The sequence below is a fragment of the Tenebrio molitor genome, chromosome 3 (genome assembly GCF_963966145.1).
Source record: "Tenebrio molitor chromosome 3, icTenMoli1.1, whole genome shotgun sequence".
In the NCBI taxonomy this organism is placed as follows: Eukaryota; Metazoa; Arthropoda; class Insecta; order Coleoptera; family Tenebrionidae; genus Tenebrio; species Tenebrio molitor.
In genome coordinates, this window is record NC_091048.1 from 22,572,497 (window position 1) to 22,709,133 (window position 136,637).

At 35.3% G+C, this 136,637-nt stretch overlaps 8 protein-coding genes and 4 long non-coding RNA genes across 20 annotated transcripts; 7 read left to right on the plus strand and 5 right to left on the minus strand.

Moving 5' to 3' along the window:
* Positions 1 to 7,051: 7,051 nt before the first annotated feature.
* Positions 7,052 to 10,884, plus strand: LOC138125727 (uncharacterized). 3 transcript variants are annotated; one of them, XM_069041178.1, is made up of 6 exons: positions 7,113 to 7,209; positions 7,260 to 7,352; positions 7,858 to 8,671; positions 8,722 to 9,031; positions 9,101 to 9,519; positions 9,576 to 10,884. In XM_069041178.1, exons 3-6 carry the CDS (start codon positions 7,869 to 7,871, stop codon positions 10,750 to 10,752), a joined length of 2,709 nt encoding a protein of 902 aa, XP_068897279.1. In that variant the 5' UTR covers positions 7,113 to 7,209; positions 7,260 to 7,352; positions 7,858 to 7,868; the 3' UTR covers positions 10,753 to 10,884. The 3 variants fall into 3 exon arrangements, with proteins under 3 accessions (XP_068897277.1, XP_068897279.1, XP_068897278.1); XM_069041176.1 differs by lacking the exon at positions 7,260 to 7,352 and having other exon boundaries at positions 7,052 to 7,209; XM_069041177.1 differs by lacking the exon at positions 7,113 to 7,209 and having other exon boundaries at positions 7,260 to 7,396.
* Positions 10,885 to 14,213: 3,329 nt separating this feature from the next.
* On the minus strand, positions 14,214 to 17,629 carry LOC138126835 (uncharacterized). 2 transcript variants are annotated; one of them, XR_011157979.1, is made up of 4 exons: positions 17,144 to 17,629; positions 15,722 to 17,076; positions 15,076 to 15,661; positions 14,214 to 15,024 (listed from the first exon to the last, which is right to left on the minus strand). It is a non-coding gene; the product is annotated as an uncharacterized lncRNA (long non-coding RNA). The 2 variants fall into 2 exon arrangements; XR_011157978.1 differs by having other exon boundaries at positions 15,722 to 17,629.
* A 1,858-nt stretch (positions 17,630 to 19,487) lies between these two features.
* Positions 19,488 to 26,906, plus strand: LOC138126834 (equilibrative nucleoside transporter 3-like). Of its 3 annotated transcripts, none has more exons than XM_069042631.1 (8): positions 19,488 to 21,927; positions 22,306 to 25,331; positions 25,387 to 25,639; positions 25,694 to 25,744; positions 25,794 to 26,231; positions 26,284 to 26,369; positions 26,420 to 26,616; positions 26,668 to 26,906. In XM_069042631.1, exons 2-8 carry the CDS (start codon positions 25,209 to 25,211, stop codon positions 26,777 to 26,779), a joined length of 1,260 nt encoding a protein of 419 aa, XP_068898732.1. In that variant the 5' UTR covers positions 19,488 to 21,927; positions 22,306 to 25,208; the 3' UTR covers positions 26,780 to 26,906. The 3 variants fall into 3 exon arrangements, with proteins under 3 accessions (XP_068898732.1, XP_068898734.1, XP_068898733.1); XM_069042633.1 differs by lacking the exon at positions 19,488 to 21,927 and adding an exon at positions 21,952 to 22,062; XM_069042632.1 differs by lacking the exon at positions 19,488 to 21,927 and adding an exon at positions 21,976 to 22,089.
* LOC138126592 (RNA-binding protein FUS-like) lies at positions 19,841 to 23,031 on the plus strand. Its single transcript, XM_069042386.1, has 2 exons — positions 19,841 to 20,059; positions 22,306 to 23,031. Exons 1-2 carry the CDS (start codon positions 19,841 to 19,843, stop codon positions 23,029 to 23,031), a joined length of 945 nt encoding a protein of 314 aa, XP_068898487.1.
* An 8,243-nt stretch (positions 26,907 to 35,149) lies between the features above and the next one.
* LOC138126843 (uncharacterized) lies at positions 35,150 to 49,289 on the minus strand. Its single transcript, XR_011157983.1, has 3 exons — positions 48,933 to 49,289; positions 35,406 to 36,774; positions 35,150 to 35,357 (listed from the first exon to the last, which is right to left on the minus strand). It is a non-coding gene; the product is annotated as an uncharacterized lncRNA (long non-coding RNA).
* On the plus strand, positions 35,729 to 39,109 carry LOC138126839 (equilibrative nucleoside transporter 3-like). The gene is made up of 7 exons (XM_069042639.1): positions 35,729 to 35,864; positions 35,953 to 36,211; positions 36,268 to 36,318; positions 36,367 to 36,807; positions 36,862 to 36,947; positions 37,000 to 37,196; positions 37,811 to 39,109. Exons 1-7 carry the CDS (start codon positions 35,739 to 35,741, stop codon positions 37,920 to 37,922), a joined length of 1,272 nt encoding a protein of 423 aa, XP_068898740.1. The 5' UTR covers positions 35,729 to 35,738; the 3' UTR covers positions 37,923 to 39,109.
* On the plus strand, positions 47,284 to 57,997 carry LOC138126838 (equilibrative nucleoside transporter 3-like). Of its 2 annotated transcripts, none has more exons than XM_069042637.1 (8): positions 47,284 to 47,448; positions 55,999 to 56,138; positions 56,203 to 56,461; positions 56,589 to 56,639; positions 56,693 to 57,130; positions 57,184 to 57,269; positions 57,317 to 57,513; positions 57,568 to 57,997. In XM_069042637.1, the coding sequence occupies exons 2-8, from the start codon at positions 56,013 to 56,015 to the stop codon at positions 57,677 to 57,679; spliced, it is 1,269 nt and encodes a 422-aa protein (XP_068898738.1). In that variant the 5' UTR covers positions 47,284 to 47,448; positions 55,999 to 56,012; the 3' UTR covers positions 57,680 to 57,997. The 2 variants fall into 2 exon arrangements, with proteins under 2 accessions (XP_068898738.1, XP_068898737.1); XM_069042636.1 differs by lacking the exon at positions 47,284 to 47,448 and adding an exon at positions 55,790 to 55,945.
* Positions 54,988 to 81,010, minus strand: mys (myospheroid). Of its 2 annotated transcripts, none has more exons than XM_069042635.1 (11): positions 80,864 to 81,010; positions 79,832 to 79,985; positions 72,200 to 72,527; positions 71,918 to 72,146; positions 71,282 to 71,366; positions 62,085 to 62,255; positions 61,254 to 62,030; positions 60,903 to 61,199; positions 60,727 to 60,853; positions 55,484 to 55,770; positions 54,988 to 55,429 (listed from the first exon to the last, which is right to left on the minus strand). In XM_069042635.1, the coding sequence occupies exons 2-11, from the start codon at positions 79,979 to 79,981 to the stop codon at positions 55,361 to 55,363; spliced, it is 2,520 nt and encodes an 839-aa protein (XP_068898736.1). In that variant the 5' UTR covers positions 79,982 to 79,985; positions 80,864 to 81,010; the 3' UTR covers positions 54,988 to 55,360. The 2 variants fall into 2 exon arrangements, with proteins under 2 accessions (XP_068898736.1, XP_068898735.1); XM_069042634.1 differs by lacking the exon at positions 71,282 to 71,366 and adding an exon at positions 71,734 to 71,818 and having other exon boundaries at positions 80,864 to 81,009.
* LOC138126840 (uncharacterized) lies at positions 63,195 to 66,076 on the plus strand. The gene is made up of 2 exons (XM_069042640.1): positions 63,195 to 63,824; positions 63,885 to 66,076. The coding sequence occupies exons 1-2, from the start codon at positions 63,728 to 63,730 to the stop codon at positions 64,607 to 64,609; spliced, it is 822 nt and encodes a 273-aa protein (XP_068898741.1). The 5' UTR covers positions 63,195 to 63,727; the 3' UTR covers positions 64,610 to 66,076.
* Positions 65,147 to 69,571, minus strand: LOC138126841 (uncharacterized). 2 transcript variants are annotated; one of them, XR_011157981.1, is made up of 3 exons: positions 66,423 to 69,571; positions 65,754 to 66,070; positions 65,147 to 65,699 (listed from the first exon to the last, which is right to left on the minus strand). It is a non-coding gene; the product is annotated as an uncharacterized lncRNA (long non-coding RNA). The 2 variants fall into 2 exon arrangements; XR_011157980.1 differs by having other exon boundaries at positions 65,790 to 66,070; positions 66,423 to 69,530.
* On the plus strand, positions 80,912 to 81,340 carry LOC138126842 (uncharacterized). Its single transcript, XR_011157982.1, has 2 exons — positions 80,912 to 81,041; positions 81,098 to 81,340. It is a non-coding gene; the product is annotated as an uncharacterized lncRNA (long non-coding RNA).
* A 2,462-nt stretch (positions 81,341 to 83,802) lies between these two features.
* Positions 83,803 to 117,311, minus strand: Ret (Ret oncogene). The gene is made up of 16 exons (XM_069042641.1): positions 116,968 to 117,311; positions 94,723 to 94,926; positions 94,178 to 94,674; positions 88,697 to 88,865; positions 88,364 to 88,458; positions 88,041 to 88,162; positions 87,810 to 87,989; positions 87,554 to 87,760; positions 87,220 to 87,380; positions 85,762 to 86,276; positions 85,590 to 85,704; positions 85,354 to 85,543; positions 85,123 to 85,300; positions 84,944 to 85,073; positions 84,437 to 84,811; positions 83,803 to 84,388 (listed from the first exon to the last, which is right to left on the minus strand). Exons 1-16 carry the CDS (start codon positions 117,134 to 117,136, stop codon positions 84,144 to 84,146), a joined length of 3,552 nt encoding a protein of 1,183 aa, XP_068898742.1. The 5' UTR covers positions 117,137 to 117,311; the 3' UTR covers positions 83,803 to 84,143.
* Positions 117,312 to 136,637: the final 19,326 nt, after the last annotated feature.

Below are 136,637 nucleotides of genomic sequence, written 5' to 3' on the forward strand. Positions count from 1 at the left end.
TTACGTTTTTCATGTTGTACTATCGCGGCCGAAATACATTGGCCGTCACTTTTTGACACTTCAAATGTAAATAAAGTACAGCGTGATCAACAATGACTAAGTCTGTTGGCAATGAAACAATTGAAAAATATTGGTGTTTTTCTGTTTCGTAATTGGCACTGACCGGATGTTTTAACTTGACACGACATTTAAAAAAAGTTAGGTTATGGCGAGTATGTTTATGCTATAATCGTTTTCAATGACATCCGTGCTGTCAATAGGACAGTATGTTGGCATCACTGGCTGTTTCAGTTTAGTAATTTTGAATTTCCTAATTTGGCAATTTACCTTAACTGGGCAAATTGACAAATTCAAATTATTTCCGACAAATCAAAGAAAATATGTGGTCTGATTTTAATCATGTTTTACACCATGTTGATGATTGAGTTTTATTGTTCGTTGTTGATGATATAAATTTTCTTTTACCATAACCTAGATTTCTTGTTTGACATTTTTTTAACTAGAATTTGGTTATACTCTGAATTCTAGTTATGAATTTATGTGTACAATCTGCAACAACATATTAAAAATGACACTGACAGCACGGATGTCGTTGAAAACGACTATAATACAAAAATGACCCTTTGATGGTAAACGTCAAATTCGCCTGTCAACTCTGTCAAAGATGACAACCGGAAATGCGTTTAGATTACAGTGGTACCAAAATCATTCAAATTTTAATAGTTACCAACAGACTCAGTCATTCTAGATCACGTTGTATTAATGTCAATGTACATGACAATTTCAAATAATTATTGTCAAAAATATGGCACCTTCAGTTTGTGGTAAATATAGAATCGTCCTACTTGCTTCTAAACCGCGACCATGTTGATCTTTTGTTTTTGAATTCAACCTCCACAGCTGGGATTTACCCCATCCGTATGACACTGACAGATTAAAATGATTTTGACAACTGTAAAAAATAAGGTTAACCATCCTACAGTTGACGACCAATGTATTTCGGCCGCGATAGTATGTAACTAGTATTTTCAAAAGTAATTTTGAATGCCTAAGGTAAGGTTGGTTACTATCAATTGAGAGATTCTTTGGGCAAGTACAGGGTTATTATAAATGATTGTAGGCGTAAAAACTGAATGTAAAATTTATGGTTGCCGCTCCATATAAAAAAGTCAAAATGATGTGAGTACACAGTGAGTACACACCGTTCACACACTGGAGTTAATTTGGGTGCAAAACAACTCAATATTTTTAGAATTGGTTGCAAAACAACTCTGTATTTTTGGATTCGATCGTTAATTAAAAAAAAATAAATAAAATAGTCATCACCGCACTTTTCAGCTAAAAAATGACAGTGGCAGCGACAAAAATTGACAGTTCACATGAAAGCGGCAAAAATTTCATAACATGGGCATGACCTGCTTCGACAACAATAATTTATAATAACTCTGTATAACTAAAGTCCAATTTTTACCCTTTTGGGATGACGTCATTATCTTGTAACTTTACGTATGTTTGAGCTAGGATCAGAAACAAATTTGAATTGATCATAAATAACTATAAATGTGTCAAATTTGTTGACAATTGCTTCGAAAGGTTATGTTTGTAATCAATGTAATAACTGAAAGAAATTAAAAATTGTCAATTTGACAGGAGCATAAAATAACCTCAAAGTGACCATCAATAAATAAACGTGCCTTTTTTTTGTTTTTTTTTCTGTTTCTGTCGTTTCAATAAAGAGAAAGTGAGGAAGGAAATCGTGACGTCACCTCAAAAGGGTAAAAATTGGACTATAAATATGTCGCCAGAAACCAAAACTGATTGTGAAACGAGAAAACATCTATCAGTTAGCGAAAAATGAGCCATTTGCAACAACATAGCCTCCAACCTAACTAAATTTATGGCAACCTAATAACGAATATCCTTAAATCCAAGGGAGTAATTTCTTGTTGACATTTTCCACCAAACAGCGTTGCCAGTTGTAATTATCGGTTAGAACGCAGTGTTGGTGGTTTTTGATTTTGGCACACACTATATCACAGAGTTCTGCATCTTTTAAAAATAATTTTTCAGCAAAATGTGCACTCAGAAAATTCCCCTCCGTTTTTGTAAAACTAGACATTTTTACGAAAACACTTCATCATCTGAATATTTTTGGTATAAATTGTTCAATTCATTTGTTGCCTTCGCCTTGAATGGACAAAACGTCTTGTGTTGGGTCTAGTCGATATTTTTCAAATTCCCAACGTATCAATTTAACTTTCTTCGTTTTATAAATTAATTAGCAATAATACGAGACAAATTTGACTGTCATGGTTTTTTAACAACTGTAGAATATTGACATCTTATAATTCATGATAATTATTTATAGTGTCTGGGATTAAATTAATTAGAAAAAGAGAAAACGTCAGATTGTTATATACTTAGTTGCCTGTAGGATTTTATGAAGAGAAACCAGTGTCGTTATTTATTTACAAATTTCAGTCAAAGCACGACTACTAAATGAAGCTATTTAAATAGAATTTTGTAAAAAGTAAAGAAGTGGATTATGAAACAGGAGGAGTAGTATGAGGATTATTTGAAAAAGTTCACAACTTTATATTGAAAGGTTGTAATTATTTTTATTACTTTTATTTTTTAATACAGTGTGGAATAAAATGATTTACATCTAGTTACCTTTGGAATTTTTGCACATGTAAATTTTCCTGTACCGCTCTACTTTTTTTTTGAAGTGCGGAACTATTAGTTCTGTCAATAAATGTCACCGAGTTGACAATTGTTACAATTTATTAAATTGAATTAACAAACGTTGGTGGCCACTTTCAACACTAGCTGTGACTTGCTTTTGTTAGCTCCTTTTTAATTTCAATCTCTACTTTGCATTCATATCATCCCTTCGCAATAAATCAAATTTGGAATTTTGGAATATTTTGAGGTTAGGCTTTCTTTTTTTTTTGTAGAGCGGCATTTCGTATTTTTACAAGGGTAATGCAAAGGTAACTAGATGCAAATCATTTTATGCCACACTGTATAATCTCGCTGAGCAGAATGAAGAAAAATAGGGCCTCTCTGGTACCTTTTTTTCATCCCGAGAGTATGAATCTTCAAGATCTTGAAAACAGTTGTTGATTGCAATTTTGAGTTTTTTGTCCGAAGCAATTTGTAATACCAGGAAGATATTTTTAAGATTTTCACGTGAATGGAAATTAGACAGAATAAGGCGGACGTTGCAGCAAATCGCATTTCGGCCACAACTTTTAACTTCTCTTATCTAATTGTCGATAAAATAATATTTATAAATTGGAAGTTTGTGTATTTTTTAGACAATAGAAATAAGAACTGGTCTAAAAATGAAATTTGAGTCTAACATTATGGTTTGATACTGACAACAGTAATAATAATAATTGACTCTACCATCTAACGATAAAAATGTAAATTATTATCAGTTAATCAAAATCGACGAATTAAAAAAGAAAGTTTGGTGAGTAATACATTTGAATTAATTAAAATTGACAATTTAGAATAAATTACGGTTGAGGAATTGGAAGTAATCACCCACAGGGGGGCTTTATATCTACGAGTATAAATGCTACGGGTGCCGGTAATTAAATAAATACTTTGAAACCAGACTAATGATTACAATTTTTCATTAAAATTTTTCCTTTTAATAAAAACATGTTGGAGACATCAATTTCTTTCCTATTTATTACGTATTTACTCAATTCAGGAATTTCCGAGCCTCTGCGGGGAGTCCTCTACGAGCGGTGGATTACAAGGATAAATATAAATACAATTCGTATCGTAAGTAAAGTCAGATCCAACGGTTCTCCCTTTGTTAATCATCGGAGTTCCCACTTACGTGTGAATTATCAAATAAACTTGCACTCGTGGAGTACGATCCATTAAACGTCCCAAAAAAATTGAGAATTTATGTCACTTCATCCTTTCGTTGTAAATTTCAATCAGTTTTTGTCACATTAAAAGTATCTCAACTCTGACAACTTGGAACAGCTGTTCCATTAACGATTTTAAATAAGTGTGATGATGGGACATTTTTGTTTTGTTGTACAGCACAAATGAATCTCGAAAACGAGACGAGAATTAAATTAAAAGGATAAAAATAATGTTTTGATGAACAATCAAACAATATTTAACTTTTATTCACTAGTCCAATCAGTCAAGGAACAAACTAAAATAATAAAAAAGTAATATTTAGGAATTTAGGCTGCTCATGAAACTTTCGGTATCAGCAGAGTAAGGTGACGAATGATTAAATGACCCAACAAATATTTTTTTGAAAATCAGGTATATTTTGAACAAAAACTGGTCATGAGTTATAATTACCGTTGAAAAAATCACCCATCCAAAACTCTTATTGCATTATGAATAGACAATTTTACCAAATTTATTTTTAAAGAAATCCCAAATGTGATAAATCATGGAACACAATTTTTCTAATATTTGGAAGACTTGATCAAATGGGGCAACGAGGTCAATCCAGAACTCCAAAGAAGTTCTATTCAAAAATAACAGTATTCCTAATAAAAATTTGTTTCTTTGTTTCCTTATATCGGTTCGATGCTGATCAATGCTAGTGTCGAGTTCTTGGATGAGTCATTTGTTCAGCGCAAATTCTAGGTAGCTTATCACCACTTGTTCAAAATATCTGGTTTCTTTTTGTAGAATTATTGTTCACATAAAGAAATATACAAAACAGGCATTCTCGAAGGCGGTGATACCACATATCAAGAGTAAGGAAAAAAAAATTGTGTTGCAGTGGTTTGCAGCCAAGAACGTAAAAATAAATATGAAATGGCCAGAATAGTTGAAATATGAAAATCAAAAACCACTGAACTTCTTTTTACTAAAACGTTTTTAAAGTTTGGAATACGGGTATAGACAATTCTTACCCTTTTGAGGTGACGTCACGATTTCCTTCCTCGCATTCTCTCTACTGAAACGACAGAAACAGAAAAAAAAACCGGTACGTTTATTTATTGTTGGTTACTTTGTGGCTATATTATACTCCTGTCAATTTGACAATTTTTAATTTATTTCACTTATTACTATTGGGGACACGGAAAATTGGGCAGATGTGTCATTCAGTTGTCAAAATTTCTAAACCATACCTTAGCTACTCATAACCAAGTTGACAGTTTTTTTGAAAATAACAATTATAATCACGGTAAAAGTGCATTTACATTGACACTTTTTGAAATGACAATAACAGAATGCCCAGAATTCCGTGTCCCTCATTGTACATTGATTAAAAACATAACCTTTCGAAGCAATTGTCAACAAATTTGAAACATAATAGTTATTTATGATCAATTCAAATTTGTTTCTGATTCTAGCTCAAACATACGTGAAGTTACTAGATAATGACGTCATCGCAATAACTTACTCATAATGGGCCGTATCACGACACCCTTATAAAATTTAAACGTGACTAATTACCATGGTGACGAATTCATCTCTTTCTGGCCGGTTCTAATTGCATAAATCTATATCGTTTTATGTTTACTTTAAACACGACTTTAGTTAACGATAACTTTAATAACGGTGTCGTGATTCGGCCCAAGGGGCCTAAATGTGTCTAAATCTAATATGCATTCACGTTGTTTTGTCATAATGGAAGGTCATGGAAATTTTGCATTTAATTTGGTATAGTATAGCTGTCTGTTGAATTAGGTTATATTTTTCTAAGTTTGAGGTTATAAATAGCATCAATGTCTAGTGCATTGTTGTCAGTTTTACTAGTCTGCAATAGAAGAATACTCAGACGTCGCGGGAAATTTAGCAAAGTGTTACGTTCATCTCAAAAAGGTTCATTTTCATAGTCCGCATGTCAGGCGCTTTAGTGACGGAAATCATACAGTGTGTCCAACGTTAAAAAAGTAAATCATGGCCTTCATTATGCCAAAACAATTTCAAACCCAATTCAACCACTGATCAGTGACGTCAACGAAACTCACAATTGGAGATATCATTGAATAGGCAGATTATTTATAAAGTATTTTCTTGTTTCGTCTTGGATAATTTAAAAAAAAAAATGGTCCAAACAGCCCTTTATGGCTTCAAAAATTAAGATAAGATTAAGCAACAGGTTTAACTATGGTTTTATCTTTTAACATTATGCAGCCCCCAAAACACAACCGCTATGTAGACTGCAAACTTTTCGTTGTGGAGAGTTCAAGGTTGTATCACTGTATTTAAACGGTTGTATTTTATTACAGATGATTATAAAAGTATGCATATACATATTCAGAATAGTATATCTCAGCTGAAGTAAATTTTAAACAGAAGAAGTAATAAATTCTAGCGTCATCATTTCTTTCTTGTCGCTGTTAGCTGTAAACATGATCTTCCTTGAAATTTTCCAATCTCTGGACTACAGCTTTAGTAGAAACAGTAGTAGTAGAAACACGTTGGATTTTGCATGTAAGCTCCGTAATCATTGGTGATTCCATAATTGTTAGAATTAAAAACAGAACGAAAACCACCGTATTGTCAGAACTGCCGTTTTATTTTAAATTACAAATTCGATAAAAGAATTAAAATTACAACTATGCGAACCGTACATCATCTATCTTCGTGGACTTTCGATTCCAGATTTACTAACACAAAATCACCGGTCACGTGAAGTCACAAACAAATGGAAATGGGGACTCCACAACACTTTCAGAAAATTAGGTAATTATCCAATGTTCATAATTCTATTGAACGCAGTTTTTGTAGTATTCATTTAAAACTGAAACAAAATTTTTAAACAATTATTATTAACGTAAATTTATATTTTCTCTGATTATATTTAATCAATAAAACTGTTATAACAATAAACATATTTTTTTTAAAGTGACATTTGCTAGGCAACCAGTAAAACACGTACGAACTTAAGCCTCAAAATATTGCAAATAGCTTGGTTTAACACGTCCATTATCTAATTTTGACGTGTTTCATGTTTCATTTTAACGATGTAGTCTTTTTAAAAACCAATTATTATCGTTGAACGGCTCGTAATCTTAGTTACATGTAGGTTTTATATTCTACTATTCGGGGAAGTCCGGCTTTTCGGGATAACGAGCCAACACAATCGTTTATCAAGCAAGGACAACGAACATTCTGCTTAGTTTGTATGCAGCTGAGTTGGAGACTGCTTGTTTGTAATTGCATTGATATTTTTGACTCGGAAGTGGCCATCGGCGATTATCGGTAAGTCGAATATTTCCATATTTAATAATCTACGTTTATGTTGACAATAGATAACGAGAAAAGTTGTGTGTACCACAGGAATGAAACGTGTTTTTATTGCGAACTGATAAAACGTGGAAATGCCAGCTAGCAAATCACGTGAAGTGAGTTCTTGTCTGGTTTGTAATTAAGTGCATAGTTTTCTGTTGTGAGTAGTTGAGTTATAATTAATTAAGTACCAATAAGGCACATTTTGCAATTATTCGATTTTTGTAAATGGTCGTTCTGTTATTTTTAACTGCAGTTAACCTGTGTTTTTCAATGTGAATTTTTCAAGGGTTATTGCCTCACGATAGAAAACATATTGGCAATATTAGGCATAGTGGTGAAAATTAACCCAGAAAATGCAACAAATACCTAACAAATATTTATTTTTATCTAATCTGATTGATAACATTGGTATTATCGCTATTGTGTATTTTTAATTCGGTAAAAAACAGCGATTATCAGTTCGTAAATTAAATGAAAGTTAAACGCAGCTATCCGTTTCTTTTCGTTTGATATGAATTCCTCTCTGACGCGACAGCTTTCTGTTTACATTTTTGTAACATGATCGTTTTAGCCACAACAGTAGGTTTAATATTTTAAAAACATTGTTTAACCTCGTAGATTAAATCAAGATGGCTACGGAAGAAATATCCGAAAAATTCAACGGCCTAAAAATAAAAGATAACCAAGATATTAACATTTTGCTGTTGGGCGAAACCGGTGTTGGGAAGTCGACTTTTATCAATGCCATCGCCAACTACTTGCACTTTAAGAGTTTCAAAAGAGCTTCCAAAGCAGATGAACTCCTGATCCTCATCCCGACTCAGATCACTGTGACGAACGAACACTTCGAACCGGTCACCATCAATGTGGGTTCGGATAAAAATGAATTCCAAGAAGTAGGGGCTGCGGCGACTCAGGACGTGAAGACTTACGTCTTTCCAATAGGAGGAGGTCAGACTAAACTGCGATTGATTGATTCACCGGGAATGGGCGATCCGAGAGGAATCGAGCAGGATGATATCAACTGCGAAAATATTTTGGCTTATTTGTCACAACTGCAACAGCTCCACGCCATTTGCTTCTTGATGAAGCCAACAAATGCAAGAAGAACTGTTCTGTTCGAATACTGCGTGAACCAGATATTGTCCAGATTGGAGAAGTCTGCAAGTCAAAACATCATCTTCATTTTTACCAACACCAGAGGGACTAATTATACCCCAGGCGAGACGTTGCCATGTTTGAAAACTATTATCGACGAGATTAAGGCTAAACCGCCACATGTAAACATCCAACTCAACGACAACGTTTTCTCGTTGGACAATGAGGCCTTCCGCTTCTTGATAGCCATAAAAAATGGTGGTATGAAATTCGGTCCAGATGTGCAAGACCGGTTTGTTGAAAGCTGGAAGAACTCATCCAAAGAGTGTTGGAGGTGTGTTAATACTTTTATCTGTTCTTACACTTGCTGATCGTGGATTTTAGGTTGATCTCGTACATTGTTGGAGATGCTTCACGTGATCCGCTAAAACCTCACCAGTTGGCAAATACGTTCAGTATTAATGAGGCAAGAAGAATCATTGTTCAGCTCTCTCAACCTCTGGCCGACATCTCTCAGCTGATCCATGACAACATAAGAATTTTGGAGAAACACAAAGGGAACTTGAGAATTGAGAATCAGAGTTTGGATGACTTGAAGAAGAAAATGTATATTCCAGTTATTAACTTGGAGGTAACTCAACTCACACAGCCTGTTACCGTTTGCACTAGTGCGAAGTGTGCCGACCTGTTGAAGGTAATACGATTTTCTATTTTTGTTTTTATCCTTCCAGATTTTTGGGGATAATTGTATTCATTTTTTTAGGTTGGGGACAAGCAAAAATGGCATTACCGTCAGAGATGTCACGATCCTTGTTACTTGAATAGTGTCACCAAGGAAATTATTGGTGACCCGAATTTGATGCATTGTGCAGCAATGAGCGGAAGAACATGCATGAAGTGCACCTGTGACTTCTCAATCCATATGCACGTCTACTATTTAACGAAAACCGTTGATAATCAGATTGTTGATGACGTTGTTAAGAACAATATACACAGGAAAGAAGAAGCGCTTCAAGAAAGCCAGAGATTAATGAGAGAAATAGACAGAAGGAAGGAAGAATTAGAAGGAGAACGAAAGATCATCATTGAAAGTACAGCTCAGTTTGCCCATTTTTTGCAACATAACGCCATTTCGCCTTTTAATGATTCCTATAAAGCTTACATCGAGTATTTGATAACACGGTAGGAAGTATATAATGCGTTACTTGTTTTTTTTTTACTTATGTTGTTGTATTTAGTGAGAAGACTCTCGGACGTAATGGGGATTTGGAAATGATTAATAGCTTGGAGCAGTTGTTGAAGCAATATACTGAGATCAAAGCGGCGTTCGATACGAGTCTTCAGGTTAACGAGCAGTTGGGGCTCAATACAGCTACGAATCCTGCAGTGACGGCTCAAACTGTCATAAAGACCATTCACCAACTGTATAAACTGAAGCACAACGGGAAGAAAATTCATGAAATGATCAAGAAGCAGAAAGCATCGAGAAGTTCCGAATATAAGGAAAATTGCGAATATGTGCATCCAAAATCTTCGGCGCCGTTCGTGGCGAAAGAAAAGAAAAAGAGTGGGAAGAGCACCGATGACGAAGGCAAAAAAGGGAAATCGAAAGGTGACAAAACGAAAGATGGCAAAAGCACGGATGACGAAAGAAAAATTAAGAAAAATTATAATCCAAATCAAAAACCAGGCCAACAGTACAATCGCCAAGGTTCGAATCCAGGCAGATTCGAGCCTCCGCCACCATATCCAGGACATGACTCTCGTAGGAACTATCAAGAACCGCGTCGCAATGAACCGCGTTATGATCAAGACGATGAACCAAATGTGTCTGTGAGAGTTGAAGTGATTCAACCAACTGGGAAGCCGAAAAGGGGAGGACAACCAGGTCATCAAAGGGGAGGTCGGGGGCAGTATCATGGTCAGCCGGATCATTATTACCATCCTCCACAGGGAGCATACGGTCCCCCGCAGGGTTCATATGGTCCACCGCAGGGTTCATATGGTCCACCGCAGGGCTCATACGGTCCACCGCAGGGTTCATATGGACCACCGCACGGCGCTGGTTCGTACTATCCAGAGGGACAGTACCATCCGCCGCCACACGGACAACCACCCGGTTACCATTACCCGTATGGGCCGAACAGTGGTTATCATCAAGGCCCTTCGCCGAATCCGTACTATGGTGCACCCTACCCTAATCAAGGTCCACCGCCTAATCAGTATGGCCCACCGCAACACCAGGGACAGTATCAAAAATACCAGGGTGGAAATAATCCACAATCATATCGTGGCCGTCCGAATAACAAAAGAGGCGGCGGCAATCCTGGTAAACGTGGAAAGTCTCAACAACGCATCTCCGACAAGGGCAAGAAGAGTGGTCGTTCTTCCAGTTCGGAATCGTCATCCGACTGATCACCAGAATTTTCAAAATGATTTTAGCAGACGTGTTGTTTAAGTCACTGTTTTCAATAACTGGGTTCTACGTTAAAATAAATAGTATGTATGTATGTAGGGTTTATAAATAAATAAAGTTAGTCTAACGTGGTGAATGTTTTATTACAACTTTCCAATCCAGCTTTGTCACGACTTTTGAAACGACGAACTACACTTTAGTGGTCCAAGACGATTAAAAAAAATTCACATGTACAGTCGATTGCAAAAAATATCGAGTAAGTACATCATTTTCCTACTTTTAAAACATGTACCATCGGTGGACATTAAAACCTGGGACATCCAAAAATTTTTCATTGTGTACTCTCGTGTCAAAAATGGATTACTCCCTAGGATTTAGGGATATTCGTTACTAGGTTGCCATAAATTTGGTTAGGTTGGAGGCTATGTGGTTTCTGGTGACAAACAAAAAATATCCCAAAAATGTAAGACAGCAAATTAATTGTAACAGTTGCAAATGACTAGATGACTAATTTCTTTCTAAGTGATAGATGATTTTTCGTTTCACAATCAATTTTGGTTACTGGCGGCATATTTATTATCTCAATTCAAAGTAACCAACCTTAGGCATTCAAAATAACTTTTAAAAATTCTAGTTACACACAACGTGAAAAACGTTATTTCCCTAAAAGTTCGAATTCTAGGGAGTAATCCATTTTTGACACGAGAGTATCAAACCTTCGCTTTGTCCCAAATTGGCAGATTAGCTAGTGTCACACTGACATTTCCATCTAGAACACAAAGCCTTAAGGCAGCAATTGTTTTTGATCGTGACGTCACAGTAAAGGCTTCATCGAAAAACGCATTAAACCTTCAGAATTTAATAAAAACAGTAAAATTTTTGGTTAGCACTCTTTTTTTTTAGTAGAACGATGTGTTTAGGCTTTACAATTACTGCCTCGTGGAGTAAAATGCCATTAATGACGCGAAAATTGTCATTTACAGTGAGGTTAAGTTTGTGTATTTTATTGTTTTTGCGTAATTTTTACTTTGTGAATCATTTAAATAACACCAAATCACAACAAATGCTTCTTACATGTTAATTATATGTGTAGCAAATATAGTTTCAACTAAATTGCCCTTACAACGGCTTGTAATCACGAAAATGTTGATAGGGTATAAAAATATGTACCATCGGTGGACATTAAAACCTGGGACATCCAAAAATATTTCATTGTGTATCAACCTTTCGCTTTCTCCCAAATTGGCATATTAACATTTGTCACAGTGACATCACTCTTTGCAATCAACGAATCAACTCTTACCCCGTCGAGTCTCAATGTTTTTTGTTACCTACCTGTTCTGACCACCAAAAAACCAATTCTGTGAATAATTACCAACTATTTAATTGGGAAAACAAACAATATCATTCAATATGAAACAAACTGAACTTGATAATTTTGACAAATAAACGTCATTCACCCTGTCATAATTTTTATAACTTTTTTTTCAAAAACCAAATTTAACAGATACAAATTTTGTAATTTTTGACTTTATACAACTGTCACCTTGTCCCAGCTTTTAATGTCCACCGATAGTACTTCCCAGGTTTCAATGTCTCTTGCAACGTTCGATGAACAGTAAATACCCGGGTATCAACTGAAACTATTATACAACGTGTAACAGAAATAAGTACATTAATTTTAACTGGTAATAGAACTCGTCAAAAGGAACAACTTTTCTATCTACCATTTTGCCGAAAAACGATGTTTAATTCCAAAAAAAAAATTGGAGAGGTTTTTCACTAAAATAACCCTACGCCACTAAATACTGCAATGGCTAATTGAGATCAGGGCTAATATGAAAAAAACATCCATTTTCATCCAGAAAACGTATTTTAACGCCGAAATCGAAATTCAAATAAATCTACCCGTATAGCAAAAAATCCACTTCGTAAGAATCTGGTTGTTTCACGTTTTTAGGTAGCTTAGTTTTGGAGATATGAACGGTTTTAGGAAAATCTTTCCTATTTTTTTAAGCCACTACGCAACGTTTTTCGCCAAAATGGCAGAGAGAAAAGTTGTTCCTTTTGATGAGTTTTATTACCAGTTAAAATTAATGCACCTATTTCAGAAACACCTGTATACACTTGCCACCAAGCTTTTGCTTATCTCACAATTTTCCATAAGAATGATTAAAACACCGAATTTGATACTCTCTGAAAATGTAAACAAATGTCCAATTTTGACGTTTGGCCTTCCTCGTGACGTCACACGCTTAAGGCCTGGAGTTCGAGATGGCAATGACACTGACATCACTCTTTGCAATCAACTCTTACCCCGTCGAGTTTCAATGTTTGTTTGTTACCTACCTGTTCTGACCACCAAAAAACCGATTCTTGAATAATTACCAACCATTTAATTGGGAAAACAAACAATTTCATTCAGTATAAAATAAACTAAACTTAAACTTGATGGTTTTGAACAAATAAACGTCATTCACCCCGTCATAATTTTTATAACCTTTTCGTAAAAAACCAAATTTAACCGATACAAATTTTACACGAAAAATTGAAAACATTCCCCCACACGAAAAATTTGTCGAATTTTGTCGACGCGTTTCATCCAACCAAGTTGGCATCATCAGGACGATGAACAAACTCATGTTGTTCATCGTCCTGACAATGCCAACTTGGTTGGAGGAAACGCGTCGACAGAATTCGACAAATTTTTCGGTTGGGGGAATTTTTTCAATTTTTCGTGTAAAATTGTCACCAAGTGATCCATTTGTGTTCAGTGATACAAATTTTGTAATTTTTGACTTTATACAACTGTCATCTCGTCCCAGCTTTTAATGTCCACCGATGGTACATAAATCAATTGTTTCTGACCTGTAATGTACTGTCGCGAGCAATAAATTTTGGTCGTCAATGTCATTTCAAAATTTAGTTAGATTGTCACAAATGAAACAATTTTCCCTGCCTGATTATGCCCATGTCAACAAAGTGTCAAAAAAATGAGAAAAAAATGACAATTAATGTCATACAACATGATGGTAGGTTATGATATTTACGACTGTTTTACAATGGAGCATTTTCAATTGCGTCAAAGAATGACCTTGATTTGTTTGCAATCGACTGTACAATGGGGCAGAAATTTTTATTAGTATCACAAACAATGATAGCATTGATAGCATTGACTGGGCCATTATTGATTTTCGCTTGACACACGAAGAGGTCATTTGGGTCAATACCTATGTATTTTTACAAGTAATGCAGTAGCAGGCATCGTATACGCGCAGGCGAGAAATCGCTGCTTCTGATTGTTAGGGTTGTAGTGACCCAGTTTAAAATTTAAATTTCCGGTACCGCCACAACAGCGCGCCAAATGTGAAGGTACTAGCGGCTAGACTAGGAACTGCGAGCGGAAATATAGCGGGGGGTTGAAGCTCTCTCGCGCGGATGGTTGAAGGGTGGTAGGGCACTTTTGTTTAGTTTTTCGAAACGAACACACCTTGCGAAGAGCGATCCAAGTTTCTCAAATTTGTAAGTTAAACCTGAACAATTCCACTACCGTTCCGAGTAGATATTTTGTGTCCCCGTGAGGAATTCACCGTTTTTAATTCACCTGGGTAATTTATCCCACTTTCGTTGCCTTTTTTTTGTGTTTTGTTTTTGAGGGCAGGACCACGTGGTAAGGGTATGTTGTAGATTTCATTTTGTTGCATGCTGTTTCTTTAAGAAGCGCCCATTTGTTAATTTTAAGCGTTATCCCTAAGTTTCTCCCGGGAGGTTCATTTTTTTGGTAATCAGGTAATTTCGGAAATTAGGAGCCGTCGTCCGAACCGCGAGCGTCCATTTTGTTTTTTTCTAGCATTTTCTAACGGCACTCGACCCGCCATTTTCTTTTTGTTTAACATTACCAACGATTATTGTATTCGTTATTTATGCTGCTTACCGATATTTGTGCCAGTTAAAGCGTTTTTTTATTTTTTTGCGCGATTGTACTCTATTTGGTTGTTTACCACGTCTGTTTCCAAGATGGTAAGCTCTGTTTACTCGTTGCTAACGATAAACTCGATGGTAAGTAATTTTTGGTGTTCTAGAACGGTAAGTAAATTTATTGAACATGAACAATACAATACAATACTTATTTCTGTACAAAAACATTAAACGTACAATTGTTGCAATTTCCTATTGTCAATGGCAACAACTTGTTTTGTTCTAACACAGAAGTGGAGGACACGATGTTAGCTGTCTCTCCAAATGACTCCTGTATTGGGACTTCCTTGGCGCTGCAATTAAATAAAATTAGGGGATTTGCCGCATTATCAAAATTTTCATACCCCAAATTCTCCTTCTCCTCTTGATAGTCTTTTGAAGTTGTTGGTTTCAAATGTTGTTTGCTATTGTCTCCATGAAGAATTTTACAAGCAAATTTTATTTTATTCTCCACAGAATCTTCGATATATCCTTCTGCTGTAGTGGAAGATTTCCAACCGCCGTGTCGTTTTAATCCCAGCAGGTCTTCACCCTTATTGGCCAACAATGTAGCCGAGCTACGACGAAATGAGTGGCCCGTATAACCGGCAGAATTTTTCAATTTCAAATATTCAGCAATTTTAGATGGCCAACTTCCAATTGTACCTTTCCCAATTACTTGATTTGTACATTTTCCGTTACGATAATTTAAGAAGAAATGAGATGATCTTGCATTATTCGGACGAAGGTTTCTATATTTGTGATAGATATCCAAATAGTGAACTTCTTCGTCTGGTTGGTTAATAACAACGAATGATCGCTGAATATGTGTCTTCGTTTGAGGAAGTTTCACAATGATTAATCCGTCACGTTCCTCAAAGTCTTCAATTTTCATGTTATATAACTCTCCTCTCTTCTGCAGGCCCCAGCTATTCCTAATATCATTCCGACCTAAAAAATACAACAATCTTTATCTAATGTATAACACTTGATGTAAGACAGGGAATTTACCTTATGTGGAAGAAATTTTTCATCTGGTGCTTCACGTAAAAATTTAATAAATTCGTCTTTGGTAAAAACACTGGCCTTTTTTGGCCGATATCCCACATTCTTTTTCTTCAAGAAGGCAATTAACGTAGAAAACTTCGATATATCAACAGAATCGTGAAGAAAAATTGTCGACTTTAACATCGAGTATTCAGCCCACAGGCTTCCTGGAGCTTTTAATTTGTTATTTCTTGTCACAAAGTACGCCAACAAAGATTTCTCGGTGATATTTACACATTTCCTGGTGCACCAATTTTGAAAAATTTTGTACGTGTTTTCGTATCGTTCTCTGGATTTTTCCGGAATCAGAGTCGAACGCCCCACATTCCAAGCTTCTTCTATATCAATTTCTTTGCCAGAATCACTTGAATCACTCATTTTTTTGGGTTTTTCAACGCAACTGGCACAATTCACACAAAAACTGCAATGGCGGTAGTTGTTTGCAGATTGCCTTAGAAACGCAGTACAAAAATCGGCATTGTGGCAACACGATGTGTAGGGCGTCGTATCGCATTGCATTTTATGTAGTTAGGAATGTTTTGTAATAAATATTCAATCGCGCAAAAAATCTCATAAGCATGACGAACGTTAATGACAATGTACGGATCTCAGACAATATTGGAGTCGTCGCAAACAATTGTCTTCGATCCGTACATTGTCATTACCGTTCTTTATACTTAATATACTATATCGTTATTTTACTTCGCGTTTTGTCCCCTTTTATTTGCGTATGGTTTAATGTTGCGTTTTGTTTTGTTTATTTGTCATTGTTTAAGGTTGCGCTTTGTTTTGCTGAATTTTCTCATCGTTTAAATGTTACGCTGGTTCGATTGAATTAAACTCGTTTTTTTTTCTTTGTGTTGTTGCTAGATTTCGGAAAGGTTAAAGTAAAATGTTGTAAGTGCGCCCTATGGGAGCTAGGTGACAATCAGGAAGTCGTGGGGTTTGTTTAGTAAATTTCTGTGGAAGCTACGGTTATTTAAAGCCGTTAGCGGAGACGGACCTAGGTCTTCGCATCTGCGGCGGCGGGATGTTTTCGTGAAGCTTCCGTCGAGGTTATAGAGATTTCGGGGTTTTGTCCGGAAACGGTTGGTTGGGGACGGTGGAGCTAAATATTCGCTGATGCTGTTTAGTGATGCTAATCGTACAACCCCGAGACGCTCTGTCACTCTTACTTGGTCGGCGAAATAGTCTGACGTTCATTAATACCACGAATATCTATAAACGTCGCTTGTTCTCAAGATGATTCAGATTATTCTTCTGAGTCCCCTCGCGGCCGAAAGTTTGTTACCTCCAGCTCTAAGTTCCCGTCGGCGTACCTTGACCGCATAGTTTCAAATTAAACATTGTTTTGTCATTAATCGAATTGTAAAATATGAGTAATACCTGGGATACGGTTTTTGAAGAGGGTTTTTCATCCGTCCCTGTCTGTAATAACTGCACCATAATTTGTTTACTTGTTTTGCAAGCTTTAACTGTCATTTTGTCTGTCATGTGCCCGTTTTTCTGTTATGTTAAATATTGTTGCATTCATCTTGTCGTTTATCTTTGTGATGTACTCAACTAGTTAATTTCTTGTACTTCGTAAAACTTAATTTCTGTCCTTTGTATTCGTTTCAATTTCTTTTCCATCAAAGTTATTACAGACATTTTTAATAAAAGGTATTTTGCGTCCCTCACATGTGTGTTTTATTTGCGGCACTCTTCCAACTGGAACCCTCACCGTTTGCATTCCGAACCTTTTTCCGCCAAAAGAAAATCACAACGTAGGGCTCCTCCGATTCGATGACGATCACGACCACATTTGTTACCGTTTTGCGCAGGTACAAATATTTGGCGGAAAAAGTAATGTATTCAAATCATTACAGGGTTTACGTTGGTTAACACAATCGGTACTATCAAGATCTTTTTTTTAACAACGAAGGTAATTCAACAGTTATTGGTTATTAGGTAAATTGCGGTCCACAACGAGCTACTGCTTGTTCCACACTGCCGCTGTTCTCCGTGCCCATCTCAAGAGCCAGGGTTGCCGGTTCAACACCGCTCCTAACACTCGGTCATCCTGACGAGCATTTGTCCTCAAATGTCTTGACTACCTAGAAGTTCATAACAATCATTAGTGATGTGGCCACAAGTAGATGCCTCATTTGTCTATTTTTTTTTTTGCCTCACTCTTCTTTGGTAACTGGTATAGTTGTGTACCAGGGTTCCCATGTCCGTCTGAACTACCACCAACTTTACCACCTTTTAATTCTTTTTCTCGACTCGACGCGTAGTGTAACTCTCACTCACAGACTTCCCTTTGTCCATCTGTAGTTACATCAACCTCGTCAGTTCTTTCATTCATGTAAAACTCAACACGTAGTGTAACCCTCTCCCACAGACTTCCCTTCGTCCATCTGCAGTTACGCCAACCTTGTCAGTTCTTTCATCCTTGTAAACTCAACAGGTCAATACATACCTACTACATACCGATCACTTCCACAACCGTAAAAGGTCTCTTGAATTCTCCTTCAACTTTTTGCTTTCCCTCTCAGCTGGATGACTCGTGATTTTCACCAACACTTGATCGCCTATGTTATATGAAGGCACTGCCTTACGCTTTTTGTTAAAATATACGTCTTGTTTGGACCTATTTGCTTCCAACCTTTTGGCCACGTTTGCGCGTAGTACTCGAAAAAACTAACTGTAGGAGTTGTAATCCCTCTTCCTTTGTTTTGGACGGTAAGACGGTAAGAAAATCTTTGAATTCATCGCGATGGCACCACCAGGACACCCTTGCCCCTTCCACCCCCGATGACGAAGTATGAAAACAAGGTGGTGTGATCGTTGGTATGACCATATTATATGGTCACCTCTATGGTCCGAGTACGCGGTCATGATGATGAAATATAGGGGATGGGGGTATTATACGGGGTGATCAAATAGGACTGTTTAAGTTGGTAACACTGAATTGTATTTTAAATTGTATAACAGGAGTAACTTTCGGTTGTTGATGGCTTGTCGTTGTTAATGCTATACCTACATCAGATATTTGTCAAATAAACCAACAAAACATACCCGGTTGCAGTGTTATAAATAACCGAAATATAAAATTTTCTTAATTGTACTGCCAACTTAAACAGTCCTTTTTGATCACCCGGTATAAACCAAATGTTAAGAGGGGGAGATTCATTCATGCATTGACTCTCTCTCCCTCAAAGTCTAATGTGTCATCAGCAAATGTGTCATTAGTAAAAACGTTTCTCAAAGTAACAAAGTGTTTTATGATCATTTCTAACAAAATCAGAAGTGGGATTGTTGCCTATAACGGCCTACGAGTGTTAAGTGAGAAGTGTTTTCCGCCATGAAGCCATCACGTCAAAAGAACAAAAACGGAGGAAAGTCTTCACGACCCAAAGAAGACGTCGGTCGCCCTCCACCAGCTCTAGTTCTAGCAGTAGCAGTCATAGTTCAAGTTCCAGTTCCACACGGACGCGAGTGCAACGGCATTTTCAAAAACGACTTAATTCCAAGGGTAGGTCGCTAGTGGCTCCAAGTTCAGGAATATACATTTGACGTCAAGTATCGCCCTGGAGCACGAATGCCTCACGTCGACGCGCTCCGTCGATACCCTCGTGGAATTGCCGAAATTAACTAAGTTGACATAACAGAAGGAGATTGGTTTCTCGCGGCACAACTACAGGACGATCAGCTGGTCAGAATACGTGACATTCTGAAGACCAACATAAGAAACAATGACACTAACAATACTTTCTAAAGTTCCAGCTGAAGAACGATAAAATATATAGAAAACTTCCCGACGGGAAAAATTTGTGGGTGGTAGTCAAAACGGCGAGATGGCAGATCCTCCGACTCTGCCACGATAAGGTCGGACATCCTGGAATTGAGCACACCATGCACCAAATCCAATAGAACTACCTACTGGTTCGCCAGAAGAGCGGGTGGATCACCCGTCAACTAGCAAAGAGTGCCATGCTAGATCAAAAAAGACGCCAGGAAGTAAGCTCGAGTTTGAGCACGAGCTCAACGATCAGCAGTGAGTCGTCTAATATGAAGAAAAGGAAAAACTTACGAAGAAAGATGAGAAAAGTAATGGTGAAGCAGTTCAGCAAACCGATCCGCTTCGCCAAATTGCTGTGGGAAGCGTTGTACGAGACGCACGAAGGGCAGGATCTAAGCGCGTACTGCTTCAACAAAGTCGATAAACTCATTGCACCGCAACTGAAAATTCCTGAAACTTTCTTGGTTGACGCCGTCATAGGGGAAATTACGGACGAAGGCATCGCTAGAACGGCCAAGGTTTCAAGGTTTCAAAACACCAACGAGCTCTATGCATACTTGAGTGCGATAGGTAGAATGCCGCTGACGACGCTTCAAGTTGAAAGTGATTAGCCGAGTGTGAGCACGTCAGCACGGAAGCAAAACAGGACAAGAGGTGCTATAATTGTGAGGGACCACACTTGTGCGAGACTGTCCGAAACCAAAAGTAGAGTGAATCGTGAAAAAGGACGAGAAAGTACTGAGAGTGTTCTCAGGCGGATGTCAGGATGTCACAAGTCAAAACTGCCCGCCAAATTTGAAAATTTTCAGCGTTTCCAAAACAGAGTGGTTTCTTTGATTTTCTTGTAAACCATTAACATTTGTATCGAGCGATCAAATTAATTTGTAATCGAGCCATCCATGGATTTGAATCCGTAGGTCTTTGCAATTCATATGTCGAGATCTAACCTGTGTTTCAAGCTGTGTCTATTGGAACGTAGAGTTCAAGAAACGACATACGATTTAGGATTCATGGATTACTCGATTACAAATTAATTTGATCGCTCTTTATAAGACAGGCTGGGTTATTTTGCCTTCTTTTAACATCTACTACCTCAGGTACAGGTTAAAATATCTGTACATTGTACAACCTTCAAAGTCACGCTGTATGTTTAGTAAACCTTATTGAAACAGTCTTTTAGGTAGGCACTTTAAATTGATTGTTTAAATAATTTTCTGATGTTACACTCGCTTGTAGTATGATGGTGAACTACCTACTGTAAGAGAATTTTAAAAACGCAACAGAAAAACTACCTCTTCCACCCCAAACATGTGGCTCATAAATTATGTTTTGAAAGGTCCTTGACTCGGGGGGTGATTTTTAAGAGTTCCACAGGCGAGACAGGGGCAGTGTGGGCTTGGCAGCTGAAACCGACGGGCTGTCCAAGGTACGAGTACGAGAGTGACGGCAGGTGAATAATTGTGGCCCGGAAGTGGTGTAGTGAATTAGGCTAGTGATAGCCGGTATAGAGATACAGTTACCAGGTGTGTCGGTAACTGGGTGATAGCAGGTTGGGCAACCTGGGCTATAGATCAGTACCTGTACCTCAATGCGTAAAACCTCGAGCAGATACCATGGTATAATTCTTGAGCACCGGATGTCCGGGTGAGGCAGCTTTGGCTCATGACACGGCTAGGCCGTTGACCGGGCGCGTCTTGACGGCTGGTGGTGGCAACCAAATGCACCGAGCATACGTTTCGGATTGTAAGGTTATGAGGTCATCCCGGCCCTCAGGTACTGAGGGGGCAGTGTAACGTATGGAAAGGAGCTATTTTGTTATTAATATACATATCGCACGTAAACAATTTAGTTATCTGAACAAATAAAATTACATATTCAGCAAATAAGATTCTGTTGGAATATTACATTACGTAACTGGCAGCAGAAAACGTCAGTAGAATTTTACTGAACAACGAAGAGGACACAAAGGTATCCTCTTGTTTTCATAGGTGGAACACCAAAATTGTTCGAAAAAACGTTTTTTAATCGTGAAAGAAAGTTCGGACAATTTTTGAATATTTAAAAATTAAAATTTCTTGGTTTTATTAAAATTTAACACAATAAAAAAATTTCACCGAACCTTCCAAGCGATGAATACATACATACATACATTTTTACTAATCAATAACTTGCTACATTTAAAAATACCACATCATATTATGATGTTTTGTCTTGAGCTGATGTTGGTAATTCGGGGAAGTCCATTACGCTGTAATTCGCTGGCGCTGTTGCTTGTGTGAAGGACAACAGTCAATATCGTGCAGCTGTACAGTTCGTGTGTATTTTACATACATTCCGGTTTTAAAGTAATTTGAGTTCATCTATATTTAAACATTGAAATCCGATGGTAAGCTACAAAATATGTTTAGGTACTTAGTGTGCACTTGCACTGATCGAGTGATCGATGCAATTAATAAAGGGGTCAAAGCCGTTAAATAATAGATTTACTGTAGCAAAACTTTTAGATGTTTTCTTTGTCTTGGTGAGTTGGCGTTTGAAAATCGTTGCAGTAAGTGATAATTCTATTTATTATCTAATTCTCATTTATGGATCACTCGTAGTAATTCTAGTCAATTGCTTGTTAATGATTTTTTTAAATAATACGAATAGTGTAGTTTTTCCCTGTCATGACAAAGACCAATCTACTCATTGCATCTTTCAGTTTCAATACGTTAGCGATAGGCATGATGTGATATGTTATAAATATTGTATTATTTTGTGACAGGGGCAAGAACAGTCTCAATCGAGGCACCCTCACCGTCAGTATTCGCCACCATCTGCAAGACCCAAGAAGGAACCATCAAATCCCCCGCCCCGGAAAGCAGATAATGACCGGAATGTTACTGTGAAGGTTGAACTGAAACAGGCACCCCCGAATGATAATACGGATTCTAAGTCGTCATATGCTGAGGGTTCAAATCAGTGCAATCCTTACCCGCAACAAAATTTCTCGTACCAGGGTCCACCGCAACCACCACAAGGTTCCTATTATCACGGTCAAGCACAGGTGCCGTATTATGGACCTCCATTGGGGCCCACTTACACATCACCACAAGGACCACAGTACGGACCGTCACAAAGTCCATATTATGGTACGAATCAATACTGTGGTCCTCCTCATACGTATTATCAAGGTCCGCCGTTGAACCAGTACCATGGTCCGCCCTATGGTCAGCAGTCACAACGAGGATTTTATCAAACATCGGCCAAAGGATACAACCAATTGTTCAGAGGACAGAACCACTCGTCTAGAGGAAACAATCAACCGTCCAGAGGATACAACCAATGGTCAAGAGGACACAACCAATTTTCCAGAGGATACAATCACTCATCAAATCGTGGGCGTCAGAATTATAATAAGAGAGGTGGCTGGAATAAGCGGGGAAATTCAAAACCGCGCGATGATAAAGACAAGAAAAGTGAGAAAGAGGAAGATTCAGATTCTGATTAAATGATCGATTAAATTCAAACTTTCAATAACCTCAACAGTTTCCTTTGTTTAATGTGTGCTGTTAAAAGCAGTACAGTTTCACTTGAAGCAGTTTATTAGTGTTTAATTTTATCAGCAAGGTCAAGAAATTGATAGTCGCCTTTGTGTTCCTATCAGTTTAGCTCATACTCGTATGTAGCTTGTGAGAATAAAAATTAGTTTAATATTAGAAAATGCGGTATATATTTTTTTGTTCTATGATTATACAGGTGTCCCGAAAGTACCGCATTTCCTTGAAGGTACGTCATTTAGGGATGTGGTAGAGTGCTGGAAAAATATTTTTAAAAAATCTTGACTCTCCATTTAGGAAATATACGCAATTTTAAAATATAAAAAAGGCAACGCTGTAACCTGAGAATTACTTCTACCTAGAAATACGTAATAGCATTGTATTATTGAATACCTAGGCAACCATTTTGATGAGCTTGAGAGGTAACACAACAATCAAACACTTCAACAAAAATTATTTTATTAAAATAAATTTTGAATACATATATCGAATCTCTCACTACTACTTTCATTGATTTGAAACTGTTTCAGTTTTTATAACTATTGGCGGTGATCATGGTTTTAGATTTCGCTAACAACTACGGAAACTGATAAATATGTATTTTTAAAAACGTTTATGCACGATTATATTATAATTTGACAGTTATGCACAAATTTTCTTGACATAAACGTCTCTTTATGGCCCACGGATCACTTTATGCCCGTGGGCCATAAAGATATGTCAAATAAAAGTCAAAAACATTTTTGGTGAAATTAGGAAAAAAATTGCCACTTAACTTAAATTACCTAATCCCGAATGGGGATTACTCGATGCTGGACACTCATTTCTGCCGCTTTCTCATCCTCGTTTATCATTTCGTTAATGAATTTATAACCGAAAATTGCAATTGGCATAATGGCTACGGGTGTTTTCACTGTTTCCAAGGTTACGCGCAAAACTAAAAATTTGACGGGGGCACGCGATGCAAACATCCCGTGGTGTGGGCAGACATTTATTTATTAATTTTTGTTAAATGTTAGGGTTTTAGGTCTTGATCGTGCATAAAATAGTGTATGTACTGCGGGCGTGAACTGGCTTTTATGGCCTTCAGCGTGTTTTTAGCCCTCGTTATCACTCGGGCTCAAAATCACACCTCAGGCCATAAAAGCCCTCTTACGCCCTTAATACATAAATAACTATTATGGAATATACTTGAGATTTAGTATATGGTTACGCGAAGTTAAGTTCTATTCTTTGTAATTTTTTGAAATTTATATCAAGCTGACTCGATTTTTTTAAATACCACAAGGGGTCAAATTTTACACTTTTGAAAAGAATTTTTTTTCTGAATTCAGTGATTTAGCACATGCTATTTTTCATCAAAACTTCAAAAATGGACGCGACTGAAAAGCGAAAAAAAATTTACATTTGTGATAGATACATCATTCGGAAGGATTCACAAACTGTAGATTGTATTCTGTGGAAATGAGCTCTGGACGCCACTATAAGGCTCAGATATCAAGAGACGCCAAAGCTTCTCAAGCTTGTACTTCAAGTACTTCAGCACTTCCTTTGCTGTGCTATAGCAAAGCACTTAATTGAAAAACCAAAGAATTCACTTTGTTTTGTCAAAATGGTAATATCGAATTTTTGTCTTCCTCTACTGAGCTTGATTGAAGTAGGTACTTGTGTTGTTGACCTTAATTTGATAAATCAAATGAACCACCTGTAAAAACATAACAATTAGTATACAGTCTAGTACAGTGTAGCTGTAAGTTTAGTTGAACTTCCAAATTATTGAAAATTTGGGAATGGTTTGTTCGAATTTAATTTTGATTTTGATAACGCCTCAAAATTCTAGACTTTGTACTATTTAATCAAATAGAACCTCTGAAAACGGAAAAAACAAGCAAAACTGAAGTGACTCGTGTATGAGGATTTAGATAAGAAACGTGTTATATAAAATTACATAATTATCTTATCGAGGATGAAGTGTTGGTCCTAGCCTGCTGATTCATGAGCATCACTAGAATATCATTTACGTATATGATTCTACAACGGAAAAAACAAGTTGCGATTAAAAACTATAAATAAAAAGCTGTGGCACTCAAATGCACGCATTATAGTGTTCTCTACCTCATCCTAAAACATGGAAAATCAAAAGGGTTCATATTATATTCCTAAAGACAAATGTTATGCCACATACATCTTGTTTTACGCTCTAGGCGTAGTGACGTTAATCACATCGAATTTTTTTACAACTGCCACCGATGTAAGTTCAACACATTTTTACTAAGTGTATAGAAGGGTTAATTTTTTGTTTGCAGTACTGGATGTATAAGTTTCGAGACCCAGCAAGTTTTCAAGATTACAATGATGGAAACAAGACTTCGATGCAAGCGGAGTTTACTTCAGATTTTTCTATTATATCAACTGTTGGCAATATGGCTTCAATATCGTTCACCACACACTTTCTTATGAAGAAATTAAGTATAGTCAAACGAATAATTGGAGCTCTCTGCGGTGTAATCGCTATTTTCATCCTAACTTGCATTTTTGCCAAAGTTAACACAGATTCATGTAAGTCTAACTACCACACTAATTAAACATTCTATCAATTTTTTTAATCCACAGGGCAAAGAGCCTTTTTTATCCTGACACTAATAAAAGGATTTGCTCTCACTGGCAAGTGTCTCATTCTAGTTTTTGAACGATTCTCATTCTGGAATTTTAGGATTCTGTGGATGCTTTATGGTGACCGTCTTCCAACTGGCTGTAAAATTTCCACCAAGATACATGATTACCCTTTTCTCGGGCCAATCAATTTGCGGCGTCCTTGCAGCTCTGGTGCAAATTTTTGCACTTGGTGTGACGGAAAATCCGACCACTAGAGGCTTGATATACTTTTTGATGGGAATGTTCTTCGTGTTTTTGACGCTAGTCGGCTTTTTGATCTCTACGAGACGATCCAGATTTTTCCAGCATCACTCTGCGAAAATAGTAGAGGCTAAAAGACCGAAAATGAGCAAAGAAATAGTCGTCTCGGTGCTACAGAAGAATAAATTTTATTTGGGCTCGTTGTTTATAGTTTTGGGTTCAAGCATTATGCTACATCCTGGTGTGACAACACTTGTTCTCTCGGTGGACAAAGGAAATGGCAACAAATGGAACGGTAAGTTGGTACATTCTTGAGAAACAATCGAATGTGAAATGACTTATTTCAGATGTATTCTTCGGACCTGTTATAAGTTTCTTGTTTTATTACCTTTTTGATTATATCGGAAGGGAATGTGGAATAACACTCAAAAAGGTAAAACTTAGTAAAAAAGCTCAAATTGTGTCTCAAGTTGAATTTTATAGCCAAGCAACGAGATTGTGATTTTTGTGATCAGTTGCTGTCGAATAGCCCTGGTTCCTATGATTCTCTTGTGCAATGCTCAACCACGTGAACACCTTTCGGTAACTTTCAACAATGACTACGCTTATATAATTTTTATAATCCTCTTTGCATTCTCTAACGGATATATTGTGAATCTTTGTATCACACACGTGCGACGGTAAGTCGATTTATCAACACTTTAAGAATGATTTTAATTTAAATTTTTTAGAGTTACCAGCGATGAAGAAAAACCTATTGCAATGTTTTTCGTTTTGATATTAATGCTACTTAGTGTGGCTGTTTGTTCTGCAACAAGTAGAATCCTCATTAATGCATTGTAAACTTCTCGACTTGCTTCTGGATGGAAGAAACAAAAATCATCTTCATTGAAGATCACGGCTGTGAAATTTGAAAATGTAATGATAACACCCTTTACATATTATTTATAATAAACGCATTTGCATCGTATTTTCGTTTTGCTGTATTTCATAAAATTCTGCTAGTAGTGAAACAGTGTTTTCGTTTCATTACTGAACAGTTTTCTCAAAAGCTCTGAAAGCTCATTACACGTGGTATAATTCTCTGATTATTACTAAAGTGAGCGTGGAAGAAATAAATGAAGCATAATCTTTGTTGGACTATTTAAAATATCAGAATGTAAATTTTCTCTTGAAACTCGGTAAGTACAAAATTTGATTCCGAACAACTTTTTCTAATAACTTCTTTAATATCTTCAACACGAAGAACTTCCAATTGAGTTTAGTAGGGGAGACTGGGGTCAGTTGTAACATTTTGAATTTGACGACTTACAGAGTAATTTTAATACATTAGCTGGGACTGGAATAAGTACTAAAGATACTTCCTAAAGGACGATAGAAGAAGTTTGGAAAAATGTTACCAGTCTACCTTACTTAAAAAAAATATACCCCATGAAGTGTAAAAATTCAAATTTATACTCCAAAAAAATAACGAAAATAAATAAACTGCAGTTTAAATGAGACACATTGTAGAATGTTTCTTTACTTTACAAATAACGTTATACAATGTGGACTCCCTCACCCCTCTTAAATTTTGCACCAGGTAAGAGTGCAGGGCTAAAAGTGCGGGGAGTTCCATCCTGTTGAGAAATAATGTCCATCTTAAATATGGCCCAAATGGCATTTTTGTTTGAAACTTGTGTTAAAAACGAGAGCGAAACAACATATACAGTGAGCGGCAAAAGTGTGGAATAAATTCATTAAAAATTAAACAATTTTTTTTTCAAATAATCTTTGGACAGGTCAATTTTAGTTTATAAAAATACATATTTTCATATAAAATAAAATTCCAAGCAGTCATTTGTTTTCGAGTTATGACGTCATGGATACTTTTTTTAAATGGAAACCCCCTATTTTTTTTCTTGATTCTGATAGCCCTTTTAATTGTCTAAACGCCAGTATAAAAATTTTGTTATCTTACATAAGGAAATTTTTGAGAAAAAAAAAAGTTGGAAAAAATATATTTTTTTTGAAAACACGAACTGAAAGCTGCGCGCTGCCTCCGCGAGGCGGCGCGACAGTCGTCAGAAAACGATATCGGGCAAGCGTATAGGTTATCTCCAATAAATCTTTATTTGGTGAAAATACAAAGACAAAAGCAAATAAGAATTCGTGAATTACTTTAGTTTAATCAGTAAAAAAATGTAACAGTGCTTCTGAAATCAACAATGCCGAAACGGACAACATAACTAAAAAATTATAATCAAGGTTCACGCAGGGCAAGCAAGTTTGAAAGTCGAAGTAACTTTCATACCAACAGAAAATCAGATTTTCATAGCTTGCTTAGATGCACATTTATATGAAATTGAGTATACAATATGATCAATAAAAAGAGAAATAAGAGTGGCTATGGAAAACAAAATTTACGAAAATGTGCAGAGTAACTTAATAAACTGTCACTTGTCAAGTTTGATGTTTACATGCATTTTATTTGATAAAATGCTTCTTGCTCGAGAATACAAAGTATAGCAAAATCAGATTTATATTCGAAATGGGAAGGAAGAAAATGGTAACCGACTATCACACAAAGCCTTGTATCTTGGAGGCTTTTGTTAGGAGGGGGAGACTATTTACGTCCGCACTGTACGTAGAAAACACACAGCATATTATTACGTATTTCTTATGACAAATAGAGTGTCAACCAGATATAGCAGCATTATCTTATCACCAAAACAACGCCAATATGTCAGTCTATTTAGGCACATCTTTTTGTACTTATTCATCTGATTAGATAACAGTTATTAGGTAGATTGTCTAGTGAACAAATAATGACGAACGAAGATATGTAATAATATTTTCTTAAAAATTCCCTGAAAGAAAAAACATTAATATTGAACAGCATTTCGTTTCATGATAAGACTGTCTTTGTTTTCTAAAAAATTGTAAATGTTTTACTTCGAGATGATTGGTGCGAGTGGTCTAGGGCACTTTGGCTTAATCTTAATCTGCGAAATGTTTTGTAGACGGGATTCACAACTGGATAAATGAGAAAATGACTTACCCTAGAGGTTCGAATGATGAGCAGGATCTCTTTAGCGCGGATTATTTCAGGCGTGTGCAGTTAGACAACTAGTGTGTTATGATAGTCCAAGAACTGTAAATACAGTTAAAAGTGCATTATAACTTTAACGTACTTGGACGACTATACTACTCCGCGTGCTGCTGGTTCTTCTATTCTCGAAGGTTACCTTGGTGCCAATACTACGAATGGCGAAAGTAATCATTTATTTTAAATTAAATTAATCAATCAAATACTAATAAGAACAAAGGAAAAAGGAGACAAAATTAACCAGATACATTTTTCCGTTCAATTTCAAATTTTGGCAACATTTTGGATCTTCTAAAAGCATTGAGGATAATCTTCAAAATTTTTGAAGAATCGTTCACACAGACTTTATAGTTTATTAAGTATCAAGAATGGTAAGGACATTTTACCGATCCACGACAACTGTTTGGAGAGGCGCAGCGACGACTCCAATTATTGTCTGAGATGCTTCTGACGTTTTTGCGCGATTGCATATTTATTACAAAGCATTAATAGAATAGGCAATGCGATATGTGCTACCCTTCACATTTAATATTATTGACGCCAGTCGTGTTCAAAAAGAACAGTAAAATGAGTGATCTTGGTGATTCCAAAAAAGAAGTAGATGTTGTAGAAGAAGCTTGAAATGTGGGGCGTTCGGCTCTGATTCCTGAGAAATCCAGAGAACCCTACGAGTCACTCGTTTCGTCGAGGGTTCAGCTATATTGTTAGCTAATAAATGTGAAGACCTTCTTGGACTGAAAAGACACGGAGGCTGGAAGTCTTCAACTACAGCTGAAGATTAGGATTCAATTTGCAAGAAAAATTCTTCATGGGGACACAAATAAAGGATTTTCGAAATCCAAAACCGCAATGTGTAATCAAATCAAGCAGACAAGGAAAATTCGAAGTATGAAAATTTTGACAATGCTAATGTCGAGGCATGTCTGTTAAGGTTATTTAATTGCAGCGGCAAGGAATGCCGACTACAAGTAGAACCGTATAAGTTTCAGAAAGTTCTAACATCTTGTCTGCAACTTCTGTTTTCGAAAATAAACTTTCTTTGACAATTGCCAGTTGTCATAGTTGTACTTTTAATACCTATTTATGTTACTTTAGACCAACGGTGGCCAACCTTTTTGTTCTCGAGTGCCACTTTATTTGACTAAAAATATTTGACCTGCCCCTTTTTCATTTCTTTTTCATTCTTCTGAAAGATAATGCATATGTACCCCTGCCCTACTAAGTCATCTGAATCGAATAACAGGAAAAAAGTTTTTCCTTCGCGTAAATATTATGATGAGATTATGACCGCGTGCCAATAGTGGCACGCGTGCCGCGGGTTGGCCACCGTTGCTTTAGACACACGCAAGAATGAACGACAAATGTCAGTCCGTACAATTGAAAACATTTATTGAAATGTCAAACTTGTCAGTGTCGAAGGTGCAACGGAAAACAAAGAATGATCCATAGCCAACCCTAAGTGAAAATTTTAATAGTCACCCGTTATGTAATTGGTTAATTTTGAATAAATTTACTTACCGTTCTAGAACGCCAAAATACTTACTGTCGAGTGTATTGTTAGCAACTAGTAAACACAACTTACTGTCTTGGAAACAGACGTGGTAAAGAAACAAACAGAGTTCAATAACGCAAAAAAATATTTTTTTTTGTTCGACACTGTCAGAATTTGAGAATTTTCTCCTGTGTGAACGGATTTTGATAAATGTCACAACTATAGAGCAGTCTGTTGACAATATGTTTAACCTTACTTCTACCGTTTTGTCTGATACTGCTGGTAATACAATAAAAACCGACGTCTTACTACCACCTTTCCTGCCTGACAGTAACACTTTAAACAATGTTCCTGACGCCTTCAAAAATGTTTTCAGTGAATTCTCTGGAACTATTTATAAATATTTTGAAATTTTCGGTGCATCTATGAGAAATCATTTTAATTCTTTAAACGGACAACTTGCGGATCTAAGAAAAGAGAATTCTCTACTACGAACTGAAATTCAGAAACTAACTGATAAATTATCCCAGAAGGAATTGCTGCAGAATAAATCTCAAGATTTACCCTTATCCAACGTATTATCTTATGCTGACACTATTAAGCGATGTGCATCTGTGGTTGTCATGCCAAAAGAATCTTCTCAAGCAGTCTCTAAAACCAAATCTGACATAATTAACAAAATTGATCCTTCTAAATCAAATGTTGATATATCGGGTGTACGTTCAACGAAAAATGGCGGTCTTATTCTGAAATGCCATGATCCTTCCGAGTTCAAAAAATTTGCTTGGATAATAAATTAGTGGACTCGTACGAAATTAAAGACTTAAAAACCATTTCGCCTAGATTACGCATTTCAGGGGTTTCTAGTGATTTAGGAAAAGAACATATTATATCATTTTTGGTAAAGCAGAATAGCTCTGTGTTTAGTAATCCTTCTCAGCTGAAAATCCTTAAATATTTTCCCACTAAGAAGAAACCTGATGTTTTTCAGTTCATCTTGCAAGTTGACGTCAATACTTATATTAAAGCTTTAAATTCGAAACACTGTTTGATTGGATTAGACAACTGTTATATATTTGATGCTATTGATGTAATTCGCTGTTATCGCTGCAACGGCTATCACCACTCTCATACTTTTTGCAAACGTAATCTAAGTTGTCCTAGATGTGGTGAATCCCATGAGGTAAAGGAGTGCAAATCTACTGTTTTAAGATGCATAAACTGTGTATCCCTCAATTCAAAGACCAATCTGACTGCTGTAAACGCTGCTCATGCATGTTGGGACACTAACGAATGTCAGTATTATTTAAATCTAATAGCTAATATAAAGAAAGATTTATTTGGTGATGTTACTTTACCTTCATAGCAACTAAATTCGGATTCACTATTATATCAAGAGGCAGTTAATATTGAATCGTTGTCTTTGTTTGTTGATAGTAATATCACCCTAACTGGAGGTGACCGTCTGATAAGTCCTTTAGACCTTGGCTCCTCTGTTGCGTCTGCCTCCAATAGTGTACGTAAGCCTGAGCAGATCTCATTCTTGGTTCAGTACCTAAATGCCGGTGGTATGAATACTAAGATATCTGATTTTTTTGAATCAACTGGTGGTTCTCAGAGTGACGTCATTGCCGTGTCCGAGACTTGGCTATCTGATAATGTTTCATCCTTGGAAATTGCTGATAATAGCATTTACGACATCTACAGAAAGGACAGAAACTTTACTCATCTTGGCCTCGTGCGTGGTGGTGGCGTTTTGCTGCTAATTCACAAATCTTATCGGGTCTTTCAACTGAATCTTGACCATATTATTGCCCATTTGCCTATTATTGATATAATAGGTTGTAAAGTTGTATTGAATTCCCAATCTTTTGTGTTCGTTTTTGTTATTTATATACCACCTCAAACCTCTGTTGATGACTTTGCCACCCTGATGGAGTTTTTGGAGGTCTTGGATTACTTGTATGAACACGATGTACTGTTTATAGGTGATTTTAATGTGCCTAATTATATCAATAATAATGGTTGCAGAATAGACTCTAAAAACGAACTTTTACTTAATTTTTGTAGTATTTTAAATCTTAAACAATTCAATTATATTACGAATTGTGATAATCGTTGTTTAGATCTAATACTATCAAGTTTTGATTGCAGTGTTATGCTCGATTCCGCTCCCCTGTTAATTGGAAGTGCGCTTCATCCTCCTTTATTTTGTATTTGCTCTCTGAAGTCGCCTTGTCGCAAGTTTTTCAAAAGTTCCAAAAGTTGCCGCGGGGAAGAACGATTTAATTTCCGTAAAGCTAACCTGTTGGGTCTCTACGATTGTATTGCGAATTGTGACTGGAGTTTTCTGCATGCTGTGAACGATGTGAATGTGGCAGTCGGTTTATTTTATGAAAAGTTATATGACATGTTTCGGCAGTTTGTACCGCTGAACAGAGCGAATTCTTCACATTATCCGGTCTGGTATACAACCGACATTATTAGGAAATTAAAACACAAGTTTAAGGTTTTTAAAAAATACAAAAAAACTAAGTCACGCTCTACATTAATTGAATTTAGGACCTTGAGACGTGATCTTAAGATCAGCATTAATGCAGCATACCATGAGTACATTTCTACGGTTGAACAGCAACTAACTCACGACCCTCGTTGTTTTTGGTCATTTGTGAACCATAAAAGGAAATCTAGTACTATTCCTTCAGTTATGCAATTAGATGAGGTCGAGTACTCCACCCCGCATACTATCGCTAACGCCTTTCTATCCTACTTCGAAAAGAATTTTTCGTCACCATCAATGACAGATTTTCAGTTTAATAATCCTTGTAACAACAATTATATTCATTTGCCAAGTATTTCTACTGATGATATCCTAAGGCATCTTTTAAAACTGAAGCCGTCTTCTGCCAGCGGTGATGATGCCCTTCCTGGTTTTATCCTTAAGGATTGTGCTCAAATACTGGTTACGCCTTTGCATTTTTTATACAATTTAATTTTAACAACCTCAGTTTATCCGTGCTTATGGAAGGTTGGTAAGATTTGTCCTATATTCAAGTCGGGTAAGAAGAATATCATCTCAAATTATAGACCTGTCACCATTCTACCGCATATTTCCAAGGTATTTGAGTCTATTATTTACTCTTATATATATACTAATGTACAAAATGTTATCTCTGAACATCAGCATGGATTTTTTAGGGGTAGGTCTACGTCCACCAATTTATCCTGCATCTCGCATTTCTTTTCAGCTGCGTTGGATAAAAATACTCAGGTTGATGTCATCTACACCGACTTTTCAAAAGCATTTGATCGCATCGATCATAATATCTTATTAAATAAACTCAGACACTTCGGGTTCAGTGACTCTCTTTTAAATCTATTCGAGTCTTATTTATCGGATCGTTTTTGTTACGTAAATGTTTTAGGTTTCTATTCTGCTCGGCTAGTTGTAAATTCAGGTGTTCCCCAAGGGTCTAATTTAGGTCCCTTGCTTTTCCTTTTGTTTATTAACGATATCGTTGAAATATTTAGTTTAAATGTGCTTTTGTTTGCCGATGATGTTAAGCTGTATTCTACTATTAGAGATATTTCTGACTGTATGCGTTTGCAATCAAATGTTGATGTGCTTTATGGTTGGTGTCGCAGTAATGGTCTCCCCTTGAATCGTGACAAATGCTACATTCTCTCGTTCTCTCGTAAGACCAAGCCGCTTATGTTCGATTATAGAATTGGGAATGCTTCATTGACTAGGTGTTTCACTTTCAAGGATTTAGGCGTTACATTTGACGCTCAATTCACCTTCAACGAACATGTTGATATTATTGTGGCATCATCAGTCAAAACTTTAGGTTTCATCTTTCGATCGTGCAAACGATTCAGGTCTGAGAGTTGCTTAAGGGCACTTTATTTTACCTTGGTCAGATCTAAATTGGAGTACTGTTCAATTGTATGGTCGCCGATCTATCGAAGAGGTGTTGATGCTTTGGAGTCGGTTCAGAGGAAGTTTGCCAAGTATCTTCTGTTCAAGTTAATTGCTGAATTTCCTCCAAGAGGTACTCCTAATTATGTTCTTTATAATATGGCAAATCTGCGTTCTCTCAATATGAGACGTAATGATAGTTTTCTGATATTTCTATATAAGATCGTACACGGCATTATTAATTCTCCCTTCTTGTTATCCCAAATTTATTTCAATGTGCCTCGGGCAAATCTTAGATCTGGTCGTTTTTTTTATGTTCCGCGAGCAGTTACTAATATACTGCATCGTTCCCCTCTTTATACTGCCTGCACATTATTCAATAGCAACTGTAGTGAGTGCGATATTTTTGTGATTAGTCTTGGACAATTTAAGAGATTGATTACCTGCATTTCAGAGGTTTAATTGAGCGTTTCCCGTAACGGGTACACAGTCGCTTTTTGAGCTGTTGCATTGTATAACGCTGTTTACTGTTGGTTTTTGTTTGGGTGTACAACCTGTTAACCAACATACCAAATAATAATAATAATAATAATAACTTGTCAAAATGAAACGTCAAGCTAATTTTAAAGATTTTAAGCGATTTGGAGCCTTTAAGGGGCTCGTCGAACAAATAAAACGTTGTATTCAACTCGTTCTTGTGTAAATTGGGCTTATTTCGGCACTCGTGGGCCCTTAAAACGCTTGTTTCACTCGTGTTTTAATCTGGCCCACTCATGCCAAAAAAAGCCCAATTTACACACGAACTCGTTAAATAAACTACTATTACTTACTTACTTACAGCTACAAATTCTGAGCAATATCTACCATTTTTTCGAAGGGGTAGAAAAGTAGCAACTTGGAGCAGTAAAATAGTAATTTACATCTAAAAGTTACAAGTTATCCACAGTGAATAATGTTAATTAAAACTAACTCTCTGTCCAATGAAAATATTTCAATGAAACATTTCTGTTATCATTTTGTTGATCTTCTAAGCCAAACAAATTAGAATGATTGACGGTCGCTTAGTTCCCGCAACTAAAACAATTATTTTTAACCAGGGTTGGATCACTACTTCACTATCTTGCCCTAATGACGATGCTCTCATTTAAGTCTTTGAGTGGTGATTCACAACGCAGGTCAAAATCTGATATGACACCTCTAAGACTTGAATAAATAATAATGACTGGCAAACACGAAACAATGGAGTTTAAAATTTATAAAATTGTGTAACAGACGCTGTTGTGTTGTAGAACCAACCGACAAGATGACAGTCGACAACCAAAGCAGTCCCGTAAAGATGGAAGATAAATTTTACATGACATACATTCTATTCTATAGTTTGGGCACTGCGGTACTAATTCCAAGCAACTTCTTTATAACAGCAACTGACGTAAGTAAATGGTTTTAAACGATTTTATTTTAACTGCTTGTAGAAAGTAGCAGTTAGAGCGATTCTTTACAAATGTTGGTGTTTTTAGTACTGGATGTTCAAATTTCGCGATCCAAATAATCATCCAAGTAATGAAACCTTCAGTAGCGGAAGCAGAACAGAATTGCAGGCTCAATTCATCTCTGATTATTCTATAGTGACACATGTAGGCAGCATTGGATTTATGGTAGTTACTATCGCCTTCGCACGCAAATGGAGTCTAGTGAAACGCCTAATTGGAGGTCTTTCTGGCGCTGTTATTATGTTTGCCATAACTTGTATGTTTGTCGGTGTGGACACAGACTCATGTAAGTAAACCACTCTCAAAGAAAAGAGCAGTAATGTTAAAACTATGCATTTTCAGGGCAAATTGGTTTCTTTATTGTTACACTACTAACTGGTTTTGTCCTTACTGGTAAGTTCCGCTTTTCCAAAAGAACTTTTCAAAACCACCACCTTTTAGCATTTTACTCTCAGCTGATGGTGACGATTTTTCAACTGGTATCGAAATTTCCGGCTGGATATTTGGCCGCAGTGCTCAATGGCCAAGCGCTCTGCGGTATTTTCGCAGCTTTGGTGCAAATTTCCTCTTTGAGTATAGGAGCAAGTTCCAAAACCAGCGGTTTGGTGTACTTTTCAATCGGCATGTTCTTTATATTCATAACTCTGTTGGGTTTTCTGGCGACCATGACTCGATCACAATATTTTAAATATCACTTCAAGAAAGAAGAAGTACAAGTGGAAACGCCGAAAATCATCAAAGAGTTGTTCATCTCCATTTTGAAGAAAATCAGATTTTATATTAGCGCTATGGTCATCGTTATGGGTAGTACCATCATGATTCATCCTGGGGTGACGTCGTTGGTTGTTTCTGTGAACAAAGGCAGCGGTCATAAATGGAACGGTATTTTGTGAATTTGTTGCATGAAGAAATTTTTGGTAAGATTTTTTATTCCAGATGTATACTTTGTTCCTGTAGTGACTTTCTTGTTGTATCACGTGGCCGACTACATTGGAAGAGAACTGGCACGTGTAATAGAAAAAGTGAGGCCACAAAATTTAGTGCTAACAGATTTATTCATTTTGAAACTTGTAGCCTTGCAATAGCACCATCATTTTGGTTCTGAGCATTTGCCGAGTAGCATTTGTTCCAATGTTAATGTTCTGCAATGCCCACCCTCGAGCACACTTACAAGTGATATTCGATGAAGACTATGCTTATATAATTTTCATTTTAATATTTGCGTTTTCTAATGGTTATCTGATGAATCTTTGTGTCATACGAATCGTGAAGTAAGTGAATATTCATAATTATGTTATATCCCAAGTGGGTTATACGAAAGACTATTTCCTTCAAAAAATTTAAGCCAATCAAAAAGCTCGAATATTTGAATTTTAGCCAATAGCGATCGAATTACAGCGATAGTACTGCACTAGTGCAATTATCGATAATTTGCACTAGTGCCAAATTTTCGCGTAGTCCTAATTAAAAAATCATTTGGTATTAATTTTATATTTTAAAAAGAATTACGTTTATTTGTACTTACTTATCATGTAAATTTTTCTCAGGAAATAGTCTGCCAAAATATCCTCTCGTTTATGTCAAATTATCGACAATTTGACATGCACTCGGGATATTACTAGTGACTATTGCCCGAAGAAAATTTCACATTAAGATAAGCAGTTATTTAAAACTGAATCATGAACATTACCAAGAAAAGTTTTGGATTATTTATTAATTTTTCATTTTTGAGTATCCCCGGATATTGCACTAGAGCAGAATACTCGCTGATATTCGTCCGTTGCTAGGTTATTTCTTTAATATGCATTAATATGACTGGTTTAAATTTTCTGAGGGCAATAGTCAAGTTTAGTGAAAAAGATAATTGTAAATATTTCTGTTTTAGGACAACAACTGAAGAGGAGAAAAACATTGCTCTAGTTTTCATATTAGGATTTATGCTTATCAGTGTGGGAGCCTGTTCCTTCCTAACTGTCGTTTTTGTTAAAGCATTGTAAATTAATAACATACAGGTGTCCCAGATTTGCGAAAAAGCTCCATAACTTATTTGTTATTAAAGATATCAACTTTTTCTTTCTTTTAGATGATAGCTATGTTTCTACTGGACATTCGGAAAATATTGCGGTATGTACACAGGTGTCCTGATATTATAAAAACACTAAAGTTATGTTTTTTTAAATATAACCTACCCAGTTTGATTTCATTTTTGGATCCTATGCTAAATCATGAATCAAATATATTCAAGCCATTTTTACTTATCCGCCATCGTTTTTGATCTGTGGCGTTTTTTTTACAGGAATTTCGAATTGCAGGAGTGCGTTCGAAAATTCGTAATTAGTTAAATTACAATGATTGACGCTGTTTGATTCCTGAATGTTTGCCGCATCTGTTGAGTGTTTACTCAACAACCTACTCAGTCGCATATGCCTACTGCGATTTTTTAAACATAACAAACTAAAAATGTCAAAAACTCATTTTTTTCAAATGGCACCCCGTATTTATTATTGCACTGATCGAAAGCTTTTTTGACAAGCTTTCCAACGGTATAGGGTTTGTATAGTCGAACGTGAAAATCTAGGGTACTATCCTAAAATCACTAAACTGGGAGCAACTTTTTCGGTAAAGACAAGCTTGTCAAAATTTGAATTTATGTGGAACGACTTGGAAGGTACGAATTTTCGAACGGACCCCTGCGTTTCGAAATTCTGGTAAAAGGAAGCGCCACAGATCAAAAACTATGGCAGACCATAGTGGCAGAGAAGTAAAAACGACCTCTAAAAATTTGCTTAATAATTTAGCATAGAATCCAAAAATGAAATCAAATTGTGTAGGTTCCATTTAAAAAAACATATCTTTAGTGTTTTTATAATATTGGGACAACCTGTATATGTATATACCACAATATTTTCCGAATGTGCAGTAGAGGCGTAGCTATCATTTAGAGAAAAGGAAAAGTTGATATCTTTAATAACAAACAAGTTATGGAGCTAAATCGCAACTCTGAGACACCTGTATGTTTAGTAATTAATTTTGAGAAGTTTAAAATTAAAAATTTATTTATTTAACAAGGAAACACTGTAAAGATATTAATAAACGCACACATATTCTTTTATAAATATGTAATGAAATATGTCAATAAAATATAAAATGTTAACTGTGATAAATAAATGATGCATCAAGGTTATCTATATTTTCGTAAACTCGCATAATTAAAATTAATAATCTAGATTTTTTACCATTCTGTTGACTGAGATTAGTGAGGTTGCTGAACTAATAAAGCTAGATTAATAAATCTAAAATCTGATACACCCAGATTATTTTAACGAGACACCTTTTGGAAATCTTAGGAGCAAAACACAGCATTTGCTTAAGACCTCTTCTTCCCAAATTTGTTTTTATTTATTTTTATATTTCTAACGTGCATTTTGTTTCGTGGTATATCTAATATCTATTTAAAATTTTTGATCATGAAGACACCACCAGAAATAAAGACTTGTATACCGGGTGTTATGGAAGTCCACGTAATAAATTTAACCACCAATAGGACTCGTTAAAATAAACATTTTTTTTATTTATCATTTTTTCCGCAAATTTTTCAAAACAGAGTTAAAATCAAATATCGAGCGATCAAATTAATTATTTGTAATCGAGTCATCCATGGATTTGATCCGTATGTCTTTTACGATTGATATGTCGAGATCTAACATGTGTTTCAAGCTGTGTTTATTGGAGCGTGGAGTTCAAGTAACGACATACGGTTTCCGATTCATGGATAACTCAATTACAAATTAATTTGATCGCTTTTTATAATTTGAACTCTAAAATTCCGCTCATGTGTTTGCACATCCATTGGTAACGAAAGACGAAAAAAAAAATTAAAATACTCGAATGAAAAACAATAAAAACTGTTAGTATTAGAACAGCGATCGTTCTCTTTTTAAAAAAACCGCACAAAAACATTTTCACTCACTCTTTCGTTTCAGTTGGTGATTTGATTATGTGTGTCATATTAGGAGATTTAAAAAAAATACTCGATTAAAAAAGATGAATATGTAAAAAATGTTTATTTTAAGGAGTTCTAGTGGTGATTAAATTTATTACGTGGACTTCCATCACACCTTGTATTATACTGAATTCCAAATATGGTTTCGCGCTAAAAGTGGATTAAAATGTTATTGTTATTCTAAATCATTTAAAAGACCCACCACATACAGGTTTTAGAAAGAAAATAAACTGTATTGATCGAAAATGCTCTTTTTTGGGTTGGTAAATTTCTGTGTTGATTATACTAGTATACTTTGATGAGCGTCATTGTAATTTGTAACATTAATGATTGTAAAAAAAAATAAGAGGGCACGGCATCGTGACCGATTTTAATTATTACGACTATTTCAATGAAACAATTTCTTATTATTGTTAGCTGTGTGAATCGCAGGTATTCAATAAATAGAAGATTTATTTTCTATTTAACCCTCCACCACCCGGCGGCACGGCAATTTTGCCGGAGTACATACACTATTACGGATAATACTATCAAGTAATAGTGCAGTGCTTATCAACATAATTACCGGCGTCTCGCCTACACATTTTGACTTTTTTGTGTTTTTTTCTATTATTATTAGGATATTATTAGGTCAGGTTTGAGTGATTCACAGCGGCCATCTGTCCGTGTGATATACATACATACAGGGTGGACCATCATATAGCATATTTGGGATAAAACCCTTTTTTAATTGTAAAAAAATTGAAATTTAGAAGGCATAGTCTTAAATTTCCGATGTAAATAAAATAAATGTGAAATTTGACTTTGATAGCGTTTTATTATTAAAGTAATAAAGCAATCCGGATTTTTTTCTTACAATCACACCTACAAAATAATGTAGATTTTGATTATACAAAAGTTGGCATTTAAATTAGGATAATAACTGAATAAATCGACATTTAACATCTACGAACAAAGTATGTAGTAGTATTTTTACGGTAGTATTTTAAAATGACGGAAATTGTCAAACGGTGGTGAAGTTCGATTTATAAGGGTCTCCAATAAGTCGTCGGCACCTTACAAATCCAGGACCGTATAATATACGTTATGATTTACAACTGGGGTAATCGACCATTGTCAATCAAGAATTATGACCCAATAATTTTTGGTACCAAATGTGAGTAATTTATTGAGGGCCAATAAATTACTCACATTTGGTACCAAAAATTATTAAATGTCAATTACATAATTTGAAATCAGTTACACCTTTATAATTTTTAATATCTGAAATGAGTTCTCTGTTACTTTTAATCTAGGGAGTCGTTAAAAAAATCAAGTAATTTAAATTTTTTCAGTTTTTAGCGTCCTGGCGCTATTTGGAGCGTCTGTTTGAAAAAATAAAAAATTCATGTTGTAGTAGGTACTTTCAGTGTAGATTATTGACCGCATAATTAAAATTTCTAGAATGATTAGAAATATGGTATATTGAGAATATGCTATACAATGGTCCACCCTGTACATATTTTGGAAAACGGAAAAATTTTTGTTTTCTAGATTAGACGAAAAATTTAAATCTTTCAAACACAAAAAGATTTTGTTGGTGTTTTTTCCTAATTTCATTATTTGATAGCCTTATTCTTTTTTATTATTTCGTACTGAAATTGGAACTTTTTCCAAAAAGTAGTACATACTGACGTACCGCATTGAGTCACCTTGTACTGAATCAGTACAATTGTACTGAAACGGCAGCACTGCAGTGGTCTGTGATACGAGAGTTCAAGTGCAGATGTACGGAAACAAGACAAGAATAAAGGGTGTTTTTTTAAATTTGGCGTCGAAGTTGGCGTTGGAGAGTCGATTGAGAACGCACCACTCGTGTAAAAACGTGAGATTGAAACAGCTGATCCGTGATCTGTGATCTGTTATCCGTATAGTGCATTCACAATCGACTCTTCAACGCCTACTTCGACGCCAAATTAAAAAAACACCCGTTATATTACATCGTGTGCTAGAAAAAGATGGAGAATAGTACCGGAATCGTTGATATGTTTTCCCAAGCAAAGAAATACGTTTATATGGAATGGCTGTATCTTCTTCTTATACAACGTGTCTCAGAAATAAGTATATACATTTTAACTGGTAATAGAACTCGTTAATAGCAACAATATATTTAAATTGATTTTTCTCCTAAACCTTATACCTAGTTATCCAATTAAAATTGTTGAAAGATTTGGCACAAATTTCGTTACCCGCCTATGGGGATTACTTGCTTCGCCGATGCCGATAAGCGAAGAATAAAAAACAAATGCAAGAAAACTTTCACTTGTTTCTTGTGGCTAATTGCTGCGCCCGCTGCTATAACCTATAATGATAAGGTTGAAAGAGAAAAAAGAGAATCATATGGTAGATATTAAATGAAAACAATTTTAATAATAAATATTTTAAACTGACCCTAATGAATCGCTCATACCCAAATATTGACAAAACCTCTCCAGAAATTAGTGTATTAATCCGTAAAAATTCTAATGAAGTAATTAGAGTAATGACTAATCAGTAATCACTACCATTACAAGAAGTGTTCAAAGTGACCGCCGTTATTGTACATACAATCATGAAGGTGCCGACGAAATAATTCTTCCACTCTTTCCAACATTCCTCTGTTATTGCGAATTGTTATGGCAGCATTTTCCATCTGTTTTTTTAAAACTTCAATTGTGTCAATTGGGATCGAATATACCAAGTCCTTCATGTACCCCCACAAGAAGTAGCACGGAAATTCTGTAGACTCGAGGAGCACTCCCGAGGCTTCACCATGCCGCTGCCGTGTCGGTACCGGTGTCGTGCTGTGTCCCTGTCGGTGCCGGTGTCGGTAAATGTGAAAACGCCCATTCACTAAAAGCTTCAGTTTCCTACAAAGCTGTACCGTAAAATAGCGGCCGTAATTTGACGGCCGTCATCGGTGGAGTAAAGTACGGCCGCTTTAACGGTGAACTTTATTGTAAAGTAACGACGAGAACGGTGCAGTAAAATACGGCCGCTGGCGCTGTCCAGTTACAATCTATGAATGCTGTGTACAATTATCGTATATCTCGTGGAAGGCAAAACTAACTAAAAACTACACCTCGACCGCAGAGCGGAAAAACTGTATTCTAAAAACAAAAAACACAATGTTTTGCGTTGATTTTACAAGTATTATTTCACGGTCACTGTCGTTGGGTCAAATAACTAGAAAATGCGAGTAAATACACTGTTCGTTAATTTATGGGGGGGAAAATACTGAAATGAAAATTATATTTCGAAAGAACTATCACTGGTTAAAATTAATGTACTTATTTCAGAGACACGTTGTATATAGAACGCAAACTCCCTATTAAATTTTTGGTTCTTGAAAAATGCGCCATCTATTGGCTTGTGGTGAAATGAACATCAGTGGTGCCAATGACTGACTTGTTACTATGACAACTCATACGAAAGTTAATACCAAATATGTGCGATTTGCACCACTGATGTTCATTCCAACGTGAACAGATATCATGTACAACGGACCTTAATCCCTCAGAGCCCGATTTCAAGTCAGGGTGACAAATAGGTGATGCAGCGCAAATGTGTAGCTATCTTTGTCCTACACATTAATTACTCTAAGAGGCCGATTTCAAGTTGAGTTGCAACTTGTATTGTCATGGTAACGGCACAAAATTGCAAGTTTGAGAAAGATGACGCATATTAGTAATTAATGTGTAGGACAAAGATAGCTACACATTTGCGCTGCACCACCTATTTGTCACCCTGACTTGAAATCGGGCTCCAAGGCATTAAAACTGACATTCTTTTATTGTAATATTGTGAAAATAGATTTTTATTAGACTTAAATATCTGGTACGGCTTGATCAAACCTGTCGCCACTAAGAAACAGTAACTTTTCTGAATGACGGAAATTGTAACTTTTTTGATAAACTTTTTTTGAAGTGAAACGTACATGAATAAAATTACGTTATAGTTTTTATGGTTTCATTTTTTATGTTACTGGGACGCGAATATTTATTTCTGGATGTGCGAGGTGGTCGTAAACCTATGACTTTCTTTACATAACTGATAAAACGTTTTTATACCCATTCTGTTGTTAATGTAAAAATACATAAATATCATAAGTGCAATTAATTGTGAAATACAGCATGTTATTAAAATGCGTTCAGAAAATTTAAACAGTGAACTCATCAATAGTTATTTTTTTGATATGATACTCCAGTCCATATTCAAGAAGTGGCTTTAAATAGTAAAAAGGTAATTTTAATTAATTAATTTTAGTAAATATTTAAATAATAGCTTCTTTCTAGTTGTACGTTATTGTAAATAGAAAAACATTTTTTCGGCCTCCGTCTAGAAACACTGATTTTTCATTCGTCTAAATCGTCTGGAAACTATAAAGCACAAATTTTTAATGAAAGATTTTAGGTTGGCAGCACAAAATGTTAGTGTCATGTGGCATTTTTGTACAATTTGTAGCATGTCAAAATGCCACTATTCTTTTGGCCGGTGTAGGAGGCTCAAGAGATCCTACTATTGCTCGCGGGAATATTAGATCGCTGCTCAAACAGCTGGAGCTAGCAAGATAACGCACGGCACATGATGACGCGACGCGCCCACCCTACCGTAACCTTTTTCGGGACGCTCATTTCGAGATCATTCAGTTTGTTTCGTCAGTCAGTTCATTTTTTTGTTTATCGTTTCAGCATTCATTTTTTTGTTTATCGTTTCGCTTTCAGTTTCACTTTCGGTTTTCATTTTAATTTTTCTTTTGTAGAGACTGTGCCAGCCATTTCGGGGCGGCTGGAACAACACACGTTGGCCCCTAAATTTAGGGCTGAGGTGGCTTTACGCCTCTAGGCTGTCTAGCTGCGGCCTATCTTTTTATCGTTCTCTTTTTTCTTCTTTCTCCTTTCCTTTTCCTTCAATTCCTCTCTTCTTCTTCTCAGCTCGGGTAACCGTACGGCAAAGTCAGTTCCGATTCCCTTTTGTTCCCGTGACTTGCCGGAAAGTTATCTTCTTCTTTTCTTTCCCCCAACCTTCTTCCTTTGTCCTTGTGTGTCCAAACTTTCGAGATCCTGCGGAAAATGGCCGTTACCATCTATCGTGAGATACGCGCGGACTCACCGACACATTACCGCAACAACATCCGTGAATTTCTCGGTCGGTGAAATCCAATGTAAACAAACCGGCGCCATGATCGACCATCTGTCATTTTAGCGCGCACGTGTAGTACCGCCGGAAATGGTCATTAAGATGCGCTGTTCGTGCAATCATCGGGACGCTTTATTGCAGCGGAGAATAAGGTCCAGCTATTTCGTATTGCGCTCTCCTAGATTCGGGGGTAACAAAAAAAACCTATCGCCTGCGGAAATCGAGGGACTCGGTCGGCGACCGCCGAGCGGGCGGCTGTGCCGCAAGTCGCGAAAAGCGAATTACGTGCGTGGCGTTCGGGATCCGCAATCATCCCCGAGAGCGGATTGCCGACGCCATGGTGCTTATCGTCCGGCGCTGCCAGGCTTCGGGGCCGTCGAGGAGCCCGAAGAGTTTACCGTTACCGTTACCGATTATCGATTACCGACATCGAGAGACCCCTCGCCATCTAGAGAGATAGAGGTAATTATCGTTCATTAGCGATTTCGCATCACTAATTTCGTCTATTAGGGGTAGTTCGATCCAGTTATCGTACCGTACCGTGAGGGAGTACCGGAAAGTCCTCCTTCAAAATTTATCGTGGAGCACCCCCTTTCAGCGGAAAGGCGTCGTTCCTCCAGTTCAGTACCGTCATTTCGCTTATGGTCCATTTTGTGAGGACATGTCAGGATCACGCTGTGATGCCGCGCCTGGTGTCGCAAGCGTAGTCGTATCTCGGCGAGTTGAGGCTTTCCAGAGCCTTTTCAGTCAGACTGACGGGAAGATTCGGGTTGGGTGCGGAAGAAAGGTGGTAGGTACTTAGAGGTTGATACTGACCCAGCATTCGCCTTATCTGTGATATACCACGATGTGATGGTGTGGCGAAACCTCTGAAAAAACCCACCTGGTCAGGCGGCAGTGGGGTTAGAACCCGGGGCCTCCCGAATGTAAAGTGGCGCGCCAGGCGGTTGGCCACAGTACTCGGTGTCGTTCCTCGGGGTTGCGATGCTTTTTATAGGGCCTGGTAATCCGTTGCAGGTGGGGTGCGTGGGGTTTTGCTTGAGAGGGGGTGGTGTCCAATGAGCTTTGAGCAATGAATTTTCGAAAAAATTGTAAATAAAAAGGAATTTGTTTTGTTGAGTTCTATCACCGTTTAAATTTTCTTAACGCATTTTTATAACACGCTGTATTTGTTTCATACTGTAGATGTTTTTAACTTTTATGGATTAATAATTAGTCATCCTAAAAGTATTAAGACACATTTTTAAGAAATACTTAGTACTGTACCTACCTATTATTAAATTTGTTGATAAAGGTATTAGATAATATAACATTATAAGTGTAATTCAGAGATGTAATCTTTGTTATTTTGCGATGATAGGTATTTAAAAAATAAAAATTTGAAGCTATGTAGAGTATGTTCTTGTTTTGGCGCTCATTAAAAACTAAATGGGTGTAAAAATAATAATTTAATTAAAAATACTTTACAAAATTAGTTTCAAAAAAAAATTATATCTCACTCAGTTCCAAACTTATTTAATTTTATTTTCCGAAAAACATGTCATTCTGGACCTGGGTTATCTCCCTTCTTTACAAAATAAATAAAGAAACGGTTTTCGTCGTACAAAGTTCATTAATTTAAATAATAATTTTTATCACTTAGACTGTTTCGCGTAAGTATTGGCGTATTTCGTTATCTACCCACTTTAAATAAGATTTAACTGGAATTCACTTTATTCAAGTTGTTCTTTATGCAAGTAAATAATGACTCATACAATTACGACAATGACCGCTGACATTGATTTATTAAATTTATGGAACGAATGAACCATTTATTAAAGCCAACCAACCGAACAACATGAGAATCCTGTAAGAATTCAGGATAAATGCTAAGCGACACATTCTTCATGCATGCATGGCAGCCCTACAGCGTTAATTCCAACAACAAAGTGAAAGCGATTTAGGGTTAACTGTAGATTTAGTCCACATTTTTTCTAGTACTGGATGCACAAGTTTTGAATCAAAGATTCCTTGGAGATATTTTGTTGCAATACCCAATGGTCAATAAATTCACGGTGCATTTGCAGTGTTGTTGCAATTCCTTTCCACAAGTTAGACGCAAATTCCATAACCTTGATAGGATTTGTGATCATACTAGTTTGGTATTCCGTTTATTTATGAGTGTTGTTTTGGTCAAAGCTTTGTTTGTAGATTAGTATCATCTGTGTACCGTCCGCTGAAGGTTCTACGAGCGTTATGGGAAAAGTTTATTTTATTTGAGATTAATTAATATTGGTAATCGACTTCCTAAAGCTATGATAAAATATTTGTTCTAACTATTTATACAGGTTGTCTTTATATTTGTTCGCCTTTGACCACGCTAGGTAAATATTTATTTCTTTTATTGATAACACAGTATTTCATTCATGACTACAAAATTATGATCAAATCGTAAAAGTTTGTAATATTCGTACATGTCTACAAGCGATTTTGTGTAACAGCGTTGATTGACAACCGTAATAGTGCTGGAGAGTTTAATTAAAGGTGGGTTTACATCGGTCCGTTTACACGAAGCATACTGATCGATTCACAGAAACTAAATAAATAGTGAACGTATGAACATCTCATTTTATTTTTTCACGAGAAGTGAAATCAACTTTAATCATTTTACCGAAAGATAAATCAATGAAAATGAATTTTTTGTGAACGTTAAAAAATTGCTATCATATTGACTTACTTACTTTATTTGTACTTTGGGTTTAGTTTTCAAATTTGTCTTGGATTATTCTAATATGGTTTTGGTATGATTTTGATTTTGGATGATCCACAGACAACTGTTTCATAAAATTTTCTCTAGCATCTACATTTTTTAAGATAGGTTAGACCCATCACTTTCTACTTACACTACTTTTTTTAATTTATTTTAAAAAACATGTATCTACTAATAAATTTTTCAAAATCCAGGCCAACTGTACATACAGATGATTCAAGGTTTACCGCCTGCACTATATACCATATAAAAAAAATTAGTAACATGTGAACAATTTGTTATTTTCAGTATCGTTAAAACAAAATGATTCATGAAAACTAAATCGTCATTACCCGGCTTAAGAATTTAATTCGTTCGCACTCGGATGCGTTGTAAATGATAAAAGTATTTTCAATGCCATGTTTTTCATGTGGTTATTATGACCATGAAACATTAGATAATATGAAGCAAATTAATCCGGATGTTATGAGTAAGACGAAAACTCTGATATTTGGTACCTATCATGCGATCGAAAATAAAAATACAAATCGAATCAAGCATGACTCTTGCCTATGGCTACAATATAGTTTAAATATTGTTGTATTTGACAACCGTCAAGTTCTCTGTCAAAGGTTAATAGTTATTTACGTATAGAGAGCCGGAAGTGTAAGATTACACCCGAGGCCAAAATTTGAGGCCCGACGAAGGAGGGCCTTTATTTGGCTAAGTAAAAATGTTAGTTGCTATGTGTTTTATGCGTTTTCTTAACAAAGGACCGTACTTTACAATTTACAGCCCATGTAATGCAATGTCAAACTTTCGGCCATGGTAACCAAGATATAAAGAAACAATTTCAATGCAGTTGTGCGTAAAATACGGTGTGATCAAGAATGACTGAATCTGTTGGTAACAATGAAATTTGGCAAATTTGAAATTTACCATGAACGATTCATTTTTTAATAACATAAATACAACTGACATAACCAAAAGTGTTTTCAATGTCGTCTCAAGTTAAAAAATCCAGTCAGTGCCAATTACGAGACAAAAAACACCAGTACTTTTCAGTTGTTTCATTGCTAACAGACTCAGTCATTGTTGATCACGGTGAATAATACAAACCAGTTTTGTCTACTCGATTTAACCCCCGGGAGTCAACACATAAACTTTTCCTTTTCACTGCAAACAAGAAGTTGTGTAAGACATCATAGTAATAAAAAATATTCTGTAACAAATTATCACAAATCTGGTTTATTTGAAGGCATATGAGTCAAAACTATATTTTTTCCAACATCGCTTATGAAAATGATACTTTCATCACTCAATTTAGTGAGGAAAATAGGCGTTTGCATCACTAGTGAGAAAAATAGAGAAAGTAAACTCACTATAGTGAGGAAAATGTATTTAACCATCTATTAATTAATTGAAACTCCAGATCTGGACGTTGGAAAAAACAGTATACGCAATTCGTGATCAAAGTGCGATTTTTCAACTCGCAATACTATCCTCACTCGCTGGCGCTCGTGAGTATATCATGTATTGCTCGTTGAAAAATCAGGCACTTTTATCACTTATAGTGTAATAATACTATTTCGGCCTCCCAATCTGGGAAATATAGCGTTACCTTACACTTTAGGTCATGGTGGAGTAAAATCGGACTGAAATTATGACTTTAAGGGCCGGTTTCACCAACGCCAGTTAAAGTTAACTGCAGGTTAAAATGCTTCGTTACCTTAGTTACCTATTGTTACAACAATGTTTTCGTATATTTTAACCTACAGTTAACTTTAACTGGCGTTGGTGAAACCGGCCCTTAGTGATTCCAAGGTATAACTAAATGAGACAGACCTATACTATCTTATAGAGGACATTTTGGGGCATAAGGAATGGTCATCTACAACTTTTTTTAATAGGACCGAACTTTGAAAACGGCCTTTATACGTAGTTGAGGTGTAGTCCGAAAAACTACGTTTCTCGTAACATTTAACGCTGTGTTAATTCAACTATTGAAGCTATAATTATGATTTTCGGTAGGTATATTTGTAGTAAAAAGTACAGCGCTTAAAATAGTGAATCGGAAATTTCGCAAATATCAATAGTTTTGAAAAAAATAATTAATACATTTAGATTAATCAAAAATGCGCATCGTAAACTTCACTCTGCTGGGACCTATGTGAAATGTTGAAAATTTCGATACACATGCAGCGAGTCAAATGTAACTAAGATGTTGTAAAAGTTAAAAAAAAGAATTAAGTCAGTAGCCCGTATACTTTTTGAGAAAATAATTTTTTTATTCGACGAGCGAACGCGCCGGGCGGCTCCTGGCAGGCAGATATAACCCGGAATAGGTCTCATTTAGTTATTTATACCTTGGACACCTACTCTCAGAAATAAGCGAGCTAGATATGTGATTTTACTCACTATCAAGGGAGCTGCGATTTCCCGAACAATGTCAAACATTTCTAGTGGAGTGTGGGAAAAATCTGGTGGAGTACGGGAAAAATGTGCGGACACCGTTAATTTATTCTTTTCACAGTTACTTTAAAATTAAAGTGTCCATACGTTACTTTAATTTAGTGTAAAAAAAACACATTTCCTGTATAATTTTTCCGATAAATGTGTTTGTTTAATTTATATCGACCAATAAATAATCATAATCGTAACAGGGAAAATGCAACCTATTGGGTTGGCAGCTGTATATGTCAAAAAGTTTGACAATTGTCATTTCATAAATCTGCAAAATTACACAATAAAACAAAACCACAGAAATTGATATATGTTTTTTTCTATTTTGCACATATAAAACAATCAGTATAACACTCAAACGGGTTTCGAAAAGGAAGTCTTTTCGATACGCGTTTCAGGAACATTTACTTCAATTTTTAAGGTTGGCAGTGACTGATAGTGAAGTGAGTTGTTGCTACGTGATCGCTGCACTTCATTACACTTTAAATTCAAAACTTACAATTGTTCGTCTATTTACCAGCGTTACCAACCCTTATATTTGCCAAATATAATTTTCCTAGCATTATGCTTTCAACTTTTTTTAAATTTAAGGGGCAAAATAGAAAAAAATATCGTATTATACTCGTTTTATAAGCCATTTTGTCGCACTTGTTTTGTTTATAGCACTCGTCGCTGCGCTCCTCGTGCTCTAAAAAACGCATGCGACAAAATGGTGTCTTATAAAACTCGTATAATAAATTACTATTGTGTACAATGAGGGACATGGAATCCTGGGCAGTCTGTTATTGTCATTTCAAAAAGTGTAAATGCACTGTTTTCAAAAAAACTGTCAACTTGGTTATGAGTAGCTAAGGTATGGTTTAGAAATTTTGACAACTGAATCACACATCTGCCCAGTTTTCTGTGTCCCCAATAGTACCTACTTTATCCAGTATTAGCTGTTAGTGCTAAAGTGCAACTGTAAATATACTACACATTCTATCCTCAAAATCTTGTATTCACCTGCAGAAAGATGATTCGTTTTTACCAGGAAGTAGTGGTTAAGTACAAGACATTTTAAAAATTTGCAACATAATTTATTTTGTAAAATTACAGTTATTGTAAATATTAATGTTACAATTCTCCACTTTAGAGAACAATGCAGAAATTATTGGGTTACTGTCAGCTTTATTACTTCTGGGTTGAATGTCAATATGTTGTACTGGTGCTTCTCTTCCGGTACTGGTGATGGAATTATCAATCTTGGTGGTTATATTGGAAGGAACTGCTAAAAATGCAAGTAGATTAAAGCACTGTATCGAAGTTTGTGACACAACTCACCATTGTTTGAGCTGTAGCTACAACACAGTACAATTTTTTTTTTTTGATGTTGAAGGAAGGCCATCAGTCATCACAAATCGTTTTAGGAACTTCAATCTTGTGTCCATAGGGCAATCAAGGTTTCAATATTTGGCAATTTTATTTGAAATTGTCTTAATTGTATTAATACCAATTGGTGAGTTTATACATCAACTTTTTTCGTACCTCATGAAATTTTTTTTTCTATTTCCAGACAACTTTAACCTGACTTCCATATATTTCTTCACAGTTTCAACCCAATTTGGATTGGTAATGGCAAATGATCTACAAATATTGGTTTTTGTGTCAGTTATCAATATAATATCTTCTCTTGACATTTTCCATTTTCAGAGTATACAGGGTGACTGACGAAAAACCTTTGACGCTGTATCTTACTTATTTTTCATCCGATTTGAATAAATGACACATCAAATGAAATAGTTCGAAAAGGACTTCATTATTATCCTATTCGATATTTTTTTCGACATCTATTTTTTGACAGACGATAGCCAACTTTTTTTTTTCAAATTACACTGTATATATTTTTTTTATTCGTTTTTATAAAGAATCTTCTTCTGAATATTCGTGCATTAAAAGAAAAAACAAAAAATGTATTTTAATTGAAAAAAATTGAAAATCAAAAATCAAGTAATCAAATTTGTAAACAATACAAAATCTATTCTAGTTGCTCAAAATTTCCTCAATGCTGTTGCAGACACTGTCGATACCTTCTAGAAATACCCACCTTTGCATTCAGTAAAAAATTTCGAGGTTTTTCCTGACATACTGGCGCTATCCATTTTCTTAACTCTTTTTGGGTACCTGGTGGGGTCAAATAAATATTGTCTCGAAAGTTTCGAATGAAGATAAAGAAATCCAATGGATTCAAATCTGGGGCTGTAGCGGGCCATCGAATAGCTCTATGAGCACCCATTCATCGTTCACCAAAATTATTTAAATGATTTAAAAATACAAAATTCATGCGTGCATTACGTGGTATGGTGCCGTCCTGATGAAACACGACTCTATTCAACACCCCTAATGGTATCTCATCTAGAAAGTTGCTTATTTCGTTTGATAATAAATAATATGATATTTTGTTTGATCGAGACTGCTATCAATAAAAAAGGGATCCACTAGTCCATTCTATCTCCAAAAATGCCACACCACACGTTAACACTAAATAGTCTTTGGAAATTTTCTTCAACAGCAACAGTATTATTATTATTATTATTAAACTGTTTTGACAAATGAGTATTCAGAGCTTACTTAGTCATTTCTAGCATTTAGAACAAACTTCTCTCTTGTTTATTTTGGTCACTTGATTTTTAAATTTTGTACGTTTACTCTTTAATTTCTCGACTTTTGTTTAATGAATGGGTACAGTTCTTTGCATTTTTATATTCAGAAGACAAATCTCTATAATACTGAATAGAAAAGAATGTACAGTGCTATTTGAAAAAAAGAAGCTGGTGTTCATCTGTCCAAAACTGGACGCAAGAATTTTTGAAGTGAAACTTTTTGAAGTGAAACTTTTTATGGGAGGGTCTTGAAATTCTGATCGGCAACCTTTTTGTGTGACGAAAAGTGGTGGGGGTAAACACTGTCTCGCACAACGGTTGCGCCAATATTTCCATCTCACTTAAATGTAAGTTAATCTGTTTGACACGAAACAAACATCCCTTAAAATTGTGTATAATTCTGTCTTTGTCCCCTCTTTAATTTGGAGGCTTAAAAATGAACAATGATCAATGAGTTACGCATTTCGATATTGTTTAGTGTTATCGTTGTTTATAATTTATTTTCTTCATTAAAATACATATAGCGGGTGATCAAGAAGGACTGTTTAAGTTGGCACTACAATTAAGAAATTTTTTTAATTCGGTTATTTATAACACTGCAACCGGATATGTTTTGTTGGTTTATTTGACAAATATCTGATGTAGGTATAGCATTAACAACGACAAGCCATCAACAACCGAAAGTTACTCCTGTTATACGATTTAAAATACAATTCAGTGTTACCAACTTAAACAGTCCTATTTGATCACCCCGTACAATTTTGTTGTGAATATGCTATTTAAAAGTGATTGATGAATAATTACAATGTTTCTCTATAATACAAAAGTTTCACTTCTATCGTGCGTCTTTACGACACATTCTGTTTTTTTTTTTTTATTAAGTTGGTATTGAAGTGTTTTCAAAATTATTTCATTTGACGTGTCACTTATTCAAATCGGATAAAAAATAAGCAAGATACAGCATTAAAGGTTTTTCGTCAGTCACCCTGTATAACTCCTTTCGGAGACACGCACCACAAACACCTATTAATAAAACTGTCTGTAATGAAATATGGTTTATTAAAAATTTGTGAATTAAAGACTAGTTATTACATACTTCCATAAGAAGTTGTCTTATGTAACGTTCTTTCCATTTTGTGGTAATAATTCGGAATTTAGTGTCGAATGTGCCTTAGAGAGAATGGAGGTAATTTCGAACATTTGCTATAGTAAAGTTATGGTTACTTAATTTTTGGAATTTTTTTTTATTAAAAACAAATTTTTTATTTTAATGTATTCAGAAGATAAACATCTATCAGATAAAGATAAAAAAAAATATACAATGCAACTTAAAAAAACAAAGTTAGCTGCAGTCTGTCAAAAAAAAATATAGCATATTGGGCTATAGTGTTTCTAAAACGATTTCGTTTGACGTATCGGATAAAAAATAAGGAAGTTATAGCACCAAAGGTTTTTCATGATACACCCGATATTTGATGTATGAAGATGCATTCAAAAGCTTTTACTGCCTCGCCCTGCGTCTCGGTGAAGAAGACCTTTTCATGCATGAAAAACACTCACTTCACGCATTTAATATAAAAATAACTATATTTTATTATGCTGACAACATGGACCTAGTAGACCCCATGGCTGACTGCTATTCAAGATTGTTAAAAATCCGTCGCCATAAATTTAAAAGTCATTTATTCGAGATCTGTGAGATCTCTAGACCTAGGTCAGGTGTTATTTGTACAGCTTATGAATAGTGTTTTTATTTGATGCTCCACGTACAACATTATTGGTTTAAAAATGTCTAGTTTTCCAAAATTTCTATTTCAAGATAATTTCCTAATGTGATGTAGAAATTTATATTTTTTTGCATTATTTTTCTTTACTTTGCGTAATTCAACAAATTGAATAATGACGAGGGAAAAAGGGTGGGAGTTAAGAAAAAAGGGCTTGTTAAATGTTGATGTAAAACGGAGATTAACAAAAGGAGTTGTGACAGATGTGCGAAAAACTTACAGAAAAAATCTGTAAGTTTTTACTTGCAATACTTACGGTTCTGGAAGTGTAAAAACAGTAAAACTGGAATGGTTAAAACAAATGTATTATACAAAATCAAACGAAGTATCAGACACATTAATTAACAGTCATTAGATCAATCTTAATTTCTACAACCTACGCCGTTAATATACACAAAATGCGTACTATAAAATATTATATAAATTTGTCTATTAATTTCTTAAGAACTAGAAGGCCCATCTGGAAGGCAGGGTGACGATAAGGCAAAATCTTGTGAATCACAATCTAACGATGTCGACTTAAGTACAGTTACTTATTGTAAAAAATATGCGTATAAATAAATGGCACGCCATTCATTGACAGTGAATTAATAAAAATGGCAGTATATGATTACGGTTGCGCTATTCTAAATATGTACAATGAAAATAATTTAAGTCAGATCTAACTCTTCCCTGCGTACGTCGGGTTCTTAAACGTGGACGTAGCCTGTTTGTAGATGGGATTCTCACCCTGAAAAAGAAAACCTTTAGTACGAGAGCTCAACTCGCAAAACTCCCAATGTACCGTATCCCATCTCGCCATCATCGCTTCTTTCTCGAATTTGGCGAACTCTCTTCTGTCGTGGATGGTGGTGAACAACTTCCACAAAAGCAAAATGGCCATTCCGAGCAGTACAACTGCCGCGATCACTCCCAGTACTATACCCAGCAAAAACACCTGAGCTGGACATTCTCGCTCTTCTTGCGCCCTCACCTGGAGCTGATTCTTCTCGTCGAAATAATAAACGAAAGAGAAGCGGCAATCGTCGTCGTCATAGAAGGGACACAAAACCTCGCCGTTCCTCTCATCAACTAAAACAATCATGTTTAATAATCAGAGATTAGTTATCTTATCGATGTGATAACATTCCACGATTAGACTTTTCGGTGTGATTCACTAGACCAGATCAGAATTTGATTTACGCACTACGCGCTTAGTACCCCCAAATAATGACTCGCGAAGACAAAGATGACGAAGATACTGGAGGTTGAGATGTATAAAAAGTATGAAGTGATGATCAATAACTTGTTGTTTTGTAGAACCCACCGACCAGATGATAGCTGAAGACCAAGCCAGTCTATTGACAATGGAAGATAGATTCTACATGACGTACATCCTGTTCTACAGCTTAGGGACAGCAATGCTGGTGCCGGCCAATTTCTACACTACTGCTACCGACGTAAGTTGAACTACCAGAACACGGTATTCAGGCCTGTTTTTCGAGTAATGTCAGTTCTTTTTAGTACTGGATGTACAAGTTTCGTAATACTAGTACTGATTTAACTAATGGAAGTTTCAACACCGAGAACAGGACGGGGATGCAAGCTGAATTTACTTCTGACTACTCTATAGTGTCGAATGTGAGCAACTTAGCCTTCCTAGTCCTCACAATTTTGATTGTCCGGAAAGTAACAATAGTGAAACGTACAATTGGCGGCCTTTGTGGTACTGTAGTGATGTTCGCCATCACCTGCGTGTTCGTCCAGATTAACACAGACACGTGTAAGTAATCAACAATTAAAACATTTTTAAAGTTTACAAAAGTAGTAACAATTAATATGCACTAGGTGTCATAAAGTCACTTTGTGTTCATCAGACTCTAAAAATTTCGTCGTTACTCCACTTTCAGGGCAACGTGGATTTTTTGTCACAACACTAGCAATCGGATTTTTCCTCACTGGTAAGATCACTTCGCCAAAATCTGAACCCTCTCTGACCCTCTCTTCTTTCTAGCCTTTTGTTCGGTGTTCATGGTCACACTCTTTCAGATGGTGTCAAAGTTTCCGCCGGGATATCTGGCCGCGATACTCAACGGCCAATCAATCTGCGGCATTCTGGCAGCTTTGTTACAAATTTTCTCTCTAAGCATCGGCGCCAGTTCCAAAACAAACGGTTTGGTCTATTTTGCGCTCGGCATGTTCTTCATATTCATGACTCTGGTAGGATTTCTGATGACCCTGGCGCGCTCCGAGTATTTCCAACACTATCTCAACAAAGAAGTACAAATTGAAAGACCAAAAGTCACCAAAAAAATGGTCTTCTCTATTTTCAACAAAATCAAGTATTACATAATTTCGATGGTCATCGTTTTGGGTTGCTCGATTATGATTCATCCTGGAGTTACGTCGCTGGTTATTTCAACCCACAAAGGCAACGGCAATAAGTGGAACGGTATTTCGTGCATCTCGGTGGAAACGAAGCTTTTTTAAGATGAATTGTTCCAGATGTATTCTTTGTGCCGGTGGTCACGTTTTTGTTCTACCACGTGAGCGACTACTTCGGAAGGGAACTTGCGCGCATAATAAAAAAGGTAAATAAGCGAGATTGTCACACGTGTCTTCATTTTACAAATTGCAGCCCGGCAACGGCCTCGTAATCTTCATTTTAAGTGTGATTCGAATAGCTTTTGTCCCAATGTTGATGTTATGCAACGCCCAACCTCGATCACACTTGCCGGTAGCTTTCGACGAAGACTACGTTTACATCATCTTCATAATAGTATTTGCATTTACTAATGGTTATCTGATGAATCTGTGCGTCATATACGTCCCGGTGTAAGTGAACACTTGTATTTTGAAACGATCGTTGTAAATATTTTTCTCTTTTAGAGTAACTACCGAAGAGGAGAAAATGATCGCCACGGTGTGCATCTTAGTCTTCATGGTTGTCAGTTTGGGGGCTTGCTCATTTATAAGCGCCGCTTTGGTCAAAGCTTTATAAAATAATACGAATGTTACTAAGTGTGGTACGATTTACTTGTAGTCTCAAATCAGTCTACTGCTAACGCAACAATTTGTTATCGCATTCGATTAACAGTGACACTTAGTTATAAAATCGATCATCAGATAAAAAATTCAAGTGACAAGAAAACATTACAAGTACATATTTATTTTAAAGTTTCACTCAGTACTTGCGTCATACTTAAACAGGTTACTAAAAATAAGCTAAGTTTCTGTGATAAAATCTTCGCAATGAAGCAATATTTCCTTCTTGTCGTTTTATTTATACGTACAATAAATTATTAACAGAAAATTTGAACTCTTGTATTAATCAATTTCCATTACACAGGGTTATTCTAAATGATTGTAGTCGAAGTAGGCGTGAAAACTGAATGTAAAATTTATGGTTGCCGCTCCACATAACAAACCATCAAAATGATGTGAATAAGTGAGCACACACCGTTCACACACGGGAGTTAAATTGGGTTCAAAACAACTCAATATTGTTAAAATTGATTGCAAAACAACTTAATATTTCTGGATTCAATCGTTAATTTAACAAAAATAAATAAAAATCTCATCACACAGCGACAAAACTGACAGTTCACATGAAAGCGGCAAAAATGTAATAACATGGGCATGGCCTACTTCGACTACATTCATTTAGAATAACCCTGTACATATACGTCGGTTTTTCAAATTTGGCAGTTATCCATAAAACATTTACAATTATGTAAAAAACACAAGTAATAATCATTGCAAGTAATTCACTGTGCTTTGTGCTTGGCAAGTATGTCGCAGAGCACATTGGTTTGTGTTTAATTTGGATTTTCTGCTGTCTTTTAAAGTCTAAATTTTTTTTACTCAAAGTTGCCTTTGAATTTATAATGCAGGTCAGAAGGCTAAAATACGTGCTCCAAAAATAAAGACAAAAATAAGATTAAAAATATAAAATAAATGGAACATGACATAAAAGTCACTAGTTTTATTGCCAACTTAAAACAGTAATTGTTGTGGATATGTGTCGCTAGCAATATTACACAAAGTTCATTCATTTTGTATTGAAGTTTTCAAGGTCAAATAATTTAAATTTTGGCACTGTAATTATGTTTTGTAAATAGTCACATGCATATAATCAACATAATGTGATTTGGCAATGCTCAATTCAACGTTTACGGTGTTTACCTGCATGTCACTATTTACAAAACATAATTACAAAGCCAAAAAATAAAATTATTTGACCTTGACAAGTTCAATACAAAATGAATGGACTTTACATAACATGGCCTACTAAATCTGAACTGCGCTTCGCTAATAATACGTACCTATTAATAAGGGAAGCGCAGTTCAGATTTAGTAGCCATGTACATTGTAAAACAGTCAGGGCCACGAAATTTCGTCAGTCGTTGTCATTCAGCTGACCACGACCTGCTGTATTATAATCGACCTGTTTAAAAGTGTAGTTTGAGTGATCCCCGCAGAGCGCTACAGTACGGGCGCTTTTTGGGGATATTATTCATCTTAAGTTTTTGTCACCGAGAATTTTTCTTGTTCAAATGACATTTTGAATTTGAAGTCAAAAACTCCTTGTTTTTTTTACTGGTTTGTAATTAAATTCGTGAACTTTTTCCTTATTGTTCGTTGTTTTTGTGTTTGGTGTTGTTATTGTCCTTTGTTATATTGCGTATTGATTATTATTTTTTAAGCGTGAAGCGCCCGTTTTGTGGCGCACTGATCGGCGGAAATTGGTATTTTCTCGGAAACATTTGGTGGAAAAACAAGGTTATCCAGAAAACAGCAAAAAGATGCATGGATTACCCACCACGGTCATCAGTGATACGGGCCATTGTTTTTTATTCAGTTACAACTCTTTTATCTTTGCATTAGTAACACATTGCGCTTTTCACTACGCCATAATAGATTGTGCAACAGCCGTTTCTACCAATAATACAAAAAATAGCGTTAATAGCTTAACGCTGTTTTTCCACCCAATGTTTCATTTTCATAATGCATTTTTAATGAGATGAAGAGGCCGGTTATAATACAGCAGGTTGTGCTTTAAATCTACTATCCATTTACTAAACTCCCGCACTGTCAAAGTGTTTGCAAGTTGCCGCACTGCCGTTGTGAGGCTAGTAATTTTCACTTTAACGTTGGCGCAAAAATTTGAAACTTCAAATTTGAAGTTAAGTTTAATAAATTCGTATTCTTTCATTCAAAGAATTACTTACACGAAATGACTGAACAAGAAAAAGATATGAAACATAAAAGAATACTGTTAACGACCAGAGAGGAGCACGGTATTGTTAATTATTGTTTGGAAAGAAGAGAATTAACTCCATTAACATAACCAAACTTTTCTTGTTGACGTTTTTATAACTAGATTTTGTGTACAGGCAACTGAAACTGTATGTCACCATTGGTATACTCCAAAAAAAAGTTAAAAATTTGCCACTGACAGTGCGGGAGTTTAATAAACGGAAGTAAATCACACTGTTTGTCATCCACAATTTACTCAGCATGTCGGCAACACGTAACACGATACTGTTGGGCTTCAATGTTGCATCTCTGCGCATCCTAATACGCCGAAAAGTTGAATGTTTTCAACTTTTTATTTTTATTCTTATTACCGGAGAGCAGCGAACCTTAATGTGCACAAATAATTCCCAGCATAAACACTTCCACCTAGAGTGCAGGTTTAACATTTTCTTATTTTTAGCTAGCATAAATACGCCCTCAGTTTTTGTACTAAGTTTAAATAAATAAATGTACGATATATTTTACGATAATGTAAAAAGATGAGAAACTGCTTGTGTCAGGGACATCACTTTCAACATTTCTTATAAGCTTTTGCTTTAGGTTTGTACATTTAAAATTAATGTTCATCTTCTTTTTGAGTAATGTTTCTAATGTCAAAGTTCACAATACTCAAACTTTGCGAATCAACTTAAGACGTACTTTTAGACACATTACATTTGGAGTCGTAATTCCCATTACTTTCATTCTTGGTTTACTTAATTTTCAAAATATTTAGCTGAAAAACTTTACCTTCAACAACTCGCACTGCGGTCGGTGTGAATGTACAATTGTTGCATTCCTCCTCGGTCAAATTTCCTGTTTTGTACTGTTGACATTGAACACAAGCTCTATACTTCTCACAATCGTCTGAACAATTCTGCAAAAGTCTTATTACTGAATGAGTCACCGGAGCAGCTTACCAATACCTTGAAAGGGCAATGTTCACAGAAGCGTCCGAAGTAGCGCCCTTGCTCTGTTTCGTTACATTTACAAACACCACATTCACAAATACCATTTCCCGAACAGACCAAAGTAGGATCTGGAGAATCCGGCTTGATACAAATGGTGGCGTTGTTGTTACAAGCGCAGTTGTCGCCAGTCCAACCAGTTTTACATTCACAAACTCCACATTCACAGGTGCCGTGGTCGGGACCGCTGCATATCCGTCCATTGTGACGCTCACAGGAGAAGTTGTCACATTGACACTGATCTCCGCTTATGATCTGCAACCCTCAACAATACCATTAAAACCATTAGCGTTGATTCAATTTCATTACCTCTTCCGGATTGTTTCTTTGTTCGCATTCGCACTTGCCGCAGATGCAGTTTCCTCTGCCGCTGCACTCGAGACCGTTCTTCGGGTTGATGCAGTTAACAGTTGAGACGTTGACCGCAGTTCCGTCTTTGTTGCACTCGCACGAAGGACCGTAAGCGGGCTCGATGCAGTCGCAGATGCCACACATGAAATCTCCGTGACTGCTGCACTTGGGTGAGTTTCTTTCGATGCCTTCGTGTTCGCAGGGACAATCGCACAACATCTCCAAGTCGATAATTAGACTTTCGTTCAGACCGACTGGATAGATCTGGATCAGCTGTTTGGTGTCTTTTCGCTTCGGTGGACACTCGACGACTTCCAGCTGGACGCGGAATTGGACCAAACTACCCACTTTGATGTTGCCGCACTTGCTGGTTTCTATCTCTGCGCCGTTACTGTCTAGACATTTGGAGAAGAATCGAACGTTTACAGCGCTCGAGGCGTTGTGTTTCATTTCGACAGTCGAAGAAATAGCTTGGTACTGTTCGGTAATCAAATCGACAACGTTTGAAGAGTCGCTTGATAATTTTCCACAAGATGAACCTTCAATATGTTTGCTTAACTGCTCGTAGATGCTTATTTTGTCAGCCGTTACGGCAAAAATAACATTGATTGCATTTTTCTTCACGTAAGTGTTAATCTGGGAGATGCTGGGGTAATCTTGTTTCGAAGACATCGTGTAGTAGCCTCTTTGATCTAAATGACAATCGCCATCGTTCGGTTTGACAATACCCCCCAACTGTAATTCCAACAAAATAATGAAAACATTCTAACTCTTGTGTCTAGTTGTCACCTTGCCATCTCCTGCATAATGAAAACCGGCGTCGGTGGAGAAAACCAGAAGACGTCTAGCTTTTCCCCTCCAGCCGATTTGGTCGCGACAAACTACGGCTTGCATTATTGCGTCAAAACCACCCTCTGGGGCGTCCAAATTTCCAGAAACTGACGCGTTTTTAACCATATGCTAAAAAACCATGGTTGACTGGAAATTCGCGTAATTATTGGTACAAATTAAATCGTTAGTAGTTAGGTGGGAATTATTGGATTAAATGAGTGCGGTTCCATAGTCACAACAAGTTTACGCTTGCGTCAAAAATGGACTAGTTTTAATTGCTGTCTGGTAACCAGAGGTGTTAATGGACATTACTTTTGTGGAAACTATAAAAATTTTAGTGGTGTATCTACTTCTGCATATTTGGTAAACTCTGTTTGTGGTATGTAATGGTACGTAAAATTCATGTGTACAAACGTAAGGTAATAAAAATACCTACTGGTTTATTTGGAATACGTTATTTTTGGACAATTAAAGATAGGAATTAATAAGTACGCAAACACAAAAATATGTGCAAAATATGCATACTGACTGTGTCTCATTGTGTTAAAATAATTATAGAGAGATACACATTATATTTTTGCTGAATAGTAGATATTTATTAAAAATCAAAGATCAATACATTGATACTGCATTACCGTGAGCCATTTCTCTTTTATTCATTGGACGTTTTATAAATTTTGAGTAAATATGTCAAAAATTTGTTAAAAGATGAACTTCCGCTCACGACTAGTAATTATAAACTTCTGAGAAGATTCATTCAATATTTCTCTAATGGTAAATAGTACTTAATCCGAATGCTCGTTTTGGAATAAAATCAAACAAACAAATACAAAATCTGCTCTGTGCATATTTCTAAATGTCCGGAACAAACGTTGGAAAGTTGAAATCTAAATATCTCTAATAATTTTTCTAACAGTTCCGGTAAAAATTGTACAAATTAAATTTTCCCCTTCAAGTACAGTGTACCATTTTTACCGCTCTGGTACCTAACATTCTTACTCTTAGATATTGTCAAATATCCTTCAGCTTAGGCTTGTAGGGCGGAAACAGTTGAAATTTAGAGGACTCAGATGAAGTGAATAGGAGACAGATTGGTTCTTCTAAAAATTTCCACATTTCTGTATTCTCTTTATTCATTCAAATTGTGACACAAATTTCCGAATCCACACTGGTTTCTGCACATAATAGTCGGTGAAAAACCATTTAATTAACATTCAATGTTATAAACATCTTCTTGGAACAGTTTTTTTTTAATCTGCCGTCGAAGTTGGTGTTGAAGAGTCGATGGTGAACGCACCACCGGGGTGCGTTCATGAAATTCACTCGAGTAACTCTGGAGTAACCCAAGGCGTTTATGACAACATCTGCGTTAACCCAAATATCCGGATAGGGCGTTCATAAGGACACCTAGGTTTTGCACCCAGTTAACACTTTTAACCCACCTCTAGCGATGGGTAAAATTAACACCACATGCGCACGGTGGATGTTGTGTTGGTCAACCGCGTGGTCATTTCATTTTGTTACCGCCAATATTTTTGAATGAGGTTAAGTTGTTGTTTTTATTTGCAAAACGATTTAGCTATTTAAAATATTATATTGAAATGGCTACTTCAATACCTAAATATTCCTTAGTTAAGGATACTGAAGGGAACAATATGAAAAATGAAAATGGGTTGTCATTAATGTATGATGAAACAAGTTAATTATTTTAGACCTATCTACCTAATTGAACAATAAATAGAAATAATTAAATTTTAGATAATTGTTTGGTGTATGTAGAGGATGAAGACATAAGTCAACCTGTGGAATCCGAAGCTGCAATTCTTAGTGATAAAACTTCAAATGATGAAAGTTCAAAGTGTGCAAGTACAAGTTACCAAACGGATCTTCCTGATATAAATAACAGATGGGAACATAAGGCAATTCTCATGTTAATTGATCAATATAAATCGTCGCTATCATTATTTACGTTGACAAGTGTGAGAAATGATGTAGTTTGGAAATCCATTTCAGCAAAATTACATGAAAATGGTTTTAAATATAATAGAACTCAGTGCGAAAATAAATTTAAAAATTTGAAAAGACAATACCAAAAAAAAATTGATAGTATGAGAAATACAGGTGCTGCTTCAGTAAAATTTGAGTATTTCAGTCAATTTGATGAAATCTTTGGGAAAAAGCCAAATGTCAATCCAATTGCAATAGCTTCATCTTCTAGAAGACAGACAGACATGGAGACCAAATTAATAGAAGATGCATTAGAAGAAAATACATCAGATTCAAACAACAGTAATATTAAAGATGTGCAAGATAAAATAAAGAAGAGGAAATCTAAAGCCGAGAAATTCTTGGAACATATTCAAAACACTGAAAAGGAAAAAGAACAGAGCAAACGATTTCGTCATGAGCAGTTGATGGAAATTCAAAGAGAAGCCATACAAGTATTTGCCCAGAAAATGGATAAATTAATTGATAAATTGTAAAAATCAAGGTTGATTTTTCTTATTAAGTAGATATTGAGGAAAGTTTGTTAATTTTTTTTTTATCAAAGTTTTTATTTTGTTTCATAAGATTGTTTATTTTTTTATTATTAGCTTGTTTTTGTTTTTTAATATTATTGATAAAATTGTAAATTCAATTTTTTTTCTTCTTTTTATTGAAAAGGTTTGTTTTTGAATGTATGCGCAATAATTATGAAAATTATGTTTATTGAGAAATAATTTCATTGATTAACAATATCCACTATCCACTTCTTACATAACTTTTTACTATTAACGATGATTCCATAGAAAATCTACCAGAGAATCCCTAATATGTCGCCCATGTGGCTCCATAGCTGCATTATCAGCATTTTGATCATCATTATCTAATTCTCGACCTTCGTTTATATATTGGTCAATTAAGTCATCATTGTGTAGCAGGCAAATGTTGTGCAATACACATGCAGCTAGAATTGTTTCCGGAATTAAATCAGTCCGATTCATATCAATGTATTTCAGTCTTCGAAACCGTCCTTTCAATAATGAAAATGCTCTTTCAATGACTTGTCTTCCTTTAGATACTGCAGAATTATAATAAATCTGCCTTGCAGTTAGGTTGCCTCGGTTGATGTAAGGTGTCATGAGCCATGGTAGTACAGGATATGCTTTGTCTCCCAAAATATACTCATTATGTGGAAAAAATCTTTGTGGGTGATTTTGAACACCTTCATAAATGTGAGAATTTCTGAAAATGCGATTATCACTAACTGAACTGGGATATCCCACAAAGCAATCTGTAAATTGTAAACAGGGATCACAAACAGCTTGCAATGTCATTCCATAAAAACACTTTCTGTTTATATAGGATTCAGGATTTTCTTTTGGAGCTTTAATAGCAATGTAAGTTCCATCTATGGCTCCTATAGCATGTGGGAGTCTGCATAAGTTTTGAAATTTGCGTTTTAATCCCTCTATCTCATTTTCTTGAGGCCATTTTATCAAATTTGGTGCAATTCGGCATAAACCTTTAATTATTCTGACAAAACATACAGATAGTGTAGACTTGGCCAAGTCAAATCTTTCCCCAATAGATCTAAAAATTAATAACGTTCATTACATTACTTTATCCATTTATTACATGCATTACTTTCAGATGATAATTTTGTATTAAACTTGTATCTACCTATATGAATCAGGTGTGGCTAAAAGCCAAATTACTGCAAGCAGTTGTTTTTCAGGTGAAACGTTTGGAGGACCAGAAGTATGTCTTATTAAAATAGGATTCATTATCGACAAAAGATGTTCGAACGTTTCGTAAGTCATTCTAAAATGACTTTGAAATTCGGTCGAATTATAATGGGCAACAACATTTTCCACATATACAGTAATACGAATGGGTTTTTCTCCTTTCTGCAATATTAATAGCAAACCATTGTTGACCACGTCACTTTCCTCGTCATCTGACTAAAATATTAGTTTATTTAACGAGTGTAAATTGGGCTCTTTATGGCTGACTGGGCTAGTTTAAACGCGAGTGAAACGAGCGTTTTAAAAGCCCACGAATGCCATAAAGAGCCCAATTTACACACGAACGAGTTGAATACAATGTTTTTTTGTTCGACGAGCCCCTTAAAGGCTTCAAATCGCTTAAAATCTTTAAAATTAACTTGACATTTCGTTTTGACAAGTTGTGACATTTATCAAAATCCGTTCACACAGGAGAAAATTCTCAAATTCTGACAGTGTCGAACAAAAAAACACGTTTATGTCTAAATTATGTCTATTTTTTAATACATATTTAATTATAGGTACAAACCTCTTGGTGATTTAAAAAATTCTTAGCAAATGATAATATGTTCATTGCAATTACTTTTTTAATCTTATTACGGTTACTATTATTATTCATGTTTTTTTTTCAACTTTTAACCTCTAAATGCCGATAAATGGCAGGTTGTGTGACAGCTCTGAATTTTTAGGTTTTTACTCGGGAGCGTTCATTGAATATGTCGACCAGTAAACTACTCGACGCCATACTAACACAACTCGTACTCTACTCGGGTAGTGTTTCATAAACGCACCCCCGGATTACAACTCTGTCTGATCAGCAGTTTAAAACTAACCTCACTTTTTGCGTTGTTTGTGTTTATAATCTGCTGGTTGAAAAATCAGTGTTTTTCAAGACGAGTGGTTCATTCATAATCGATTCTTCAACGCCAAATTAAAAAAAAAAAAACACCTTTATAGCCGGTCAGTGTTGCCAGATTGAAAGTGGCGAATTATCGAACTAATGCCTAAAAATTATCGTATACAATCGTACACATTATCGTTCCCTAATATTTTATACCGTACATTCGTACACACGTAATAATCACAGTACAGAACTCAACTCAAATAACATTTATTAAATAGAAAAATGATATTAAATAGAAAATATAGTATAAAATACAAAAAGAAAACTACTCTGCTTCTGTCTCTTCAAATATAATCTGTTCCTCTTCTTCTTCTGCTGCTGCTCTTCTTCCAGGCACCGATGATTCTTTATTTTTGGTATATAAATTTGACGACGTCATTGCTTGTACCATTTTATTGGTGGGTTTAAAGTTGACACAACCGTTCTCCAAATTCATCCGCTGTGATGAAAGCAAAATGCCATTTAATGTGCTTGTCAATAGTTTGTTCCTTGATTTTGTTTTTATTAAATTCACTTTAGAAAAAACACGTTCACAACTGGCACTTGAGTGTGGAAGCGATAGAACATTCATTGCAAATTTACTTAAATCGGGAAACAGTGGTTCCCCAGCAAATCCAGTTATTTTACTCAATGCAAAATAAAATTCGTCAATTTCATCAGTTTCTGGTAGATTTTCAAACGATTTCAAATTCCTCCATTGATCATCTATCTTTTGAAACTCTTGTACATTCTTCGGATCACAAATTAGAGGAACACTAGTCATCAACGAAAACAATGTATCAGTTTTCTTAATATTGGGCTTGGACAATACATGCATTTTACTCAACACAGGATCTTTAAAGTTGTATCTTTTTTTAATTTCAAGGCATGAAGTTATTAAAAAACGCCTGCATCTTTCATAAAAATCTTGCTTAGCTACTGGATCTGTTAGAGAATTGATGTTTTGCATAATACCGACTCCTAGGTACATATTTTCGTAGGGAGTAAATTGCGAATTATTTGCAGGGTCTATGTTTTCTATGTCTGTTTGTCTTACATAATTAGGCTGCATGTAAGAAAGCAACAAGTCTTTGTAAGTATCAGCCATTTTCTCGTGCAAATTTAAAATCACTACTTTTTCACTTTGAAAATATTTGTTCAAGTCTACAAATTTCGGTAAAACCCAATTCAAAAATATGAAAAACAGTTTAATTTCCAAATTATTAAGAGCATTATAAATTTCTTCGCTGGCAAGAAGACGATGTTCCATGTAATTTTCAGTAAAAAATAGTTTTAAAGGTTCCCACTGCTCTAGTATTCTTCTGACGACGGACAACAACGACAGCCACCTAGTTTGCGCAGGCCGAAGAATTTTATGTGGATCCACGTTACAAAATATTTGAAACTCTTTCAGCATGGCTTGTCGCTTAGCACTATTTTTAAAAAAACTATAAATGTTCCTTGCCAAATCCTCACATAAGCGCGGCAAACACTTGCAAGCTTCACTTGCGCATAGATGAAGAGAATGACATATGCATTTCTGCACAATTATACCTGGGTTAGCAGATATTAATTTGCTGGCAACAGAATTAACTCTACCGAACATAGTGTTACAGCCGTCAGACGCAAAACCAACAAGATTTTTTAGAGGAATATCGCTTGAAGATAATGCTGATTGAATTTCATTAAATAACCTATCCGCAGTTGCTCCTTCATGTGCCTTATCTGGTTCATCACCGGAAAATATTTGTATTAGTTTCCAGAATAATGTTAATACTTTGCCCATCTCAGGATGGAAAAATCGTACGCACACACATAACGTTTTTAAAGAAGCAATGTCTGTTGACTCGTCAATAATCAGGCTAAACTTATTGTTTCTTAGCAATGTAACGATATCATTTTCAGAACAGGTGCCCAGAACATTTCGTGTGATTTGTGTTGCTTTAGTTCTACCGAGGGACATTTCTTGTGCAATTTTTGAGTCAGGGAAACATTCCTTCAAGACTTTTGTTAAATGGTCCACACAGTTAAACGAAATATTGTGCTCCGTTAAAAATCCTGTAAGTTTTAGTTCAGCTTTTTTTTGCGTCTCTACGGAAGTTTCAGCTTTTTTGAAAATGCTCGTGATTGTCGTTTTGGGAATTGCCTTGACTTTAACACCATGCTTTGAAGATTTTGCGTGGTTTTTTATTACAGTCAATTCTGCGGTAATGTCAACATTGCAAGCACGGCAATGTGCTTTTAGGGGATCTGTACAAAGTTGAAGGATTCTTATTGTTAGCAGGGTACATAGCTAAAAGCTTTGTTTCTTACCTTTAGCTGCTGTTAACCAACCCTTAAATTGAATTTGGGACTCCCATTCATGTCGATATTTCTGAGTGCGATGTTTGTTGCCCATGGAACTTTCACCTCGCTTCTTTTTTTTATACTCAGGTGTTGAACACCGTAGATTTTCATCTGAGCTCGACATTATTTTACCAATAAACAGTTAATAAGAAAATGACCGTTTGAAAATCAACTAGATAAATTAAAGGATTCAAAATCTATGAGACAGACGTAAGCACACCAGAACCAGACCTAGACTGAAGTCTGAAAGTCGACTAACGACCAATAATCAACATGGAAAATGAAATAAAAATAATCAAGAAATCAAGACATCCCATTTTTCTTGTAATTCGATTGAAGAAAATACGACAAAGGTAGCCGAAATCGATATTTTTATCGTAATCCTGCGAATCGCCGCGCCGCAGGCTCATTACAAAGAGCGGCCGACTTTTGATTCTTTCTTTGGCTTTGGCGGCTCTTATCCTATGAATGTTTTTCCGAAAACTTATATTACGAATGTTATTTTTAACAGTTCTAACAATTATGGAAAAAAATAAGTAGGTAGATACCAAGCAATAGATTTTTTTAATAAAATAAAAAAAATCGTGAGACGTATGATTTTAATAAGGAACAATTGTAAATTATCGTACATTTAGGCATTATCGTATACGTGATATCGTACATCGTATCGATGGAAAATAAATCGTACAAATACGATAATTATCGTACATCTGGCAACACTGTAGCCGGTACACTGATCCGAGTGATCAAGAAGGACTGTTTAAGTTGGCAATACAATTAAAAACATTTTTTTATTCGGCTATTTACAACACTGCAGCCGGATATGTTTTGTGGGTTTATTTGACAGATAAGTATCTGACGTAGCATTAACAACGACAAAATGGTAGGTTATGAGAGTAAAAATTAACGGCAAAAAGAAATCAAAGTTGGAATTCGGAATAATAATCTAAAAATTAACTAAAGGAAATTCTCCCCATTTTGCCTTAAACATAAATTAACTCTTCTCACGAACACGAAAAATGTTATTCAATATTCGTGCACTGTCAGTTTTCAGGTATTCGGCCTGTTTTGCAGCACTTGCCTGACGCCTCGTGCTTCAAATTTCGGCCTCATACCTGAAAAGTTATCTGACAGCGCTACTCATATGAAAATAACTATAGCAATAGCCCAAACTTTATAAAAACTTGTTGGTCATTTCAGTCTATGTAATTGTTGCAAAATTTTGATGAAGAAATATGGTGTCAGAGCTTACGAAATGTGCGAATTGTCGTGGTTGTTGAAAACTTTCCTATTAGTAACAATTTATAAATTGATTTAAAGACGCTTCCCCACGTTTGCTACGGACAACTGATTACATGCGGAAATTATAACCTTAAGTTATTTGTTCTCTAAAATGTTTGTCCAGAATGTAATAAATATGGAAAAAACATCATTATCAAGAACCAAGAAGAGCAACAGTTTCTCTTAAAACAAAGTCAAGGAAATACATATATTTTTAGTCCTGTTCTATTGTAAATAGCTTGGTACATATTTTTCAAACTCAAATTCGCTATAGGGCTTGTCCACAAAGACCTATATTATGTACTTATTACTTAAATAGCTATTATTTTTAGTAGTTTTGACATAATAAATTTCAAAAATAAATGTTTGGCATTAAATATACGGGTATATTTAACATGTTCAATTTTTTAGGAAGTAAAAAATCATTTGTTGTTTGTCTGTGGTGTCTATTGTATATTGGTACACCTGGTACAAAAGTAGAGTGAGAAATGCAAGTAGCGTAAATTGTGCCACAATTTTTTAAAAATATGCGTATTTAAAATGATCATTATTCGATTACTGATGTTAATTTCGTAGTTAATTACAACAACGGGGATCTTTGTGGGGTGAGTAAAATACACAGCGGTGGAAGACGTTTAGGATGATTTAATAGCGAAGAAAGAAATATTGTGTCTGTACAAATTTAAAAAATGAAGAAAATAGGTGTTACTGCTATTGAACAGCATTTACACATCGGTTGACAGTTAAAGCCAATTTGTTTAATTCATGCAGAAGACGTTACGTTTTTAGAGGTGGTGAGAACCACAAGAGTATGTTACAAGAAAACCAGATGCGATTAGATCGTCTCACCAAAGCTTCTCGGTTAACGAATCACTTACAGAAAACTGCCACGTGTTTTGTGATAGAGCCATCACGTTCTTGAAACCGTACGGGGCTCGGCAGCCTTCACACGGACTACGCAGGCTATAACCATAAACTAATTCTAACATCTACATGCAGCATTCATTTATGAAGCGTCCCATTCATTCGACGAGATCGAATGGATGGACGCTCGGTGTACAGTTAAAAAAAGTAAATTTGAAAGTCATCAAGGCCGATTCTCCAATACTGTACACGATATCCAATGGACCCAGCTTCCGCTAGCATGCCATCATGCTCCTTAGACCTGCAAATGGCGCCGCCTACTCGCACCACGACATAGACATGCCTCTAAACAAAGAGCAGAGAGAGAAAGATTCACAATGCCAATTGTCAAAATCCTCGTTTTTCCGGAAGTGGGAGTTTGGAGGACGGGGTTTGTTAGTTAATAGAGTAAGGGTCTACGACTTACAGAGAACGTATTCGTATTAGTGCTCAAGGGCATGTGATTGCGAAATCCGTAGGGAGCGACACAACCGGTGCACGGGTGGCGTAACCTGGCCAATAATCAGCTATTAAAAATAAAAATCTCAAAACCTGCGCTGGGGTTGAGACCATATTAATCGCAGCGAGTACGTGTCCTAAAGTACACTTACTTGTCTGGAATCGTGCTGACGTACGGCATCACCACCTTGTCGACGAAACTCCCGAAGCCCAGAGTGAACTTCGTCGTCATGTTCTTCATGGTCTGGGCAAGATGGTCGCCCAACGCTGACAACTTCTCCTTATCGTCCTGCATAGATTTGCTCAAGTCCATCAAGTAATACAGATCCACTGGGTAGTCCTCGGCTTGAGTGTAGTACATGTGGACGCTGTACTGCTGCCCTAAAGCCGAGTTCACACTTTACGAACGCTCGAGTGGAAACAACAATACCTACTCGCTCTGAGTCTCAGTTTGATTCTTTGGGGTTTGACTTGAGTTATGGAGGCGCCTCCTTCCCAACCGCCTCCACCGTGACTGCTGCCTCCACCGTAGCTCCCGCCCGAAGACGAGCCTTGGAAATGACCGGAAGAAGATTTGTTCATCTCGTAACCAGAGACCAAGGTGCCGCCGCCGCCCTCAGCGTCGACGCGTGACGACAGGGCCGTGTTCGAGATGATGAACATTTCGTTGTCGGGATTGTAGATTTTTCTAGGATCGCATTGGTCCAGCGCTGGCAGTGGGTAAGATGGTTGGAAGCATCGCTTGGTTGTGTTGACGTTTACCTAAAAAATTATAATAAGATTTTATGGTGTTTATTTGGTGAATTGGCCAAATTGATAAACATGATGCAATTATTGTTTTTATAATGAATTACTTTGTGGTGATGAATTGCCCGACAATCTCGTACGTGTTATTTTGCAGAAGATAAATATGTGTAAATAAGAGTTTTTATGAGGGGAATTTAACAATAGCGCCATCGCAACAGTTGTAAACGGAATCTGATAAGAAGCCTTCTTTTGAAATTTTCATTATTACAATAAATTAACAAAAATTTCTTTCAGTTTTTCAAATTGTACACTTCAATTTGTTACAAAATAATATTTATTCTATTTTGGTCAATAATCGTCTTTATACGCCCCCAAATGAGGGCATAAATTGGCCTTTATGGCCCGGATTTGTCAAAAATCTGCCAAGCAACGGTTGGTTTAATTATTCAAACATTATTTGATTAAAGAAAATCATACATTGTATACACAGTAACCATAACAACATCAAAATAGCTAACTAAATTTGCATGGACACAACTTTTAGTTGATTTCCTTCAAGGAATACTATATAAATATTTGTTTGAATCTTTTAGAAATTATAAAATAGAATAAAACGTTGTATGTACTATGGCGGCCAAAAAATTTTGACCGTCACTTTCTTGACATTGAAGTAAAGTGTAAATCAACCTTTAGGAATCGTAACCCCACTTTCGATTCTTGTCATTTTGACAATCAATTTAAACTGTTTGAAGCTCAGATATTCCAAAAATCCGACATGAATAAACAAAATTAGGGCAATCGTACAAGATAACCTGAGGTAAACGTTCTGTGTAGTAGAAATGACAAAATAATTTTGAGTTTTGAAATTTACCACCCAAAAAATAACGTTCATAATCAAGACGGTAATCATGATGACAATAAAGTACGGATTACAATTTTTTTTTTTGAATTGACAGACAATGACGGCCAAAATTTTTTGGCCGGCATAGTACCACGGGCATAATTGTCGATTATGGCCGTCCGGAATTTAAAAGCTCTCGTTCCTCGGGCTTTAAACATTCCCTCGTGTCATAATCTCCTGATTATGCCCTGAATACATAAATAACTATTATTTTCCACTGAATCATTATTTGCTTTTTATACCTTGACAACAAGATATATTAAGTAGGCTATAATGCCCTAGGGCGTATAAATCATAATGCCCGCTTATTACGCCCGCTCAAACAAGTCGTCATAGATACGAGCCACCGCAAACTAGGAAATTTAGCAAAATCAAGTTCACAATTTATAAATTTTTTAAATGTTCACAAATTCAAATGCAGTGAAACATTAAACGTTGTATGCACCACGGGCATTACTCGATGTTTATGCTCTCGGGCACCTTAAAAACTCACGGGCCTGGCGGCCCTCGACCTTTTAAATTGGTTGCCCTCGAATATAAACATCTTCATAATGCCCTTGATACATAAATAACTATTTTGTGTTCGTTTTTCGCTGCAAAAAAAAATGTTTAATGAAGATTTTCATTTATTTAAAATATTCACTTCGATTACTAGTACAATAGTCGCTGATATTTGTACTAGTCCAATATCCGCTGCAATTCTTTTGTAACCATGGAAATCACTAAAATTAAGTTTGTTTCATTGGTTGATGAACATTAAGTGACAGATGAATTAAATAGTCTAATCTAATATTTTATTTCATATGAAATTGTCTCGGCACCACCCACTGCAGTTATCATAAATCATTTTATACCGATGCATTTGGATAAACTTGATATGGATATGTCTCAACATGATAAGAAACATTCAACACAGAAAGCAATAATCTGTTGATATTCTACTATCTAGATAGGCAGGACAAAATACGAAGTATTTTTCTTTCATAAGTTGGTTCTTTCACAAAACTAATATACCCCCAGTGTTATGGAAGTCTACGTAATAAATTTAATCACCAATAGAACTCTTTTTTTTTACATTTTTCTAACTCCTAATTTGACACTTCGCTCATTAGACGAGTCAAGGAACAGTTCTTAAAACATCATCAAAACCCAAACATTTATTTTGTCTTTTAATATTAATGTTAACGTACTCGTAAGCCTCAACAAATGATTTCATCTGAGATTCCTGTTTCATGCAATTCTAATTTTAGGTACAGTCGCTCACCAAAATAAAATAGGACAAAGTGTTACCTTAGCTTAGACAGTTTCACAATTCAAAGATTTGTGTAGTGTAACTGGGACGTATGAGTCTCAGATTACAACTTGATTTAACTTTAGGATTGATCTACAAAAAGTTAGGTTGTGTTTTTAGCAGTGTATTTTTATTTATGTTTAATTCGGCAGCAATTGCACGTACTGATACCCCATCCCTTAATCTTGTGGTGATTACCGCTTTCTGTTCTGGCGGTAAGTCCGGCATTATAATTACCTAATAGTGTTTAAGTGATTAATATCGTCGAATGATGACACTTTTCAGATTTTTTTTTATTTTTGACACTTTTGTTTCCTAAGAGATGAATTTTGCAAAAATATCAATTTACAGAATCGAAATTTACCTTGTCCCATTTTATTTTGGTCAACGACTGTACAACTGCGGACATTTAACTGACAAATATGTGTGAACTGGCCTTTACTGAATTTGAATATAACCCAACTTTTGACTCGATAATGCCATTTCCCTACTTTTTTGATGTCACAAGAAAAACTTCAAAGTGATTTTTAATAATTGTCATTTATTAATGACACTAATGATTGGTTTACATCATTTTTTTTAGAAATGTCAAAAAAATGTTGGCCAAGATTCCGTGCCCGGAATAGTACATATTACATTTTTTGATTTTCAATAAACTGTTAAATTCTTTGTAAACTGTTTAATTATGGGTTCATAAGTCCACTAGTGTTTTATAGACCTCATAATATATTCAAAATCGGCATTATTATGACTTCATAATAAACAGGTGGTGGAGAAATTTTTTTTTGGTTCGATCGACACTGTCAGAATTTGAGAATTTTCTCCTATGTGAACGGATTTTGATAAATGTCACAACTTGTCAAAACGAAACGTCAAGCTAATTTTAAAGATTTTAAAGGATTTGGAGCTTTTAAGGGGCTCGTCGAACCAAAAAACGTTGTATTCAACTCGTTTGTGTGTAAATTGGGCCTTTTTTGGCACGTGTGGGCCATTTTAAAACGCGAGTGAAACGAGCGTTTTAAAGGCTCACTCGTCAAATAAACTACTATTATCGTATCATTAATGATTGTGATCACTTTATGTTACACATTTATTGATAATTATGAAGTCTATAATATTCGAATAACTCAGCTTCCTTAGTTACTTATAATACGTTAGTTAATCATAATAATACATTAGTTACGCGCTCATAATACGTTAAATACAATGATACGATAAAGCTTGAAATATGACTCGAATATTATGGGATTTAAACAACGCTCGGACGTTGTGCAGGTGACTCGGCTAATCGCCTCGTCACCTGGCAACAACGTCCTCGCATATTAAAATCCCATAATCTTCTCGTTATATTAATAGCTATAATTATGACAAGTTACGTGCAGTTGCTGAAATTTTTATCAAAGTGAAAAAGTACTTTTCAACGAAGGTATAGTTTTCCCATTTATAATTTGGTTTTACTACCAGCCCGGTTGTAAGGGTGTTAAATACCCCGGCAATAGGCAACTACCGCCATAAATCCTAGGACTGTAAAAGAAGGTCTGTTGTCTGACCAGGTTACAATATCTTCACTATCGCCAAAACCACAACCCCAGCCCCTAATAATTACAATTGCACTGCCATAAAACCAAATTATAAATGGGAAAACTATACTCTTTGTATTCTCACACTGTATGGCGCTAAAACGGCCAAAAGTTTGAATGAATTAAGATAATCGTTTCTAATTTTATTGTATATACTTATTAACTCATATCATTCCTATAAGTATGCATAATTAAAAAAAATCTATTCATAATTAATTGTTTATAAAAATTTTCATATAACTTAAATTTTTTTATAATGATATAATGAAAAAAAAGACTCAATACCCATTACAAAGTTTCAATAAATATCGTAAATTTTTTCCATAAATAGCATAATTATTGTTTAAACAATATAAATATGTATTTATGTGCCCCAACCAAAATGTTTCTGATTTCAAATATGTAATATACAGTGTGGAAACTACTTATGGAATAAATTCAGTAATTTCAAAACTAATTAAATTTGTCGAAAACGTTGAAACAGGTCAATTTTTATTTCTCATAATGCTTATTTTAAGTAGCTTCACTTGTTCATGACGTTATCCATTTTTGAGCTATGACGTTTTTTTTTTAATGACAACCCCTACTTTTTTCTTCTCTTTTTGATAGAACTTCATACTAGCTAAACGATGAATGAAAAAAATTGGTACCTTCCATATCAATTTTTTTGAGAAAATGACAAATTTTACTTCAAAAATTTAATTTAATTTTCAATTTAAAAATTCTTTTCTCTATAATTGATTCAAAAAATTGAAATTCACGTATAGTTATCTGTGCCTGAAGTGGGTCATTTTCTTGCGTGTATTTTTTTTTTGCATTGTTAGTAAGATCGAAACCGTAGGAACCATACAAAACAGTGTGTGAAATGCAATTTCACGCATACGACTATTTCTGTTTTTCATTTCACGCACTGTTTTTTATTAGTTACCTAGCAACATGGTCACTGCATTGAAACTTCAGAGTTCCTTCAAAAATTTGAATTTTTAATTTCAATTTTTTGAATCAATTATAGAAAAAATATTGTTTATATTTCGTGCGCGAAGATGTTTTTGTGCATTCAAAGGCTTATACTGCCTCGACCTTTCGTCTCGGCGTAAAAGACCTTTTCATGCACAAAAAACACTCTCTTCGCGCACTTAATATAAAAATAACTATTATATGGGTTTATTTAAAATAGAAGATTTATTTGAATAGACCAAACAATTTAGAAGATTTACGGCAGAGAATTCCCGCTGAAATGGAACAAATCAGCCCTAACATTATTGAGCGCAGTGTACAAAGTGTCGGTGAGTGCCAAATAGTTGGCGGGAGGCAATTTCAACATTTGCGTTACATTTTATTGTTAAGCTTAGATGTTTGTTTGTTTTTGTTTGAGGTCAGTTAAAATTTTTACATCAAAATTTAAATCAAATTTTTGAAGTAAAACTTGTCATTTTCTCAAAAAAATTGTTATGTAAGATACCAATTTTTCTCATTCATCGTTTAGGTAGTAGAAGGGTCTATCAGAAACAGAAGAAAAAAGTGGGGGTTCCCATTTAAAAAAATTGGTGATGTCGTCATAACTCAAAAATGGATGATGCCATGAACAAGTGAAGGAACTTAAAATAAGCACTATGAGAAATAAAAATTGACCGGTTTCAGCGTTTTCTACAAATGTCATTAGTTTCGACATTACTGAATTTATTCCATAAGTAGTTTCCACACTGTATAAAAACACACATTTGAAAAAAAAATCATCAAAATCGAACTTGTTCTTGAGGACTAAGAAGTAAAAACGTTCATTGACTCGACAACATGGGATAATAATCATCAACTGAAATGAAAGAGTGAGTGAAAATGTTTTTGTGCGATAAAAACTTTAGTTTTTTTTTTGAAGAAAGAACGATCGCCGTTCTAATACTAACAGCTTTTACTGTTTTTCCATTCGAGTATTTTGACCGAGTAATTTTTTTTTCGTGCTTTGTTATCAATGGATGTGTAAACACATGAGCGGGTATGAATTTTATAGTTTAAATTATGTATATGTATTTAATTTAATTCTGTTTGGAAGAATTTTGGGGGAAAAAACGATTAAAAAACTGTTTATTTTAACGAGTCCTATTGGTGGTTAAATTTATTAAGTGGACTTCTTCCCCAAGATGATGATTTAATATTAAAAGACGGACAATATAAATATTTGCAACTTAAATAAACAGACAATCTACTTAATCTGGTCGTATTTAAAGCTCTTTATTTCAAATTATGTATTTGTGTTTTTATGTGTTTAAATACCGGCATATCAAAAATTATCTTGGTCAAGGGTGGTCATGGATTGGAAAACGTCCGTCTCAACTCTCAACTTATTTAGTGTTTTGTCAAGTCTTGTTCTATACGTTGACGAACGTCATTAACAACTTCTTCGGTACGACTGGCCTAAACGCACCTTTTTTATGAGTCATAGAGCCAGTTTCGCGAAACACACCAACATAATTTGCAAGGCATGCATAAAAATCCAGATTTTGACATTCAAAAAATCATTGACACAAATGCTTCGACAATTATACAGTCATTATAAATGATTGCCCCACCGCAGTAGGCGTTGGTGACGTAGTTGAATGTGCCGCTGCCTCATAACGTGAGTGAGACTAGTATCGCCGATAGGTTGCGCTACTGGCGGTTGTGGAAATCTGGCTACTAGTTTGTCTAACGTTGCGAGGCTGACGGCACATCCAAAATGTGTGTGGGTTTTCAACGCCAACTGCGATAATTTATAATGACCCTGTTGTAAAAAAATTGTATGTCTAAACGACGGACTAAATAATTAACTAAAATTAAATTAAAAAACTGTTTCAATTTCCCAAAATTTCGAAAGATGATGTCTAAAATAATTTTATTTTGAATATAATCATACTGTTGATTCTTAAATTAACAGTTAATGTACTCGTAAATTTATAAAAACTTTAACTTTATTACACTTTGAATGTTATGATCTAACCTAGTTTGTTTGTAATAAAGCTGACAATTGCGCACAAAAAATATCTAGTATGTATTAATAACTAAGTGTTTAATTAGTTTAAAACAATAAGATAATTTCAGTTCATACAAGAAATAATTTTTGTTTTTCTTTCAACCAACGTTTGTACTTTTTAACTTTGTGTTTAAAATAAAGCTGTTACTGGCTAAAAATCTTTCTAGTCTAGGAAATTCTAGACACTGATCCAGTACAGCATTGGAAGCATGCACTTCTTTGGATAAACATGCACTGTTTACTTTGCTTATCTTCATTTATCACACATTTCTTCAATTCTACAGCAAGTTATTTCTGTTTTGCTCTGTTATTGATAGACAATAATCGTTCTTTGTAAAATTTTGTATACACTAGTCCCGATATATCCTCCACGACAACGCGTTCATAAACAACACAGACCCACTCGTGCTCAATATTAATCCGTTTCACTACAATCATCTTGATGATCTCAATTGAATTGGCTGAACGGATCGACATTGACTCCAACACGGTCGTTCCAATTCCTTCTCACAGTCCCAACTACCCAACTTTGCAACTTACAGTATCGTAACACCAGGCACAGGAGGGGGTTGCTATACATTCATGGCATGTGGATCTCGAAGTGCAGGGGTTTTGGGTGAACTGTTGCAGAATTTGCGCTTCAGCCACGGCCAAAATTACGCAAATAAAAGAAGCGGCGGTCTTGTACATTTTTCTGAAACCAATCAAGTTTTATGTTTACTTTTAGTGGCACTGGCCCGACTCGTACGGATTTCGGCATAGCTGCATTGTTTACAAGTCGTTATTGCGCCACGGCGCGGCACTTCCTGTGTTGACGAGGCCCAGATGTCCGTTCTTATCATCAGCCAGAGGGGCGAGCGTTCCGGGTTTGACCTGGAGTAACCGCGTCGCGCCGCTTGAGTGACAAGTTTTTCCAATGGATCGATCCCGTGGAAGTGCAGCTATACCGACTTCCATGCCTTAATTGGTAATGTCGATTTCCATGAAATGCTGACTGAATGATGCTGGTGTTGTTTATGAAGAGATTTATCGGCCATATGACACACCGCTTGTTAAGTTTTATTTTTGGAACGTGACAAATTTTAATGGTGGGGGGCGTCGCGACGACTTTTTTGCAGGTGAAGGTACAACAGGTTTGTTTAAACAAATCACAAATTTAATTAGCGCAAGCGCCCACCACCCACGTTACACTTGGGGATAGTATGGTTCTTTAAAGGCCCTAATTTTCGGTAATTTAGACCCACGGGCGGCGGAAATGGTACAGGATGACTAATTATTCTAAAAATATCCTTCAGGAATAGGATTTCCGTCGACCCATTCGACAGTTGTGGGCTAAATTGGCAAGACAATATTAAACAATTGAAGTCTAGGTTAATTATGATATGTCTTCATCACACAGCAATCGTGATAACAATAAGATATGGGATTTCAACTATCAATTATTTTTGACTGTAGACTTATTACAGAAACTAATTTTGGATATCTTGATATTTGTTTATACAGAAGTATAGATATGAGAATGGTATCTTATCGAAAGGTTAATGGTTAACTATCTGATATTTATGGATTTACCTGATTTGGAAGTTTCGCGATAAGTGATAACTATGTAATTCTCATAATTTTAACAATAAGTTCACAACACAGATCTGCACACACCCTCCATTACCGAAGTTGCTAAGATTCTAGCGAAGACAGCAACCAAAGTAAACTCTCCGATTTCAGCGCCATCTAAAGCGGGGGTAGCATAAGCGTAAGAATATAATTTACTGTAAAATTATTACTTATTGAATGGAAGATTATTCTCAGGTGAATTTTCTTTAATTGATGATTTTCTTGTATTGAGGGTTGGCAGCACGTTGGCAGTTTTCGTTCGTCATTTATGAAGAATAGTCAAGAAGAATAATAACGGAACGGATAGGCCACCAACAATACTTGTTAACATTGACTCAAATTTTTTATTTATTTTCCTGTTCTTGTAGGTTCTCCTTCTCACTGTTAAATACTCTGTTTTAACTTGCAGAAATAAAATAAATCAAGTTATTTGGTTAATGGGACATTTATTACAATTTATAAAATAGTAGGTATACAGCGTGTTATTGAAATGTGTTCAGAAAATTTAAACGGTGATAGAACTCATCAAAACAAATTACTTTTCTATTTACCATTTTTTCGAAAACTCAAATTTATACTCGAATTTATTTTCACCGTATTCCGTGTCATCGAGTCGTTTATGAATGGGACGGTGAAAGAACAACGGCTTTGTACGAAAAAGGTTAACACACAAAAAGTAAATACGGCAAAAACCCAGGCGGATAGGTCTTGCAAAAACTGACACAATTTACTCACGTCCTTTACCTGCATGCGGCCGTGTTTACAATTTATTAGAAAGTGAATTTTCCGTAATTATCGTTAAAAATGGTGCAGTACACTAATCCGGAGTTAACAGACATGGATCTAGGGGGAAGCTTTATCAAATGCTGAGGCAGCCAGGCGTTTCTACATGGACAGATGTCTCGGTCGCCAGGTTCCCTGTCCACGTACCTTTGTGAATGCAGTCAAGGATTATGGTAGTACATACCTACTTTTAGTCCTGCCAACTGAGATTGAGACCGTTCAAGATCTCGCCGTGGCTTGAAATTCTGCAACTGCAAGCTGTTGGGGAAGAATGGTTTTTTTTATTCATACCACTCAATGTGCTAAATGACCTTCTGAATGACGTGCCGTAACTACAGCGTGAAAAACAATGACTGAGTCTGTTGGCAATGAAACAATTGAAAAGTACTGGTGTTTTTTGTCTCGCAATTGGCACTGATCGGTTTTTTTAGGTTGAGACGACATTAAAAACATTTTTGGTTATGCCGGTTATGTTTATCCTATTACAAAAATTAACCTTTGTTGGTAAATTTCAAATTTGTCAAATTTCATTGTTACCAACAGACTCTTGATCACACCGTAGTTCGGAGGGATATGTAGGTACATGAGGGAACGTCCGCTCCCAGTGCACGGTATGACAAAAATTGGTTGGACGCTAATTTAGAAAATCGGTACATAGTCTATGGCCAGCTCGATCACCAGACTTAAAACCCTGTGACTTTGTTTATGGAGCCATTCAAAACAGATTGTGTGAATAATGCTGCTGAGTCAATTCAACAAAATTTCTACGGCTCGAAGGGCTCAAGAGCGTGCATCGATAACGGAGGGTGTCATTTCGAACATTTAATTTAAAGGTTAGTGCCCTTGATCAAGTGTGGTGCGTAACTTCAATGTCACTCTCACTACGAACAAAGAATTTTATTGGTTTTTGCTTGATTACTTACCTAAGTTTTTATCTCCTTTCGCTTTTAATGCACGCGCTGACACATTGGTGGGTACTTACCAGAATTTACGCTCAAACTAATTAAAATTTTATCTGGGTTTAGAAAGATTTTTCGAAAAAATGATAAATAGAAAAGTAATCTGTTTTGATGAGTTTCATACTGCTTAAATTTTCTGAACGCATTTTAATGACAGTCTGTCTGTGTAAATACAATTCAAATTCAATTATTAAAAGGAAATAAATTAAAAATGTCTTGTGTGGCGTAATAGACTTATACAAACAGGTGATAATCACGCAAATTTTTAATTGGTTCTAAATATCCCGACGGCGACGACACACTCACAAGTAAAATAACCATTGACTGGAATTGACGCTTCACTTTTTATCTTTTGAATGCCGAATCTGAAGACCCACACAGGATTATGCTGGCCTCCGATACCTTTGTTACCTTTTCCATTTGGTTTGTGGAAACATTGTAGTTGTTTATACCAACACAGTTTCTAAAGGGGATATTCTAATGTGAGTTGAGGAAATGTATTTTTTTAAAAACACAGCGGTGATTCCCTTGAATCACCTTTAGTTACGAGTATTATTAAACTAATAATAAAATTTTACTGTGCGTTTTTGCGTATTTGTGAAAGTGCTGTTCGTTGTCTTTTTCTGACTTTAGTAATTGCTGCGGGAATGCAGGTCCTTTTTAAGTAATGCATTTTCATCTCCGCTGTCTCATTTATTAAGAGGACGGAACTTTGTAAGTCTGAGCTGCATTTCAAATAGAAGGATTTTAGCTTTTCGCAAATATGCCAGAGATATTTATTATCATTTATATGTATGTTGCAGTGAATGTCGTACACAATTTTTTTCGTCACAGCAAAATGGTTTATTTTTTTGGCAAGTTTATCAGCTCAGTTTCGATTTTTTGTGCACCAATTTTTAGTTTTTACCATAACAAACTGAATAATGTGCAATTTCCTTAATTTTTTTTTCAAAAACAGCTTAAAATGATTAAATGAAGAAAATAGTTCAGAGTTCATCTGATTCCAAAAATATAAAAAAAAAATAGATTAGATAAACAGCGTTAGTGTTTCCAAATTACTTAATTATGCTTAGCAATTGGGTGTCCATAGGTTTAGATAAAGGTGGAGAGTTTGCTTTTGAATTTTTAAATAAAACACAACAGAAAAAATGTGTAATATAAACGATTTATTATTTCGTCGATACATCAATACATTCAGTTAATGCCAAGCAGTCGTAATATTTATTCAATGCATTTAGTTCTTTTATTTTTTATAATGTACATAAAAATAGTTTATGCCGACTCTAATTATTTGGAGTGAGTTGCCTAATACTTTTTGTCTACTTGCTACAATTTGATTATGGTTGTTTTCACAATATAAAAATTATTTAGATATTTAGTTGATTATTGTAAGGTAATAACGTATCTCCCAACCACTCACAGGTCATCACAGGACCGAAGCCACTTGTTCGTTTCATAATCGTAAATTCGTCACGAAAATTTAACTAGAGCCAACAATTTCAATTACTTTTTCCAGACGCCATGTCTGTGTAATATTGTGGACAATCGTTGGTGGGCGTTTGAATCTTCTTCGGTATTTTCACAGGCGTTTCGTATCCTTGAGTATTGATGTCATTCTGGTTATTATCCGGCTCTTTAAGAAAACTCGAAGTTTCCTGAAACTTATCCGCCGATCCGCACTTAATGTAGGATTGGGATTTTGACAGATAGTTTAAAGGATTCGTTTCGGATTTCTCCGAGGGGTCTGGAAACGCAAACCCTTAAATCCAGAAACTGGAGTGTTACAAATTACCTGAACCGTCCTCGAACGGCGAGCAAAAGTAGCTTCTGTTATGTATGGCGTTATTAGCCAGGTCCAAGTACTCGACTTCATCACTCAACATTTTTTCCCAGAGAGCCGACAGTTCCTGAAATGTGGGCCTTTGTTCGGGGTCGATGTGCCAACAGCTCCTCATTATGTTGTACAGAGTTGGGGAACAATTGTCCGGGCGCTCCATCCTGTAGCCTTGACGTAATAGGTGGAAGAGATTCTGGACGGCGATTCCGGGGTACGGGGTCGCTCCCAACGTCACCAACTCCCACACTAGGATCCCGAAACTCCACACGTCTGATTTATTGGTGTATACGTGGTCAGATAGCGACTCGGGTGCCATCCACTTCACCGGAACTAAAAAAGAATGAGCTTTAGACTGAAAGCTTGCGCATGATTAATGGCTTTAATTTAAAAGTTGGTCGGGAGTTCGAAAAAAAATTGTTCGAGGAATATGTTAAGTTTTTCTATGGCGAGCGATCAATTCACCTCTTCCTTTGCTCCGTTTGAAGTAAGCGTCGTCTTCGTAGATATCTCGCGTCAGTCCGAAATCGGATATTTTGCATATTTTGTCGGCGGCCAATAAAACGTTTCTAGCAGCTAAATCTCTGTGGACCAACTGAAAAACGACTTTTAAGATATCTCAGAGAAAATAGAAAAACTTTTACTTTGATCTCGCTTAAGTAAGCCATCCCTTTACAGATCTGCCAGGCAAAGGACAGGATCTCCTTAGGTGTGACTTTGGATATATTCGGCTCGTCGTAATGAATCTCAGTTTCGTCGAATGCCGAAGTCGGCAGCCTGCCACACTCGGATTTCAGGTGTCTACTTCTTCTTAAATAATTTCTGCGACAACAGCCACAAGTAATGTCTCAGTCGGTGTTAGCGGTGGGGTTTACCTTAACGATCCGTGCTCGGCAAACTCTATAATCAAATAAATCGGACCTCCCGGAGCGGTACAAACGCCGAGAAGACGGATAACGTTGGGGTGGGAGACTTCCTTGAGGAGCTGATATTCGGAGAGGAGGTCGTTCAGCTCCGACTCCCTCGCGTCATCCTTGAGCGTTTTCACCGCGACCGTGGTGTACCCTACAAATCAGCTCTCACTTCTGAATTGAAAGCTAGACAAACCCACCTGATTGCCCCGCGATGTCTAGCGCCTTAGCTCTGAGAACCTTTCCGAATTCGCCTTCTCCGAGTGTTTGCTCGATGATGAGTTGGTTTCGGGGGAATTCCCATTTCGGGTCGGGCTGCAGTGTTAGATCGAGTTACCGACTAATGAGTGACGTTGAAAAGCGCAACATTACCGCATACTTGTTGATGATATTTAAGATGCTGGTGTCAACTAGAGACATCGTCATGTCGAAATTTAAGGGTAAGGGGTCGGGCATCGAGCGGTCGATGTAGTCGGAGAGGGCGGCGGCCGCGGACAGGTCCTGGTTCTCTTCGTTGAATTTGTTGCGGAAGGCTTTGTGGACGCTGTCTAGCCGCCAGCAGATGACTATCAGAGCCACGGCACCCCCGAGAAATAACACTCCGGCGACTATTCCGAAAACGCAAGTTGTGCCGCAACGAGCCAGTTCTATTCCGAGGATTTTTGTTACATTGGCGGTGTGTTTGCTGACGTTGGCTTGGATGAAGAGCGTCTGGTTGAGAGTTGTGGTGGTTTCTGGAGGTTTTGTCGTTTTACGTCTTTTGGATAATCTGTTGTATTCTATAGGATTGCAGTGGCAGGATAGTGTACTGCAAGTGCACACACCGGACCCTCTGAAGATGCCACGGCCAGTTGCTCTATTTTTCTCCGAGGGAATCAGAACATCCTCTACAAGAAATAGGATGACACTCAATTTCTTGCGAAATTTATTTATCATCACAGATATTATTTCTACCAAGTAATGATAATTCTTTTGAATTGTTCGGTATGCCCACTTTTTTATACGATATTCAGGTACGAGTTTGCTGTGAAGTACGTAGTAATCACTATAGTATATATCTATGGTAATAGCTATTGTTAAAATAGTTATTTTACGAACCGATTGCGAGAAGACATTTTTCGCACATGAGCGCATTATTTGAAGCACAAGCGACGAAGGAGCAAGTGCTTCATTTGCGCGAATGTGCCGAATACGTCTTCGCGCATCGAGGTTTGTACTATTGGGGACACGGAAAACTGGGCAGATGTGTGATTCAGTTGTCAAAATTTCTAAACCATACCTTAGCTACTCATAACCAAGTTGACAGTTTTTTTGAAAACATCAATCATAATGACGGTAAAGGTGCATTTACATTGACACTTTTTGAAATGACAATAACAGACTGCCCAGGATTCCATGTCCCTCACTGTAGGTACAATATTTTTTGAAAAGAAGATTAGCATTTTAAAATTATTTCCAATAGTTTCCATTTTAGTGAATAGATGGCGCTTGCCCAAGTGTCAATCGAATTAATAGCGATTTATTTTCATTCTTTCGAAATTTTCAACATCCAAATTGGAGAAATGACGTTTTGTAAAGCAGATTTTATTATTATCAAGTCAAATTATTTTCAGAATCCTTTTTGGATGACTTTGAAGCAATAGTGCGCGAAATCTACGTTCGCGGTTAACTGTTGCGTTTGCGAAATGTCATTTTGAAGTTAGTGAGATCCAAAAATCCTTATCCTCAATCTTATTAATGAGAATAGATGTTAGTTTCATCGAGCGTTTGCTCGGTCACATTCCCATGTTAGCGAAAGGACAAAATGAAGCGGCGGGGGTGCAAACTTACTTGCACAATCTTGGGGACAAATGGAGTCGTGTAGTTGTTCAAGTTCGTCGCAAACTTCATCGGGACAAGTCGCTACATCCGGAGTGCAGGTGGAGTAGAGAGTTGTAGGCTCATTAGAAGGATTCCTGTCGCCCCTCCACATGCAGCGCTGCGGGCCCTCCCTGGAACAACAACCCCATCAATTCTCCGAAGCAATTACCAGATTTAGTACTCTTCTAATTAAAAAAAGTTTTATTGCAGGAAAAGGCTATCGCCTGGGGTTTACTCCAGCCGATCGTGTTCTTCGACTCGGTACTTAAACTCCACTTCGACGTTATTGAAACCGCTTGTTTACCTTTTCGCAACACTTGCAGACCCGCCGGTCGATAGAGCACAAGCCGTCGAATTCAAGCATTCTTCAGGAGTAGCGTATTGAGAACAAAAAGTCCAATCGTGAATCTTGACGACTTCGTCGCAAGTCTTCGTGGGTTCGTTCACTACGTGAGCATCGATCTCGTCAAACTTCAGAGTGTTGTTGTTGTCGGTCCAGGAAATATTCAGTCTGAAATCTGCGGGTTAGATCTGGATTTGTGGAGCGATCCCGAGCGCACCTCACGTATTCAGGAGCATTCCTTAAATTTCCGGAATCGTGAACGTAAACAATCCCGCGCGATTGGGTCACGAGGAATATATCCCTGTGTTTGGGGTTCACGGGTCTCACGCTGAAGTTCCTCGCCCCATTCATATTCTTAAGAGGAGGTTGTGTTAACCTGGCCAAAGGCGCTGCCGTTCTGAAGCGAGACGTGATAGAGTTTTGGAAGTTTTTAAAGCAGGATAATCACCTGAAAATTTTCACTTTATTGGAGGGGTAGAGGTGGGGCGGCTTCATCTTCATTTGCTCCTTGTAGAGCTCCGGATGGTGCCCGGACTCGTTGGGAAAATACAAATCAATAGGAACCGTTACCTGGAATTAACCGGAAGACCTGTATATCGTGGAGAAGGATAATCGCTCGATATTATCTCGTCCTTAATTATTTATTGGCCGAATCTCGTAAATAAAACAAAGCGTGATGAGTTTGCACAAAATTTATGACGGAGAACATAAACTGCAACATCACCTAATTGGGTCGGTCAAAAACACGTAATGAATTTAAAGAGGACTCACGGTCTTGTTCCCATTAATAAGGGCGGTATCGTTCAGCTGGAGCACCACCGAGTAAGTCCACCCCTCGATCGGGACACTTTTCGTGAATTTTAATTCTGCAAAGAGAGGAAATGTCATGATGTAATTACTGTCCTACGTCCATCACTATTTTCCGCCTAATTTGATTGTAATAGCTGCGTACATATTTTTGTTGATTTTTCGGAATCGAGGCGTGTGCGCGTGCTTGTTAATTATCTGTCAACTCGTGCGTGCTTACCCAAAAAAATGCAATTTAATAAGCGGAAGCGACAAAAGAATTAATCGAGATAAGAGAAATCCGGGCGTTAAACTTACTGCAATGGACAACGGTTTGGACTTCCTGCTTCGAGTAGTCGTCCTGGAACTTGTTGCACTGAGCTTTCAGGATTTTCAGCGTATCGTTCAGAACGGTGGGTTTGTATCTGTTCACCGCGGCCGAGTCTCTATCGTAGAAAATTAAATCCTTGTGGGCAACGACATCGTCCTGTAAATCAAACCAAATTGTTTAAACATTGGCTATTGTTTTCGACGCGCTTAACCGACTCAATTGTTCCGATTGAAAGCTCCGCTGAAGCCGTACGTTTCAGCCTGAAGTAGAATTCACTCCATCGTCAAATCGGTACCATTTCGTTGTTTTAGTTTAGTTGTAGGCGATAACGGCGGAGTTTACGACATTCAACCAAGTTGGGACGTCGCGCCTATCACACCATTTAAATAACAGTTAATGGTGCAGGTTAGGATTTAGAACGGTTTTGTCGCAATGCAGATGTTATCTAAAACTCAACGAATCACCGAAACTGCAGCCGCTCTGATCCCGCTTCTAATCTCTTCCAGGACGCGTTTGTTTACAGTTTTACGTGTTAAGATTTGTCTCGGCGAGTTTTATAAAATAATCCAGAGATAATCGCGAGATTAAAGGACATATTTTGTGATGCCGTTCCTGGAATTCTGGGATCGTATCGTATTTTAATATAAGATATACGATCCTGTTCATGCTCGCTTTATGGCTCGTCCCCTTTTTCACGGCTGCGAGGCTGAAAGGCCTCGGTGGATGTGGATTAAGATGCGACTGGGAATGTAATTGGAAGTGAGCTTTAGCAAAAATGGACTGCACTTCCGTACAGTAACTGGGAAAGCTCGTCTTGCAGAAATAATAAATATGAATCTACATTATACTTTTTAAAGTTAAGGCAAATAGGTTAATGGATTAAAAGTCTACTTTTTTTAATAGGTTATTTCTAATTTCCTGACTGCCATGTGCAATTGCAAATCATAAATTAATTTCCCTCCAGTGGAGAACTTATGCCGAATAGCTTCAACACTAATTATAACTTCTGTAGTTGTAGCATTTAGTTTCATGACAGGGGAGTAAAATTACGTATCGCTAATCAATAATTAGATTGATAGAATGTTTAAGTTAAGATCCTCAGACAATGAGAGGCAGATTGACTGATGAAGCAATGAACAATTGAAAAATATAATACAAATAGTAGAAAATGGCAAAATAATAATAATATGTAATATGTCGGGTGCGGTCAGTGTTTGGATGGATGTCTGGTGGGGGAATCACGTTCTGTGGTAATTCATGGTTTGATTACTCGATTTGGTGGATGTGATTCAAAGAAATTATCATTACACGATAGAAATGTCCAATGTCCGGCCTCGATACTGTGCTCTCATTTTTTTATGTTCATTCTGAATACAGGTTAACTGCCATGTCAGTGGTGGAACATATTCAAAGAGAGTCATAAAATAACAAATATGTATAAATCGGTTAATAAAAAAAACTAGGAAGAGTAAATGTAGAAATTATATACAAAATTTTCAAAAACGAAACAGGAAATAATCAGTGTAAAAGATGAATTACAAAAAAGTGTGTGAACAACATTAAGAAAAATATTGATTAGCAAAAAAGGATATTTTAGAAATTAACTCACACTATTAGAACCAATAGACAGAAAATTCAATAACAAGGAAAATAAAGAAAACTGACAACTTCTTTAAATGTAAATGAGATTTAAAACAGAAATGAACAGAAAATAAAAAATGACCTATACTGTGACAAAAGATGGATGTCGTGATGGTTGACATCTAAGCAAAGGTTGCAAAGTTGGAAAGAACGTTTTAGAATAATTTACCATAAATTAAATTAAAAATGTTGATACGATTTATCAACATTGATAAATGATAAAACATGGGTGTAATACTATACATCGGCGACTTTGTTCCTCCGAAAAAGAAAAAAGTTCCTTTCACCGGCGTCAGTCTTTTGGAATTCCAGAGAAATAATAATCACAGATTATCTGCCAAGAGGTTTGACCACCACTGGAGTGTATTTTGGAATTTACTGGTCAGATAATATGTAGAAAAATTCGCAAGTAGAGACCAGGAATAGCAAAGAAGATCTTGCCTTACTGAGCGTTTGCCACACATGCCAAAAGCACTGTTACCAAAGCACTTTTACAATGTGATCAAAAGAAAACAAAACAGAGCAGGCGTTACAAATTACCGGTCATGTCGTAGCGCAATTCTATGCAAATAAGCGTTCAATGCATGGGCGTATACAATTTGTGGTCCCAAATGCTACCTAATTTATAATACATGGTACCTCATAAATTTTAGACGTTGGAATTATATTTGTGCATTTTATTATTATTATTATTATCTAATAATGGAGAAAATTTATAAAATGAACAAGAGCATCATTTTACATTCGTAAAAATGGGTGCTTTACCAGCTTTATTGCCAAACGCGACGCCACTGGTAAGCAGGTTTTTCGGTGATGTCAAAGAAACGTCAACGATGAGCTGTTGTTAACCCAGAGAACAATTTTTCGATTTCGGCAAAGTTTACTATACTGTAATTATTACGGTACTGTACTGAAATTGTAAGTATAGTAGATTCATTTTTGTAATGACGAACTAAAGTTACTAAATTTAGTGACTTTTGTTTTGTGAACACATCTTTTTACCGCGAATTTGGGCTTTTAAAAAGTTAGGTTATGGGTCACGTCATTTGTTCTGTCAAAACTGGTCCCAATCAAAGTATTGTGAAATTAAATTTGTTTAATTATTTTGAAAAAAAAGCAAAGTTGCACTAAACAAATACAAAAAGGCAGTTGAACGTAACAATGAAATAATTTTGCATTTTGCTACTCATCCTCGTCTCTTCAACCAAATTAACAATAATTGTGGATATGTCATGAATGCTAAAGTTTCCCATAAGCCTTGTCCTTGTCCTTCATTTAAAATTTTGTACATACTTCTGGGACTGAAGCCTGTACAGCACTTAGGGAGAGTTTTATTTTAGATTAGAATTTACCCAAAAAACATCCGCCACTGCTTCTACAATTTTGTACTTTTCGTACTTGCGTTTCCATTATCTCCATGAGTAATTTCTTTTATTTTGTTGAAAGCCTTTAAAATGTGCTGGTTCGTTTGCTTGCTTATTGATGCTTTACTCCGTTTTGGAAATTCATTCATTTTGGCAGTGACAATAATATGACATGACAATTAAATCATTGCCAGCTGTCTAATTTTCATTTATTTTGTAAAAAAATCTAACAAAAAAAAATGTTCCAGGTAGTTCGTCATTACAAAAATGAATGCATTATAACAATTATTTCAGAATAAGTGGCAAAATGGGTTTTCCCATTGAAGATTAATCAATTTTTAATAGAATTTTCGAGAGGTAGGCAACCAATAAAACGACTGTGCAAAGCAAGTGTACCCGTACATATCCGTAAGTACGATCAACCTCAGACAAACTTTTCGATAAAACAAAAGATAAGGTAGTACTGTCGATTTGGTATTCTCGGAATATAACCCACTGGATTCTTTCCTTTTCTCTAAATTGAATTTTTTTTTCTTTTCAAATAATTTTTTAATAAATAAAGAAGTGATTCCTTTTAAGAAGAGTGCATTGAAACTGGAGTAAGTGTGTTATCTTCTAGAGAGATTATGAAGAAAAATGTGATCACTGCATCTTTTGCTTCTTTTGGAAACAGATCACTAAATTTTCACACGCATACATCGGCTGTTCTTTTACATATTTATAAAGAGCGGTCAAAAAATTTTGTGGTGGTCTGGTGTTTCTTTTAGCTCCGGTTCACGTATGGCATAATTTCAGTCAAACGTCATTTATTTTGTGAACAAGCAGTGGCGAGCATTTTTTATTTTGCAAAAAAACAAATTATTCTAGAACGCACCAATGAGAATTTTTCTGGGTTTTTTAGTGCCATATAGTGCTACTAGGTGAGGTTATGTATAGGAAGCATCGAAGCCTACCAGCTAATCAGACGATCTGCGTTTGTGAAAGAGAGCGAAAACCTGATTGATCACAATTTTTTGAACGCTCGTTACAAACGTTTGTATTTTTGTTGTGGAGTGCCTAAAAGTTGACAATTATTTCTTAATTTGTCTGGAATGTTTTTAAGATTTTTTAAAATAAATCAAGGAAGTCACTTAAAAGGTTTGAAAATAATTTATTAAAATAAACTGCTAGAATTCTTAAGTCTGATGTTTTTATTGTGTTATAAATTGTTAACTTGGAGAGTATATTGTGGAGCAAACAAGTAAGAAGGAGCATCGAAGTTGGAAAAGACAAATGCTCAGATAGGACTCTCCTACTGATAAAAACAATAAAGGTAATGGAGAGAATCAGGAATTTATTTGAAAGAAGGAAATTAACTTGAAATCTCGTAAAATGAGCATTTGTAAAGTAATCTTTTAGGTAAAAGGAATAAAACAAAACTGAATAATTCCGGGAAATATGCTACTGTGTCATGAAAAACACAAAAATTGACTGTCGAAAAATGTAAAATGGGAATTTACTTATTAGTAAAAGAGCTATTCAGCTGTAACTGTATCTTTTAATTATCCATGGATGGTTAAGCTTAATTGTCACTGATAAAAGTTTATGAGGTATAAGTTAGACAAAAAATATACGTTGAGACGTATTCTAAATAGCTGTAGTAGGTTGGCATAATACGAGTAGAGAAGACTCGGAGTGAATGAAGGCGATAAAAAACTTGAGGGTAGTCTGAGTTACAGCCATGTATATAAGTAAAGACACCGTCGCCCATATTACATTTAATTAATAAAACTCTTTAATTTGTGCCAACCAATCTTCTGCGAACCAATAGTATTTTATCTGACTGCTCCTGCTAATGGCACGTCACTAATGTCTTGAGTTATTGTCCTTGCAAACTACCAAACTATCTCTTTCTGCGCTTCATTAGGATAATCAGTAGATATACGCGTTCGTCCTGGTGCGTGTTCCGGCTCCTTTAGAATCGTTGACGTGTTCACTGCCAGCAGTTCATTAAACATTTGTGTCTTATACAAAAGGTCGCCAGTTAACTTTTTTCCGTAATGACGCAGACATATGGATGCAACCGAATTCGAACGGAATGTCCCTGTCAATATTCTAAACTAGCGGAAAGTTGAGGAATGATGAATTATAAATGTTTTCATTTTCGTGATGTTGCAAGAGCCGGCGAGCGCAAAGGACGAGATGTTTAATTATTAAGGGATTTGTTGGCGAACAATATTGCAATGGTGTGTGGCGAAATTAAGTAATTTGGATGATGGTTGGGGCGCAGTCTGTTGTGATGATCTCCCTAATAGTCTTTGATAGAGATAAGAGAATAGGGCCGCTTAACAATGATTTAATTCAGTGAAAGCTTGAATGGAAGGGTGGAGTGCGTCGTTGACTCCATCCGTCAACTCCGAAATCGACCTTCGAGAGGTTGTCTTAATAACTTACTCGACTTTTGACTCGACAAGAGAGGTTTACCTTGTGGACATGCTGCGATGACATGTTTATCTTGATAATCCGTTCTTGAGCTTTGGGAGGATTGTCATCCACATCCTTGACTAACACCAGTAAGGTCCTCGTGACGTTTCTAATGGAATGTTGTGGGTTTTCGATGGTGCAAAGCACTTCGAGGGAATGTTGCGATTTCGTTTCCCTATCTAACGGTCCAGTGGTTTCAATGTAGTGCAACCCACCCGTCGACGTTATCCTGAACTCCTCGTTTTTGCTGAGTAGGTTGTAGTTAATTTGGGAGGTTGCACACATTTCGAGCAAAAGAGGCGAAGCCAGCGACCCGATTAGGGTGGGTTTTGTGTTCTCGCTGATATGATACTGGACCGCCTTCCAGAAACATAAATCCTCCACGATCAAATCGCAATCGAAGGATTCCAATGGAAGCACATCCACGCTCAAAGACGTTCGATTTTCCTTACCGGAACCGTCCTGCACGGCTACTCTCGCCGATATGGCCGTCAGATCTGCAAGTGACACATTAATCTCGCCCCCCATCCCTTATAACACTATACTTTTAGCGAGGAATGTCCTGGCGAAGGAGACGTCCCCCGTCGACGAGATCTTAAAGTATTTGCCGTCGTCGACGATCGAATAGTTCAGCTTCGACTCGGCCACGGCGGGAAAAGTTGCCAGAGGACGGCTGTCCAGGGGAAACTTCCCCTTATCTATGGGGACGGTTACGCTGATGTCGCTCATGCCGAAGTAGACGGCGGCGGCTGCAATCGAAAAAGCACAACGTCATAATAAATCGCTTGCGGGGGCGAACTTCGGTGTAATTCAAATTCATCGTGTTTTACAGGGGTTCACGTCCTGCGTTCCGCGAATCCCGTCGAAATATGGTCCTCTCAGTTTCCGCTTGTTAGGGCTGATTTATTGGGGTGTTTAAGGAATCGGGGATGTCGCGAGGGGCTCTCAGGGAGGAACGTCAATCAGCAGACGGGCGCGAGAGGTCTTTATTATTTGACAGATTGACGGTGTCATTAATAAAGCCCACTCGTGTAAGAGGTGGCTTCTTGATAAGGGCTATTCAAATTCAACCCATTGTGCACGAGAGTCTCATTCTTACTTTGGTATATCTGGATGTGCTCAGCTGTAGCTACATTGTACTACACTGTTCACATAAAATTCAAATGTCAGCCAATAAATTTATTGGTGCAATTTTAAATTTTAATTATAAAAATCGATAATTCCATTCTTTAGATAAAATCAGATGTGTGTATTTTAAAAGAACTTGTGTCACCGGGATGTAAAATCTGCTGTAAATGATGAAAGTGAGGAAGTTTTCTTCTTCATAATTCAGTTTGTTCTTCTTGCAATTTAATTTTGTCTGGAGCGTTGTAACAATTTTATTTGAATTTAGGGGAAATCTTAAAAAGCCACCCTTTTGGGGATCGACATAAATTTCTACATCGTAGTAAAAAATTGGTTGCTTTTCCTAGAGGCTATTTTAATTCTAATATATAAAAATATGGAATATATACAGGGTTATTCACGAGAGGGGTATTTCTGAATTTCTTTTTGCCGCAACCCATTATACACATTGCAACAATATCTTGATTTCAAATTTTGAAAATAATTATAACTGAATCCACGACGGCTCTTAGTCCTGTCTCTTTGACGTTAAAGCAAAAAATCTTTGTCAATTCGAAAACATTGTTTTTACAATAACGACGAAAAGACTGATATGATCCTCATTTTCGAGAGCGTGGAAGGAATTCTGTCGCCGCTGCGGATGTTTCCAAGCCGATGGTAGACACTTCGAATACCTTTTACATTAACTTAATTTATTAATTTATTTGTTGAATTTTGATTAAATACAGGTTATCTGCCAATCTGATATTTCTGACAAATCTATTCAACTTACTTTGATTTCTAATTTAAAAGAAATAACACATTTAATTTAGTAGTCATTGCCATTGTATTGTTGGTTGCGGCAAAATAAAAATTCAGAAGTACCCCTCTCGTGAATAACTCTGTATTTCTGTTAAGCAAAGATGTGGTCCACGAGCGTGAGTATGAATGGCTCATTATTGCACGTTGTGGCGCAATACTCATTTGAAATGTCCTCACTCGCGAGTCTTATTAATAGGAAGTGAGTAATACATTTTGTTAGAGAAAATGATGAATTTGTACGTCGTAGAAAAAGTGTCGTATTTTTACTTGCGTATAATAGTTATTACTTTTACCCATAAAGTTAGCGGCACGAGCCATAGGCGAGTTCTGAAACTATTCGACTGGTCGTTGTAAGTAATTTATTCATGTGTGCTTCATGTAACTTTATAGAAAGTGTTCTACGTACAATCCTAATTTGACAGTTGTAGAAAATTTAACAACTGGATGTACAAACTCTCCACTACAAACAAAAATTTGGAAATTCGTGAAGTTAAGCAATAATATTTTTTAAAATCTCTTGATTTATTAATTAATTTAAAAATATGCGAGAAGGGTTTATGTTTTTAGCCAGACTACTAATGATCGTAATCTAGCTCCGCATATTAAATAACTAAAAAATAATTCAGTTCAGTTCAAAAATGTAGATAACAGACTTATGACGTTTTAAGGGCAAATAACCGTCTGTTGTGGCACAAAAATAAAAATGTCATTTCTCATAATATCCACCGCTGAGGAATTTAATTCTTATTTTACCAATATACCGGACGAGTTCACAACGAATCTGTTATCTGCCATCTTTGAATACTTGGAAGATTTCATTTCCTCCTAACATATCTGAGGCTGATCTTAGTGAATTTTCTTAAATAAATTTCGCCTACAACTTTCTGATATGAAACCTGCCTTCACTAGAAATATTATTTATTGAATTAATATCTGAAAATTTTTACAAAACCAATTAGCACCTCACTTTACGACATCTTTTATCGTTAATTTCTTTGACAGTCTTGCATTATGTTTCAAAAATTAACAGTTTTCGTGTAATATCTGTATACAATGTGCAGGAAGATACTCATCGTGAAGAAACTCCTTTGTTTCCATTAAAAAGTATTTGATGAGAATTTACGTATCGATTTACCTACTGAGTTTTAAAACTCTACAAGTTGCTACATAATGTTAAATATCTCTCCATAAGGTCTTATAGAAATATTTTTAAATCTTCCTGTTCAGTGAAACTCTAATGACCGATTTGAATTGCCAATTATAGAGTAGTTTCTTATAAGTGAATATTCTTGAACATTCAGAACGAACCGATTAATACAATTTCAGCGAAGAAATTTTGTTGTTTAATAATAGTTTACCTATGATTATTGATTAATAATACAACAGGCTTCAAACAATTTTCCGTTAAGAACGGTTGTGAAAAATAAAAGATTTGAAAATTTACGGCTTCACTTAAATCATGCAATCGTAAATGTCATTAAGGATCACATAGATGTTCGCATGAGTTTCAGTTTTAACAGTTTCAGCAATATAAAAAAATAGTCTTGGTTTGAGAACGGTTCCTATAAGTATGAGTCACCGTTACTAATATTTGATTGTGGCTGTAGTTTGAAAATTCTATCTTAGATTATGTGAATCTTAGTTTGTGGTTACATGTATGTAATAATGTAAAGCTGTTACACGTTTTCGATGGTTTTTTCACAGCTGCTGTCTACCCGAACATTTTTTAAACAGGCATATAAGAATATGTGGTTATGAAATAGTCTTTTGTTATACGAGTTGCACAAGACAGTCAATTGTCGAACGAGAGGGCTATTTTTTCTACTTCGGCTTCATTAATTTAAACATGGATTCAGGTTCAAATGACATCACATTTAACACTGAAATTTACTATCAATACCAACCCCACTTTCAATAATCACTAGAAACGATGCTATAAAATTGACCTTTGTGAAACTGTTTTCGGTGTCACAAAATGCTCGTTATGACACTAAAGTAGAAAAAGAAATTTTGTAACGAACGAACAGGAAGATTGGAATCAAGAAAGTAAACAAAATAATGTTTGTGGCTCGGTGGCTGCATGGCTGTCGGAGAAAATACTCCGAGGTCGCGGTCCCGATGCTAGTGGGTTCGAATCCCACCGCAAGGGGAGGATTTTTTCAAAAGAACGAACCTCCGCCGGGCCATGGATGCGTGTGTATGTCTCCTCGGGGCTGACGGTAGGGTGGTGGAAGGAAGAATCAACACTCTTTCGGCCACCACCGCGAGGTCAGCACGGGTTCGAGTCCCGTCGGGAAAAGGCGCCCATGGGTGTATAAATGTTGTGTATGTCTGTGAATGTGAGGTGGAATGGACGTGGGTGGCCGGGGAAAGTACCCCGGAGCCCCGTCGCATCACCTGAGAAGGCAAAGGAACAAGGAAATTGGAATGGAAAAAACTGCCGACCGAAAGGTACCGTAAAAAGCCGTATGGCAAAAAACGGGAATGGCAATTAAAAAAAAAAAAAAATCTTTTCTCGTAAAATTCATGGCTTGGTAGGTACTTGATTCAGTTCAAATCTACAGTTCGGGAAAGTGAAAGAAAAGAATATTTAAATTTGTGTTGACATCATAAAAGATTAAAAAGAAAAGGGTCAACTGCAGAGCCTTGTGATATTCCTGAAATTTGTCTAAGCGAATTGGATTTGTAGCCAGGAAATTCAACATAAAAATTTACCTGACTAGAGACTCTAGGGATTGAGTGAAAAAGATCAACTTGGGGATAGTGGAGGGCCTTTCATCCGTGGTGATAAGTTGTTATTAGATCCTTGACAAGAGAGATTACTGCACATGATTTTTCAGATATTTTAGAGAAATGACAAATGAAAAAATTAGGTCGATAGTTAGTATATTTCTTCTACATATTTTCCTTTTTACAAACAAACCAATTTTGGATGTTTTCAAACATACTAGTTTTTTTCTGTTGAACTCCTTTTCATCACATTGGAATGGAGTGATTTTTTTATTAATACATTCATAGATACACTAGATACATACATACATTTATGTAATATATATTCAAAAACTTGAACAGAATAATATAGTATAGTTATTGGTCCATAAAAATGAAAGAATTTCCATCTTTTAAACTCAAGACGTAGTAAGCAGATTTTTTCAAGTACATATATTTTTTTTAATATTGAAATAATTAGATCATATTTAGATTTAACAAATTCCTTATAAAGTGTGTTGCAGATAGGATAAAAATTGTCTAAAACGGGTATTATGCTTAGGAGTAGTAATATAAAAAAAATGTTTCGTGTAAAGGTTTAGTTACTGAAGAAACGATGGTAGATGATGATGTCGATAATTACGTTCTACTTGAGACCTCGGCATAAAAGGTTCGGAGAGTGCTATAAAGATTATGTCCTGTGAAATTGATTTTTTTAATCTAAAAGTCTTGAATTGTTAAATAACGTTGACTGTAGAGTTTTGTTAAAAAAATAGAAAGCTGGAGCATATTTTAATGAGGTCTTTAGCAATAGTTATTCCATTATACCAGTTACCACCTTTGGAGGGGGCTGAGTAATAAATGAAAGCAATGAATTTTTGTATCAAGAATTCAGAGTGGCGGCTTAGAAACCGCTTGTCTAAAAGGCATCCTAAACTGAAGTTGATTAGTCTTAACTGATGAAGTGATGATTAACCAATTTCTCTCTGTGTGAAATTTATACAAACTGTCTATAAAAGAATGTCGTATCACAAAAGACTCTGGAATTTGAATTTGCCACCCCCTTTAAATTTATCCATTACTAATTGCAAATTGTCAAATATTCACAACATGTCAACAAAAAGTCAACTTTTACTTAACCTCATTTCCGCATTCGAAGTCCGGTTTTGTTGTTTCTTGCGTTCCTGGTCTATTTATTCTTAAAAGGAGGACACTTCGAACCATTTCTTTAATTTTCATTGTTACTTTTTTAACTGAATCACTGATGCTATTCACCTTCTTCTTAAGTGTTTAATAAATACGTAATTTGTTGAGAGTGTTGAGACTTATCAATAATGCATTTCATTAATTTATTAGACTTTGAAATTATAATTGTGCATTTTATTATTATTATCTGATAATGGCGAAAATTTATAAAATAAACAAGAACAACATTTTACATTCGTAAGAATGGGTAATTTACCAGTTTTACTGCCGAAAGCGACGCCTCTGGTAAGCAGATCTTTCACTGAAATATCAAAGAAACGTCAACTTTAAAGCAACGGTGTGCTGTTGTTAACCTATAAAAGAACTTTTCGATTTCGGTAAAGTATATAGACGTTTACTGTAATTGTAACCAACAGTTATAGCAGAGTAAGTGGTAAAATGGATTTTACCATTGCATAGAAAGCATTTTTATGAATAGGCAACCTCTAAAACAACTGTGCATAGCAAGTACCGGGTTTTCATAAATGATTCGTGTTATAAGAAGGCTGTGTTTCCATTTAAATACGGCACACCTGATGCATGCATGATGCATTATGAAAACCCTGTATAATTATCAACACGACCCAAACCAAGACATGTGTTTCGATAAAATAAAAGATTCTGCAGCCCTCTTGATTCATTTTCTTTCTGATCAGTGATCACCTTGTATGTTTCAATACGAGTATAGTCGGGTTTAATATAAAAATATTTATGATTTCATATTTACATTATGATTTCATTTGAGGTTTTAGTTATTTCAATGTCTCAAGATTATTTTGTATATCAATAAATTACCTCTTTCTGTCTTGAGCCGCCCCAGACCCCATTTGTTCTTAGCCTTTAACCTTGTATTCCCATAGATAATCCATTATCAATAAAAAAGATAAATTTAGCTCTCCAACACCCTTACTCCGTCCATCTTATTGTTAGAGTTATCTAAGGTCGAGGGTTGTGCGTTACCTGTGGTGCAAAAAGAATTAGGATGATATTTTTTTAGCACGAAAATGGCAAGACAGGCGTGCCGTGGTGGTTTTGACCCTGCTATATATTATGCTTGCATGATGTGTATCGATTTGTCGGAGCATTGTAGAAGTTTGCGTCTGTTTTCAAGATAGTAATTAGCCCTTTTACGGCATAGGCAAGCTTTTAGCAGGGGTTTAATCTCGTCAATGCCTTGACGGTTTATGGTCGGTTAAATAAATGTAAAAGACGGAAATTGACCCGGTTAATTTCCCCGAATCATCATTATAATTAAATTTTCACCGGCCGAATTCTGAATCGAGCAGTTTGTGTTGGAAACGTGCATAATAAAAAATTATTGCAGAGCTGGTCTCGAGGGAACGATACACGTTTTATTTTTTAAACATGAATTAATTACGTTTAAGTTAATTTTAAAGAGAAAGTGTATGAATAAAAATTGTTAGTTGTGGGTAGTTCGTGGAAATCGAAATGTTTGCATTGTTGTACAAATATATCTATTATCTTCAACGACATGATAACGCAAACATGAATGTTGTAAAGTTATCAATGACGTAAATTCCACACGTAACTAACAACCAGAATGCTAAGAGATTTTTTTTTAGATTTTCTCGAAACTAAGCATCGTAAGTCAGTTGAAAATCAATCAAAACGGTTGTTGAAACTTTTCGAGTGTTATTCCAAACGTTACGTTGAGATTAGAACTTGATAACTCAGTTTTGCTTGCTCGTATTGTGCCTTTGGAATGAATAAGTAAAAAGTAAAGTAAGTGCATTGTCTTGGGGAGTAATGAAACCACAGTGTTAATAAAGTTCATTTTTTTAAATTGAAATGTTTATGGTATAAGGGGGAGATTCACGAAACTGCAAATTTGCAAATCGTTAACGAAACGGCAAATACAATGCTTTAACAATGTCGGTTGTCATGGTTCTGAATTTGCAACGCCTTATCGAGCCTTACCGAGTTTCGTGAATGACCCCCTAAGAAAACAAATTACATACAGTGAGCGGCAAAAGTATGGAATACATTCCTTAAAAATTAAACAAAATTTTTTTCAAAAAAATCTTTGGACAGGTCAATTTTAGTTTATAAAAATACATATTTTAGTACCAAAAAAAATTCCAAGCACTCATTTGTTTTCGAGTTATGACGTCAGCGATAGTTTTTTTAAATAGAAACCTCCTATTTTTTTCTTGATTCTGATATCCCTTTTAATTGTCTAAATGACAATATAAAAATTTTGTTATCTTACATAAGGAAATTTTTGAGAAAAAAAAAAAATTGGAAAAATTAAATTTTATAAAGAACAAAAACAAGTCAAAAAATCAAGTAGGTAGTAAAATGTTACTGTCAATTTCATTCGTATGTGTTATTTGTTTTACAAAACGTTTTCGAAAATGACTCATTTATCAGAAACACAACGTATAGAAATTTTAATTTTGATTGGGTGCGTGGATAAAACAAGATAAAACTAAAACAGGGGGAATTTCTTCATAAACTTGCTTATTGTCAATAAGCTGGAGGATGGCAATTTGAACATTGAATTCCATAATTTTAAGTACTTACTAACACAGTTTTTGACTCGTTTTTGTTTGTTATAAAATTTATTTTTTCCAACTTTATTATTTGTTTTCTCACAAATTTCCTTATGTAAAATAACAAAATTTTTATACTGGCATTTAGACAATTAAAAGGCCTATCAGAATCAAGAACAAAAATAGGGGGTTTCTATTTAAAAAAACTATCGATGACGTCATTGCTCGAAAACAAATGACTGCTTGGAATTTTATTTTGTATTAAAATATGTATTTTTATAAACTAAAATTGACCTGCCAAAGATTTTTTTGAAAAAAATTTTGTTTAATTTTTAAGGAATTTATTCCATACTTTTGCCGCTCACTGTAGTTATTATTGAAGACGAGACTTCATGTGTGCTGTTTGATACTAGTTGTTCAAACCAGTTGCAAATGAAGGTAAAGACATAATTTTAGCGATCAAAATACTTGGCACTTATATTGACAGTAAATTATTTTGGCGAACTTATCTTGATTATATTTGCAATAAATTGTTACAAGCTGGTTTTAGTTTAAAAAACAGTTCAGCCCATTGTAATAGAGATATTTTACACATTTTATACCTTGGCTACATATTTTCAAATCATGTGCCCAATTGTGCATTGATACCGGTCTTCACATGCTGACATTCTCCGATGTTTAGAATTTAATGGTGGACAATTCGAATTATAGATAGTTATTCTGAGAAAATGTGACTGACTGAAAAAATCTTGTGAAGAAATTTTTGAAGATTTAAAAATATTAACTTTTCTTAATGCCTACATTTATGAAACTTTATGTTATTCATTAAAAACACAAAGAACCTAATAACAAACAGGGAACAACATACGAGTATATCAATGGCTTAATTCCAATACATACTTCTTAATTAAAATTTTTACGATGTGAAATGTTGTATTGGAATATTTAGGTTTCTAGAAACTTATCTTTTGTATCTGTGAGATTAAAGGAAATACATATTTAAAAGTCATTTAAATGGAATACAGTTTAGTATGAAATAATACAGAAAAAAAAGTAATTTGTTGGTGCACCCATAAACTTTTTTTGGTGTAAGAGCTAGGACATCGAAAAATACAAGACGAAACAAGAATTGCTAATTATCTGAAAAACATTCAAGCTCTTGTGATCTTTTTAAAAATAGGCGAGTTGTGTAAATGTGTCTAATAGATTAAAACTGTTATTCTCTAAATGACTATGTCATATAAAAATCAAATATTTGTATAGGATGGTAATTTGTTTTTTCTGATTGTATCATTTTTATTGTTTTTTGTTTACTTCTAACTATATGATTCATAATAAAATATACATATGGATTTATGTACGTATAAATTATAAATTAATATTGTAATATGCTTATTATGAATAGATGTTGGATAAATCTTTAACAAAAGAGAAGAATCAAATGTCAAATGTCAAATGTTTGTTGTTTGTTATTTTATATTTCAGAGTGGTAATTTGACATCGATTCTGCTAGATTAGAACGCTGGCTTCAATTGCTTTTTGTTCTTAACATGGCTGTTTTTTCATTTCATTCAAAAAAACCTACTCATTAATTTTATTGTAAATATGGTTTTTCAAATTTCCATCTATGGAAAATGGTTAATCTTCTAATAAAGTTTATCGACAAAAATATTTTGAAATATCTTCTTACGGCTATCTTGGCAGTATGATGATGACAATACGGAGTGGTTCAAGTTTTACGGCCCGCACGATAAACCCTATTAAAAAATTAGTAAACATTACGAAACGTTAGGGTTACATTCCCTTGATATAGTTTGTTCAGCGAGAGATTGATTGACATAAAAATCACTAAATTCTAAGCGGAGAAAGTACTACCTAGCGTAAATTATTTATTTATTTAGCCTTCCATTTTTCGCCCTGAAATTATACTCTAATTAATGTATTCTGATACATTTTGTAGTGTTGGGTTAATTTAATACAATTTAAAATCTCCCAGTCACTCACTGGACGGAGTATATAAGGCTTCAAATGTGTGCAATTAAATTTCCGGTATCACTTTATTCAGAGCCGTAAAATTAAAAAAATCGACTTTGAACAAAAAAAAAAAAAAATCGTACACACAATTCACAATTCAATCAAAGAACACACTTATGAAATTCGTATCAAAAGAAAATTATTATTTTTTGAATTATTCCAATTTTAACAGTAACAGCGAAAAATGACCAAGATTTGCAACTACAGTGTCATAAATAAATAAATACCTCATTGTTGGTAAACAGCCAACAAACATCTGTCGAGAAATTTTCTAGTAATTCTTAAGTCCATAAAGGGTACCATAAATAACTCATATCAATCTCTTTTGTGGAAGTGACCACCTAATTTAATAATAAATCATAGCTAAATTTTGCACTTTAATATCAAATTCCATTTATTTGAAAAACCGGTGATATTTTCATGATTTCAATAACACCAAATTTTTTCTAAATGCTTGAAAGGACTGTTACTGAAAAATTATGTAAATTAATGTGGTTGTAATTGAATTAAAACAAAATATTTACCTTGTTTCATAAAAAAATTGAGATTTCTACAGAAGATTCTGCAAAGATACACAATCACTCCTGAATTTTTTGAGAATTTATATCGATTAGAAGTGCGTGTTTTCGATCGGGCGGTTAAACTTGAATCACCCTGTATGTACTAGAGACACAACTATGTTTTACGGACTTATTTTTTTCCTGTCTAGATTTGTATATTGCATTAAGATTCGCGAAATTGATTCAAACTTCTGTTATTAAATCAGTTTGTTATCAATAAATACACCAAACCAATTTTTTATCCATATTTAACAATTATTGCTGCTAGAGATTTAGACATAGTAATTTAATTGTTCTGTAATACGCGACTTTAAAGATAAAAGAAAGATACTGTAGCACCTCCACATAGAAGATTTTTCTGTTGCAGTCGCGACACAAGATCCTCAATTCTCGTTTTGGACAAGTTAAAGTGTGTTAAATTTAGTCTGATTAGATGATACATTTCTATAATAACTTCTAGAATGGCAAGAACTGTGTGATTGCCTTTACCATTCGTTGCAATGTTCTGACTTCTAAACTAAAAACTTATGTTACCGGAATGTTGTCATAAAGTACAATAGAAATATTTTTGGATTCGAAATTGTTACTGATACATTTTCAGTTTTTTCAAGAGGAAGATTGATGATAACTGGTGTTTCTAATTAGATTAAAAGAAGATATACAAAAATAACTCAGTTTGTAGTTTTTTACGAAATCTGCTGTTTCATATCTTGCATGTATTTCACTGGAAAAAAATGTGGTATTACCTATTCAAAATAACTGATGAATTTTTAATTTTAATTTACATAAAAATTATTTGTTACCTTGCGGCTATAACAGGTTACTTGGAATTAACTGAAAAAATGATTACACCTACACTTCATTAATTTACATAAATCAATGGCATCCTACTGTTATGCAAAATTACAGATGTAAGGTTGATTAGGGCCTTAACATTCTAGTCAACTTTTTAAATAACACCTACTAATAGTTAGGTACCTAATCTCCAAATTCACCCTTTTAAGATATAATCTCACCCTACATACTCGTACAACTGAAGATTTGTTCTAATATTTACCTTCTAAACAGACAGAATAATCATTAACATGTTGTTGACGTGCAGATGATCAGTAGATCAACAGGGTTTAGTCATCAGATAGCTAACATCATTGAATAAATATTCTATTCCAATTATAAGCTACTTCTTCAGATACCCTTGAACTCCCTTTTGCCGCTTTTGTACAACTCTTGTATGTCTAAAATCGATGAAACTATTTTTAGTTAAATGCAAAGTATACTTTTATCATCGGACATTCATTACAGTTGCACCTAGGTAAATGTTCCATTGTTCCATTGTTTCATGATTTCTGCGTATCACGCGTCGTGCGAGATGTTGATGAATATCAAGAATGGGATGGGCACTCCGGAAATCATGGAACCGGCCAATTATTCACCATTTGCATAATGGAAGTATCAAAAAACTAAACCGTTCGTTATTACCTAATTAATCCACCTTTTTTAATGTTCCTCCAACTCGAAGAAAACGCGTCGCTTTTGGCCACTCTGCGGGTCAGAACTGATGGGTCCTCGGGGCCCCGTGTTTTTTCCAGTAGCCCCTTACATTCTGTTTTATTTCGCCATTTAAAGTCCACAAGTCCCCACGGTCGACCCCCGGGGACATGCTTATCTCGTTTCACACAAATTTGGGAAAGTAAAATGTAATTCTTCGTGTGAATAGGCAGCGGTTAATCTGGGATCCATTAAGTTGGTTTTTTGAAGCGATTTCCCTTTGTTCTGGTCATGAATAAAATCAATCTGGTGGGTTGAACTTGTACGAAATCTAGTCCAAGTTCAATTTGATTTGCTCATAAATATTTACCGTTTAGAAAATTAAATGATGGAGCGCTTCGCAAAAAGTCTGATTTGTTGAAGTTTTCGTTGGTAAATATTTAAGGAACCGATCGGGAGATTATTTTTATTTTCGTGCGATTATTAAGGTTTATGGGTCAATAAATCTCGTCTGTCGGAGCTTTCTCTATGAGCTTTCCTAAAATAGCATAACTATACTGGTTGCACTTCTCGCGCTAATCCCTCGCGATATAATCCCCAGTGTGGTTATTTTATTATGTGTACACATCATAATTATTGTAGTCAAGTTTTAATTCAGGCTATAACTCGGTGAGCGTCCATTAATTAATTGCACGTGAGGACATTACGGACTTCGCCTGGGCAATTTATTTTTTTTTTCTCTTGTGACTTGTGACATTTCTGCGGGGGTACTTCCACCCCACAAGGACGGCTCTGCACGCGAACCCAAATCTCAAATACAAATCTAAATTAGTGTCGATCTTGAGCCCTCATATTTTCCTTGAGTACATGTGAACTTTTGTCGTTTGCGAACTTATCTGGAGGAGCTTTGATCGTGACGCTGTTTTTGGGCTTTCAGCGCGATTAATTTGCGATTGTAATAAAAAAACTGATAGTGAATTGGGTAAATATTTTCTATGAGGGTAGAGTGTCGTCGATTATCCGCCCGTATTAATCATATCTCCAAAATTATTTACAAACGATGTTTCGAAACAGCGATACTGATAGAGAAAATGATTTGATGATGCGTAATTTCTCGTTAAATGCTAATCAACAATGTGCAACCGATAAGCCGCCCAAATGGAGCGCATTTTCGTAATTGGGCGCAAGCTGAGCCTCTGTTAGCATTTTTTATTGAAAAACTTTAATAGTCTTCCACGAAGCGCAAAGCTCTCCCCGGTCTTTTCATTCTCCACTTCAGCCGCTTATGTTTAATTCATTTGGCGACGAAACCTGTTATTAATTTTTAATGCCACCACGACATGTGACTGAAAAATGATTATTTTCACCCGTGTGCATATTGATATTTTCATAAATATTGCATCGCCAGAGCGCATGCGGTTGCGCCCCCGCGTGCAGGTGCACAGGTTGCATGTCCTCGTCCTGAAGCAATCCTTGATTGGTTAGTCGATATTTTTGATTTTTCAGACGATTAAAACGTCGCTCGTCTCAAAGTGTTTTTAATTGTGCGATCGGCAACTGCGGCTTCGTTTTCAATTAAAAAGCTTTTCCGATACGTGGACGAGGAAAACTGATGGAATGTGAGGGGGCGGCGGTATCACGTCGCAAGTGGGGAAATCGAACAACATTCAGCGAAATTTATGGAAATTATGAAAGTGTTTTTCAGGGGGAGAACTAGCTTCATTTAAGATAATTTGTAAGGGGCAGTTTTCGATTACCTCACAAAGCGTTTTACTCAAAGGAAAATTAGCAGCACACTTTGTTCGTAAGAGGGTGGCTTTTGAAAATTTCAAAACTTGCAAAATTCGGGGTATATGACCCATTAAAGTTCTGTTAATGTTTTGGGAGACGAATGGCGTAAACTCTGGATGGATGTTAATGTTCACGAGCTTGAAATGTTAATTAGCACAGATGACGTTTTACCACTTCAGACATGTTATTTTAGTGCTCTTTTCATAAAAAACTCGGCAAGGGAGTAAAAAAATAATACAGTTTTATTGAGGTTCTTTATAGTCAATTATATAGTAGGTTATATTCTGGGATATTCAAATGACATTTTTCTTCATAATTTGGTTATAGAGCTTTACAAACGACTGGATTTATCGTTGGTTTTGTCGAAAATAGAAACGTATGTTCATGAAAATCTCAATAGCTTGAATATGTTGTGCTTTTAACTTTATGGAAATTTTGGTGGATCAAAGTGAAACACGCCTGGTTTATTATTAAATTGCAACATTTTTACAAAAGAAATATTTCACAGTTTCACAAATCCTTTTGACCATATTTATTTTGTTCTTTTGGTTCGTTTTTCTATAGAGATGTGTAAATAATAACAACAAACAAATAAATCTGTTGGGCATAAAAATAATTTGCATATAACAATTTAGTTTTATTTAAAAATAATTTAAAATATTGTGGAGTGCAGGTTTCTTCTTTGTTTTATGATTTTTATATTCATTGATTTATTCGTTATCTAAAATTTTATTTATAAACGTGATAATGTTTCTATCAGGGTCTTACATGCTATCACTTAGCTTGATCCCATAAAGCTTTAATTTTATATTTTTAATGAAACAATGCCAACTATTATATGAACTGATAAATACAATATTCCATATGGATCTATACTGAAAATTATGTTTCCGAAATATGTATTATTGAAATAAACAATAAAAAAATTGTGATAATTTTTAGATAGTCGTCAAAACGTTGCTCATTTACTCAGGGTATTTTTGAATCAGGATGAATTTAATTAAAACAAAAGACTTATTATCACATGATCCCATTTCAATGATTTTAATTAGTTGAAATAGGGTGCTAAGAGGATGTCACAGTGATATTATAAAACAAAGGATACGATCATCTTATTTCGAGAAAACTGTACTAATCGTTGGGAAGAAGACGTTGATATAAGAAAGCAATCAGTAACATATGACTCATGAAACGGGAGCAGCACATTCGATGATACTCATATCGCTTGTAATATTATATCGGGTGCGCATTTAAATTTCTCCTCCAAGTTGGAGTCGATTGTGAACGCACCGCTCGTCAGTCTACAGAGTATAAACAGAAACAACGCAAAAAGTGAGGTTAGATTCGAACAGCTGATCCGTGATCCGTAATCTGTGATGCGTTCACAATCGACTCTTCAACGCCAGCTTTGAGGAGATTTTTAAATGAACACCGATACACTCACTACGTCTTTTGGCTTTAATTTTTGATGTAAATTTAGCAAGACTTTCAGGAACATCTGTTTATTATTTAACACATGAAACAAAAGTACCAATTAAGAGTAGAAGTGAGTCTTTTTGTGCTAAGTCCAGAGATTGAGACCGAGACGAAATCAAGATTGCAACTGGGCGAACCATAAAAAGACTTTCTACTCTGAATGATATGTACTATTTTATCTTCAAGCGGATGAAAAAAAAAATCGGACATGAACTCACTTATCTATTTTTCTTTTCCTGTAGTTACTTTAAAATTACAATCTTCAAATTTGCAGTTTTTAAATTTTAAGGCACCAGTAATTTCTACTTTCCTTGTTATTGGTACTTGAAGTTTGGATAATATTAGTAAGGTCTACTACCCAAATTATCCGATGTATTTTCTGTAAATTGCCAGGTAAAACTTTCCCAAAATGCTGAATGATTACGATTCCTAGGACTTGAAGTACATACTTTTACTCCGCTCAGAAAAAAATGCCATTTTAACCTTTTCTATGGAGATACACAAAGGGGCGACTTTCGACCCCTTGAAGATATAATAGTATGTTATACGCCAAGGTAGAAAAGACATTTTTTTAAGCCGAGGTAGTTTATTCCCCGAGAAGCGACGCTTCGAGGGGAATAAAGAAGCGAGGCTTAAAATTGTCTTCTCTAGCGTGGTGTATATATTATTTTTTTCACTACTAGATCCGTTAAAACCCTTTCTAATAATAATTATTAATTAAATTTGTTTGTCCGATGCGACGATCCGAGTTCTCATTTTTCAACGGTTGCTATGAAAATTGAAAATCGTCTGTCTACGTTAACCAATAAAATCAAAGAAAATCTTTCGTTGCTAGGTGACGGCTGTTCATTATTGACCTTGGTTAATAATGAAAATTATTATTAACCTTGGGAGAGAAATTCTACTTCTGGGGTCGGTTCGAGAGTCAATAATGACGCCTTCTGAGACTAGTAGTGAAAAAAAAAATTATCTTTTTAAGACTTAATGAATCAGTTATAAAATTTTATAGTTGAAAATATACCTTTTTTTCAGCATTTTGTTACGGAAACGTGGCTTTAAAAAAAATTGTCTATGGTGTAAGTGTAAGACATCGTAAACTCTATTAGTAAATTGGAGATTAATAACTTTAACTTCGTTAAAAAATTAATGTTATTACACATTTAAATAATGTTATAAAAACAGATTATTTCAGTCATTCTAGCAAGTTGTGTCACCTAATTCATCTTCGATTGTTGTAGCATCACAAACTGATTTTTCTCTTTGGGAAATTTTCCTTTCAAACTTTAATAACAGAAAATTTTCATTAGAAAATACGAAATTTTTGTAGCTTCATATTGAGTAGGGAGAAACTTTCCCCAAGAGACATTTTAATGACTTCGGAGTTATTTTGTTCACAAAGTTTGCTTCGCCTCTTGTCACCATTACACTGCTTTAACAGGATAAAAAATCGTGTATGCTCGCCAATATTTCAGTGCAACAGGATAAAGTCAGCAAACATTGGGTACGACGAGTTTGATATTTTTCTACGCGGTTCCCAATGTTTTCATCGCGAAATTACCTCTTCATGTCTCTTTCCGCGCCAACACGTCGGATTTTTGTTGGCAATTTTTAATAATTAAATGGTATTAAAAAATTTTTTTCAGTTTTTTCAGTGGGACGTTCGCAACAAAATTGCTAAATTGATATCAGCACTGGCCGTCCCTTGTTGTGAATAATATTGTTGGTAAAGATTAATCGAGTTGAATGAAAGAGAGTAAAATGCAGCGGTGTGTGGCGATTACCGCGGTTTACAATGCGTGGGTGAGGTCACAACAATGCAAAGATTTGTTAAAACAAAGCGTTTATCCAGTCTATCGCATTCTTTAACAAAATTTATCTTCCACCTCCCACTATTTTTTATTTTGCGCATTACAAACTCCCAAGAAATGAAATCAAAACAAGTTTAAAATCTTAAGTTTGTTGTTTATATAAACAGTCGATGCCGACCCCTCGGCTAATTTCAAATTTTACACAGAAATGCTTAAATTCTCTTTTGTGTCTCAAATCCATCTTGGAGGATCAGACGCTTACTTTTGTGATGTACATTCTGCAGCGCGTTTAATCCCCAAACCCGCGTATTTCATACTTTTTATTGCTGCGAGTTGATTCCATTCGCCTTTCGTAGATTTGTTCTGATGCGACAATGATTCAGCAAATCTGTTAGCTCTCGGATGAAAAATAGTCGAGTCACATCTGCAAGAATGAATTTCGGTGCTCCATGCAGAATCGTAGAAATCAATCTTTAATCTTTGTTATTTAAAACAGAAATGCTACACTCAAAGGAGAGACTCGACGATAATATATTTGATGCTTCTACCCATTCTTTGATCTCTCGCAGGTTTATTTTGTGGTTTCCAGAACTAAACAAATAGGTTTTTACTTGCTACTAATTATCTCAATTCTGTCATGCTCTCATTTCTAATAGAGGAATTAAATTAAACTCCAGGTTCTACCGTTGTGCCAGATAAGGTAATAACAGTTTAATACTGGATTAAAGCAACTGGAACAAACTGCGGGGATTAAACTAAAATATATCAATCCTGTTTTATAACCAGAATAGTAAATTTTAATGAAAACTGGAAGAATAAAATTGTCTGCGCAGTATTAAAAAAATTGAGTCACATTTGATGGACTGCACTATTCTTTACAACACACGACGTAATTTAACGCACATAAAAATACAATGGAAAATTCAATAGCCGATACAGCATTATTATGATCCTGTACTGTGAACTGTAGTGGTAAAATCTGAAAGGCAGGACTGTAATTAATCTACATTAGTCCTTTGTGTATCAAGATTTATATTTTTACGGGAATTAAATGTGCCAACAGATGACTTCACTGAACTCTAATTGAATTTAAAAACGCGATCGCCTTATTTCATGCACGCACTGTCGTCATTAACGCAGATAATTTGATGATTCGTTGATGTAATTACTAATTACACATCTGTGATGTTAAATTCCTGTACTTGTGGATAGAAGAGAGGACTTTATTTATTGAGGGGACAAGTTCTCTGGTCACGACACCCCGAAATCTTTCATTTTTCATCATATACAGCCACGATCACGTTTCATCCCCAAACAAATATTTTATGGGGGTTTAGTTCTTTATTTGAATTGGTAGTGTGTGTGATCGATCTCTCACACCGAACTGTTTGAAACTTAAATTTTTTATTCTATTTCGAGGTTTGTGATTTTCTTGGCGAGCCAGATCCGGTTAGGGAGAAGTCTTCCGAAATTTAAAATAAAATAAGACTGGAATTGGATCGAAAAATCAATTGATATCTACAAATATAACACGCCAGTCAATTTAAGTTGATTACAGTTATAAGGGAAATGTGTTTGCCGTGTGTAATAATAATTTGTAGCAATCAATCAAACTGGATCGATTTCTTTTGTAGGGACGGTTCACTATTGGTTGTTACAATTACCAACCGTAATTACCATTAGCGTTAAAAAATTTTAATTGTAATTACCATTGCCAGTCGAAAACTATTTTGTATTAAATTTTTTGTGTCGGTCGGGGCTAAAATGCGTTTAATTTATTTCTTGTAACGGTTTGCGGTGGTTTTTGGCATCTGCCGCCCCACAGCTTGTGAGGGTGGTCATTACGAGCGCAGTATGTTACCCCGAGATCCACTCGTATCAATGCTAACGGCAATCCTAAGAAATTCTCTGTCATACAAACGTGATAAATTATTCTCATAAAGTAGAAATTGTGGGTCCGTCAATCGAAGCGTTTCGAATAAATCAAAGGAAAAACTTCATGACAGCTGGCAATTATATGTGATGCAATATTTCTTGCACTTTCGACGATCTCTTGTTTTTTTTTTACGTGGCAAAAAGTGTGGCACGCGACGCTTTTTGCATGCACATGCCATCAGCCAGACGTTGCATTCGTGTGGATGTTATCATTTGATTAATTTTAACAATTCATCGCTACATTTGAGCTTACGAGAGCTTCAATGAAAACGTCTGCAGCAGTCGATAATTTGCGCGACATTAATAGATGCTTTCAATTTCAAAATTATGGAAAATTCTTGTTTATGTATTGCCGTGCAGTGTTGACTTGTTTTAAAATTAGGACAAACAACAACAAGTGGAGTAATTTTATTTTGCTGTAAAATATTGTCTGCATTTTTAATTTAAAATTGAAGCTTTTATTATTTTCGTGATCTATCAGGACTACAATCTCAAATAATTCTTTGGAAGAAGAGTAATCTGAATTTAAAATTGATTTAAAATTTAAAATAAATTATCTAGTTTTGCAGGAAGTTTTTAGTCAAAGTCTTTTATTGCAAGTTTTATGGCAGCGATTAATTTTATTATATCGTTAAATCATTTTTCTTTAAAAGTTATATACACAAATTTAATTCAAATTTTTGGTAATTTAAAAAGTTTACTGATTGATAACTGTCACGAATTCGTCGCGACTCGATTTGTTGTCACGAAAATGTTTGAACAATCGATAAAAAAATACGTAATTTTGGCCAGAAATTCGTTATTTTTTAGCTATAAGGTAAAATTCAAATTGTTAATTTATAACAGTATATAATTTCTCGAGCATGTAATGAAGGGTAATAGCCATTACACGCGAGTAGAATACCGCGATCTTGCGACGTACAAATTTCCACTTTCACTATTGGAAGTTACGACATTTAAAAATCATTATTACGCCGTAGCATTGTGTTGCTAATGCCCTAATGCGATAGTGATTGGCCTCAACTCGTGAAGTAAGGAGTCATTACTCACGACTGTGGGTAATGAATAGCATTACTTAACAGTAAACTCATAGATAATGAATAATTAAAGATGAGAAAAAGGACTAGAATTTAATATTCTTTTTAACAAAAAATTACTAAGAACTGTTAAGTTCTGGCTAAAAGTAAAATTGAAGAAAAATTGTAATAACAAATGTGAAGCAATTTCCGCGTAAATATAAATGATGTAAAAGTTAAATTGAATTTTTCAAAGAATGTTATTTAAGTTTTATCCCAAGTTTACAGTAGGAAAGAAGCGAATTGAGATTATGCATCTTAAATTGGTCCAGTTTGCCTGAATAAATACCAGAAAAATATTCCATTTCACCACGTAAAAACCACTAACCCAATAAGTCGAGAAAATTTAAGACTTAATTTAAAATTCCATCAAGAATTCTTAAAATCTGATACAATAAAACTCTAAAAGGCGCACTTAACAGTTTAATCAAATTTTAACTTTAAGCAACATAATTATCCAACAATTTTTCCTCAAGTAAATTCAAAATGTTTCATAATTGCTTAGGAAGTGTGATGATGATAAAATGCACTCAGTCTGTAATTCGAGAAAGTTAAAGTGGCGAGTGTAACCCTTCTACATTTTATATTGACGAGGCCTTCATCCACGTAAAAAAACCCCACCATTGACATAAATATTTCATCCATTTCTGTTTGTAGCAAACATGCATCGACTACAAACTGAACGCTTTAAAATTTACTGCAATGTAAATTTTACAAAATGTTCTGCACATCACGAGAGCTGAAGTAAAGATAAAAAGATCGGGTTGTTTTTTACAGTTTGTTCCCGACAACAGTTTGGCAACTTTTTGGATATGACCATTACAGATTTTGTTATTTATATTTAATAAGCCGGCTTTCGGTGTGTACAGGGTGTACATAACAATAGCCACCGAGCCGAAAAACATATCGGTGGCGTCCACCCCCGCATCCATGCAGAACAAATATTTTGTCAGTTGTTGCGTGCACATAGTTGCATAAATATTTAAAATATTTCTTACGTCGTAACCTTCGGTTTACTAGCGACGTAATAAATTTCCTCTTTTCTCTCTCATTTATCCTGATATTTATAATTTACCCTTATCTGACAACAAACTTTCTCTTTTTTCCTTTTAATTTAAAAGCCAGTCAAATGACAGCAGGGTGAGACATCGTATGAAAATAACCATCACGCTCAGCTGTAAACATGCCCTACCCCTAGACAATTGCCTGTTGCCTCCCCAAACATTTTCACCCACGTTTGTTCTCACTTCTCAGTAATAACTCTAACCGACTAAATTCTCACACGAGTAAAACGCGTTTCCCCGAAAAAATATTTTCAGGGAGGATCTTTTCGACGAAGTCTCTGCTGCAACGTCTTTTTGTGTGTCCAGATCCTGACAAATTTACAATAAAGCTTCTGAGCTTAAGTCTAGTGGGGCGTAAGCGAGAACTTGCGAAGTTTGCTAATGGATTACGAGCTTATTATCAGTGGAGGTTTCAAACTTAGTCCCACTTTTAGCAGCGGTATTTAGGTGAAATTAAAAAAGGATAATAATGTCTCGGTGACAAATTCGTTGTCCTTTTTTCAGGACTTGACGACAATTATCTTTTAAAGTTATCTCGGCACGAGCTACATTTTGTGTTTTATCTCTTTCTGTCTTTGCTAGCAGGGATAGGTACGCCGAGTTCCACAATGAATTTTTGTTATCGGGGGTGATTTTTTCCAGAACGCACTCATTGTTAACTCTGTTAGAATGAACTTTTCCATTTAATCATTCCCATAGAGAAGGATGAAATTGCAAGAAATAATCAATCAATGAGGCGAGAATTCCAAACAAAACGAGACAGTTGATATTTTATTTGGCCGTAAATGTACCTACTTTGGGTAATGAAACGAGTGTCTTTCGGCACTGGTAATTACCAGTTCTAGACTCCATATTGCAATATAAATATTTGCAAAGAGGAAATTGTGAAAAACAACAAAAGCGAGTGTAACGGCTGTCGGTTGAAGGGGATGACTCACACTGTCTGTCTGCTGGCATTTATTCCTGCATCCCTTACTTTGTGCGAATCATCTAGAAATCTAGATCCATGATTCAGAGTCGTCTGGGGCGTCCCAGGATTGTGTTTACTCTGTCGCAAGAACTAATCAAGTGAAGGATGATTACGTAATAGCGCCAAACTCAATTCAAATCACAATTTTTCTCAAATTAAAATTATTTGTGCAGAAAAATGCGTCGGTGGACTTACCGTGGTAAAACAAGTTCAGAAATATCAACAACATTATTGCACTGGGGTTGCACATTTCGCGCCAAAAAGAGCGCGCGTCAAAAATTGGCGACGGCGGTCGGTTGACGGTTGGACGCGCGGCGGCCAAGTGAGCGTCGCAACGCCGACTTCGAGCCGCCCCCGGAGGCATGCACTTCCGCCCCCCACCGGCGGTTGCGTGTACAGACCATTCTTATCACCGCCAGTATGCTAACTAGTGGAAATGCCAAAAAAGCAACATTACGTCGCCTCGTTCCTCAGGAGTAGGAAGGTCGCGACCTTTACAAATTTAAATGGGATTGAAAACGAGATTTATGGACGGCTGGTAATGGCGACTATTTAATTCAATTTTACGACCCCTACGCGGGAAAAATAAGGAGGTGGGGGGTCATTGCGTCGAGAGGGTGTAATGGTTTTGCGAATTAGTAGGGGGTTGCGGAAGGCATTGGATGAATTGGACTGGGGCGAGGGATATTTTTGTAGCATTCATGTTGCAATGGAAATCTAAATTTCTACAATTTGTTGTAATTTAACTTAATAACGTTTCGAAATGTTTTCTTTTGGGAGAGCTTTATAAATGTTTTTATGAAAATGGCATGACGAGATTCCCATTATAAGACAGGAATATAGTGAAAAAATACAACGTAATTTAATTAATTAGTATGTATCTTATCATACTGATAAAAGCCTCGCTCGACTGCAGGTTTATGTCCTTTGTTACAGTTTCATAAATATGCTTTACAGTGAATTTTATTTTGTAGTGGTTTCTGTAAAAAAATAAGCAACAAACCAATAAATGTGTCCAAAACGGAAACTAATGATTTTTGTGCATTTCTACAAATATCTGTCATGATGTATTTATTTTTTAAGCTTTCAGGCTAGTTTGCGATAACGTTCCGAGATTTATTGGTAATGACAAGAAAAAGGAACAGTTCTTGTCACAGTTGCGGCTAAGGATTGCAACTGAAGTAATTGAGACGGAGGAAAGATTTTTCGAGGCGGGTAGTTTCGTAGCAAACAGAGTTGTCTCTTTGAATCCGAAGCTACTTTCTAAAGATTGAATTTGCTTGTAAGTATCTGCGAAAATGGACGCTAACAAGGGAATACTTGTTTAAGCATTCTGTAAATGTGACTGGTCGTGTCCCACAAAACAGAATAAAACGTTACATTCAATAGCACAACACAAATATTAGTCTGACACAACAGTATTACTTTTGTTTAATAAAAGTTTCAGTCCGCTGTAGTATTACAAAAGAACCAGAGTTCGCAGAAAATATATTTTCGTGTTCGTTTCCTGAGATATATAACCGGGAAAGTGGTATATAACTAAATATATAAACTTACCGGTTATGTACCTAACTTGACATCTGTCAAAATCATCAATGTTTTTTAAGACTTTGCCCAAACGAACACGAAAAATGTTATTCAATATTCGTGCGCTATCAGTTTTCATGTATTTGGCTTGTTTTGCAGCACTTGGCTGACACCTCGTGCTTCAAATTTCGGCCTCATGAGAAGTGACTGACTCATATGAAAATAACTATTTCCACATGGTGGTTTTGCGCGGGTGTGTGTGTTTGTCTGTCTGTGGAATTTTCTTTCCCGAGTAAAAACTCCAGGTCTATCGATTTTGGTGCTAATCGCACCAATGGTTTTGCAAATATAATAATTTTATGCAGTTTCTTTCGTTCGCGATAACTTTTACAAAAGTATACCGATTTGATGTTTCTATTTGCAAAATATTTGTTTAGTAAGGACTATTAATTTTGATGCAAGTTGGATCTTTCAAATTTTTCTATTAAAAATTGCATATTTTGAAAAATTATTTTGGAACATGGAAATCATATCGGACGTTCAAATGAAATCCTGGACTGGAAGGCGTTGGAACCGTCAATTGTTTTATTTTGTTAAAGTGTAAATTGACAGTTGTAATTAGAGCATGTTGACAGCTAATCTAAAATTTATAAACAAAAAAACTTCCTGTTTTTATTCTTTTTTTGTAATGTTTTAGATTAAAAATAGAATAACTAACGATTTCTATTCTCGAAGCAAATATCTAAGGGCACCCTTTGCTGAAAACAATCATGTGCCGATTAAACATAAACAAATGTCAATCGTGGCAAACGCGCGGGAAATTCAAACTTACACTGTTTCAAATGGTTTACTTTTTCAATGCCAACTCAGACCAAGTTTTCATTTGAACGCATGATATAATGGTTCTGCATACCGATATTTCAATTAAAATTGAAGTTTTATTCTTCATCTTGTCCGTTTAAATATTTTGAAAAGGAAATCATCGAATATTATTTCCAATTAAATTATTTTTTTCACTACTAGTCTCAGAAGGCGTCATTATTGACTCTCGAACCGACCCCAGAAGTAGAATTTCTCTCCCTTGGTTAATAATAATTTTCATTATTAACCAAGGTAAATAATGAACAGCCGTCACCTAGCAACGAAAGATTTTCTTTGATTTTATTGGTTAACGTAGACAGACGATTTTCAATTTTCATAGCAACCGTTGAAAAATGAGAACTCGGATCGTCGCATCGGACAAACAAATTTAATTAATAATTATTATTAGAAAGGGTTTTAACGGATCTAGTAGTGAAAAAAATAATATATACACCACGCTAGAGAAGACAATTTTAAGCCTCGCTTCTTTATTCCCCTCGAAGCTTCGCTTCTCGGGGAATAAACTACCTCGGCTTAAAAAAATGTCTTCTCTACCTTGGCGTATAACATACTACATATAAAGATACATACTTCGTAGTCATTTAGGTGTAGCAGGGTATTTTTCATCGACATAACATAGATTTGATAAGAAGTAAAAATTGTGAAGTCAATTCATTTTCGATTGGTATGAAACTAACAACTTTTATAATAAATATGTCTAAATGTAACATAGTTTTGTGCATTTGTGCAAAACTTCATACTTTCAAGGACTCCAACGGCGATGTCATTATTTACAATTTTTCTCTGATTTATTATAAGTCGGATTTTATTATAGTTTATTGCTAAGTAACAAAGCTTTTGTGATATTATCATTGATAAAAAAAAATTCTCAATTACATAAAATAAAAAATAATACCAATAGATGCTTATGTTATGTTACTGATATTATGATTTTACGATATCTATAGACTAATACATTCTTATTAGAGGATTTTCGCGTTACGTTTTTCAGATAACCGTGTACGCTAACGCCGGGGTTGCTAAAAAAAAAATAGGCAATAGCGTTACCGATTCATTACCGCCCGTTATTTGAATAAGCGGTTACGGTAATTGCTCGCGAATAGCGTACCGGTTATTTTAACGGAACGTAACGCGAAAACTCTATTATTTCAAGAAGTTTGTCAGGCAAATTAGTTAAAGAATTTTTTTCACTACTAGTCTTAGAAGGCATCATTATTTACTCCTGAATCGAACCCAGAAGTAGAATTTCTCTCCTACTGGTCAATAATAGAAAAACAGTTGATATCTATGGGCATATACCATCAGATCGTGGCGGTCGAAGATCCCAGCGGGGCGTGTAAATTCTATAATCCCTGACTCGAAAAGTTCTATACCAATTGCGCGCGGGGTAAAATTAATCCCTGTTAGAAGCGTCCGTCATTCTAAGCAATTAAAAACATTATGAAAAGATTCGCACGCATTTGTGCACCTTTTCCTACCTGCAGAACAAGCTGCTCATAAAAATAGTGAAAAGATTGAATTTTCTGATAATATGTAACAATCTACCAAATAATCACAGTATTGAGTAACTCGAGGATCAGTAGGTGCATAAGACATTAAATCTATCATAAAACAATCTGCAACTTCTTCTGGACTTAAAACAACAAAGCAAAAGTCAAATGAAAAAATGAATAGTATTTTTCAGGTTATAGTATTTCTGCTAGGACGTTCCCTATTGGGAAAACGAACTGCGTACTCTTGAGCAGCAACTGTGGCACTCTCATTACACTGTCCATATAAGACAAGCATATCAAAATATTCTGAAGAAGTAAACATTAAGCGTTTTTAATGACTTTTGTAATTGTCAGAAATAATTTATCATGACAATCTCCTATCCCACCTCCACCCGGCGGCACGGCAATTTTGCCGGAGTACATACACTATTACGGATAATACTATCAAGTAATAGTGCAGTGCTTATCAACATAATTACCGGCGTCTCGCCTCCGCATTTTGACTTTTTTGTGTTTTATGTTCTGTGTCAATGTTAAGGAATTTCCTCACGATGTGACATGAGTATAATAATATACCTTTTTGAATTTCAACCACCAATGTGTTCTCTAAGTCCAAAATTTTTAAATTTTTAAAAAGAGATTGGGGTACTATTCCTGTTGCTGAAATTATAAATGGTAAAATCGAAATTTTTTCTAAACACCAAAGATTTCTCATAGCAACGGAGAGTTCTAAATATTTATTAATTTTTGTATTATATGTCTGTGTTATATTGTGTGAATTTGGAACAGCTATATCTAAAAGATATGCTTGCTTTTGTTGTTTATTTAATATTCAATTATTATGTCTTTGCAACAATCAAATTTGTTTCGATAGTTACTAATATAATTTTTTAAGGTAATTTTATATCTACACGCGATTGGTCAATTAAAAACGTTCTTATTTTAAAATCCAATGAGGATGGATTTTTAAAAATATTTTTCCTATTATTCCCAGAAGATGATGATTTCAACGTATTATTTTGGTCCGCCAGTTCTGATAGACCCTGTATATGTATACCACGGTAGAGAAGTCCCTTCGCGCCTTACATCCCTAGGTGCGCTTCGGAATCTAATCTTGGCGCTCTGGCTATAATCGTGAACTTCTCTACCTTGGTGTATAATATACTATTTCGAATCAAGTATGTTTTAAACAATCTTGGGAGAAAAGAAGTGGTTCTGGTTTATTTCTTTGACGTGTTACGACATTGTGTTAGACTGTTAGTAAAACAATGTTAATTAAAAAAAAAAAATAGATAAATAGCAAAATATTATATCGTTTTTTTTTTAAATTTTGTTATTTTTTTAAGTCAGATGTAGTAAATGTTAGTAAATTTAATTAAGTAGGAGGATGCTTTATAAGCATAAGTTTGATAACAATTCTGAAGCTTTTTAAATACCCTTATTAAAAATTGTTTTGTTGTTGTTGTTTCTCAAGTCATTTGTCTCCGTTATCACTACTGTATCGTCGAAGTGCTCTTTTAAGTTTGAAAATAATTAAGTTACGTTAACAGTTTGAAACAGGCTTCATGGACAGCAACTAAGCAAATGTAGCTCCTGAAAGTAGGAGCGATGGCCTGATTGAACAGTATAGCTCGTCTCAATTTCCCTTTCTTTCTTTCTTTCTTGATAGCATCACGTACTTTAGGAATCAATTTGGCATAATACTCCCCTGTTTACAAGACAAAATCAACCAAAAGTACTTCGTGAGAATTCCAAAAAAACTGTTTTTACGGAGATGAACTTTTCGAGAAAATTATGAACCTTTGAGTGACCACTTCTTTGCACTTTGCCTTTAAATATTCATTTGCTACTCAATAATTTTTGTATGAGGATCAATAATTGTCGCCTTTATACTTGTTTCTAATTTTTAATTTCTCTTATTTATTACATTTTCATTTATTTTTTTTTAATAATACGTAGTATATTGTTATACGATTTTCACAAGACATGTTGTGGAGCTCGTTTCTTTCTTCTCGTTTCCCCGCTACGCTCGTCGTGCCCTAAACCCTCTCGTCGACAATAGACCGTCTTATGCAACTTGTATAACATTATACTATTATTATGGGTCTATCTAGTCACACACCTGTTATACGTTTTATATACAGGGCAAGTCACATAAGGCTTATTTCTGAATTTATTTTGTACGCAACCAAAAATACTAAGCTTGATACCGTTTATAATGTGATTGTATTTAGTAATCAACGTAGCTATGTATGCCGAGTTTAAAAACTAGTCTCCGGCACAACATTTCATCATATTTAACACTGACAAAGAAACGGATTTCAAACGTATTCGTGAGAGAAATTTTTGGATATCTGTTGAGAGCACCTTTGAAAGTTGACACATACAATTATGTTCCCACATCAATAACAGGATCATTTAGTTTTTCAGGTATTTTAGTTGTAATTTCCAAAAGCTCTTGCGTGTTAACGAAAGGCCAAAAGAAAAAAAAATTTTTCTTCATGTTCCATGATTACCCTAAATTGCGTACCTTTTTTGGTGTTCGTCCTTTTTGACACATCCGATATAAGAAAATATTGGTGTTATGATTTGTGTCGTTTTAGTAAATATAAAATATCGAAATCTAAACAAATATTGATCTACAGAGTGATCAATTGATAAACAAGAAAACAAATCGAGAGTGCTACCCCATCTTTTGTTTTATCGAAACGTCTGTCTTAGCTTAATCGTACATACATGTATACTTGCTACACAGTCGTTTTAATTGCTGCCTACCTCCCGAAAATTTTTTTATTAATTAATTAATTATTAATGATTAATGCTTTATCTTCAATGGTAAAACTCATTTTACCACTTATTCTGCTTACAATTACAGTAAACGTCCGTAAACTTTGCCAAAATCGAAAACTTTTATTCAAGGTTAATATCAACACCGTTGGTTTAAAACTGACGTTTGTTTGACATTTCACCGAAAAATCTGCTTACCAGTGGTTTGGGAATAAAGCTGGTAAATTACCTATTCTTACGAATGTAAAATGCTTCTCTTATTTGCTTTATAAATTTCCTTCAATATCAGATAATTACAATCAAATTCATGATTATAATTCCAATGTCTAAAATTCATGAGGTATGATTTATTATAAAGTATCATTTGAGACCACAAATTGTCTACGCCCATGCATTGAACGCTTATTTGCATAAAATCCGCTACGACATGGCCGATAATAATTTGCAACGCCTGCTCTGATTTGTTTTTTTTTTTTGATCACTTTGTATATAATTATGTGTGTTCTTTCTATTCCTATTATATTTCTCTCAGTATGAGATTATAAAGTTTAATTAAACCTTTTTTAAATTAATTTATCGTCGGATACTGAGGAATTTTAATTATTATTCATCTAATTATAAGAGAAAAGCTATACTTACTGTAAATAACTATTAACTCCACAATTTACCGTTATTATAAATTTTTGCATTCAGGCAAGTCATGAAACTAGAGAAATGAAAATTTTCATTTTGCAAACGTGTTGTAAGTTATTTCATCACCCAAAATAACACACTCTCATAACGGTTGAAAGCTGAGTAAATTTTTGTGCTCTCTTCCTCCGTATGTATTTCTAGCAAAAGAAAATATAAGAGAAAACCCGCATATACTCGTCACTTTCTCAGTTAAGATGGAAAATCCCTTGCATATAAACGTTGTTACATCTTATTCTTAAGATTGCCCGGTCGAATTTGGGAGCGCGGTATGTGACAATCTAACCCACAAGAAAAATATAAATAGAGAAATTCGATATCGTCTGGTTGGAGAAACAATTTGTAAGGGTCGGAGGTTAAACGTGGGGATAAGTAATGAAAGGCCCGAATACACACACACAATTTCCCAAATCAAATATTGACAGTGTGTAACGAGAGAGACAATGCAAGGGTGCATCCTACCCCACTTTTGAAATTTGCCAACAGTGTTGTTAACCCCATCGACACACCCTCTACTATCGCTATTAGGGTGTATTAATTTGTTGAGGAGAGCAATGCCAGTAATGCAGTCATCGGTATGCGTGCTGTGACGTGTGAGAACTTCATAAAACGACCCTGGGACCATGCTAATGTCTTCAACGACCTATTTCAGCGGCCTCGTAATCCTTTATTGTGAACTGGACGACTCATTTACCAACACTTTGTCTTCCGGGGTGGCTTTTTATTAATTCAAAACGACCGCGATGGAGCGTTATTATTTTTTTCTCGAGGGATGATGCCCTCTTACTAGCGCCATCAACCTTTTTTCAACACGAACGAACCGAACGAATTTTTTTGCAAAATCTTTAAAGTCGCATCGCCGTCTCTGTCCCTCAACAAAGCTTCTTGAAATTTCGAGATAATTCACACTAACTGGGGTCGTGAGAGACATTAACAGCTTGAATGATGCTACGCTTTCATGAGTTTCAGGAATTCAGATCTTGACAGCGATGTTGTTCTTGGTGGATGCGTTTCAGGTGGTTCTGTAAATTTCAAGAGTTTTCTTGTACAGACAATGCTGAAATGAAAACTTTGTTGTTGTAGTTTCAGAGGAATCATGTTGCGGAAACTGCTTCAAATATGGGCTAGGTCCAGTATTTGTTCGACGTTATTATTCGAAATTACTTAATAGGTATGAGTCTAAAAGCTTCGCCACATGCGAGTTAAAGTTGTTGACCTTTCGTTCAACATTAATTATAAAAATTTGGATGGAATTAACTCAGACTGGTTAATAATTAAATTCGGATTAGATATGAAATTGCGAAGAGAGTTAATATTTTATTTTAATAATTCATTAAAATATTACTGAAAACATAGCTACTCGTATTTGCCACGTTTTAATAACAAATTACTATCTTGTGATTTTACATATTTTTAATATTATTGAACGTATTTTAACGAATCACCAAATAAATATATTTTCTACGAAATGTACTCTTGTTTCCGTTTAAAAAAATATGTAGGTGTACTAGATTTTCAGTATGCTCGTGTGTTTATAACTTCTAGGTACATATGAATATTCAAAAATGATATTCCATTTAAGTCTGAAAAGTTCACGATAATAATACTGAAAAACAATAAACATGATTTTATTAATTTACAAAGAATACAGTTTAAATAAATGTGTCTGTTTTATTGAATCAAATACCGCTTGCGTTAAAAAGTTCTTTTAAAGGAGCAAGAATGCAACTCAGTATTAAATAATTCAGTATTCGCGCTTTCTACTTGGAAAGGATTTATGGAAGCTGCTGGTGACTCGAGGAGCTTAAAAATTGTAACCACCAAGCGAAATTAAGTTTTTAATTATTTAAAAACTTTCCGCTTCTCTCAAATATTTGTGGAACCACTTGTCCTGTCCTGTTGAATAATTTGGATAAACGTAGATGCTTAAATTCTGAATCGTTTCATGAGTGCAATGTGGAGATTAAAGGTTCCTCAGTTATGCTAATGCATTATTAGTGAAGTAGGTCACGGTCTTGGAATCTTAGAAATTACTATCTTCATATTATTATTATGTTTGGGCAAAGAAGTCAAGAGATGTCTGCATAAAACAGCACTAAAAAATCCAGGAGTAATTTATTTTATCTCAGAGAAGACGAAGCAAATCCTTTTGAATAAAACAGAATTTTATAATATATGTAATTTGTTTTTTATTACTTCATTTCGCGTGTTGGCAAACAGTTTATTTTTTTAACGTTTTATGACTGATAGTAAAAAGTTATTACCAATTATGAGTTATTAACGAGCTAATTCACTAACGAAAGGGAGGAGTGTATGAATCGGGGCTTTAATAACATCGAGTTTGATGTTGGTTGCTAAAGTGGCAAAGGTCGCTTATTAGGACTCGGAAACTTATTGGCTCCTTTTTTCTATTCTTGTTTTGGGTCCTCTACTAGAGCTTTACGTGGTGCTAAAAGCTCACCCGTTAAGTTCAGTGCACATTTCAGCATACATTAATTAAGTTATTAAGTAAGAAATTTATGTTAGCAAATCAAGAAGTTATTCAGAATTGAAATCCAATTTCTACTTTTGTATTCATTTAGAATCGGTTGGTATAATTTTAAAATTTAATTCCAAAAAGAAAATTATTTTAAAAATGATATTTAAACTTCTACGGCAATGAACATAATAAAACAATAAAACTTGAGGATAATAAGAAGACATAAATATTTATTTCTGTATTTAACATTTCTGGAAAATAGCTGTAGTTTGTTTAAGCAAAAAGGCGGAATAAGAATTGTTATTTCAATTTTTAAAAAACAATCTTACAGTCAGTCAAGTGTCAGGAAAAGGTAGAACAAGTTTAAAATTTATTAAGGTAGGTGCGCTTAAAGGTTACCAAAATTTAATGAAATTTGTTGAAATAATAAAAAATAAATGACTTAACAGTAACTTTGGAAAGTTCTTATTTTTCCTTTTATCGATTAGCCCATCTCTAAATCCTTCCCAACACTTCATCTCAAATTTATTGTTTGTTACAAGGTTTATGTGGTAGAAACATATTCATTGCGGAAATATTTCGATTACCAGAATGAAATTCAAAAATAAGTACACACTAGCAGGAATATATTTCTGAAAGTAATTTTTTTGTTCGACGCTGTCAGAATTTGAGAATTTTCTCTTATGTGAACGGATTTTGATAAATGTGACAACTTGTCAAAACGAAACGTCAAGTTAATTTTAAAGGTTTTAAGCGATTTGGAGCCTTTAAGGGGGTCGTCGAACAAAAAAACGTTGTATTCAACTCGTTCTTGTGCAAATTGGACTTTTTTTGGCACTCGTAGGCCTTTAAAACGCTCGTTTCACTCGTGTTTTAATCTGGCCCACTCATACCAAAAAAAAAGCCCAATTTACACACGAATTGGTTAAATAAATAACTATTTTAGAACCAATGACATTTTTTAAAAATTTTCAAATTTTACTCAAAGATAATTGGTTGTTTAATCAATTATTTTATGATTTTTAATATTGCTTAAAAAACATCTGGGCCTCTTTATGTAGCTGAAAATTTTCTCATCATCGAGGTCTTTCAATTTTCAAAACGAAAAAAATATTTTTAATACAACACCGACACGACTTATTAGTTTTTCATTGGCAAAAAAATGTATCATATTATATAGTCACCCTGTGATAATATTCTGCCAGTCATTCCTTTCAATTCACTTAGTGATTAATTATTATCAAGGCCGTCTTCTATGCCCTACTTTTCAAGTTTAATGTAATTAAATTCACAACGAAGACGACAGAATTTTATTCACTAAAACAAATATATTACAACATTTACGGTTCATTAGGTCACATATTGTACTCAGTGATACTTCAGCGATCAAAATAGAATCCTATTTTTAGTATTCTCCAAATTCTAGGAAAATTCGTGATAAAGTTCGCCTATTATACCAGCAGATGGTGCTGCTATTATCAGAGTCATGTTCGGGTGGACCAGTTCATTGAATTCCGTAAAAGACGCCCAGTTTTGGAGTTATTTTCAGAAACAGTCACACCCATTCAAAAAAAAATTCTAACAATTCAAACACTTCCATTAAGGTGCCACGAATCTTTTTGTCACGCAAGATGATAATGCAAATCTGTTAAAGGTTTTGTGATGATATGAATTAGCAAGCTTTTAAAGAAATTTAAGTGCAAAGACAAAGAAATCGACTTGATTTATTGATTTTGAAATCATATGAAAAATGGTGGATGCGCCGGGATAGTAAAATTAATTTTTTTTTTTTTGTTCGACACTGTCAGAATTTGAGAATTTTCTCCTGTGTGAACGGATTTTGATAAATTTGACAACTTGTCAAAACGAAACGTCAAGCTAATTTTAAAGGTTTTAAGCGATTTGGAGCCTTTAAGGGGCTCGTCGAACAAAAAAACGTTGTATTCAACTCGTTCGTGTGTAAATTGGGCCTTTTTTTGGCACGCGTGGGCCACTTAAACGAGCGTTTTAAAAGCCCACTCGTCAAATAAACTACTATTTATCGTATCATTAACGATTATGATCACTTTATGTTACATATTTATTGATAATTATGAAGTCCATGATATTCGAATAACTCAGCTTCCTTAGTTACTTATAATACCTTGTTACTCATAATAATACATTAGTTACTCGCTCATAATACGTTCATGCATCAATGATACGATAAAGCTTTGAATATGACTCGAATATTAGCGATTTAAACCATTTCGGACGTTGCTTTGAGGATGACTCGGCTAGCGCCTCGTCACCTCGCAACGTCCTCGATGTTATAAATCGCATAATATTCTCGTTATATTAATAGCTATAAAATCAGCGTAGTATTTATTTTGGCCAAAATTGATTTATACATATTTATTCAAATGGTTCAAGATTTAATTTTAAAAGTACAAAAATGGTAATTTGAATAAGGAGTCCTTCTAAATATTGATCCGGAATCGGTAAATTTCAGTCAGCAGGAAAATTTTCCTAGTTAGATCAATTGGCGTCAGATGGCGTACAAAAGACAGTTTTACCTATATTTTGTTGTAAATTAACGTAAAATGTACTAAACAATTTTTGTATATTTTATTATTTTTTGATTGAATCCATTACGATAATGATGTACTTTTCTTAAAAAATATTTACAGAAGTCTTTAAATCCGCCATCTAGTTTTCGGTCTCCATATGAAGAGGTCGCTTGTGGTGCGATTTTCAATGCATTTTCACTTCTGACTTGGTCCCAGCCCTTTGCACGCGAGTAAAATTTGTTTGATCACCCCTACTAAAATAGTAATAAATTCCGTCCACCGCATATTAATGGTGTGTCCTGCGGTGGTCAAATTGTTTCTGGGGTGTAGATGTAATTTTCCGCTGAAACAATTCAATTCGGAGTTGTGATTCGTCATGAACAATTCCAGGTTGGGCGTTTTCGAACAACAAAAATCGGGAATCGATTCCGGCTAATTTAAAAATGTTTTTTCGTCTTTTTCTTCTCCGAGGAGAGTCGTTGGCAGGCGACGAGCGCGTAGGCCATTCCGCGATTTGCTAATAGAATCCGCAGCATTAAACGTTATTTAGGGGATCTCTTGAGATGCAGGGCGGAAACTGTGCCAAATCGACGTTTGAATTGTAAAAAGTTGCCGCGATAATAACAAGTTGTAATTCCACTTACATCCGGGCTTTAATATAAACGGCCGCGTCCAGGCACGTGTTTGATTTGCGGGGAAGGCGACGCCGTATATTATGCATACTAAACGGGGCACAGAGCCGGAGCTATCCAAATAGCTCCAGACCCTCAAGACGACTATATTACCGGCACAAGTCTATATATTACATTTACATCCTACCTATAGGTGTACATATTATATATTACATTTGCATAGCGGCGTCGTGGGGCCGTTGCAATATTAAAATGCCAAAATTGGAGCACGACGAAGGTACACATTCTTAACATTAAAATCCAGAATTTTTGAAATCTCCTGGCACTTGGGTACCTCAAACATATACAGACTGATCGGTAAATCTAGCACATCGCATTTGTCGCCAGCCTTGAAAACTGACATTTACTAATTTCATTGTCAAACTGCTCAAACGAATGACATTTGTCATAAAACAGTAAATAAAATCAAACATTTAACAATTGTCTTTTGAAGCTGCACTAGTATTGCAGTTGGTGTGAATGTTGATACTCAAAAAGGCTTGGCAATGTTATCACATATTGCAATCAAAACGCCCTAGATACTAGGGAGTTCATTTTTAGAAATTATCTCCATATTTTTGTTAAATAAATTAGGAAAGTAGCAAAATGGTCGAAACAAATCGTTTAACAAGAGGCATTGTAGAACTATTTCGTGCTACAATAGACTACAATATATCGGGCGTTCATTAAAATTTCCTGTCAAAGTTGGCGTTGAAGAGTCGATTGTGAACGCACCACGGATTACAACGCTGATAAAGCAGTTTAAATCTAACCTCACTGTTTATGTTGTTTGTGCTGACGACAGACTGACGAGTGGTGCGTTCACAATCGATTCTTCAACGCCAACTTTGACGGGAAATTTTAGTAAACACACCATAATAGACAGTCAAAATCCGTTAGATTGTCATGGCCTACATATGTCAATGCATATACCGATATTCCAGATATCCTCGATTTCTATAGAAATTGTAGCGACATCTAAAATTGCCTGGCCAAATTACAAGCAGTTATTAAATATGCTTAGCGGACAAACTTCCCTATTAAGCTACAATCTACTGGTTTAATCTGCCCAGATGATTCTTTCCCTGACGTAAACAGGATATTACGCAATCCCTACAGTATTTATTATTGTCATTTTTTAAATGAACATATGGTTTTTATCTTTATTTTGGTAATTCCATGCAGAAATTTCCACTTCATTAGCTGAATCTTTATGTTACAGTTCACTGCATATTGATATAAACTTTTATCTAATTTTTAAAAATTTACGTACCACTGTGTAATCTCCATTTTCCAATTTCCAATACCGCTAGTCCAGAGCAAATTGAGGTCGAGGCAGATTAAGTCTTTTAAAATTTTTTTGTAGTAGTGATTTTGCTTACTTTTGATCAAATATTTATTTATTTTTAACGTTTTTTAGATCTTCATAACCCTGCGAGGAGTTTTTTTAAAGAGATTTTAAGGATTTTAGCGAAAGGTTCGCATTGGAAAACATATTAGCGTAAAGCATTTTTTGTGATATTTAGTATTTTTTAGCGTCGTTTTAAGCTGCACTAGAATTAAATGCTGATTTTGTCTGAATGTTCTAAAATTGTTTAGGATTAATGTATGTATGTAAGATGTGTAAAATAATTATGTTTTCTAATGATTGAACTCATTATGAAACCCAAACGGGTGTCGAAATAGTATATTAAAGAACGAGTTTTATAAGGGTTGATTTGGGGCACGAGTCGCAGGTGTAGAAAATGACCCGTAGAGGAGTTTTCTATGGGACGAGTGCACCAATGCCCTTATAAAACGAGTTTTTTATGTTATTTTTTAGAATTTGCACCCTTGTTTTAAAATTTAAATAAAAAAATTTAATTTTCAAATTCTAGGGAATTTTGTATTAATTGGTAATTCAAGGTAACGGATGCAACTACATTTGCAACAGATGTTAAAAAGTAGAGTTTGAACAATAACATTGGAAGTTTTTTGGTGTAAATGACAATAATACACTGAAATATTGAGAAAAATTTTCTTAGAGTTCTATTAAACTACGAGTAATTTAACAGATAACCATAAACAACTCCAAATTGAATACAATAATAGACCTATTAGAGACGCAAATTTTAAAATATCTTTCTTTTTGATATAAGTACAATTTTTTAAGTTGTAGGATTGGTAATTGCTTTGAACTGTCAGATTCAATACAGTCAAGAATGTTTTCCTACATTCTTTTGCACGGACACCCGGGACATATATTCCAAATAATAATTTTGATTTTTAGTTTAGTATTTTGGAACTGAATTAAATTTTGGGTAAAAGTTTAAAAAATATATGTAATTGACAATTGTTATGCGATATCAACTATATCAAAGTTGTAATTTGTCTTTTGTAATAAATATACCTATCTAAAAAGGTGAAATTGGCAATTGATAATATTTTATGAAATTATGATTAGTGTCTAGTGAGCTTTTTAAAACTGACATCAAGGGATTGAAATCAGTGTAAAGCAAATGCTAATAGTGTAAAAAGTTGAACAGATATTTGAAAAATTTGCACTTTCTTCTCTTCTTTTTATAATAAATTTAATGTCACATATCAACAAATAGTACTATCCATTTACTAAACTCCCACACTGTCAAAGTGTTTGCAAGTTGCCGTACTGCCGTTCTGAGACTAGTAATTTTTACTTGTCGTTGGCGCAAAAATTTGAAACTTCAAATTTGAAGTTAAGTTTAATAAATTCGCTTTCTTTCATTCAAAGTTTTACTTACACGAAATGACTGAACAAGAAAAAGATATGAAACATAAAAGAACACTGTTAACGGCCAGAGAGAAGGACACTATTGTTTGGAAAGAAGAGAATTAACTCCATTAACATAACCAAACTTTTCTTGTTGACGTTTTTATAACTAGATTTTGTGTACAGGCAACTGAAACTGTATGTCACCATAGGTACACTCCAAAAAAAAGTCAAAAATTTGACACTGACATTGCGGGAGTTTAATAAACGGATATGACGGATAGTAACAATTTATTGACTTTTATGGCTTAATTTATTATTGCTTTTTCACTATACTTTTCTTCATTTCACTTCTCACGGTGTCAGATCGAGACTCTATTGTAAACTCGTTATCTTTCATATTTTTTTCTACGCTAATTTCGCTTCGTTAGAACAGTTTAACAAATCAGTTTAGAATTGGTGCAGAACTCCTTTAATATGGCTTAGTCTTTCCGAAAGCGGTGCGGATAAGTGTGATAAGAAATGTACATTTGCACGAAATTAGAACGTGCTATAATCATGGTTGCAGCTATTACATTGAATAGGATTACACCGTAGTTTGTGAAAACTTGCACAGACTTAAAATCGCAGCTTCGTAGTTGCATTCAAATTGTCGCGACAAATTGCAATTATGAAAATGGACTTTTACTCAAAGCTGTTTGTTTTGATTGCGTAAATGTTATTCTCCAAGTAAATGAAACTACAATATTCAAAGAGTGCATTTTACAAATGGCATAAAGTAATTGATTCCAGTGAACACCAAATTAAGGAAATATGCAAAAAATTAAAAAAAAAAAAACAATTTTTTGCATTACAGTTTTAAAAGAACTATTTTTGTGATTTGCCTCCATTTTGATTCTTTAATAGACATATTAACGAACGCGACGTCATCATCTGCGATGCCATTATAACCCATTCATTCATGGAACATTTTACGAAAATTTTTAGGTTGGCAAAGCTTGATACGGAACTATCTTGTCATGCATGTCAGTTTAGAACAGGAAGTGTTCAGTGGAAAAATTTCACCGTATTTTTAGCAATTTCACGTATTTCAGGGGGCGTACTATTGGGAGCAAAAAAAGTGGGACATCAACGTCACTGTCTTGACTTTTAATGTGAAATAACCCTCATCTGATTCTAACCCTATTTTGAATTGATTGACGTTGTCATTAAGTATTGTAGGTTGTAGGGAATGAGTGTAAGTAAGCACGTAGTGAATATTTATTTAATGCAAAGTCCCAATCAAAATCTACCTTTATGAAAAGGAGAGGGCATTTGGAAAATGAAAATAAGAGCATAAAATACATTTTTAAACTGTCAGCTAGAATAGTGTCAAATTTCTATGACAATAATCAAAGCCAAAATGACAATAAAGCTTGAACTACATCGAATTTTTCAAGCTGACAGAAATTTAATGTCCCACTTTTTATGCTACCAATAGTACAGGGTGTTTTTGTTTGTTTGACATTATTGACAGCTGGCATACATTTCAAATTTAAACGTCTTGGTTTGTGTTATCTTTTATTAATAAACTGGTTTTTTCGTTAGAACATGACATAAAAGTCACCAAAAGTCACCAGAATTTATTGCCAACTCAATCAGTAATTGTTGCTCACACGGTATAATCTGTTTCAAAATCAAAAATCCACCACCTGTTGAATTATATTGGCGGAAAAAAGAAATCCCTAGAATAAGTTTCATTTTTTTGGGTTGGCCCCACCTCCCGCTAAAATTTCACATTGAAATGTTGAGTTTATTTACCTAACACAAAATACATACTTATTATGCGCAAAAAGGTGGTAGCTACCATATCATACCTTTTGAGTAAAATATAAAATGAGAATAAAAAACACGATGAACTACGACCAAAACGACTGTCAACAGTTTTCTTTCATAACCCCACTTTTTTCTGACATGCAGACACACTAAAAACAAAAGTTGGCGACGTTGTCGGTTGTATTTTCGAGGTAGAATGCAGTGTTGGTGGATTTTTGATTTTGAAACAGATTATAGATGCAAGATTATCTTGATCATCTTCAATATTCGTGTTTTGTGACAGAATTTGGATAAAACAAGCATTTTTACTTTTAAAATTAAGACATTACAAACCGCCACAAAAATCCCTAAATCTACTAAAGTAAAAATTTTTGTTTAAAAACGGCATAAAAAGGGCAAATTACAAAAAATAGTGTAAATACTCGTTTCATAAGACCTTGAACTCATTCTTTAAAATAACTCATGGCTACGCCTCTCGTTTTGTAAACTTGAACTCGAGTTTCAAGACTGGTCTTACGAAACTTGTTTTTTAATATACACACTATTTTCTCACCCACTTTAAGTTGGGGAAGAGTAATTGTTGTTTCGCTCAAATACAAAAGCCAGTAACTATGTTCTTGCCCATAACATTGTGTAGATGTGCACTTTGTAGATTGACATATATGTAATAGGAGACCATTTCCATGTGTTTCCCCCTTTTATTTGTAAATGGTGGGAATTAGAGAGTAGCATGTTATAAATCCGTTCATCGGTAATGTAGTTTTAATGATAAGTCGGACGACAACATAATTAATAGAACTTATGAAGGATTTCTGCATTTGCCAATAAGCGTCGAACAATGCACGTGCACAAGATCGAAGATAAATGCAATCAGCTTCTCGCAGAATAAAAACAAAGCGTCCGGGAAGCACGTAGACAAACATGAGCGTATGAGCAGGATTCTATCCGAATATTCAGTTGTCCTTTTATTTGCAGAAAGAGCGTCAGCTCCGGTGAGATATTTGTTCGAAAATTTAAATTATGTGGCAAGTTTCGAGTGGTTGCAATGAACGGTTAATTTGGTATATGTGTAGCGTGTTTCCGTTTGCGGATATTCGTTTGGTTTGCATTATTGTGTTCCCGACTCTAAATTGATATTAATGTCTTTACTTCGAGTTTAAAGCAATGCGACAAATTCCGCGGCGGTTTAATATCACCATCTGAACCGCCAGAATGGTGTGGAATTTTTATCTGCAGATGTCGATAATGCAGTGTGGCTGTTGGACCGGCTAGAGAATGCCTCTGCGGGAGAAAGGATAAGAATAACTCTTTTAGCGAGTTATTACGTCATCACGAATTATTTATTTCAAAATCTACTCAGAAGACATCGTAAAAACATACTTTTCCTTGAGTAATCAACCAGTATCGTCTTTTGTATTCACAATTTGCATTGATGAGTTTTGACAAAAAGCTGTTTCAGAATATAAGTAGCAGGAATAAAATAAAGCGAAGCTCCTGTTGAAGGTTGATAAAGTAAAGGTTATCATGGATAAATAGGAAAAAAAAAATGACACATTTAAAATGAAACAAATTACACAGTAAAATGTGATGAGTTATTGTAACAATACGCTGTAGATTTATAAACTAAATTTATGGATGTTTCCTGTAATTGTAAGCAACAATTATCCCAGAATAAGTGATAAAGTGGATTTTACCATTCACTACAAAGCACTAATGATTAATAATTCATCAATTAATAATAGATTTTTCTAAAGGTATGCAACCAGTAAAACGACTGTGTATAGCAAGTACATATTCATATGTATGTATACGATTAAGCTTAAGACTTTATTAAGACTTTTCCATAAAACAAAACATGAGGTAGCACTCTTGATTTGTTTTCTCTATATATTTATTGAAAAAATATGTTACAAGTATTATAGGATGTCATAAATAAGTAAATTTTTTTAGTGAGCTGGTATACATCATGCTTTGTCTTTGATACTTGCTCCATCGAAACTGAGTCCCTTCAACTTCTTTGTATCTACAGTTCACATCAAACTGTCGTTATTTTAATAAGAAGCAGTTCTCTCTCTTTGTCACCGGGTTAAGTGGTAGATATCGCCTATCGAAACTTGGTCCATCCTGTTAGCAAGAGTTGTCTCATTGGTGGCTGGTGCAGACGCATCATTGTATAAGTCGAGAGCATCATCTTTGATCGGCCGAACTCAGGTCACGAGTTTTCACTTAAGTTTTTATAACGTC

Excerpts from the sequence above, each read along its gene's own strand:
- mys (XM_069042635.1), bottom strand. The coding sequence starts at position 79,981 with ATGTACAAGACCGCCGCTTCTTTTATTTGCGTAATTTTGGCCGTGGCT. Across the intron at positions 72,147-72,199 it reads CAAACTGAGACTCAGAGCGA|GGCAGCAGTACAGCGTCCAC; the intron begins GTAGGTATTGTT and ends ACTCGGCTTTAG. Across the intron at positions 71,367-71,917 it reads GTCAGCACGATTCCAGACAA|CCTGCGTAGTCCGTGTGAAG; the intron begins GTAAGTGTACTT and ends TTATGGTTATAG.
- LOC138126838 (XM_069042636.1), top strand. The coding sequence starts at position 55,909 with ATGACTCGCGAAGACAAAGATGACGAAGATACTGGAG. Across the intron at positions 56,139-56,202 it reads TCTACACTACTGCTACCGAC|TACTGGATGTACAAGTTTCG; the intron begins GTAAGTTGAACT and ends AGTTCTTTTTAG. Across the intron at positions 57,514-57,567 it reads TGCGTCATATACGTCCCGGT|AGTAACTACCGAAGAGGAGA; the intron begins GTAAGTGAACAC and ends TTTCTCTTTTAG.
- LOC138126592 (XM_069042386.1), top strand. The coding sequence starts at position 19,841 with ATGAGAAAAGTAATGGTGAAGCAGTTCAGCAAACCGATCCGCTTCGCC. Across the intron at positions 20,060-22,305 it reads GCATCGCTAGAACGGCCAAG|GGGCAAGAACAGTCTCAATC; the intron begins GTTTCAAGGTTT and ends ATTTTGTGACAG.
- Ret (XM_069042641.1), bottom strand. The coding sequence starts at position 117,136 with ATGCCTCCGGGGGCGGCTCGAAGTCGGCGTTGCGACGCTCACTTGGCC. Across the intron at positions 94,927-116,967 it reads TCTGAACTTGTTTTACCACG|CCGCCGCCGTCTACTTCGGC; the intron begins GTAAGTCCACCG and ends TTTCGATTGCAG. Across the intron at positions 84,812-84,943 it reads CAAACGGAGCAAAGGAAGAG|TTCCGGTGAAGTGGATGGCA; the intron begins GTGAATTGATCG and ends ATTCTTTTTTAG.
- LOC138126834 (XM_069042631.1), top strand. The coding sequence starts at position 25,209 with ATGGAAAATCAAAAGGGTTCATATTATATTCCTAAAGACAAATGTTAT. Across the intron at positions 26,370-26,419 it reads GTGGAATAACACTCAAAAAG|CCAAGCAACGAGATTGTGAT; the intron begins GTAAAACTTAGT and ends TGAATTTTATAG. Across the intron at positions 26,617-26,667 it reads TGTATCACACACGTGCGACG|AGTTACCAGCGATGAAGAAA; the intron begins GTAAGTCGATTT and ends TAAATTTTTTAG.
- LOC138126840 (XM_069042640.1), top strand. The coding sequence starts at position 63,728 with ATGGCTACTTCAATACCTAAATATTCCTTAGTTAAGGATACTGAAGGG. Across the intron at positions 63,825-63,884 it reads ATTAATGTATGATGAAACAA|ATAATTGTTTGGTGTATGTA; the intron begins GTTAATTATTTT and ends ATTAAATTTTAG.
- LOC138126839 (XM_069042639.1), top strand. The coding sequence starts at position 35,739 with ATGACAGTCGACAACCAAAGCAGTCCCGTAAAGATGGAAGATAAATTT. Across the intron at positions 36,319-36,366 it reads AACTGGTTTTGTCCTTACTG|CATTTTACTCTCAGCTGATG; the intron begins GTAAGTTCCGCT and ends ACCACCTTTTAG. Across the intron at positions 36,808-36,861 it reads CAGCGGTCATAAATGGAACG|ATGTATACTTTGTTCCTGTA; the intron begins GTATTTTGTGAA and ends TTTTTATTCCAG.
- LOC138125727 (XM_069041176.1), top strand. The coding sequence starts at position 7,869 with ATGGCTACGGAAGAAATATCCGAAAAATTCAACGGCCTAAAAATAAAA. Across the intron at positions 9,032-9,100 it reads AGTGTGCCGACCTGTTGAAG|GTTGGGGACAAGCAAAAATG; the intron begins GTAATACGATTT and ends TCATTTTTTTAG. Across the intron at positions 9,520-9,575 it reads ATCGAGTATTTGATAACACG|TGAGAAGACTCTCGGACGTA; the intron begins GTAGGAAGTATA and ends TGTTGTATTTAG.